The sequence below is a fragment of the Ostrea edulis genome, chromosome 3, assembly GCF_947568905.1.
Source record: "Ostrea edulis chromosome 3, xbOstEdul1.1, whole genome shotgun sequence".
In the NCBI taxonomy this organism is placed as follows: Eukaryota; Metazoa; Mollusca; class Bivalvia; order Ostreida; family Ostreidae; genus Ostrea; species Ostrea edulis.
The window spans coordinates 72,755,719-72,866,646 of NC_079166.1; the positions used below are offsets into that span (position 1 = coordinate 72,755,719).

Here is a 110,928-nt window from a genome sequence, read left to right on the forward strand (position 1 = left end):
TAGTTGTGAACGATGAAGATATCTAAATGTTGTTTGATGTATATACAGTGTGTTAGTTTTGTGATGAACTTTTCTTAATCTTTATAACAATGTCAACACAAAGTAATTATGTGGTTTTTGTATTCGCGTTAATTACTAACAGAATTCTATTTTGCATTGCAGCGATATTACATATGTTATTTTGTTGTGATATAAGTTGTTATATTTTATTACATATGTTATATGTGATGTATATACCCCTGGTATGTCCAGCGGTCCGTCCGCATTTCATATTTTGCGTTTGTGGTGACCGCCATACCCTTTCGCCAATATCACAAGTGAGAACAGACATTTCCAAAGATTTTAGAACTTTCTTGTGGGAAATGAATTAAAATTCAAACTTCAAAGAGGATTTTTTGCGTTATGTAAATAGCACTTGACTAAATAACTTGCAGATTTGATCATACAATATCGACGTGATCGTTGGTGATCACGCATTCCAACGGTATCTTGGTATTCCCATGGAAATGAACTGTACTCTTTAGTTAGGAGACCTGTAACATCAGCTTCGTTTTAGTAGCCTGTCGTGATCTAAAAACTGATCATAAACAGAACTAACTCTTGCGTACCGAATCAGTTAAAAGACAAACACTATATTCAGGTGGTAATGAAATATTGCTACACGAATATGGGAAGTTGACAATGGAGAAGCTGAAGTCTCATAATCCCTACAAAGAATACAAAATTAAGAACATGGTAAACACGGATCTCTGGACACACCAGAGTCGGGATCAGGTGGCTAGTCGCAAAACAAGCCTTCAGTGAGCCCGTCAAACAATTTTATCACACATACATACATATGTATTATCATCTTCAGACCTGCAAATTGTATAAATGAAAAAAAAAATATTGAAAGTCTTACTCTCTAAAAATCAAGAAAACAGTGATAGGTCCCATGTTAAAAAAAAGAAAGAAATGTAAATTCATTTCTTGATTTTTTTTTTATTTGCATTAAACATTACAAAGAAATTTCATAATGATTTTGTTTTACATTTAAAGTAAACCTATATACGGCCTACGTCACAATCAAATGTAAATGCGGAACCATGCGTCCGTTTTCCGAAATATGGTTTTTCAAAGAAATCAGTTTGAATTTTTACATGGCGATGTGATTGTCTGATATTAATTCCTCCAAGGCGTTCTTATCAGCTGCGGTCAAATTTTGTACAATGTTTTTGTTTTTAAAAAAGGGGGGGGGGGCGCTAAAGATGATTCAAGCTTTAGATAAAAATCGGTTGGAGAACAGACAACATTTTGGCGTATGAGGGCGTCCGTGAGATACATTGACTATTCATGTATGTAAAAGTTTGAAAATGATCGATGTTCAACATATGGAACTACGCGGGCATCAGAAAATTGGAGAGACGGATGGGAAAGGGGAACCAATGCATATTTCCACCAGCATCATAATAATAATATTATTTATTTTGTGAGGATCCGGGTTAAAGTAGGTCATCAGTACCCCATGCTTGTCGCCTCGACTAAATGGGACGGTCCTTCGGATGAGACCACAAAAACAGAGGTCCCGTGTCACAGCAGGTGTGACACGCTAAAAATCCCTACTCAAAGACCGTCGGCGTCGAGCATAGGCCTAAGTTTTACAGCCCTTCACCGACAATGGTGACGTCTCCATATGAGTAAAAAATTCTCGAGCGTAATAATTGCTAATTCAAAACTACGCAGCTGTTGAATCCAAATTATCATGAACAAATACATGGTAAGCTTGTGTAACAATAAAAATTCACACTTCGCTGCTCCAGTGACCACAGATGTCGTAGTTATGTTCGCTGCTCCAATGTTGCAGATATTGACGCAAGCTTCAAAGAACGGCTGCAAATAATTTGTTTTATTTCACCGACCGTCATAAATTTGTCATTTTTTCCTCATCCCCTCTCCTGCTTTTTCAAAATTATTGGGCGGCATCTGTATAATGCGATTACAGTGTAATTCCTTATTGAGATTGCATCTACATAGATCGGTGTAAGTGGTGTACATGTACGTATACCCAATTTATGTACATACAAATGATTCCATGATAAAAGATATACCAAACATTACACACATGCATTAATCATAATAGCAAAACTATCAAAATTCAGTTTGTTACTTTCGTTTTACATTTACATTGTGAATACCATCTTCTAGAATGATTTGTTTTCAGATAAAATGTAAAATCTAATTGCAAACCACATGTTTCTATGATATTTATAGTTTAACACAGTTCAAATTATTATCCAATGTTGTAAATATACTCAAATTTCAATGTCGTATGAAAATATGATAATGTATAATTCAAGATTATTTTTTTGGGGGGGGGTGTACTTGTTGTAGAGCTTATAGCTTTTAAAATGATGCGTCAACATATGATTTTCTTATGCAAATCCTTTTTCTGAGATAATAATCTGTAAATTAGAAACAATTTATTCAAGGTTTAGTCCATAAAAATTGGAGGAAAAGACCAATATTGACATCAAATGGCATTTTCAACAGTATCTCTTTTAACATGTGTGGGCTCACAAAGTGTACATTATGAAAATAATTATTCAAATTTATTAAGATAAATGATTACATATCATTAAATAATGGGTATATAGTCTATGTTGCTTATTACATTTGTTTTGGAAAAATAATAATTATTAAGAAAAATAAGAAGGAGGAATACATTTTCATTAATGCTGATTATATGTGGATGGGGTACTTACTTTTGAGAAGCAATAACAATGAAATTAGCATGTTGACATATATATTTGTCAATGTTTATCTGTTACTGGAATATATATCTATCTTATAAAGGCAATTTTTTCATGATTGAGTCCATTTAAGGCAGAGTATAGGTCTACCTTAAGCAATGTGTAAAATATAATTCCAGAAGTAAATATGTACATGTATGTGTTACAAAATACATGTAATAATTGACATCTAGAATAGGCCATGAAATTCTAAAACTAATTGATATTGGTTTTAAGATGATGAACAAACTGAAAATTCGTCAGCATAACTATTGAACATTTGTCTATCACGTGACTGTAAATGATTTCTCCATTACTGTATAAATCGTGCAATTAGCAGAAATGTCCAAAACGCTTTAAACATTGTAAAAGAGATTCCTCTGCAATTTCTAAACTGTAATAACTCATATCAAAATTTTATGAAAAGTATGCACGTCATATTGATTTACGTGTCTATTGGAGAATTCGCGGCATCGGGAAAATGCTAAAATAATAAATGTACATGTACGTCACTGAAGAATCAGTAACTGCGCATGTTTAACACTACTGTTAATTGATATATAAACTCAAGAGGAATGAAACTAAATGTATTGCATTAGTTTTGACTGTGTGTCAGATCTCCAAACTTACACTGGTCCATTGGTATCCTGATTTTTTAAATATTTCATGGCGTCATGGCATTGTATTAAACAACAATAATAGAAGTCATTGATAACACAACTGTAGTACATGTATAAAAAGCGACTGTAAGTCACGCAGGAGATAGTGAGGATTTCTGTCGCGGAGTGTGAGTTTTTTCTCATCGTTACTTAATTTGACTTGTGCTAATACTTGTGCTGGATCTCTAACCGACAAAATGAAAGCGATCATTATTTTCATCCGCTGTATTCTGTACATCATTGTATGTACTTTGTCAAGAGCAGATGTAAAACCACAACACTACACGGTGGACGTTTCACTTGACAACAAAGCGTCGAATGTCAACCTCATTGGAATACATCATTCGGATTCCCTTACTGAATGTTCCGCTATGTGTGGTGAACTTTGCGCATGTTTTGGCTTTAATTCCCAACTAAAGAAGTGCCGTGTTCATCAGTCATGCGATTCATCAGACATGACCATTAATGAAACAGGATGGAGGAATTTTTATCCTGACGGTATGTTACAATCCTTATTTTTGGAAGTAGAACTTCCCTTGACCATTACACATTGTGACCATGAATATATTGGATAGGACTTTGATGTGTATTCCATCACATCCTCGTTTTGAAATATACACCACACATAGATACACACATCTACACACAAACACACGCACGTATGCAAATATATATAAAATCCAATATATATGTAACTAATTCTAATTGTAACGGGGACCGTTACATATGTTCCCCAAACCTCCCCCAATTTAAAAGTGATGTCATTGTAAACCTATACCAAAGAATCATTTTATTTCAGCCTTTAATTACACGTAGTGCGTTTGATATGGTCATTTCAGTACCAAGAGATGAAAAAAGTAATGCACGTGCATATACGCGCACGCGAGTATAAGTTGGCACTTCTGTTGATATCATTCAACAGACATTTGTATGAGTTACTCACAGCATGAATTTCATAACGTTTCCATAATATGTAAGGAAGTTATAGTGATTTGAAAATCGTCCAATCAGAATTCAGCACACCTGCATGCACGTGCTTAGCAGTAGTTTTAACCAGAGCATTTTGGAAAGAATACCAATACGCACCTAGAACCTCAAGATCAAAAGAATTTAATAAAAAAACAAAAACGTTTTCATCCTTTAAAAATTAAGTTTTGAAAGACGATGCACACGTGAATGCACGTGTTAAGCAGTAGTTTTAACCAGATCATTTTGGAAAGAATACCAAGACGCACCTAGAACCTCAAGATCAAAGAATTTAATAAAAAAGAAATATGTTATCACCCTTTAAAAAAATTAACTTTTGAAAGACGATGCACGCGCATGCGCGTGTGTGTTGGCATTTATTACACCAAGATATATATAAACATATTATCTAGCTATGGTGTGTATATAAACTCATTCGCTTCATTCATCAAAGAGTTACAGATGTTTTAGTATTATCCAATCAAAAGGAAGCGCACGTGCATGCGCGTGCAGATTTGTAATTTTGACCATGCACATCAGTTAAAGATCTCAATACCTACCTATGATATGAATATCAAAATATTTTAATGAACAACAAAAAAGTTAGACTGATTACAAAGTTAGTGTACGGATAAATTGTGATGCACGTGCATGCACATGCACGCGCTTGGAGACAAAATGAATATCATTTCTCACATCTACAAATGATATAATATCATCTTATGAAGGTTTCATATCGATCCCGTCTGAATTTCGATTTCGTAAATGTACCAAAATTGCAATGCACGTGCGCGCGCGTGCATACAAAATGACCATCGTTCTGCACATCTACGCTATACTACCATCCTGGAAAGTTTCATATTGATCCCTTTTGTAGTTTTTGAGAACACTCCCGGACAAAAAAGTCCGGAGAAAAATAAGAATAACTAGAAATGATCTCGTTGCGAGCCACGAATAGGTCTTCCGTCCAATTTCTGACGAGATAGGCTCTTGACTGGGATAATTCAATTAGTGAAGAACGAATATACATGAAAGAAATAAACACGTACATGTAACACGTGATTTATCAATTATAAACAATTTCGGTTTTGTTTTATTCACTTTCGAGTATCGCGGGAGTCCATAAAACGAATAAAAATTCCAAATGGACGGGGTAGGAACCCACACTAAAAATTGTCATGAAAAATACTGAGTTTTCGGACAACTTCCGGTTTCTAACAACCAACTTCCGGTGGAAATGGTATGACATATATTTTTAAGGTACTTCCGGTTGATGACGGAAGTGACGGCAACAAAATTGAAACACGTATTTCACATCTACAAGTCACCATATAACTTTCCTGAAAGTTTCAAGACCCAACCTTTGATTATTTATGAGAAAACGTTTGGAGAAAAATATCCGGAAATCGTAGATATTTAACGAACGGAATTGAATTTTGAAGAAAATATTATCTATACTCTGAAGATGGATAATGTCAATTATATATGTAAAAATCATATCAAACACTTGATTTCTAAGCGAGAGATATGATAGCAAAGAAAGAACAATTTCTCGAAGTTTTTCTCTAAAAACCGGAAGTTGCTGGTTAAACTTCTGGTAAGTGTAACATTTTCTGAAACTTCGAAAGAGACCTAATTAATCTATGCAAGTTTTGTTTTAAAAGCACAACTTTGAAATTTGACGTTTCCTTTGTTCATTTCCGGTGACGGCCTGAAGAGACAGATCGCAATGATAAACCTCATTACAAAGTTGTAAGTCACCATCCATCTTCTCTGAAAGTTTCAAGACTCAATCTTTGACCGTTTATGAAAAAACGTCTAGACAAAATGTCATTTTAAAAACGGTAAATCGGACGTAACTTGCGACCGGAAGTAAAATTTTCCAAAATTGAAACGACGGTACAAACTGCAGATGGCAAGACATCTCCCTGAATATTTGAAGCAAATCGATCGAGCCATCTCCGAGAAATCCTCTGTACAAAATCGGTAAGGGGAAAAAAGAACAAAAATAATAAGAAGAAAAGTGAAAAATCAACAATAAAATAATAGAAGGTTCTTCTGCTGAAGACGGAAGACGCTCATAATAGAGGAAAAGAAACATAAGAATCACTATAAGGTATACCGTTGAGACGGAAGACCTTAAGAAGAAGAAGAAGAAAATAATAAGAATAATAAAAAACGGAGCAAGAACAATATGTCCCCGACACTATGTGCTCGGGGACATAATGATAAGAAAGAGAGTACAAATAATATGTCCCCGAACTTTGTTTGGGGAACAATTGATACATGTAGTATGGTAAAGAATCAAAATACTGATAGTACTGACAGACGGTGGCGTGGGTTTGGAAAAGCTACATTAAATTGAACTTAAAAGAGTACAGAGATAGGAATTGTCTGAATGAAGAATCATTAATGGTAAATCATTTTGTAATAATAATTCAATAATAGTAAAACAGTGTAAAAGAGTTCATAGATAGTGTTTTCAATCCTGATGAAGAAATATGTACATATAGATTAAAACTGTAGTTTCCATAATTGAATTAAGATCATGCCTTGTAAATGCTCACGAGAAAAGAGAAACATGAAATTCATATCCATGCACTGTATTTCTTTTGAGCTTATAGTGTATATTTCAGAACTTTGAGAATGGTCACCTTGTAATATAGAGAATGGCATTGTAGTGTGTGGTCTTTCCATTTTGAAATATCCATATGATTCTAGCATGCTATGGCACTCAAAACTTAAATATTAAACTCAGAGGAAACATTAATGTTATGTTTCCTTTACAGGTCAGGATAATAAACTTTTTTTAATTCTATGATCTCATTACCTGATAAGTATGATTTTATTGTGTATCGGTATGTATGGAATTGACAAAGGAATATCACATTTATATACTGTTTTTCAAAAGATATTTCAAATGAGTCGTTCATCATGTGTTAAAAATATTCTTGCATGGATTTTTAATCTTCAGATTTTTTCTCGCGATCCAGATTGTTCCCGCGCTCTGTCATGTTATTCCAAAATGAATTATAATATAGATTCGCGAAGTTTTCAAGTGATTTCTCAAATACACCTCATATGTTTGAAACAGTTCTCAAATCTCAATTAATATAACACAATAAAAGAAATTACCCCATATTCTAATTGCTGAAGTATTAGAATTCCCAATCATAAAATTTTACACCTTGAAAAAATCATTAATTGAATTCTCGAGTTTTCAGAAGATATATTGACTCAGTCAGAGTGTTTTAATCGTGTTTGTTCCTGTATGTATTTTTTCAAATTATCTCAAATATACATGTAATGTCAAGTGCTCAATCATATGACATTTTAGTTATGCTATCTCAATAAAGATTTATCAAACTCTCAAAAGTTCTCATATATCAAATAATTTCCATCTATTCTAATCATTGAAATATTTCTCATGTTCATAGATTTGCAAATATTTCTCATATGTTCAAAAAGTTATCAAATTGTTTCATTTGTTTAATAATTCTTGATATGTTTATGACATAATTTTTTTGTCTTCTAAAGTCTCGATCAAAGAAACCTCAAAACTGTAAAAAGGCAAGTAATCTTAACGGTAATGGAATATTCAAGTTCTCAAAATATTTTGACTCAGTCAAAGTGTAATGTATTTCAGTCGTGTATGTTCCTAACTTTCTGTAAATTGTTATCCTATTTTCTCTCATATATAATCCTAAATTTTAAATCATTTGTTATTCTTATCTTTACAGTCACAGACATGTAATCGTGAAATTAAATGATCAAGTTCTCAAAAAATATCTGAAAACTGTTCATGCCTTTAAACTATTTTTGTATAACACGTTAATTATTCAATAATTGTCTGAAGTAATTCTCACACTAATAGAATGTTGGAGTTTTCAAAACGATATCTATGGTAGACTCGATCAGAGTATAGGATATCGTGATTATCCGGGTTATAAAGGTCCCCAGTAACCATTGCTTCTTGTAAAATGTTACTAAATGAGGCGGCCCTTCGGATTAGAACGCAAAAAACAGAGATCCCGTGTCACAACAGGTGTGGCCCGATAAAGGTATCTCCCTGCTCAAAGGTCGTAAGAGCCGAGCATAGACCTAAATTTCACAGCCCTTCATCGGCAATGGTGACGTCTCCATATGAGTGAAACATCTTGAGCGGGACGTTAAACAATATACAGCCAACCAAGGGAGGATGTAAAACCCAAAACGAATATGCAAAATTAGCTAGAAGCATTTCAACTAATTGCAGCGAGGTAGTTAGACGATAAACTTTATTAGCATCGAGGGAATCTCTTTTCCGGTATTTGGAAACAGGTTGGGGTCAGCTTCAAATTAGGTGAAAAGCAACATGAATGAAAACAATGTATAACGTAGACAATAATTTTACTCCACATTATCGTAAAGATATATTTCCTGCTAAAATTACAACACAAAGAACACTCTAATTTGCATTTACCTAAATGTAAATGTCAAATCTCTAAAAATTCTTGTGCACCAACTGTTGTAAATGAAAAATTCGGCACAATTTATTCCATCGTAACATCATCGACAGTCCTCTACGTACTTATAGGAAAATTGAAGATCGGGTCTTTAAAAAAACCAAATATTGTCAATTCTAATTGTATACTTTTGTCTATTTAATTCCCAGAAAGAATTGTATGTTGAAATGTGATTAGTGACTTTATAATAAAACCAAACTGTCGGTAAACGATCGATGTACATATGTACATATCTACAAAGCTTTTTCATATCATTTAACCTGATGAACAGAATACATTTTACGTTTTACAGAAAATCATATTTCTATTTTTTTCATTGAGCAATTTTGACTAAAATTAAAGGTGTTCGACTCTGTGCACAAACAATGGAGAAGATTAGTACTAATAAAAAGTTAACGTGATTACATGTAATTATACACAAGGAGTGCTGTAAAATCTTATTTGCGTGCCTAATTGAATATTAATGAGATAAGTATTATGGAAAACTATTTTACAGTTATAAACAGATATATCTATTTAGCAAAGAACAACTAAAGTTTTTCCGATTTTTTTAACCACGAGATCCACGTGCTCCCTTTGACAATCAGTCGACGCTTGCTGCCTATTAAGAACTGAAATTCTATAGCGTGTGGTGTATTTTTTTTCGAACTTCTTTATTACAAAATTTTCTTGAGAACAAACACGAAAATTATCCATCGTAGTTTTTTTAATTCAATTCACAAGTGGAAGTTTTGAAAACTTACCGGTTTTATCCACGCTGAAATAAAATGAATGTACTGTCGACCTCATGAAACAAGTTCTTGATTTTATTAAGTGGACAGTGAATGTGGTGATTCATGCTAATTTCACTTCAATTAATATGATTTGCTTTTGTTTTTTACTTGATCTGTCTTGACGCTCGATGGAAACATACTTTTCTATTGTCACATATTACGCTCAATAATTTTAATATGTAGACGTTTTGTTTGTTATCAGCTTTTGTAGTTTAGTTGTAGTTTTAGTTTCCTTTTCTATTTAGTTTTCTTTTCTATGCAAATATCCAATCGTCCCGAGGAAGGAAACGTTGTCCTGAAAATTTGACAATTCACTATTGTTCGTGTCGTTGGTTATTTTTAGTGCTTTTATTTCCTTTTTTATTTGACCTCGTATCTACTATTAGATCGGACACTTTGGATGTTGATTGTTGTTGGACTATAGTGCTTAATATATATATATATATATATATATATATATATATATATATATATATATATATATATATATTCGAGTTCTCGACAATCGTTCGGTCATACGAATCATCGACTATAATTTATTTCATAGTCGAGTACTCGTTAAAATAGCTAATTCTAAATACGTCAGTGTTTTTGTGATTAAAAGTCATGTAAGGGTAGAGTAAAACCGGTTTTAATTCGTTCATGTTCAATTAAATCCTCTGAGTTTGGATACTGGTCTGTAAACATGCCTCCGAAATCCACTGTGTGGATCAAATCAAACGGCCTCTCACATCTGGTCTGTGCGGGGTTCGAATCCCGCTCGCGCCGGTAAATGAGAAAGTTTCCCAGTTTACTTTCGGAAGGTCGGTGGTCTCTTCCGAGGTATATTGATTGTATGTGGGTTCTCTCTTCCACCAATTAAAACTGGGCGCCACCAGATAACTGAAAAATTGTTGAGTGTGGCGGATGACAGCAAAGCAATCTCTCTCTCTCTCTCTCTCTCTCTCTCTCTCTCTCTCTCTCTCTCTCTTGTACTATGATCCAACAACACTCAACGTCCAACATCGGAAAGTCTCGTCATGTGACTCGCGAGAAATAACTTGAAATCGTACTTCCGGGAAGTTGTCAGGATGGCAAGATCAATAATATACTAGACTCGCTACGTTGAAAAATCACACAGAGCTTACTACAAAAAGCGATAGAGCGGTGGATAACAACTGGGTTTAGAAGATTCGTACTAGATAGAGTTCTGCGTTATTACCGCGGTTGTTTTTGAAGGGTCAATACGAGACATTTCCAACAAAGTACAGGTATGTTTACATTAGTCTGCATCATATGTACTGTAAAGTCATTTGCATCATATACACCCATACATCTATATCTCTGAGTTTAGTCCAAGATATCGAAAGTTCTCGATCAAAATGTCAGCAATAACCCCCCCCCCCCCTGTAAAAATCTGCATCGAGTGAAAATGCTAAAACACTACAAAAGAATTAAAAATGTTCCTGTTGTGTATAACATGGATATATAGCCCTATTTTATTCCATGTTTTTGAACGATTTACAGCTTCATTTATTTATCTAACTGATTTCGTGAAGATATTTCTATAAAATGAAAACAGAACTGACACCAAGCATGTCAGTGGCATATGAAATTCCAACGAGTCAGTTTTGTTTCCACTGTGTAGTTGCAGTAATTTATAATATTACAATATGTAAAATTGCATGAAGGGCAAATCCAGAAATGCGGGAGGGGGGCTTTAAATCCGCGACTGGCATATTGTAATGGATTTTAGAATTTAAGATTTAACATACTTCTTATGAATTTTGATTTTTCTGGATTTCAGCTGAATTATCACTAATCCAGATTGTCAACACACATTTTAGTGTGCAATTCTATATTTACTAGTATGGCAGATCCAGGAATTCAAAGGGGGGGGGGGGGGGTCATGAGGTAGGTAGAAATCTACCCACCCACCCCTTAAATCCGCCACTGGCATATTTTGTGGATTCTATCTTATGAATTTTGGTTATCTGAATTTCAGCTGAATTGATAGAACATGGTACATGTTTATTATGAAATATCAATTATTACTAGTCCAGATAGTCACTTTACATTTTAGTGCGCATAATCTACATGTTTTGTGTAACAATGACTACAATGTTAATTTGTTAATCTTTTAGATATAAAAGGGCAAACAACACAACTGGATCAAGCATCCTAAGTCTGCACCTCGTAATGCTATAGCAATGAGACACATGTATCCACCCAGTCAATCAGAATATAGGTAACTCACCAGAGCTCTTTATATAATATATGCTCGTCAAACTATCAATATCAAAATGATATTTATTCTGTAATGAATACTTGTATACCTGTATGTTCAGGTGATCCAAAACATATAAAGGTTCATCAAAATTGAATGCATCTCCACACAATATAGAAGTTTTAAAAATGTCCTTTCTCTGCAACAGCAAAGGATGCCTGTGCAAACATATAAGGGTTTTTTACTAGGTAAATGCAGATATCACTATAAAGTTTTTCTTAACAAATTCCCTTAGACCGAAATATAAGTAAACACATTTTATTATGCTATAAGAAAATGGTGCATGTCCAAATAAGAATGATCTAACATTGGTATTTTAATGACAGAATATATATCTAGTGGATGTCAGTCTTTTTAGATATATATTTTTTGAGTGAAATTTTCAGAGTGCGACCCGGAAGGTGCGTTGCAGCTCAAAGAGAGCCATGATTATTGGCATCAAGTTCTCCATCAGCTTTACCTCACAGGCACCACTTGTGATTCCACAGTTTCTACACCAATGAACATGGAAGTGATTCTCATTCTTCAAGATGAATTATGGAAATTATACTTGGCAATCATAATTGAGCCTTTGTGTCCTCTCTGGAATAACCAACTAGACAGACTTGTGAGAATTCAAATGTCGTCCATTATTCTCATTTTCCCCCAATCCATGCCATCAGTAACTCGTAACGCATTAAAGATATAAGGGTTTTAAAGAAAATAATTCGTATTTTCAATGGTTTATTTCTGCTACAAATGATCAGTGTAAAGATGTGCATGAATCACCATTGTAAAACTAGCAACCTTGAATAAATGTTAAATCATTTACTTGAATACATTTAATACAACTTGACAATGCAGAATAATGCGAGTCAGAAGTACTATATATTAACTAAGTCTGAAGGTAAAATTTGATAAATTGTGGAATTCATATCAGCTATTTCCTTCAGTAGAGGATTTGCAAATGTGCAAGAGCCACACAGAGTTGAAAATCTTAGTGAACAGATATATGTGTCTGTATTGTGAAGGTATATGATTTAGAATATGGATATTTTTAATTATTCAATTGCACACTCCACATGAATTTGACTTCTCCTGATCTTGTAACAAAGCTGGGATTTATCCTTACTGAAATGAGAGTTTGATGAAAGGAAAGGTGGTATGTCCAATGTCATTCCTGACTAAAGTTTATCAAATATATCAAATCCTTTTTCAGCAAGAATCATGTATCAGTTGGCTTCAACATCTCCAATACACCTCAGTAATCAACAATGTCACCATCAGAGGTGGGTCATGGATAAAATTCAGAACAATTGTGCTAGACATCTGATAACCTTTGCTGTGTGACACATTTTGCACAATGTAGTTGTTGTCTGATAACGACTACTTATCGTTTTTTTTAAAGTTAAATCCAGTGTTATGTTTGTTGTATTCATGGCGATCTTTCAGAGGTATATGTAAATTCGGCATTGACCCCTCTGGTCCGCTAAATGTAGATCCCTTAGATTTAGGTGCAACTTCATAAGAGTCATGATAAATTGATCACTGGTGTGAACCCTTGTACCGCCCATCCTAGAAGTTGTTAAATAGACCGTTTCTCTTCATAACAGCAACCAACACATTGAATACATCTGAAGGATAGTATGTATATAAAAGCATCTGTAGCAAGCATAGACATCAATTGAATATCATAAAAAGTATTGCAGAGGTGGATCAAGAAAATTTGCAAAGGTGGGGAAGGGGGTGCAAGTGTAAACTATTCCCCTAAAAGAGGTATGTGTGTAAAATTATCAAAATTGGAACTCAATTTCCCATATTTGTTAAATATGAACTACCAAAGGGGATGGCACCCCTCCTCTCGTCCCACCACTGCATTATAACAGTAAATAAACATATTGTATCAACATTTTCATTTTAAAAAAGAATTTAAACACCACAATCTAAATTGAATTCATTTAAGATCTGAATGTATTGGTGAATGTTTACTATTTATTTGTTGCCACAAGTTTTACAAACGTATATAGATTAATGAAGTACGTGTGTAACAGAAACTTGTTCTAGGTCTTGTATTATGTTTCTTATTGTAAATATTGTAAAATCATGTTATTTCAGTTTCAGTGATGATCAGATCCCAATTTTCTTTGATGAATTTTTCGTTTCCAAATTGGTGGCATTTTCCGTGAGGGTCACAAAAAACCCATTAAACAATATCATCATTAATTAAAACATAATGAAAATGAGAAACTGCGTTGTCTTGTCAATGTGTGGGTCTCTGTTTCCCCTAGCTACATGTATCAGCATCCCATAAAAATGTGTAATTACAAGTTTATATGATCAACTATTAATCAGGGAAATTGACAAAACATGGTACAAATAGAGATACATGTAACTGCATATATTTACTTTGCCCAACTAATTGTTTTATTCCCAACCCCTTACCCCCTCCCCAACCCTTTTGCATTCAGTTTGTCTCCTTTATCATTAGCAACATACAGCATAATTGTGCCATGTATTGTTAGTTCTAACTCATAGAAAACTAAATCCTTCAACTTGACAGCTGTTTATTGTCGAAAATATTCAGTAAAATATGTTTTAGATCAATCACACGGTCGTGGGTAAAGCTCACTGCTTCTCAGTTCTCAATCGGCGATTTAACTATAAAAATATAAGTATTATGAATTTGTTTACCTGCATCTACAAATCCACTTCTTCCTCTTTTTGGATAAGTGGGGAATCTATCTAAGCTGTAGGTTCATTTTAACGCTGTCATCTGAGCATAACCAAAGCAAAAGAAAGCGGCATTTTTTGACTGCTGTTCTGAAGTAGTAAATCGAAAGTGAAAGTAAAGGAGACTTTCCGACGATGTCAAATCAAAGTCATACACGAGGTAAAAATGTATAGGTTTATTCAAGATTTTTCCTTGAAAAGAGGCCTGGAAATACAAGTTGTACACACGTGTTTTAACGGCACTCAAATTGTATGTACAAAATAGGGATGCGAACGCGACTTTTTCAATGAATTTAATAGAGCAATGAATACATAAAGTTGAATAATCAATATTCCATGATGATACTTTATTCATCTTTTCCCTTTATTTCCGAAGTTAAAAAATATTAATTTCCTTTTATTCCAACGTGTTCATAGGTCATTAAACTATTCCTTGTTTAAACTAACCTTAGGATGAAACAAATAATGGCGGGGAAAAAATCAAAGCGTGCAGGTCATGCCTAGCGTTTCGTGCAGACCGTGCACAACCCTTTACCAGTCCAAAACTATTTCAATCTTTCCTGACGAGAAATTTCTTTAAATCATATTATCTGTTTTCATCCATGTACACATGTATATAAAATGTATAGGTTTATTCAATATCTGTCTTTGGGAAGAGCCCTGGAATATACAAATGGCAGAAATATTTTAACAACACTTAGAATGAATGTACAAAAATAGCGAAACAGACGCAACCATTTCATATTCAGTTTCAATGAATTTAATAGAACAATGAATCAATAAATTTTGATTAATCAATATTCCGTGACGATATAAGTTTTCTTTTATTTCCGAAATAAAAAAAGAAATTCATTTGTTTTCATTCCAACGTGTTCGTAATTTATTGATCTAATACGCAGAAACGAAATTTACCGCATCGTACATGAGCAATCGTTTTAAAATGAATCATTATCATTTCTTTCTCAACCTTTGAATATCTAGAATATTACACGCCTACCGTTTCGTGCAGAGCGTACACGAAACGTGCAAGCCCCGCCTACAAAGTGGTCATCGTTTCGTGCAGAGTGTTTCGTGCAAACCGTTCACCGTTCAGTGCAGACCGTTGAGCGTTTCGTGCAAGCCGTTAACCGTTCCGTGCAAGAATCGTTTCGTACCGTTCCGTGCAAGTGGTGTAGATGTACGTTTCAGGCTCTGTATAATCACTGCTACACAGCACGTGGAAAAAATCAGTCATATATGATGCAAATTTAAATCAAAATATGGTCTTACAATCCCGTTCATATGTCATATTGTAATTATCGTATGTGAGACTTCAATTATTTTTGTAAACACGATAGAGGTATGTAAAGAAGGTCATAATTACGTATTCAAATTGTGCCGACAACAGAACTGGAACAAATTACGACAGTAACTTAATACACAAGTACATTTAACCCACATGTACCTATAGGCCTACAAACCGATGAAATACCAAGTCCGCTAAAACATATTGCTCCCGTATGATGGATAAAAGTGGCGAGATTACGAGTGCTGAACATGTAAACCTATATATATAAAGACCCGTACGCAGTAGTAAACGCTTGGTAACACTGACTTTTCCTCCCCAGTCTTTATAGACACAAATACACCATCCGCTTCAATACTACAGATAAAGCATTTCGCTGAAAGCTTTGAAACTTGTCCAACTTAAACGTAGTCAAAATATTCACTTCGAAAGCATGTTTTTCTATGCTCCCGTACACTGAAAATAAGGGGCATTTTCATTGGTTGAATATCATAATAAGGATTGTTAAAGCGACCAATAGCATATAGAAGGCGGGACACACCTTCCAGCGAAAATATCAGCGTTTTGTCCCAAGGGAGGTAGACGTAGTGCAACCGACCGTGGGTTTCCGAAGATGGAACATATTTGGAGTCGAGGCATTTTGCCTAAATCCAAATATATCCGTTCATATTGACCATGAACAGCTCAATAGTGCTGTTCAATTCTTAAATAGACGCCAATCAAGTACACCCTTGAGAGAGCTTCTACACCTATACACTGTGTTTATTTATAGTATAAATTATTTATGTTCGGTTGAGTGTAACGAATTAGAACATAAGTGAATAAACTGAATAGTGAATGATTATGGAAATGTTTGAACTGATGAATTGAACCTCGTACCTCTGCTCCCTTATTTCGTTTAGAATAATTATGGTGGGTATATTCTCTGTTTTTAAAATCTATTTTGATTTGTTTAAAATGTCAATGCGATTTTGAAGTTAACGTCTTATCACGGTCTCCCCTTTTGTATGAAAAACAATGTTACGTGCCTGAAAAGTTCGTCTTCAATTGTCAAGCATATCGTTAAAAACTTTACATTGTTCTATCTTATACAAAACCTTGTATCAGTCTACAATTGCACCAACATACGTACATCAGCATGTGCATTAAGTAGTACTATAACTTTATAAATAACAATCAATCGATGATTATGTCTTTCTTCCAGTGCGTTATCTGCCTAAAAGCTGCATGGAGATTTTACAAACTGACCCAAGCGTGAAAGAAAAAGATGGGATATATTCAATAAATATCGGTGGTCAGAAAAAGATATCGTACTGTGACATGACTATAGATGGAGGGGGCTGGACGGTAAGTAAATAGAAATCAGAAGGTTAACTTAAGAATTTCTAAAGTGGCGATAACGCTGTAGTCTTCTGTAGTCTTTGTTAGATAAGTCAAGTATCTGAGCTGTGCACCAAAAATTGCCAGCTGTATACCATCGTTATGTCAATCGAAATATTAAGTAATTGATATTGATAGATTGATGATTGTATGTTGTTTACCGTCCCTCTTGAGTATCTTTCACTCATGTGGAGACACCACCATTACCGGTGGATGGTATTGAAAATATATAAAGATTTGATATTTCTAACAATAGTAAAAAAAATCCTGAATCGATGATTTGGTTTAACATCCATTTCAAATGCAACTTCTCGGAAAGGTCACAAATACACGGAGGTACCAAACAGTAAAGTGGTCAACTTATCTCATTGGCGATATTAAAACAAAATCCAGAAAACTTAAATCCTCCAGACAGAAACTTTGTGCGGAAGTGCATTTAGATGTAGTTGAGAAAATTGGTTGTATCAAAACGCACGATTCTGCAACAGACATCTCCGAACTGTACGTGACTCCACCTCTGGTGTGTCCAAGGGTCCTTGTTTGCCCAACTCTTTATTTTGTATTCCTTGTGGGAGGTATGAGATTGATTACTTTTCATTATTTTCGCCTTATATTACACATAATGTGTTTAGATTGTCTTCAATTCTACAGTTAAATATAACAATGTTATGAACTGAAATCCCCTAACAAACAATAGGCCTAATTAAAATTTATAAAGTATATAAAATATGAACCATGTTGTTTTACCACCTAGTTAAATTCACACATGAGAAAAAGCCTGTTTTAAACGCTGTCTTAAATTGGTCATTAAGTCCAGCCCCCAGTAATGAATTATCTAATGTAATACTATCAAGCTACATATTACCACAACATTTACAGTCTGTCTGTACACAAATTAAACTAAAATTCTAGATAATTCCAGTTTTCAAAATTATACAACTCAGAACAAAGAGTTTATTACGTAACGGCAATTGAAGTCTTCCAAATATCATTCTAGAATAGAACATTAAGAATATTTAAGTTGACATGTGTCAATATTTAGTAAGTTGAATTGTACAGTCAAGTGCTTTGTTTTCAATCTTTTTTAATGCGATAAAATTTTGTTGAAGCTTCAAAGAATTGCGGCAGTTTTTTATGTGTTGAGATTAGTTTAATAAGCTGTGTTGTCATAGCTAGTAAAGAGAAGACAATCATGATTATGACGTGGAGTCTTTGACATAGTACACGTCAATCACTTGTTCAGTATCATGCCTGTCTATAATATGTAGATTAACCTCCACCTAAAAAGCTATAGAAAGCATCTATTTTGAACTACTTTTAACATGTTTGGAAATAGATGATAACGACAGCTTTATGTAAGGTGAAGATAATGAACAGTGATCAATCTCATAAATCCCATAAGCAATGCAAAATAGATAGTTGGGCAAACACGGACCTCCGGACACACTAGAGGTGGGATCAGGTGCATATTTTCTGAAATACGATAAAGATGAGAAGTATTACGCTATTTTGCTATTTGCCTTGATGTATACAGGCCTTGAAATCAACTTTGTTTGCATTTGATTACCTTACAGAATATGCAATTTGTATGTCATATATTTTGTAGGTTATCCAAAAAAGACAGGATGGTTCTACAGATTTTTTTAAAACTTGGGCAGATTACAAGAAAGGATTTGGAGACCCATCCAAAAACTACTGGTTTGGTAAAATTATTATTCATGTTACATGTAGAACGATTGAGATAAAAACGGTTTGGCATTAATATATCATTGCGTCAATGTCGCCAACCATGTTAACATGACCAGTAATTGAATCTTAGTATTCCTGCGATATCAGAAAATTTCTATCTCCCCAAGTCGGGTAAATTTAAGTTGAACCCTATTATATACATGTAGCATGATATACGCAAATGTATGCTCCTCTATCCATGATATACTGGAAAGTACAATTATCAACGAATGCTCTATACCTTATCACGTACATTGCAGTGGGTACTTTTTGTAAGCTCGGAATCCAAGATGCCCAAAAATTCTGGGGAAAAAATAAAAACATTTCAATTCTGTAAAAAGTTTATTTTGCATGTCTATACAGCAAACTGAATATCCATATCATTTCTTTCCATGTACCAATATTCTTTTTGCATTTCTTGATAAACAGGAAACGATGCAATTCACTATTTAACAAAGACAAATCAGGAACTACGAGTGGAGCTGTTGAGTTTTGCTGACGAGAAAGCGTACGCCCTGTATTCCGCATTTCAAGTTGGAAACGAGAGCAGCAAATACCTGCTTACAGTTTCGGAGTATAATGGAACAGCGGGTATGAATGGTTTACATATCATCCTAACTAACCACAAAACAAAATACATTGTTACCGTATCAGTTTTACATTAAAATCACACACACACAATTTTATACAAAATAACTTTACATGCAAAAAAGGTCAATGAATATGCACATTAACTGGTTTTTAGGAATCATTGTATTCTTTTGTATTAGATGTTCTAGATTTATTGTCATAACTATCATACACAATTGATCATTTAATCGATCGATGTTATCGACACTGATGAGTTCGAACTCCGCTCGTGCAATTGTCGAATCAAATTTAAGACGTAAACATAAGTTTTGATTGCTCTTTCCTAAACGCTCGTCGTTTAAAAGTAAAAACCCCGGGTCTTTCGGATATGATCTTGAAAACGGAGGTCTCGTGTCGCACCAGGCATTGGTATGTAAAAGAACACTCAATGCTACGACGCTGAGAGCTAAATATAAGTCTAAATTGTGGCACGTTAACTACAGCTAGTGACATCTCTTTATGAATGAAAAATTATGAACAAATTCACAACTCTTCATTATCTAAAATTCATTTTTAGGAAAGTAAGTTTTTTCACATAATAAACAAACTCTATTTTTTATTTGAATTCTAAAAGGTCATGTTTGAATGAGTTCATTTTTCGTAAGAAAACGAGCAGTGAATGTTCAACGCCTTGACTTCAAAGGAGAAAGGGGGTTTCCAAAATATATTCATTATCAAGATATGATCAATTAAGCACACCCTGAGATCTATCCACATATGTCACAAATTTCACATTGCTCAATATAATGGTACAATTTGTTTGATGTCAAAATGTAAAGAAGATCTTTATTGTATTGTCAATGCATGCGGCAGGTTACTAGCAAACAAGTTCATATTACAGGGGTTTTAACATTCTCGATTAAAGTAAGCATTTTGTAAATTTTATGGTCGTTGTAACGATCAGGTTTGACAATACACCTTTTATTTTATCAAATGCTGTCTGATGTGTTTCACACCAATTGTTAAGCCGTTCTTTATAAACTGCTTTTAACTACGGATTACTCGGTTTACCCGATCTTGATACAGGACTCACGGCGGGCGTGACTGTCGGTAGGGGTTGCTTACTCTTCTTGGGCACCTAATCCCTCCTCTGGTTCATTTAGAGGTCCGTGTTTGCCCAACTCATAATTTGATTATGCCCCCGAGATCAAAAATGAGGGGGGGTATTGTTTTTGTCCTGTCTGCCATTCTGTAATTCTGTCATTCTGTTATTATGTCTGAAACTTTAACCCTGCAAATAACTTTTGAACAGTAAGTGTTAGAGCTTTGATATTTCACATGAGTATTCCTTGTGACAAAACCTTTCCGTGTGTACCAACATTTTTTAACCTGGGACCTTGACCTTTGAGTTTGACTTACTTTTTGAAAACTTTAATCTTGTTAATAACTTTTGAACAGTAAGTGCTAGAGTTTTGGTATTTCACATGAGTGTTCCTTGTGACAAGATATTTCTGTGTTTACTAAATCTTTTGACCTTGGCATTTGACCTACTTTTAAAAAAAAGGACATTGGTCATAATTTCTGAATGGTAGATATTAGAGCTTTCATATTGCAAATGAGCATTTCTTGTGACAAGATCTTTCTACTGGTACCAAAATAGTTGTACTTGTGACCTTGGCCGTCTTTGGAATTGGCCATTATCGGGGCATTTGTGTTTCACAAACACATCTTGTATTTCTTATAAGAGTTATGAAATCAGTTAATGTTCGTTATCTTCACCTTTTCATACAATAATGTACAGTTATGGACTGGGTCCAAGGAAAAAATTGTTTTGTTTGACTCGAGAACAAATCTGTTGCATAACGCATGTGTATGATACAACCTGTCTCTTTTGAATATATGTATAATCCAACCCTTCTCTGTTGAATATCTGTTTAATCAAACTCTTCTCTGTTGAATATATGTATAATCTAACACGTCTCTATTGAATATGTCTATAATCGAACCTGTCTCTGTTAAATACGTGTATAACCTAACCTGTCTCTGTTAAATACGTGTATAACCTAACCTGTCTCTGTTAAATATGTGTATAATCCAACCCTTCTCTGTTGAATATGTGTATATCCAACTTGTCTCTGTTGAATATGTGTACAGTCCAATCTTTCTCTGTTAAATATGCATATGATCCAACCATTCTCTGTTGAATATAGGTATGATCCAACTTGTTTCTGTTGCATATGTGTATGGTCCAACCTGTCTTTGTTAAGTATGTGTATAATCCAACCTTTCTCTGTTGAATATGCGTATGATCCAACCCTTCTCTGTTGAATATGTGTATAATCCAACCCTTCTCTGTTAAATATGTGTATGATCCAACTTGTCTCTGTTGAATATGTGTATAATCCAACCCTTCTCTGTTGAATATGTGTATGATCCAACCTTTCTGAGATTATGATATTGATCACTGTTTGTTATCTTCACCATTTGATATGTAACATCGCAGAGATGAAGGTTCATATTCTGTTCCAGTCTCCTTTTTTCACTGGTAGGAGGAATAAGGCTATCAATGGATTGAGATCGAATATGGATGTTACTTCAGAGATTCTAACCCTGGTAATGATTTTTAATCTCATTTCCAATTTCGATTTCTTAAAAGTTACTTTTTGAAAGTGATTCTCGTAAGTAATTTTGAAATACACATGGTCATTTTACGATCGACAGGGTCGATCAAAGTGCCACTCGGAAGGTGTCATAAAACATCAAAAACATAACATCAGGCATGTATCATCGTTTTTCAAATGGCTGGGACGGGTAGCCGGAGGAGACTTTGGTAGTTTTCTTGTCCAAAAAAAATTAAAAAGGGGTGTGTGGGTTCTTCTAGGTTTCGGATTCCTACATCCTTCGCTATACATGGGCTCGATTCGTATTTTTTTTTCAAGCTTAGATATAGTCTTATCATTCACTACTTCTATCAAAGTTAGTTGGAAGGGTGTATTTGCCACCTAATTTATCTTTATTTGCAAACGAATATAACGAATACGGGTCTCTGCATTCAGTTCACCTATACTTGTCATAATCTTTCATCTTGATAGTCAAGGGAAGTTACTCATTTAGTCAGGAAAGATAATTCAGTGAACATTTAAAAAGTAAACTGTTGTCATTTCATACCGTAAATATATCATTTGAAATTTGTTGTTTTCACAGTATGTACGTGAAAATACGATATCTATTTCATTCAATAGAAAAATTACGGTATTGCACTGTTCATTTTACACATCACACTACCATACAGTCACCCGGCGCACAGGTGCACATTTTTACAGTAAAACGTTCACAAAGAAGTTTTCAAAGGACCTCACTTAGTGCGCATGTCACCGATTCCTGCGAAGAACATTGAGTACATTAAAGTATGTTGAAGAAGGGTGCATTTTTTCGTGAAATGCTGGAGCGAAATTCAACATCTTCTAACAAAACAAACTCTTCAAGGGCAATTTTCAATGTATTGAAATGTTTAAATGGATTGTAATTACATTTGGCTGTGTGTTTTAATGAGTACCTTCCGCGGAAACCAGCTACAGTTAAATCAAGTACATCGCTAGCTGTCTTACGTATGTATATATTTATAAAGCACATTTAGGAAGTGCTAAATCAAATATACGCTAATTTGTTGAAAAATCAAATTCCGCCAAATATCTTGCATGTTAAATATATTACATTTACAGCATTTTATATGGTACTAGTACATTCGCAAGTATTTGGTTGATAATGATTATAATTGTATATGGAATTTAAATGGGATGCGTAAGAAACCCGAGATGACCATAAAATTATTATTCTCTGCCGCTAGAATTATGTTCCCACAAAATTAAAGGATCAGAAAATGAACATATCAATCACAGTCTATGACATAGCGACTGATAAATGTGTATTTATATCTGACAAACAAGTTGATGGTGCAGGGGTTTAACAGTCTCGTTTAACCTCATCATTTCGCAAATTCTATGGTCGTTATAAGGATATAGTTTGTCAATACAATCCATCATTGGGTCAAATGCTGTCTGACATGTTTCATACCGATTGTTAAGCCGTTCTTGGCACACTGATTTTGACTACGTATTACTCCGTTTAGCTGATAAAGATATAGGGCTCAGGGCGGGTGTGACCGGTTGACAGTGAATGATTACTCCTAGGCACCTGATCCCACTTCTGGTATATCCAGCTAGGGGTCCATGTTTGCCAAACTCTCTATTTTCTCTTGCTTGTATGAACGGTGAGATTGATCACTGCTCGTTATTTTCGCCTTTCATCAATATAGGCAACCAGTCATGCGATTTTGAATCTAATTCAGAGGAATTCTCAAAAGCGAGATTTTTGCTTTAAAATGACACAGATATATCATTTATCGCGCATTGACAATTTATGGTTTTATCTTACCTCGTTACGAAAATACTGTCATGAATCTGATATACCATGGTGTAGAATTTCATTCATTTATCTCATTCATGCAAACGATTTGAAGTTAATTTTAAACAACTTTAATGATATTTATTATTAAGAACAAACATGAATGTTTCAATGTTTTTTTCATGGTTGGTTATTTGTTTTACGTCCCGTGGAATTTTTGTCACTCATATTTAGATGTCACCACTTTTAGGTAAAGTATTCAACATCTATAGACATACGCTTAGCGCTTATGGTTGTTAACAGTGACTGACTGTTACCATAGCAACTTTTACTATTACATGATTATGAAAAACAGGGTTTTTTTTTAACTTCCTCGGGAAGTAGAATTGTATAAAAATAGACTTTAAAAAATACTAATTACATATAGTGTACCGTTACAAAGTATATCACCTCAATATATATATATATATATATATATATATATATATATATATATATATATATATCAATTACCAATATTCATGCAGGAACAAGGATAGGGGCTTCGTAGAACATTTACTTGATCCTGCAATGTATCTTTGTTTGGGAGGGTTTCTATGAAGTTTAGGGATCCAGTATAGGTACGGTAACGCATATGCATTCGACCCATTGACTGGGATATCCAAATACGTCTAAAACAGAAACATGATTTTTAAGAATTTCATCTTTTAAAAGAACAGTTGGAGTATAATTACGATTAATAAATGTGGAATTAATGCCAAGTTCGTTAAATTACAGTTGTAAAAATGGTCCTTACATACACAGACAATGTTGTTAAAAGCTGTGTCAGCTGGAACCAAAACATATTCCTCATGTAACTTATCTAATTCTTTTATCACTTCTGGTTTACTAAACATAGAATGATAGATGGTACGTACTTTCGTTATGATGTGTCTAATACGGGATATTGATATTCCTATTACACTTTTAACCCATTCTGACAAGATATCAAGTTCTTTTTATGTTTAACCCATCGACTGTCACAATCTTCAACATAACTCATACCAGAGATGAAGTTCAATTGAAAGGTCGAGGTTCCCTGAATTACGGACATTTTAAAATAAGTGATTTAAGGTCCTCATTTCAACTGTGTCAACATCAACATCAATTTTACATTACCACAACCATAATTGCTCTCAGATGTTTCTCATGAAATATAGTTCCACGTTTCGAATTTTGTGCAGAAAAAGACGGGTCTTTTCAAGAGTTATATCGTATATATAATCGATGATTGAATAGAACAGACACTCAATGTACAGCTCGATTGACTCACACTTAATTTTTCATATTCATATCTACCACAACACTTTACGAAAAGGACATTTAAGTTAATCCTCTGTCACGAAATGCACCGCATTTGAACTTAAAGTCTCAAGATCCGTCACAGTTATCGTGATGTGGTATCACTCTACAGAGATATTTTTATAATGATTGACAAATGAGATATTTTTTTATATTGTTATTGCAGTGTTCACTCTATAGCACTAATAGTTATTGAGGGTTAGTAAAAACCATCGGTGTGTTCATAAGTATTATCAATATGTGTCAGTATTCCCAGCATGTATCAATAAGTATTATCTGTATGTATTAGTAAGTATTGTCAGTATGTGTCAGCATTATTATCAGAATGTATTGTAAGTATTATTAATATATATCAGTATGTCCAGTACATATCAGTTTTATTGGTATGTGTCAGTACTGTCAGTGTGTGTCAGTATTATCAGCATGTGTCAGTATTCTCAGTATTTTTCAATTTTATCAGTATGTGTCAGTATTTTAAGTTTGTCAGCATTATCAGTATGTATCAGTATCATCAGTATGTGTCGTAGGTATTATCTGTATGTGTAAGTAATTATTTTCAGTATGTGTCAGCAAGTAATACCAGTATGTATTAGTATGTATTATCAGTATGTTTCAATATTATCAGTATATGCCAGTAAGTATATTCAGTATATAAATTAGTATTCAACAATTTGTTAAGGTAATTCCCCATACCACATCTGAATGTTGAAAAAGCTGCAGATTTCAATCAAAGGTTGCATGTATTTTGTCGAGGATGTATATTGACCACATTCTCGAAGAAAAATATGTTTCGCGGCCTTTCCCAGAGTACAGCCACTTCTAAAAATAGAACACATCACTTTAAAACAAGCAGTGTTAAGATACATACATTTTAAGGCACTGTCTTTATTTAAAAGATAGAAATATGATTATTTTTTTTTCCATATGAATTGAAGAAAATGTATTGCCTTTGACTGTTTTCAATAATGTTTCATCTACTGAACCATTCTCTTGGTTTCAAAGTGATGAAAATGCACGTATATTAGTCAAAATTTGATTAATCATAGCCTACCATATCCGGAAAATTGTGTTTTCAAAAACCTACAGATTTTTAAACATTTCAATATGTTTTACCTTTACTCTCCAGCAATCATTTGACATAAGAAGTAAATAGGGTATCGGATAATTTGAGAGCCCAATGACCCCCTATAGGTTAAAAACCTTGGGGAAAAAACGCATATTGAAAAATGGTGTTTAAAATTCCTATCTCTGCAAACATGTTTCATTCATCATTTACATTACTAAATTACCATTTCAAGAAATATTACAAGGTGGTTTTAAAACAAACAGTTGAAAACATTAAAGCTTCAAATAACTAAAACCCACTTTCATTGATTGCCGTAAGCTTTATGGATCGGGCTTGAAGATTAAAAAATCCAAACTTTATGATGGCGCTTACTAAATCCATAGCCTACGTCACATGAACAATAACATAACGTGACAAGAGATGAACGAAAAAAAATAAAATTATGTCTTCAGATCTAGTTGGAACAAAGTGGTGTAAATCAGAATGATTTTTACATTTTTAACGCTCATTCAGAGAATGCTAACCTATGCTCGTTATAAATTTTGGAAAATTCGGATATTCTAAAACACCCGAATTCTGTATGCAATCCGCGACCCTTGGTAATTTTTAGTTCCTGGTAGTTTTTAACAATACCACACACCCATGCGATGTGAGTGGTACCTAACGACATGTAACTACCGCGTACATTCCGAGATGTTTCAATAAAGACATCATTGAAGGTCATGTCCAGCCAGAAAAGTGTTTTAGATGAAAGAAAATTACATTACAACATTTTCTTGTATAGGAGATTCGATATTTCTACCCGTCATTAATGATCAGAAATTACATAAAAGAAATGGCCTAAAATAGATACATTGAAAGTTGGCAACACGATTTAACATTATAATCTGTAATATTTGCAGAATTCTTAAGGGAATTACTAAACGACTGTGTGTCATAACGCAATGTGTATGGAGAGTTTACGACTTCGCGATGTATATAACTATATGCATTTTCTCTCCCGAGCGTTGTTTTGTATAGAACCGGCTTGTTTATATGTTGCGAATCGTATGTTGTTGTTTTGTAATTCAAAATTTTTGTTGTTTGCTTTCAAACAATCAGTCCTGATACGGTCTACAAAATTCACCAAAATGCCACCAGGTTCGTTGAATGGGTGATAACGTCATGACTCGTGAATAACTTTTCTAACGTTATTTGACGTGGTATGGGGAATTATCTTAATACACTGTAATATCAATTATGGATCGCAATCAAACGTTGTGAACTGTACAATAAACTCGATGTTCCTCAATAAAATGTCGTTCAACCCAATCAATGAAAGGTGAAGATAACGAACAGTGATCAATCTCATAACTCCTATAAGCAATACAATATAGATAGTTGGGTAAACACGAACCCCTGGACACACCATGGGTGGGATCAAGTGCCTAGAAGAAGTAAGCATCCCCCGTCTACCGGTCAATACAAGCCTCAGGAACGCGAGGATAGATATCATCAGAATGTAATGTTAAAGACTTTGATTAATTGTTAATGTTCATGTCTATAACAATAAACAATACTCTGTTGTAGGAGACAGTTTGGGTCGGAACGATGGAAAGAAGTTCAGTACGTGGGATCAGGATAATGACAGAAGCAGTAATAACTGTGCAGTAGGCTATCACGGAGCCTGGTGGTACAATAAGTGTTCATACTCTAACCTGAACGGACAATACGTGGGGTCTGCTCTATCTGCTAACAAATATCCGACCTGGTGGCATTGGAAATCTCTTGAAGCGTTAAAGGGCACAGCGATGCTGATAAGACCCAAGAATTAAGAATCAATTGACTAAATTCATGTCCTAGATATAATTATATATCTGCACATGCATGACAGAGAGAGAATATTAACGAACGGTTCATAAATAGGAATGAAATGTTCAAGTATTTTCCACAATCTAATTGTTTATTGAGTAGTGAACTATAGCACTTGGTATAGAATGATTGAGTTGTATTCCATTTATTAGTCACTGATTATTAAACTCTGACAATGATCAGCATATTTTATGTACTACATTATCTGTATTATTTTGATCAACACGTGAATGTTTGTGGTATTTTGTTTAATTTTAGGATGTACACATTATAATATGTATATCTTTGGATACCTTCTTAAATGAAATGTTTGTATTCCAGACACTAAACATCATAAAAACATCTTATTTTGATACATACACAAATAAGCTAACATAACCCTAATTCCGTAAAGTTACTGAAGTTACTGAAGTGACGCTTTGTACATCTGTTCACTTCTACCACTATATAAATGTTAATTCTTTGGGGAGGGAGATGGGAGTAGGAGCATTTGACACCAAGACATTATTCCTCTCAATATTGTCACGTGATCATATCAGTCACATGTTCCATAACATTGACATTTCCAATGGCTTTGCCTTTGGTATATTTACAAATTGTGATGATAGCTTCTTTTTTTTTACAAACGCTGTGCCGTTGTGAACAATGCTCTGATGATATATATATATATATATATATATATATATATATATATATATATATATTCCTCTGGTATAATACATATGACAGGGGATGCTTACTCCTCCTAGGACCTAGGCACCTGATCCCTCCTCTGGTGTGTCCAGGGGTCCATGTTTGCGCAACTATCTATTTTGTATTGCTTGTATGCGTTATGAGATTGATCACTGTTCGTTATTTTCACCTTTCATATTAAGTAATTTTCAGAAATCATTATTACATTGCATGATTATACAAAGGCAGTAAAAAGCTGCAGATCTGTAGCTCTCTGGAAAAATGTTGGGACAAACCAGAGCAATATCGATTTGACTGGCTGCTTAACAGGGCTACGTCAACAAACAAAACATTTGAAGCTTTGAGTTTTTGGGTCGCATGGGGAGAATAAAAGCAAATAAGAATAGAGATTCTTGAATGTATTTGGACACTTGGACAGAAGTTAAGTCGGAAAATGTGTAAAACGTGTTTTTTCAAATTAAAGTTTTGATAAGACATTCATATAAGGCCTCAGCAATGCGCATATATTTCTGCGCTGTAAATTGCGAGTTTTTATATGGATGGATCCTAATAATTTCCTAGAGAGCTACATAATTGCAGCTACCTCAAAAATAATAAGTCAAAAGTGTTGTCTTGAATCTGCAGCTATTCGGCGGCAAACTTGCAAGCGAAAATAAAGCAAATCTGGACACCTATTACATGATCCCATAAATGGTTATCATGCAAATATTATAAATTGATGCGCACCTAAATCAAGCTCCCTTTATCTCTCATCGCCTTGCTCGAATGCAACTCGTGGATTTCATTACTTCCAAAATCACAGAAAACCTGTAAAGGTTTCAGTCTATTTCTTATTTCGATTTTGAGAATAAACTCTGAACCCTCAACGTATATATTTTTGTGATAAAGTAAATTATGGATATAGCGAACATAATTTTAGCGAATTCACGTATACTATAATATTCATTTCCCTACAAGAGGAAAATCACTGGCTCTCGAAGTTTTCTATAACCATATTTTATTACGTACAAAACCCAGCTCAATAGATGAATTATGATATGCATACAAGAAATAAACTTTGTTCATAGTTTTCCCTCATAGAAAATATTGTATATGCATAAATATTATCCACGTTCTCTATATGAAAGTTGAAGACAACGAACAGTGATGAATCTCATAACTCCTATAAGCAATACACAATAGACAGTTGGGCAAACACGGACCCCTGGGTATACCAGAGATGGGATCAGGTGCCTAAGAGAAATAAGCACTCCCTGTCAACCGGTCTCACCCGCCGTGAGCCCTATATCTTGATCAGGTAAACGGAGTTATCCGTATATACATTTAAACATTGATACATAAGTATCTGTCACACAATCTGGGCATTATACTGAAATTATACTGGAGAAGTTTTTTGAGTTGTGTTCGCATTAGTTACCAACATTTATCAGAAAGGACCGTCAGTATTCAAGTGATATAATTCCTATAAATAAGAACAATCAAGAAATAGAGAACAATGTCAAGGGGAAAGTGGAATGTACATACGTGCACGATCAAACATAGTACAGTGTCATAGGTCTAACATAAACGGTTATTTCCTGTTTTCAAACAAATATGTATGCATATAGAAGTACTTTAAGTTGTTTCTAAATCAATATGCACGTGTGCATTGTTAAGTGTCTCATTAATTCCCCAATTCATTCCTTAAAATACAAGTTATTTTTATGTATTAAAATTACGAAACTGTTCATATTTAGTCTTTGATTAGAGATTTACAATGCACATTTCTAAACGTTTTAGTTAGATTCAACACGCAAAATGTAACAGGTGATGATAATTTTGAATAAATAAAATAAAAGAAAATAATGGGTGTTCATTATTTAGATGCCAATGAGAAACGTAGAGGCGAACAATGTGGCCTTTTCTGAGTGTAGACATCGAACTGAAGATCGTATATGTACATGTAGGCTCAAGATAAGAATCTTTATTTCTTTTTTCAGATTGAGCACTTTGGGAAATTTACCCTATAGTATTTATCAAACTGTTTCAAGTGTTAATAGTGGACAATATGAGGTCATTTGGGTGTTTATGCAAGGTGAAGATAACGAACAGTGATCAATCTCATAACTCCTACAAGCAATACAAAATAGATAGCTGGGCAAACACGGACCCCTGGACACACCAGAGGCGGGATCAGGTGCCTAGGAGGAGTAAGCATCTCCTGTTGACCGGTCACACCCGCCGTGAGGCCCATATCCTGATCGGGTAAACGGAGTTATCCGCAGTCAAAATCAGTGTGCCAAGAACGGCTTAACAATCGGTATGAAACACGTCAGACAGATTTGATCCAATGCGAGGTTGTATTGACCATAGAATTTGCGAAATGCTGACTTCAATCGAGACCGTTGAAATCCCTGTACCGTCAACTTGTTTGTCAGTAGCTTACCTCGATTTAAAAACTGACTATACCCAGAACAAGCTCTTGCATATCGAATCAGTTGAGATGTATAAACACCATATGCAGGTGATAATGGAATATTGCTACATAAATGTGGGAAGTTGACGATGGAGAAGCTGAAATCATCCCGTATGTCATGCAGTTGAGTTGTTAGTTAGCCGTTAATGTCTACTTTCAATAAAATATCTAAGTATGAAGCAGAAGTGGACGACTCTGTGGTGTCCTTTATTTCGAACTCACAGGGATATATCAAATCGACATATGAATGAAAGCTATCATTGTTTATAGACAAAACGTCATCGATATATCTATAAGTCGAATTGAAGGTCACAGCGAGAGATTTTTTCTTCTCACGTAGAAGTTTTTGAATAAATTCTGCTTCATATGAATATAAAAACAGGTCAGCTAACAAAGGAGCACAATTCGTGCCCATGGGAATTCCAATACCATACGAAAATAATGTACAGTACTAAAACGACATTCAATTTTTTTTCTAAATTTAACTGTACACTCACGAAAATCCATACAATGGTACATGTATAAAAAAAAAACAAGTACTGGTGTATCAGACAATTTACAATTCATGGTTCATTTTATATTGAATGAAAGAAAGGAACACCTGAAAATATCGACATTTTTGCTATTTTTGTATACTTAAAACTTTAGATAGTGAAATATATTTCATGTAAAGCTTTTGCATACATGTAAACATTCATTCTCAGTTTTAATGGTTTGAATACAGTACATGCAAGTTCAGGGAAATAACTCAATGCAAATACTTGTGATTTCATTCATTCTTTCTCTTTTAGTTGATTATGTTAATCATTTATAGACAGAAAATGGCTTTGGTAAAAAAAAATGAACAAAATTTTTAATTGTTGGATGTTTCATGATATTTTAAAGTGGGGTCATGCAAGGTGAAGATAACGAACAGTGATCAATCTCATAACATTCGCTTGAATGACTTTGAGGAAACGTGAAAGGGATTACTTACTAAGTTTTCGTATTCTTTGTCTGAATCTTAAAAAGGTGGCACCACAGAGGTAAGCCATAGGAGGAACCCTAGCTCTGTGCTATTTCTACGTTTTGAAATGTAAAAGCCAGGGTTTTTATATTTCAAACATTATTTCAAGACTGAGAAGGTCACCCTGCCTCATTCACGAACACAAGAACTTTATTTGTATTCTACTACCTCTCAGAATTTTAGAAATATACAGCCGATCGTTTCTCTACAGAGACACGGATTAGGTCACTTCACGACATCACGACAGCTTCCGAAACGGAATAAACGGCTATAGATGGGGTCACTTTTTCTTAAACCAGCCACATATAGTGCAGATTAAAGTTTGTTTCAATTATGACACCACCCCCGAGGGTAAGGAAGGGTCAAACCAGTGAGGTTTTATGTTGAATATATGGGGACACATCTTTACAAATCGTCTTCCGAAGAACAGCAGGACTATGATAAGTTGCATTGATATGTAAGTATCTCCAGGTACTCCGAATTCAAGTTTGTTCATTTCAGGTGCCCCGGGTAGGTTGGGGACATAATAGAAAATAAAATATTTATATGGGAGTATGCAGGAAATTAGTCAAAACAAATTCTTTTCAACAGTAGGAGGGCCACTCTAAATCATATGAAAATACAAAAGTTGTGTGGATTCAAGATTTGCTACGCCCCTGTGACTTAAGTTCGGGGGAGGGGGGTACTGTTTTTGTCCTGCCTGTTTACGAAGCTTTAACATTGCTCTCAACTTTTCAATGGTGATTAATAGGGATGTCATGTTGCAAATGTGCATGCCTTGTTACAAAAGATCTGTTTTGGTTTTAAAGTTTATAACCCTGTAACTTTGAGCTTTGAGTTTGACCTACTTTTAAGAAAATCTAACTGAGACAATATCTTGTGAACAATCGAAGATAGGCCTTCTTGTATTATATATACATACATGCATATCGATTCTTTAGGCAAGTCCTTTAATTTCATACGATGAATTTGTACCTTGGGATCATGTTTCATGGGCCTTTAGGGCTAGTTTGGTGCTACACTATAGGGTCAAAAATGTTCGTGGTAATAAATATTGAAACAAATCTTTTTAGAATCACAACAGCTGAAAAGGGTGGCCAAGGTGACTCCGATGAGCGATATAGCCCACTGGTGTATTGTTTGTTGAATGTAAATAATCTTTTTGGCATTCGAAAATTTATTTGTAACAAACGTTGACTTATTTTCAGGATAGTGAAATAAAAGAAACAATTATCTATGTTATATTAACAAAACACTGTAAATACAGAAAGTTTGTGTAGGATCGCGGTCACGCTATAAAATAAGTCTAAACACATGTATATATACATCTGTAAGCCGTTTATGGTAATACATAACGTATAGTCAAGTAAAAACATGAAATCCATATGATCACAATAGTGCTATGGGTCAGCAGACAAAGATTTAACACAATTTACTTACAATTATTGAAAGAAAAACATATCAATATCAAATTACTAATTTACAATAGGTATACAAAATTAGTGTCGCATGCAGGTTTAATGGCCACCTTAATTCCCACACAAGGTATGCAAACTGTTACCAATCAGCTATTATATCCTAAATCAATCTAAAATCCCAAAATATTATCCAATACTTACACGTACGAGTGCTTAATACTACAACATTTACAGTGTATTATACTGAAATGAAGATTACAGAGTTTTTGTTTCTATAACATCTTATATGGATCTGACATAGATCGTTCTAAGTATAGAATGTCTAGAAACTTGTCTAGGTCACAGGTGTCAATTAAGTACAGATGTATTACATGACAATACATGTAACTATTATATTGTATGGTCCGAACATTTTTTTTCATCTCGTAAAAACGTTATTAAATCATCGCACGTATATAGTTATGAGGCTGTATAACATGTCATACATTATTTCACCCGTTTTAACCAAAATTACTTAATTCTAAATCGGTGTTTACAACAACAGCGTCACTCTGCCATTTCAAGTGACAGTCACGTGACCAGTTCAAACTTTCAGATCATCGGTGATCTTATCTGTGTAAAGCTCTGTATTTTGTTACAATAGTACCGTGCCATATGTTTAATAGAAATAAAATACCGCATAGTAATTCGTTGTTTTACGCTCTTTCAGCCTTAAAACTAGACAGTTTCGTCTGAGTTAATACATCATGTTGGGTTTCTCTGACGCGCGTGGGGCTATTTATAGACATCTAACCCTGTATAATATATGCGTTATCTGGAACACCTCGGACCTTTCACCGAATACATCGTGTTTTGGGTGAAAGGCCCGAAGTTTTCCGGATGATTTATATATGTACCACACTATATTTACTTTCTAAATAATATTCTCACTGCTTCCTTTTATATGCAGATGTTTTCAAGCATGTAATTAAGGGAAAGTTCATAACTTTGTAAAGTAAATAATCTACTTTAAAGTAATGATGTACAAAAATAATACATGAACACCGGGTCATACATTTTAAACCCACAGCTGCAGCGCATTCACTGGGAATGACTATCAACATGATTTGTAAAGATACCAAATTCCGATACATTGAAAATATAAATATAGTAACATGAATTTCATAGTTTCAGAATATTGTTGGCAGTTGTTGGGAGTTGTTAGCCTCCTGATATGTTGTCGTGATAGTCACATATGTAGTCCGTCAATGAGGAAGTATCAAGTGCAAAGAAAACAGGAAGTAAACAAAATGAAAGATATTAGCATCGATTTTTTTCCTGCATTATTTATGTATTAGAAAACAGTTGGCATCAGCATGTTCGCATACTTTGTTATCTTTGCTTCATTTCAACACGATTGGAGTATAGCACAGAAAGGTGGCTGTGACGATAAGTATGTTTGTTTTTCTTCTGCATCTGAAATACTTCAATTCCATGTCATAATGTTTAGTGTTTGTTAGATCGATGATGATGATGATGATGTATTGATTCTGATTGGTTTGATAGTTGCTGATATAACTTGAACCACAAAATGTGAGGTGACTCTAATGATGAAAAATGACCCTAACCTTTTCAGAATGATAGGCGTATCAACTGAAAATTATCAATATATATATAGCATTGCTATGCAACAATGCGTTCCATTTATTGGTACATGTATAATTTTCCATGCAGTATATGGCTAATACTTGATCTTTCAATAACAAACATTGAAATAATGTCTACAATCATGGAACTTCACAATTTTTAATTACATACGAAATTCCAGATCATATCCCGATAACAAATATAGATATTGCGAGTACCCTTAAAATGTTTTCTAGCGAAAAGCACGTGTAGTGATTTGCATCCATACATGTAGTCGGATTTGTAGACATACCTTTTATGAGGTGTAGACAGTTGTGTATACACTTAATAATTGCTAGTGAATGGGTTATTTTGGTCATTTTAGCCTCAATAATTGAAATTGCAACAATCGATCATGCGTTAATATGACGAAATTATGCAGTTCATGTTACCAGACTCCGCCATTGAAGACTAGTTAAACTATATCTAACAACAGCTTTAAGATTAATTCTTATCATTGATTGATGTCGATGAGCTGTAAATGAGTGTAATTCGTTTATCCGATTTAGTGGAAACTGCGATAATCACGAATCACTGGCCAAAATCCGCCATTGATGGGAAAGAGTGTGGTGAACGGACACCTTGTTGGTTAGTGGAGATGATTTGACTTTTATTGAATGATAAAATCGACTATAACAAGAAGTTTTGCAAATGGTCAAGACAAGTCGCTGTCATTTAACAATGACTGCAATATATGTACGTGAGCCATAGACAGAGTTTTTTATATATTACTTGAAATATGTAGGTGTTTCATTTTAAGTCTTATTGATAGAGTTATAGTGAGATACAATGTAATAATGAATATGAAATATTTGTTGTTCCTCAGTATTAAGAGTTATTCATGCATTTGATCTGGACCTTACAATTTAAATTCAACAAGGGACATAATCTGTTTTAAATAATAACATTCGAGTTTCATATTTTAATCCAATGATATAAATATGGCAGCAAAATTTTGATGTTTACAAGCTTAAATGTTGTTTCTCATTCTAATAGCTCAGTGCACGACATACGTAACAATCTATTACTTCCTTGGTGGAGCGGTAGAGAAGTGAATGCATCTATAAATTAATAGATGCATTCACTCCATGACTCCAGACCATGGCATTTGTTTTTATTGAGTACACTAAAATTATTGATCACAAATTTGACAGAACTTTTGTTTTAATTCTCTTGACAGTCGTTTATGAAACATTGCCGATCTCGATTAATATGTTCTTATACATGCGCACGTTAACTTGTTCCCACGTCGGAAAGATACGTGCTACCCCGTTAGATTCCAATATATACATAAAGGTTGCGTCATCAAACTAAGTTGTTTTCATAGCAGCTAACCATTCCCGTTTCAGATAAACGTACACTTGTGCATGGGTAAGCTGATTTTCCCAATAACACCGGGGCTGTGCTAGAGCCCTTCAGGTCGTACTCGAGTTGCAATCGAACGGAGAGAGTTCAGTGGCGTAGCTAGGTTTGAAATGTTTGTAAGCAGGGGGTCTAGGGTGTGGCAGACCCCGAGAAATTGAGGATATTTTTCGTAATATGTAATAAAAATTTAACGAAAATACTTGTAAGCACGTGCATATAGTCTTACTGTGTAGCTATGCCACTGGAGTTTAAACTTTTTTATCATGACGTAATGTGACTTTTATGCTCTACCCTACTAACTCTGCTTTCTACGTGGATTAGAGTGGTATCGACATGTCTTTCTTGCAAGGATACTGTGCACATATGTGTATGTTTTCAAACAATGGATGTGATTGGTTGGAGTATTCAGGGGCGGATCCAGGAATTGTGGTTACGGGGGACGCCACTTATTTGAGGCAGGAGGATCTGGGCGAAGCCCTGGTGGGGACCCAAGGTGTGAAGCTCCCGGAAGTCTCCTATTTAGTCATTTGTACTATATTCTATCATTTTAATGAGGTGAAATTAATAAAATAACGCAATTTTAAGAGGTTTTGGAAAAAATCAAATTCTCCCAATAAAATAATTCAAAAAATCAAAATCTGTTGCCATCTATTTCTTTGGGAGTGGGATAAATTATTGCTTCTTTTATGATTAGTACACTTTTTAAACAAAATCCCACGATTTACCTTAAATTTGTCACTGGTACTATATATGGGAGTATGAAAGAACATTGACATATTTAGATATTAGATGCATTTCGGGGTTTTGTAGCTAATGTGCACGTTTTGAGTGGCATAGTGCGCCACTCTGGGAGTCATAGAATTATAGTAATCTCGGATTTCATTTTCATTTAAATCCTTGCAGATTGATGGATTGTACATGTATATTGTTTAACGTCTCTCTCTCGATAATTTTTCACTCATATGGATACTTTTAAACCTTAATTGATAACGGGGGGATATTTAAAATTAAAATATAATCGTGATTAATACATTGTTTGGTATTTTACAGCACGTTGAATTATTGCGATATTGTTGACTTATTTTTGGGACAATTTGATAAAGGTTTTCCTAATGTTTACATTTCATTTTTAGTAGGAATGGATGTTGTTCTGGCACAATTTGGAATGAAACACTCGGCAAATGCACAGGTTTGTTGTAGATCCTATAGGTTGTTAAAATTACGTAATTTACCTGATATGTCACAGAAAAAAATCCATAAATGTTTACTTTGTGGAAGTCACATCAACAACTGCATGGGTTCATCCAAAGTTTCAGTAATTAGGAGTACATGTAAGTATGGAGTTTTTCATCGAGACTTCTGGTGCCGCATGACACATCCATGCACTGTCATCCAGAGCATTTCTGGATTATGTATTTGTTAAAAAAAACTGATATCATTGATTCATCATATTCCTTAATATTATGCAATGTTGACACTCATTCGCAATTACGTATCACATCAAAGTAGAGTTTGCACTCGTGGGAGTTGTTGAAATATAAGAAAATACTGTTTGTATATAATTAGTTTGTATATAATTTTCAAAGTATTTCTGTGAGTTTCTTTTAAATGTCTTATTCATTTTTTTTTTCATACAATTCACATTTAGGTAGTTAAAGTTGGTTCAATGAATTCATATATTTATTCATTTACTACATGGATATGCAGAGAGACTCTAGTTTTCCAACCTCTCAAATCAGCTTCGGACTTGCACATATAATGCCTAGCGTGCGATGCTCATTTACAAATATAAAAGTAAAAACTAACGTGGATACACCTTTTCCTATCATATTGTATAACGAACATATATTTGTTTATATGTGCTCATAATTTGAAATAAGCTCTCTTGTCTTAATCATTTGAATATACATGTGTAAATCATATTGTTTGGAGAGCGTTTTCTGGTGCACACGTTATAAATATTTCAAACACAACGAGGATATGCAGAGATCTACGCCAAAGTCCTCGATAATATACTAATACTCGCAGTGTGTGGTGACCTAGGGGAGTTGAAGAAAGTCCCCAAAACCACATCTAACACATCCCTTCACGTCCTATGTATATTTCCATCTTTTCTTTATAGCGTATTTGATCATCAAATGCTTTTATCATTATGGAATCAGTTTTGCCGAACCTTGGATAGCATTTGTATTGCTAGCATTTCAAACATAGTGCTAATTTATCAGCTTAAGAGAAAAGACACATCTAACTATAGCCTTAGACTAGTCATTAATCAATACTATAGAAAAAGATTGACTTTGTCATGCGAAAGAATAATAATTTCGTTTCAGTCATATTGTGCTTTCGGTGTATAGTATTTTCATACATATAGTACTGTAGGAAAGAAAAAAATTTTTAGAAAGCAAAAGAGCATAGGAGAACGATTCGGATTTTGACACGAAGAAAAAGGTTAGAGTCAGTATATCACAGACAATCTCAAAGAGCAATCTCTCTTCTTACCGGAAGCTGGTCATCACGTCAAACAAACACGAAATGGGTCTTTAGAATATGTGCAAGGATTATATTTCAACATTACACTTATCTAATTTATCATTTGTCTTTTCTATTACATTTTCATTTCCGTCAATATTGTCAACCGTTTCAATAAAAATACGGTATTTATAAATCACGATTCATACGTGCATTGTTCATAACTCCTGCACATCCATGAGGAAATGGCTACCATCTAATTGAATTTTTTAAAGATATCAAAACCAAAAAGATTTGGGATGTACATGTTATCTTTTATGCATAGCTTGGAAATCTTGCATTGCTTGAGCTCGTTAACGCAAAACAGGAATATGTTTCACTCCCCATCAATCCTTACAACGGTTTCCGTAATTCAAGGGCATAACTACATATCTAAAGTGCTGTGGTGAGTTTCAGAACCAGACAAAACTGGTTTAAATGATATAGGATAATTGATTATGGGAGAAATTTTTGTGTTATTTAGATGACATCATTCTTTTTGGAAGTAGTTTTGACCAAGCTTTGGAAAATCTTAAGCTAGTGTTTGATAGACTTAGGTTTCGTAATCTCTATTTAGCTAGTTTTGCTGGTATTTCAGTATGATAATTCTATTTACTTAGAATGTTCAGTTGTTACTTACGTAAAACCCCTTTATTGTTGGTTGTTTTTAAGTTAGGTCATGTAATGATATTCCACATGTTTTACTTTTAAAACAGAAAGTGTCACCCATGTTGGCAGTCTTTCCATGGTACTTTTGATAGCTGTGTTCTGATTGACTAAGTTAGTCTCAGGATCTTTAATATTTATTGGCTTCTATTTTTGGGCCTAGCTAAGATATTTAAAGCCGTGTTCGTGTAGTTTTCTTCACTTGTGTTGGGGAACACGTCCTCATGGTTAGTTCATCTTTACTGTGCTAGGAAAACCTCATGGTTTATAAGCACTATTTCATTAGTACCTTTGTGCTAGGAAAATCTTATGATTTAACAGCACTATTGGTCTTAGCTTTAGTTGCACGTTTTTCATACGTTCTAGGATTTTGATAGTGTTAGGAATAAGCTTAGGATGTAGGTTTTATAAAGTTTAAGTTTCCCCTTATCAAGTCCAGCCTAGTCTAAGGACATGTAGATAACAGGTGTAAATTCTAGAACCACTATTCATTATTATTTTGCCCTTTATAATTTTGGTGTTGTTTATTTTCTGGGTCAGTTATTTTTAGAGCCCAGACTTAACCTTATTGTTGATAGTTCAACTCTAGAGTGTTAATGGTAGAGTTCATATTGGGTGATGTAGCTCATCTCTCTTATATTTTCCATCTCATTGGTTTATTTATATAGTAGGTTTTTTGAGCATTTGTCTAAGTAAGGAGGCCAAGTAGGGACATACATTTTTTTTAGTCTTCTACATTCCTGTCATTTTTTTTTAATTAGTTAATTTTTCATGAACTTCTTATCTATTTATTGAGATTATTGTTGTTCATTTGCTAAATTAAATCATATTTCTGATATAACTTTATTTGTTTCTGTGCAATTTCCATAGACTTTACTACTTGTTATATTTTGATCATTACTTATTATTTGTTAACATTTACAAAGGTTAATTCTCACTTTATTAAACTTATAAAACTTTAAACAGTGTTTTCATTTAGCGTTGATCATAGTTCAGAAATCCCCTTACCTGGGATGATCTTTGATAGCTGGAGGTAGAGTACCGCTATAAGCCAAGTTGGGTGGTAACTTTAATACTTAATCACTAAAGAATTCTACTTCCGGTTACAAAACAATAAAGAACACATGATTACAGCGGATTAGATTTGTTATAACAATGAATTCATGATAACGAATTGGAAATTGAATGTTGATGGATTTTAAGTGGGATTCTCTGTCGATCCCTTTCGACGCATGTTGATTCTGATGCACTTTTATCAAAGGTCAAGGTAATTCCGAAGCAAATAGTTTGTGATATTTCTTTAAATAACAGTATACAAACCAAATAAAATGTGCCAAATAAACAACATATGTATTTTTTCTATCCTATTGACAGGATGCATGCCAGGATACCTTGGCCAGAACTGCAATAAAACCTGTAAATATCCACGTTACGGTATGCTCTGTATGGGGAAGTGTGACTGTGAAAACGATAGCTGTAACTTTATGACCGGATGTCCCAACCATGGTTTGATTAGCATGTACTCAATGAAGAGATTTTAATAAGTATTTGGTGAAGGATAAAGTACATCGGTTGTTAATAAATCAAAGAGAGCAACCTAATGAATGTTATTTTGAAATCTCGGTAGCTAGGGAGAAATAGTTTGCAGAAGTAAAATAACACGAACCTTTGTTTGCCATGGTAAAAAGGAATTTTGATAATTGTCACTGAACATTTTAACAATACCACTAGAATTTTACATTTACATATGAACATTTCAGAGTCATCAACGATGTTAGAACTATCAAGCTTCATCTCTCGAGATCGACAAACGTCAGCAGGTGTGTATGCTAAGTTATCTTCAAAATGAGACATGTCCTTTTTCTGTAATGGTTAGTTTTAAGAATTCTCTTAAAATTTACATGTTTTAATAACAAAATACTTCATGTTACATTTCTTGTTACAAAAATTGGCATGTTCGGTGAGATGGAATGGTGTAACACATATATGTCTGCACTCAACTTCATCATCAAATAAATGATGATTTTTAAGATTCGTCAAGCAAGGAAATAGTGGGTTAGGTGTTGTCAAGCTCCACAACCATCAACTGCAAATACACATGTACTGACTCAAATTTTCAAACGAAACCTATCCATGATGTATTGATAGAATATATCTATAGTCAATGAAATGCATTTTAAGATAATATTTTGAATTCAATTCAAAATAACAATGAATAAAAATATTGGGGATTTTATCAAGGTTATGTTATATGCATGTTTTTTTTTTAACTCTGCCTATTACATGTACCAGTTCAAGCGTAGGGATGTGCAGCTTGAATACATGTACATACCTACACTTTTTATATTGATTTAACAGACAGAAAACTCGAGAAAATTAATATAGTAAATTACCGTGGTTAAATGAAGTAACCCAATAAATCAAAGTAACTAAAACACAATCAATAAAGTGTCAATGATGCGTTTAAAGACAGGATGTGTTTAAAGACACGATGCGTTTTGCAGATAGGATGCGTTTAAAGACTGGATATGCGGTTTACAGATTATGCGTTTTACAAACATGATGCGTTTACATACATGATGCGTTTACAGACAGCATGTGTTGCAGACAGCATGCGTTTTACAGACATGTTGCGTTTTACAGACATAATGAGTTTTGAAGACACGATGCATTTAACAGACATGCTGCGTTTTACAGACAGGATGTGTTTTACAGGCAGCATGCGTTTTACAGATATGCATCATGTCTGTAAAACGTATACATTATGCGTTTAGAGACATAGTGCATTTTACAGACAGCATGCGCTTTCCAGACATGATGTGTTTTACAGACAGAATGTGTTTACATATCCTATATCAAATGACAACTTTGATACCATTCTTGATAAGATAATGAACAATCACAAGAAAAAGGAAGATTTTAGTTTGCATTCGTTTTGTGAAATTAACATTTTCTTTCTGTGGGGAAAACCAATCGATATCAGAAGAACGAGAGAGACTCGACAGCGGGATCGTATAAAGTGAAATCAGAAAGTCGAACATTGTAAAAGTATCTTGATACCAAGATGCAGCTAAAGTAACCGTGTCTTTTATATGTACTATCCTAGCTGTCAATGTTGACATTCAGGAGAATCTAACGTGGAATGAGAATGTAAGCGTTCTTATGATGGATGCTTGGAATGAAAATGTTCTGATTTTAAGGAGTAGATAAAATAATTAAACAAATCTTGTGTTTTATTTTCAGATTCTTGTTAATAAATATAAACAGCTTACCTCGATTACCTTTGAATTATTGTATCTGTTTTTGTCAGATACACGCAATGTATGAATATCTGTAGTCCTGCTCCATTAATCAGTAAACTCAAAAGTTTCCCATTTTCCCATTTGCCCCATGGTCAGCTACATGTAATTTGATAAAAGAGCAAAGGCTTAACGGGCACGTGGACATGCATTACCGTATATACTCGCCTATAAGTCGGTCCGCCTATAAGTCGGTTGTATTTTTTAAGGTTATTTTGTAGGAATTTGTCATTGACCCGCTTATAAGTCGGTACAAATTTTTGTCAGAAGAGGTTGACAATTTCAAGTCAATGCTCTAGTGTTTTTACCTATGTTTCAAAAAATATTTTGAGAAATTAATAATTATGAGGTGTTCAATATCCAAGCCATATCCGTTTGGGGTTTAAACGCATCCCTTGATCTATTATGGACCATGATCCCTTGTTTATATAAGCAATTGTGGTCTCCTAATAACCAGTACCTGATACCGTGTTTACTTAGTGGCACGCGCCTTGAAAAACTGTTATTGTGGGATTCCGGTATAATTCCTTGTATCAGCAATATAGTTTTTAAGAGTCAAGAATGATGATCTAAATTATCTGTTAACAATATTCGATCTTTTATGAAATATATTTCAGGCGGTATACATATGAATATTTCAATATTAAATCGGGTTCGTAATTCAATTTTACCGATAAACGATAAATTAGTTGAATTGAAAGTATTAGTTACCGGTATGTAAATAATTTTAAACTAGATAAAAATATATAAATACTTGTACTTTATACATGATTTTAAAATGCATAAACAATACAATATGTTTAAATATTTGTGAACAATAATCATTTGTGTGGTAGTCCATGATAATCATCGGAGTTGTTTAAAAAACACTACATTACGCCGCCCAGAAAAATACCAATCTTCTTTGGACGCGCCTATAAGTCGGACATAGAGTTTTGGACCAAAAATTGACTCCCCAAAAACCGACTTATAGGCGAGTATATACGGTATGCATAAATAAAGATATCTATGATGCACACATTCACACATATACTTACAAACACACACACGCCACATGTGTGTGTGTGTGTGTGTGTGTGTGTGTGTGTGTGTGTGTGTGTGTGTGTGTGTGTGTGTGTGTGTGTGTGTGTTTGTAAGCCCTGTCAATTGAACCAGTGAATAAGAAGGCACACGTGTAAATCAACACGGGGTCGGCCAAAGGAACACGGAAATGGTGGTGTTCAGTTGGATTTTTATAAAAATCAGCATAAAATCATTAAATAGGTCATCTACCATCAAAATCCTGAAGTGTTTACTTAACAGGATTTATGAGATGTGTGTAACAGGTGTGTAAAGATTTAGCACTCGTCCATCTTTTTTCCTTGCGAGCATGGCTTACACACTTTCGAAGTGCGCATGCTCTGTTTTAAATGACGTCATTTGTGATATCATCATAATGGAGTTTTCCAGGGAAAGAAGTTGGCCCATCTGAGGTAAGTAAACACGGTTGAAAGAAATTTTTTGCATGTTATCAATGGGTTTTTTATTACATAGATTGATTAAATGGTGTTTCATACCGATCGTGTTATGTACAAGCGACAGAGTACCCGAGTTACTGAAAATTTCGATGATAAAAGTGATAAATCTGCGTGAACTATTTGGGTTTTTTTTCTTTTTGAAATAAAATCTTTGCAGTTAATGTACTCTGTATACTAAGAATTCATATTGATTTTGGATAGAATTTCACAAAAAGAAATGCGCCAGGTCCTTAGGAACCAACCCCCCTACCCCACCCCCCACACGGCACATTTTTTGGATGATTGGAACGTATATCCCTTTACATCTGTCTCCATACTTTGAAGTTTTTTCCAACGCCATGACATAAATAATAAATAGAAAAATAAATAAAAATGCAAAAATAAAAAAGAAAGATGTATATGTATTCGGATTGGCATGTTCCACTTTATCCGGGTTGAAATCCCTGAGGATGCAAATGTACATTACGCCGCACTGCTTGTAGTACGTACATGGTACAGGCGTACCGCATAGGTATGTAACTACTAAGACTATAAACCAAACAGAATATGATATGTAAAACTATTACTCTGAATGCGTTTTACTTGTTTACAATGTAGCCTGTCGAGCTGTGGTGTCACACGCGTGGTTTACACGTGCACTTTAGGTGGCAGTGGAGGAAATTCGAACGATGTATGGATTATTGTCTCCTGGTAACTTTGGCAGTTACCTTTTGCTTTCAATCTACTTTTTAAGAATAATTCAACCCTCGCTAATCATTTCCAAGCTGCATTTCGATCTTGGAAGAATGATCTTCAGCTACAATACAAAATTAAGGGATGATGTTGTGTACTGAGTTTTTCTTGATTGTTTACATCTGTGATTGTTTATGTGATGTATAAACTGATCAAGCTGTACAGTGTCATGGCATATAGTGGCATAGCTTCCATTTATATGCTTGCGCATCATTTTGTCAGAAGAAGAAATTTCTAAAATTAAGATTTTTAACATGTATATGATTATATGTGTTTGTTTGATTTTAGTATAATACCTGTAGAGAATATTTCAGTAATATGAAGTGCGACACATTTAGACGCATGCATGTGGTGTTTGAAGGTCTCATCTGAAAGACCAGCAACTTTCTCTTTTGAATGCTAAATATGACGATGGAGCATTCACCTCACTACCTACATTTACACCCTAAATAAAGTACATTAGCATGGCTCGAAACCATGATTTCTTCATCATGAAGCAAATGCTCTGTTACCACTGAGCTACCAATTTTTTAACATGAATTCATAGCTAAAAATTTTTAAAATGTATAACTAATTTTTTGGTTAATTCCATAAATATTATTCCTCTCTCTAGACACAATTCAGGGTAACCCCCTGCCTTTGGGGATATAAGCACATCATTTCTTTCAGAATGGGACAATGTGAGGAGAGCTTTTGTTATTTGTTATACTCTTAGTGTTGATGGCATCTATGAACAACAGGATAATGTTTTTAGATTATTATTTCTGATATCATATTTGTAAATTGTTTATGAGGGGTTGTTAAAGTTTGTGGACAAAAGGACACACTTATTAAAAATTCAAAGTTATGATAAGTAAAAAATATAGGAGATGTGTAACAAGATTGTAGATTTGAACATTTTAATTTTAATTAATTTTTATAAGTATTGATTTCAGATACATGTATGACATTGCATGCTTGATCGGGGAGGGGGGCTACAGTTAGATAATATTCTGGTCAGCATATTCGATAAACTACAGTTGTATATGGAACTCATTAAATCACTTCTTTTTCTTTCAGTGGTCTTCAACTTTTAATCTCCAAGAAGGAAATGTAATTAAAAGATGAATAAAGTATCCCTAAGAATACCAGAAGAAAGGCTGTGTTGAGAAAAACAGCCCTTCCTCGGTACCTCAGAACTAGATGATAGCCCGTGTTACTTTATGCTGAATATGACACAGTATAGAAGATCTGATCATGAAGAAGTTACACCATTGATACACTTGCCAACTGCCAAAACTACTTTCTGATAGTATGACGAGATTAGAAGATATAATGGTGTAGTCATGACACAAACTGCAAATCAAAGATTGTCTTCCCCAGAGGATGAACAGAGTGCTTCACATGGATAACATTTCCTTTTCGAGTTTTGAAATTAGTAAGTATACAAAATATTTTAGGCCACATAGTCATAAAATTATTTTTTAGATTTCCATCCTTGCTTGGAAAAAAATGGGGCAGGTGGTGTATTTTTTTTATTTTTCAGAATATATATTTCCCGTTCATTATACTCGCATGTTGCTGTAGAGTGTAGATTACTTCATATTTTTTTTTACATTGTTTTCTTTGGACAGAAAATTTTCATACAACAATATTATAATTGTTTTTAAGTGATTTTGAAGTACATTTTCATGTAACACTGAAGTTGAACATTCTTTTGCGCTTTTTTGAATAATAGTAATTTTTAGCTCACCTGAGCTGAAAGTTTAAATGAGCTTTTCCAATCCCCTGTTGTCCGTCTGTCTGTAAACTTTCACATTTCTGACTTCTTCTCAAGAACCACTGGGCCAATTTCAACCAAACTTGACAAAAAGCATCCTTTGTGAAGGGCTTTCAAGTTAGTTCAAATAAAGGGCCACACCCCCTTTCAAAGGGAAGATATAATTACAAAATTGCAAAAATAGGGTTGGGTCATTTAAAAATTTTCTCCTAAAGAACCACTGGGCCAGAAGAGCTGAAATTTACATGAAAACTTCCTGACATAGTGTAGATTGAAGTTTGTTCAAATCATGACCCCCATAGGTAGGATGGGGCCACAATAGGGGATCAAATATTTTACATACAAATATAAAGGGAAAATCTTTAAAAATCATCTTCTCAAGAAACACTGGGCTAGGAAAGTACAAATTTACATAAAAACTTCCTGACATAGTGCAGATTCAGGTTTGTTAAAATCATGACCCCCTGGGGTAGAATGAGGCCATAAAAATCTTCTTCTCAAGAACCATTAGGCCAGAGCAGTTTACATAATTTACATGAAAGCTTCCTGACATACAGCTCTGTAGTGCAGATTCAAGTTTGTAAAAATAAAATTTCGAAAAGGTGTCGCTGTGTTTGGTGTAATTTTTGTTCGTTCTGCACAAACTAGCTCATTCAGCTTGACACAGCCTAGGTGTTCATATGTAAATTTTTTATTTTTCGTAACTTAAAATGTCGTGTAGCAATGGTGGCCAGATCAAATTTTCCTTCCAATGTTATAATAGGACTAGACATGTGTATCATTTTGCATACAATTTAAAGTATGTTTTTGCATATACACATTTTTCTAATGCCTGTACACATTGAATTATTAAACACCAGGCACGTCCTCCTATCCCCTTTACAAGCTATGTTTGTGTGGGGTTTTTTGGAGTTAGATTTTAGGTAGGAGAAATCATGGCCCCGTGAGTAGGTTGGGCCACAATACTTAAATAGGGATCAAAGTTTTAGAAGCGAATATGTAGAACAAATCTTTAAATATGGGCCAAGGTGAATCAGGTGAGCGATGTGGCCCATGGGCCTCTTGTTTGAATATGCAGTTTATGCAGGATCAGGATATGCCATTGCCGTATCCGTTAATTAATGAGTCATAATTACCATCATTGTACCACAAAGCAACAGTCACTGTACTGTAGTTCTTTTGCTTAACATTATTCAATTCAGTTTGCCATCATCTTCTTCTAGTCTAAGACACGCACACTCAATAATAAAAGTTCCAAACACAGAATTGGGAAATGGCATGGTATCGCATACTTTCACATTCAATAGCATCTCCATTAATCAATTTTAACAAGGCATACATGTGCAGTCACTTGACCAAATGCATATCACACTGCAACAGTCCTTCACAACTACCACATCTTTGGGTACCCTTATAATAGAAACATGTCAAATATAACCACAACATGCCAAAATGTTAGGGTCAGTCATTGAAATGCTCTAAATGTTTGATATACAAGCCAAATATTTGTTCTCAACTTCTTTTTAAAAAAAAAAGGTAGAATAAAAAACAATGGGGTGGATAATTTTTAGAGGGGTGGGCGTGGATGATAATCTGTAAATATGAAATTCTATGTGGCCTTAAGTACAGTAAATATGAAAGCAGATCTTAGTATTTAACAATTTTGTTGATCCATAATTTATTTACAGATTTTATATGATCTTATTTTGTATAATTAAAATCTTAGATGATATGTGTAGAATAATTATATCATTTAGCAAAATGTAATGATTTGTAAACTATAGATACATATACATGTAGTAAATTTGTGTAACAATTAATACATTCAACCCAAAAATGAATTTGCATATTTTAATTGATTTTTAGCTCACCTGAACCAAAGGTTCAAGTGAGCTTTTCTGATCACATTTTGTCTGTCGTCTGTATGTCTGTCCGTCTGTAAACTTTTCACATTTTCGACTTCTTCTCCAGAACCACTGGGCCAATTTCAACCAAACTTGGCCAAAAGCATCCTTGGGTGAAGGGCTTTCAAGTTTGTTCAAATGAAGGGTCATGTCCCTTTCAAAGGAGAGATAATCACAAAAATAGGGTGGGGTCATTTAAAAATCTTCTTCTCAAGAACCACTGGGCCAGAAGAGCTGAAATTTACCTGAAAGCTTCCTGACATATTGCAGATTCAAGTTTGTTCAAATGATGGCCCCCGGGGGTAGGATGGGGCCACAAGGGGGGATCAAAGTTTTACATACAAATATATAGGGGAAAACTTTAAAAATCTTCTTCTCAAGAACCACTAAGCCAGAAAAGCTGAGGCCAAAAATAAACATTGATTTGTTTGATGTACTCCGACCGACCAATCAAATTTGCTCCTACCCGACCATTTTTTCCAGCAATTTAAAACTTTGGGGGGGGGGGGGGGTCCCTTGAAAAATAGAAAATTCTCCTTATTCTAAAAGAAAATATTACAAATTTTCATGACGTTAAAAAAAAAAAACAAAAAAAAAACCCCTACCTACCGACCCACCTTGAAAAATGTGAGTTAGAGTACATCAAACAAAAATATTTTTAATGATGGCCTGATCGAGATTTACATGAAAGCTTCCTGACATAATGCAGATTCAAGTTTGTTCAAATCATGGGCCCCGGGGGTTGGATGGGGCCACAATAGGGGATCAAAGTTTTACATACAAATATATATGAAAAATCTTTAAACATCTTCTTCTCAAGAACCACTGAGCCAGAAAAACTGATTTTTACATGAAAACTTTCTGACATAGTGCAGATTCAAGTTTGCTCGAATTATGGCCCCCGGGGGTAGGATGGGGCCACAATTGGGGGGGACCCCATCAGTAAGCACGCCCCCTACTTCCGGTGTAATGGCAGTAACTGCAAAAATGAAGGCCATTGTGTACAATACTTCATTATCATTTAATGTTGTTCACGTTCTTCTGACCCAGGGATCGAATATTTTCCAACAATTTACAGTGGATCAAAGAGAATTGTTTTATAGTTTTTTTCTTCTTTATGCATATATGACCCAGTATGTCTCTGCAGAGCACAGATCTACATCTGGCATTTTCTAATTACTTAATGTTCACTATTTTTAGCGATCAATTAAGTTTTTTAAAATTAGTTTTTCAGTCAAAATTATCATAAATATAAATCTATAGCTAACCAGGGGTATGATGCATGTGACCCAAATTTGTCATTATGCAGGGGCCTATATCTATTCTACGAAGTATATTTGATGCGCATTAAAGTTTGAAAATTTTAATTCAAAATATGCATTAAAACCGCTGTTTGAACAAGGCATAAGTATCATTTTAAAGTTACATATGTACGTAAGTATCTTTGCTAGATATGATGTTCAAAAAGATTAATCAGTTTTTTTAATTACTGATTAGATCACCTGAGTGGGTATAAGGATTGATAAACTAAGATTTTGAATTTTTAAAAAAGCTAACAGACAGATGAAAGAGCTTGATAAATACCATAATACAGTCCATCATAACATGGGTGCATGAAAATCAGGTTCTAGAGCAGATATTAATATATTAGGTAGAACATTGATGATACGTCTTATCTGGTATATGTAAGTTGTAACACCCTCTTCATTAATACTGTGCATTTTGACAAAATAGTATATGAAGTCCAGTGGTTCCATTGAATTTGAACATATGTTGAATAAATATATAGTTAGTAGTGGTAGGGAACAGGTACAATCTAATTAAAATTAGATCTTTGATCCGCTCATGCAATCTCTTTGTGTAGCGATTGCATGAGCGGATCAAAGATCTAATTTTAATTAGATTGGGAACAGGTATTGCTTGAATGTGTCTACTAGATTTCTTGTTAAATAACCTTCACTTTAATTTCAGTCAAACATAATTTTGCATCAAAGAGAAAAAGTGGCTTTGACATAATCTAGAAAATACAATATTCATTAAAAAGAGCATGGCACCAGGATAGCTAGATGCCCATATTCCCAGCAAAATAAGCCAGTCCTAAAGAGAGTCCACTAGAGATGAAATAAAACGCATTAAAATGTATTGAGAAAAGGTATATATATACAAGTTTTGATTTGCACCTTAAGAGTATATTGATAATTTGTATTTTGACAGCCTCCAACTGAAATACAGTGAAAATATTGCTGCAGTACTGTAATTATGTCTCCCCTCTTTCAGGGGAGACATATTGTTTTTGTACTTTCTGTCCGTCTGCCACAAAATCTTGTGAACACTTCTCCTATATGGCTTATCGGATAGACTTTAAACTTTGTACAATGCTTCATTGCCATTTGTAGATGTGTATATTGGTGGGACGGAAGGATCCAATTATTTTCCTAAAAGTTAATAGTAGATCTTAGAGGGGTGGAGGATGTAAAATACCTTTTCAACACTTCTCCTCCTATATGGCTTATTGGATAGATTTGAAACTTTGTACAATGCTTCATTGCCATTTGTAGATGTGCATATTGTCGGGACAGGAGTGTCCAATTATTTTTCTAAAAGTTAATAGTAGATATAAGAGGTGTGGAGGATGTTAAAATAGCTTGTGAATACTTCTCCTATACGGCTTATCCGATAGACTTGAAATTTTGTAGAATACTTCAATGCCATTTGCGATGTGCATATTGCAGGGACAGATCAAAGATCCAAATGTTGTCCCTAATATAGTGGATTGTAGGGGTGGAGGGTGTAAAATAGTTTGTGAACCCTTCTCCTATGTGGCTTAATTATTGGAGTTCATAATGTCTATGTTCCTGCTCATGCTTTATCTTCCATACCATGCAGTACATTAAGGGGTTGGAGGTTTCATTTGGAGCACTTCCAATTTGGGGAGCTGGGGATACATTTGTTTTTTATAAAAACAATCTGAAGTTATGATACATGTATATTTGTCATAAAATGTTTATGATATCTGTATCACTTTGAATCTTTAAAAATGATAATTGATGTGTGAATTAATATTTACAGCTGATCATTTGATAAACACTTACTTTGTAAAAATAGAAATTATGAGTTTTATCTAATTGTACATTTCTTGCTACCTTTTACGAAGACCTTTTACTAATCATTTCTCTAAATATTTTTGCAGATTTGTCAGAATGTTATGCATCATGATCAACAGAAAAGAACTTCACAGGTAGACCAAAGCTGACATGGGATGAGATCCTAAAACGAGACCTAGAGTTTAGAAGATTGGATAGGATCAATCCACTGGGTCGCCAAGTGTGGAAGTACAAACTTCAACCTCGACAGGACAGCCAGGCCTCACCCTTGCAAAAATATTAATTTGGCCTGGATAGTCAAAATGAGTGATGATGATGATATCAAGGTCTGACACTGTAAGCTCAGTAAGGGTAGATGCTGGCAATGGAGCTGTTAAGCAATACAACAAACAGGTTTAACATTGAACATGTTTATATACTTTTTTAGCTCACCTGAGCCAAAGGCTCAAATGAGCTTTTCTGATCACCTTTGCCTGTCGTCTGTCTCTCTGTAAACTTTTCACATTTTCATTTTCTTCTCCAGAGTGAACCACTGGGCCAGTTTCAATCAAACTTGGTATGCATCATCAATAGATAAAGGGTATGCAAAAATAGGGTGGGGTCATTTAAAAAACATTTTCAAGAACCACTGGACCAGGAAAGTTGAATTCACATAAAAGGTTCCTGTTTTGTGCAAATCATGGTATCCGGGGGTAGGGTGAGGTCACAATCGAGGATCAAAGTTTTACATTCATATATAGTACAGATTCAAGTTTGTTAAAGGTCATGGCTCACAGGGGTAGAGTGGGATCACAATAGGGGATCTAAGTTTTATATGTGAAATATATACAAGGAAAATCTTTTAAAATCTTCTCCTAAAAAACTAGATGCAGAACTAAACCCAAAATCGTAGCTCTTTGAGAAGATATTGGGGCAAGTCAGAGCACTAGAGCTTCAGATGAGCCCCTTATTAAAAATCTTCAATTTACGGCACAGAAAAAAAGTGCATGGTTAAGTCCCTCTATCACTGCATTCCTGCATCGCTGTCTCATGAATTTAATATTAAATAATTCCTAACATATTTTCCCACTATACTTGTTTCCAAGCATACTTTCAAATATTCCTTAAACCCACATATAACCTAAAAACTCACAGCTTCAAGTGATTTTCTTTGTTGATGTAGCCATGTTAGGTATACGTAGCCAGTCAATTTGAACCCCAGTTCATTTCCATACTCGTACTCATTTTGAAACATAATGTCTGTGTGAACTAATATCCCCACAAATATTTTTAGTGAAATATTTTGGATGAAATCATCCCAGTTGGGTTAAATACTTATTATTCAAAAACTGTAGGTTTGAATATTGAACTAATCTCACAGCTTTCTTAAGTTTGGTCCCCATCCACTCCAGTCTGTTTTTACGCTTAACTATTGAAATGGGGTGTAAGGGATCAGACTAGGCTTTTATAGCATTATCAATTTTCAAAAGCTTTAGAAAAATTATACAATTTTAGGTCACTTGAGTAAACTCAGATGACATATTGCTATTGGTCTGCGTCCGTTGTAGTCCGTCCATGTTAACAATTGAATATTTTTAACTAAATTCTATAACTGAAAGGTGAAGATAACGAACAGCGATCAATCTACGATTCGAATAACAGAATTCTTTTCAAATTTAGTATGAAGCACACAAATTTACATTAAACCTTCCTGACATAGTGCATATTCAAGTTTGTTAAAATCATTTCCCGGGAGGTATGGTGTGGTAACAATAGGGGATCAAAGTTTTATATGCTGATATATTTAAAGGAAAAATCTTTAAAGATATCTCTTGAACTATTTAAACTAGAGCTTTCATATCTTGTATATACAATTTTTATGGCAAAACAAATCTGACCTATTCAGTGTGTCCTGAACTACATTGTGTTTAAGGTAAAACTTATACGGTACCAATTTTGATGCACCAGATGCGCATTTCGACAAATAATGTCTCTTCAGTGGTTGGTGTGGGTTCGAATCCTGCTTGCACCGGTAAGTGAGAAAGTTTCCCAGTTTACTCTCGGAAGGTCAGTGGTCTCTTCCCAGGTACATTGTATCTGGGTTCTCTCTTCCACCAATAAAAACTGGGCACCACCAGATAACTGAAAAATTGTTGAGTGTGGCGGAAAACAGTTAAAACAATCAATCATATTATGTTCTTTGACCTTGTGACCCTGAACTCTGAGTTTGACCTACTTTTAAGAAAGTATAACTTATTAAGTATATCCAGGACTATATTAGATAGGACTTTCATGTATTGTATATAGATTACTTATGGCTAAGTCTTTCATATCATACCAAGACCTATGACTTCATACCTTGGTCTTATCCAGAACAGCAATATCATGCTTGTCATATCTTTGTGTTATATGATTTCATTTTAGTAATGGTGTGTTCTTTAGAGGTAGGTTTGGGTCACATTATTCATGAGAATAAAGATTGATAAAATAGCATTTAAAAATCAAAACAGCAGGGCCAAGGTGACTCAGATGAGCGATGTGGCCCCTGGGCCTCTTGTTGATTTTGATATTTGTATAGATATCATTTGTATGAGAAATGGAACTCATTTTTTTTCTTTTACAAATACATGTATTATCATATGGATCCATCTGTGTTGATTATTTAATCAAAGGACTACATTCAATGTATTAAATGCAAATTTATTGATATGTCTGTGGTTGAATTACTCATGTATGTATACATTTTTTTGGCACATGGAATTACATATATAATGTATATATATATATATATATACTAATTGTACATATAACATCTCCTGTAATATAATAAAATATATGACTGAGAATAAAAGACCTGCTGTTTTCATTGCTACCATGGAACATTAAAAGATTAGAATAATTCAAATATCTTAATGAATTCTGTAATATATGAATTTGATATTTGTATACAATTGCCTCACTGGTGTTGAATGTGAACTTTGGTTTATCATTTCAGTTTGCTCTTTATATCAAATCAAAATTTAAGACAAATAAGGAATTATTTCCGAAATTGGTTAACATGGTACATTGTAGTAAAATAATCAAAAGTTTATTCATATGAGATAGCTAAATTCCACATGGATAACCAGTGACTGATTCTTAATTGTCAACATTTTCACCAAACAGTTTAGAAATTACCCCGGTACATACTATTGGTGGATTATAAAATTCCTGAAAAGTGACATATTTTTAAATATCACCTTTTCAAGGAGAAAAATCCCTTTTAAGTATATGAATCCTATGAAGAAATTAAAAGAGAGGTGGCTATAGGTATATGCGACCCACCTGATCTTTATTTTTCTGCAACATATTCAAGTGTGTTTTTATCACTTGTATGGTGAGATTCATTTGTGGCAAGAGCTGTTATGATGTCTGAGCCAGAAAGCACCAGAATCCACTAGGAATAGTTTTAGATCTATGGAGCGCCAAATTAACAAACTCAAATATTTGAAGATATCTTTAATTATTTGAAGATATTATCAATTCATTTCATGCACCAACATTGCAATTAAAGATCTCTTCAAATAATTAATATCTTCAATTCTGCATTATATATATATTGCGAGCATGAATTGAATTATTGATATCATTATTTATTCTGCTGAATTGATGAACGCAATAATTTAATTGTTGCTCTCCTCAAATGAATTATAATTTAATGATACCAACAATAGAATTAATGCTTGCTACAATTCAATTGAAGAGAGCAATAATTCATTAATGCTAACATCACTTAATGTGCACAATAATTGAATTATTGCTCTCTTCTATTGAATTAATGATATCATTAATTAAATTGATGCGTGGAATAATTATTTTAGAGAGATTATCTAATTGAGATATAAATCTTCAATGCAAGATATCCACAATTGAATGATTTCTTTAATTGAATTGTTGCTCTTTTAAAAAAAAAATGATGCGCGCATTAATTGCTTATGAAATAGCCTTGTATATATAATTAAAAAGATCCTCCATTGAATTAAAAGAGATAATCAAGTCATTCATACAGAACTCTAAATTAATTTTTGCGAGCAATATTTCCACCACATGGATGTGCGCATCAATTGAATTAATGAGAGCGATAATTGATTTGATGTGCGTATATTATTGGACTTTAATTTGAGCTTATGTAAAACATTAATAAGATTTTAAAAATCAACCTGGTGAATTTGTATTATAAAGGTCATGAGAGGACACGTCCAGTTTTTGAACAAAAACAGAAGGTAATATATTCCCTTGAATTTGCAATTGGTCATCTCTGTCCCCAGATCGGCAGGGAAAGGAGTGGGGGTCCAAATCACTTTTAAGAGGGAGATTATTTCTCATTCGAAGGCGCGAATTGCCGATGTTCAGGGAATGTTTTAAATCTCTACTTGCCTTTCGAGACTGGACTAAGTTCATCAATAAAACTTACAAATATGTAACTTGAATTTTACCTTCCGTTATAATAGTTCAATTTATGCGCAATGTACCAGGTTCAATTGTCGGTGTGTTTCAGACGTGGTTAATGAGGAAGGGGGGGGGTGTCCAACACGTAACACGTTTAGGGAAGGGCGTAATGAGTGCCAAAGGCACGAAATCTCTAAACAAAAATATCTAAGATGAAGCAAAATCGTGATTTTTGGGGGTTCTCTATTACAATTTTGTCCTCATATTTCAAGGTGAGATGATAGTCAAAATTGACATAATGTGCATGTACATATCATAAACATGTAGATATTTTTGTAACAGTATATAAAGGAACCGGGAACAAATCCTGATTCTGAAGTTATGTTATATAAACTGGTGTTATAAACCGGATTTTCAAAGAATTTATGGTTTTTGCAACGTTTGATTAAAGTTTTCTGTAAGGTCACATCTATGTAGTTACATATATAAACAGAATGTTCATGAAAATGTTCCCTTTTAGAGTGGAATTAAGATATCGCGTAACATTTCTTTACAAAGATATCTAATTTTTATTCATGTCAAAAGTCAACAAAAAACTTAAAGTGATACAAAAAATGTATATAATTATGAATACTTGTTTTAGATCCTTTAGGCACTGTATTACAGAATTTTGATTCTATTTATCATACTTTTTGGTAGAATTACTACAGAGTCTGGCCCGTACAGCATGCATTGGCAAACGAGGGAGTCTATAATCATAGAAGTATATATATATATATATATATATATATATATATATATATATATATATATATAATAATGATGATTATCATAAGTTATTATTACATTAAAAGTCATTATTATGGACACTACTACCCCTCCCCCCGACCGGTCGCGGTAGCTCAATGGTAGAGAGTTCGCTTCGTAACCGGGAGGTCGTGAGTTCAAGCATCGTTCATGCGTCAAACTTAAGACGTTAAAATTGGTAGTGTTAATTGCTCGTTCGCCAAATGCTCGACATTTAGAAGTGTGAATCACGGATCTTTTGGATGTGACCTTATAAACGTATATCCCTTGTCGTACATGTAGTAGGTGTTGGCACGATATTTCAAAGAACCCTCACTGCTACGACCCTGAACCCTATGGATACATTGGATATGTCTAAATTCGTGGTACTCCGCTTAAAGCTAGTTACGTCTCAATATGAATAAAATATTCTCGACGGGACGTAAAATATATAATCAATCATCCAATCAATACTACCCCCCCCCCTTTTTTTTATTTTCTTGCGGCGATAATTTCAACGAAATGTGTGGATTCCCTGTCTATCCCATCCCAATTTCGATTTATATCATCGTTTCACGCTTTTTTGTAAGCTTTAGAGATTTGGCCTTATTTATTTAGCGTGGTGAGAATGATTGTTTGGATGTTTCAGAGTGTTTGATTGCCCGTGTGTATCAGAGTGTTTAACTGGCTGCGTGTATCAGAGTATTTAATTGGCCATGTGCGTCAGAGTGTTCAATTACACGTGTGTGTCAGAGTGTTCATTTGCCCGTGTGTGTCAGAGTGTTCAATTGCCTGTGTGTAAAGGAAAGTGTTCAATTGACCGTGTGTAAAGGAAAGTGTTCAATTGACCGTGTGTAAAGGAAAGTGTTCAATTGCCTGTGTGTAAAGGAAAGTATTCAATTGCCCGTGTGTAAAGGAAAGTGTTCAATTGCCCGTGTGTAAAGGAAAGTGTTCAATTGACCGTGTGTAAAGGAAAGTGTTCACTTGCATAAGCAAAAATTCAAGGAGTGAATAAAACGATATTTCACAAATTTCGACCGCAGCAATGTCTTCTATGTTGTTTTTAGTACCAAATAGTAAATTTTCGTACTAAAATACCAATAACTGTAGAAGTGTTCAGTTGCAGGTGGGAAGTTAAGATGTTCATTTGACACGCGTTACACGTATGTGTGTGTGTGTGTGTGTGTGTGTGTGTGTGTGTGTGTGTGTGTGTGTGTGTGTGTGTGTGTGCGTGCATTTTCAGTTCTTATATTTATATTAGTTGATGTGAGATGGGTTTCAACAATCTCGTTAAAAGTCAGCATTTCGCATATTCCATGTTCGTTACAACGATCTAATTTACCAATACAAATTATCAGTAGGTAAAATGCTGTTTGCCATGATTCAAACTAACTGAGGTTGATTTCAACTACGGATTGGCCGTTTGTCTGATCAAGATATAGGGATCACGGCAGTTGTGGCCGGTCGACAAGGGATTTTTACTCCTCCTAGGCATCTGATCCCAGGTGAAAATTAAAGTTTGTTGAAATTCTGATACCCAGCGGGTAGGGTGGGGGCACAACAGATTATCAAAGTTTTACGTGTCTGCCCAACTCTGTATGGTGTGTCCCTCATAGGAGCTACGAGATTGATCACTATTAGTTATCTTCGCCTTTCATAATAGTGTCGAATATTTAAGAATTTTAAATTTAGAAATATTTCGTTATGTGATAGTTGAACTTATTTTGGATGGACTAGGCCCATGCATCTTCAGAAATGTGGGCATAACTATAATAAATCTATACAATTTGTAGACCTGCATACTTTTTACATGTTATACATATATACCGAAAAGATTACCGATACCGAGGATACATACTCCTCCCATGTACCTGATCCCATCTCGGGTATTTTCAGGGAGGTGTGTATTTATGTGTGCCTAACTCTTAAATTATTTTCTTTATAAGGCCACATAAGATGAGATTCTTATTTCTGAAACAAGTTCGGTAATGAAACAACACTACACACAAAATCAACTAGCAACGATACGCAGCAGCTTTAATGTTATAACAATACGATGTAATACATGACAGCATGTGCATATAAGTTGGATTGTATCCATTCATTTGTGATACAAGATCAGTAATAAGGTAACATACATTTTTTGTAACACACTACATTGTACATGTAAGTGAACTAGGTAGCAGCTTACAATGCAGAGAACCGGGAAGACATACTGAAACATACATGTACATTTATTGAATTCATCTGTAATAAATATATCAATACATATGGAAATTTAAATAATATGAATCACATCGTTGCTTAAAATAATTAAAGTTCAAGATTGTTAGACACATAAAATTGTTCTTTGAGTGGATTGTTAATGCATCCATCTTTCGCCGATCCCGTCAATGACTCTTAAAAATCCCACGAACCACACAACCCGTAACTCCACCAGATTGCAAATTATGTAGTATATACACCTAAATGTGTTTGACAGTTCCTGTAAACGCTTTGATGAAAATCTCCTGCATTTTAGTATAGGATAGAAGTTTACCAATCACGTATCTCGAAACCATTCTCAATAACTTCGACATCAGTTGTTTTTTTTTAATTTGTAAACACAATGTTAAACATTAAATTGATGTAACAAACCATCATAAAACCCAAATGGGATATTCCATATGACTTCACACTTAAAGAACATGCCACACAAATCTTTATCAATTATCAGAATTTGTATCAAACGACAAATTTCAAATATTATTTCCAGCTTTCATGTCAAATAAATGACATCACGCACAAAATGTGCAATTAACTAAATTCATGTCAAATGACAGAATTGCATATAGGATAATACTGAAAATGAAAATAAACAATTAAGATTCATACCAGAAAGAAATGATTGAATAGTAGAAAAACTTTGATCTCTCCCAAAAGCATTCTCTGAAACCAAGCATAAGAAATTGCAAGCATTCTACATTTTAAATCTTCTATACTGAAAATACTAGATTTCAATTTTCCAGATGGGTAACATTCGTTCCCAACAGGACGATTTCCCCAGTTTACAATATGTGCTTTGATAATATTTCAAATTGAAATAAACCAAAAAGACGAAGATTTTTACAAAGGAACTACATCTACATGCGTGCAAAATCCTTTACTTGTAAATATGTATTCTAAAACTCTACCAATCAAATAAATTGAACGAACTATCCAGCCATTTTTCCATTTCAAGGTAAAATTATAAACTGCAAAGGAGCAACATTTTCAACTTTTGCATTATAATCACAAGTAAAAACATCTATGCCGTAAAGACCTCATGTACGAGAAATTTCATCAAATAGACTTTGAGTTGTCTCCCAATCATTAAAATCAACAATATGACTTAGATAATCTGCTTGATCATTCATCTCTCTGAAAACCCATTCTATCTGTAAACGGATTTTATATTCTAGACAATTTAAAAAAAATCGTTGCAATTTCTTGTCATTTCAAAATCTCCTTTCTTACAATAGACACAACATTCATATTATTTCTGAACCATTTAATATATAATAATATATTATTATTTTTCCATTTAATATTCCTTTTTTCCAGAAAATGAAAAAAAGAAGCATAATACCCTCTCTACGGCCACTAATTCTCTCCATGTGGATCTATTCTCCATCTCCCTTTTCCCGATACACCATGGGAAACAGCGTTACCTGTATGTACCCAATAATCATCAAATCACGTCTCATTTGCGTTAGTATAGAAAATCCGATTGGAACATGAAATATACTTCATTTCTTTTCCATTAATTTTATCTATCATATTTCTCCATGCTGAATTTAATTGATACGTCCTTCAGATAAATGTATCATGCTATTCCAGGATGTTGAAGATAGCGTATCAATGCTACGACATCTAGTCACAAGATGAGAAACAGTGCCAATAACAATAGACACAGAAATTACCATGCCAACCAGGCTAACAGTACGCCTTACTCTCAGTGTCTGAAAGTTTGCTTAATCTTCGTGTAGGGACATGGATGATAAGTGCCCTGTTCACAATTCAAATATATGCCTTACAATTCTATCTTTTGACAGGGTATCCGCATACACTGTAGACTTTAAGCCTTTTGGTATGAGACCTGCAAAAACCATATTTGAGTACATTTCACACGCTTTTACATAATCACAGTGACATGCAAAACCGTTATCTAAACGCATCGAAATGTTTCCTTTTTCTACGTCATTTCTTGTTCAAGGCCTTAGTAAGCTCGGCGAAAATGTATGATGTAAAAGTAAGACCCAACGGCACACCATGGAACTGAAAATAACGCGTAACAATATCAAATTCCAAGCAAATCACAAGAATATATTCCACTGAAACTGAAAGAGGATTACTAAGAAAAGGCACTTCGTATTCCTCTGTCATCAAACCATTGTCTTACAGATCTATAATCGCACCTCGTACAAATTCATCCTCCTGTAAAGCAAAACTGTTGTTCTTGGAAAATCTACCTTGTAGCAAAGAAAAATACGGAATCCTGTAATCAAAACTAAATGTATCAAAAATAAATCTGCGTGCATTAATGTTTTTCCAAAACTGAAAATTACCTTTTTAACGATCCCTTACAAAAACTTTACCGTTTTCTTTGTACTCATGAACAACAATCATCAAATTGTAAAATATCAAAATAGATATTTTCGGTAGAATACGCATCAGATCGGATTCTCTTTCCGTCCTACTTGCTCGGGTAGAGTAATTCATTTTCCACAGTGAAAACATCTGGTGGCGAATCTCGGCTCCGACATTCCAGGAAATTCAAACTGAAAGAGCGATGACCCACGGAGTGGCTGCCTTGGAAAATGACAATAAGACGGAGCAAAGCCCCTAACATCATTAGAAATATTATTTCTATACTTTTATTTTTCCGTTTGTTCTTCTTTTTTCCTTTTTCTATAAGAGCCTTATTTTCAGCCTTGTTGATACGCTTTCCATCATCAGAATCATCTGCTACAGAGTTCGAGATGTAATACTTAACTCTGCAACAGCCACCGGGAGATATACCGATCATTTTGATAAGAAATTGCGTTTTTATCGAATTATATTTGCTTTCACCTGTACGATCCTTACACTAATCATATTTGTTATCATTCAACGCCAACAAACCTCGAGTTAAAGTATCAGAAACCTTTTCGTAATGTTCATATTTTTCCTAATTACCTGATTTTTTTTCAGGTAGTACTTTGGTCACCTTAGCGCTTTCTAACGTGATAGGAAACAGAGGACACAATTCTTCTTTAAATTGATTCAGTTACATCGCCACAGTACGTTCCGTATCGGAATTTTACTCCATCAGCTTATTCAGAATGAATTGAAGCATCTGATCCGCTTGAGCCCAAAACCACACACATTATATTCACCTGTACGCGCCATCAAATTCAATATAACATATGTTTCTTACAGTTGTAGGACCTCAATTGAGGTGTGTAGCGGAACATGGTCTCAGCACGTTTGTGATGTTTGAATTGAGTGAATATTTATGTACCGTGCTTTAAGAACATCATCTAAATTTTTTGGACAGCATGTTTTTAAGGCATCGGTATTGTTACATTTTTACCAACTCTTGCAGAAAACAAGATTTGTTGCAATTCTAAATATATTATTCACTTGTTGGTATAGTGTGCATACACATGCAAATTTTCCTGTACCGTTCATTTAAAAACGTAATGTGTAATATAGAGAATATATCGACTTTATTTATCAATAAAACGTTATACGTTATACCTGGGGATGTCAAGGTCGTTAAGGTTTCGCATCCTAAGGTTGGGTCGCAATCACTATCGGAACAGTTACACATGTTCAAACAGCGCACTCCGTAGTACGGGAACTTGCAGATGTTGTTGCACTTTATTCCCCAGTAACCAGGAGGACAAGCTGAAAAACATTTTGAAAAATATCGCTTACAAATTTCATTCAAATAGACTTTAACAAAATATCGCAAACGGTACAATATACGCCCGTTGGACAGTGAAATTCAACCCGGAAGCATATTGTGCAATCTGAATTGATACACCACATATTCTAAATAGAAAAGCCTTTGAGTGGGTCATGGTGCACCAATCTGCATGACATGTGAACTGATTCTGTATTTCTCTGAGAGTGAGGTTGTGACAAAATTTCGGTACAATATTTATCTATGCTGATAAAAAGTCGGGGAAACCATCTGATCTACTTTTAGCTCTAAAGTTGGTCGTGGTGCACCCATTAAGTTGAAATGTTTGAACTGATTATACATTTTTCTGAGAAAGAGGTTGTGACAAAGTTTCAGAGAAATATATCTGTGATCATACAAAAAAAACTGAAAAACTCTTTGACCTACTTCTACCCCTCAAGTACATGTAGGTAATAGTCCACCAATCCCACTGAAATGCAAACGAGAACTCGTATTCCTGCAAGAGGAAACCTGGGACTAAATTTCAGCGTAATATCGGTTTTCATAATGAAAAAATCCCGGAAAACCATTTGACCTATTTTTAGTCCAAAAGTAGGTCAATGATGGACCAATCCAGCTGAAATGGAAACTTAACTTGTATTCCTGCAAGAGGAAGCCTGTGATTAAATTTCAGCGCAACATCTGTATTCGTAATGAAAGAAAAGCCCGAAAAACTGTTTGACTTATTCTTAGCCCAAAAGTATATCAAGGATAGGCCAATGCAGCTGAAATGCAAACTGAACTTGTACTGCTCAAAGGGGAAGCTTGTGACTAAATTGCAGGGCAATATGTGTACCCATTATAAAAAAAAAAAGAAATTTGTTTGACCTACTTTTAGTCCTAAGGTAGGCTACGGACGGACGAGCCAATCCAGCAGATATGCTAACTTAACTTCCATTCCTCTTAGAGGAAGCTTATGTGTAAATTACAGGGCAATATTTGTATCTGTAACGAAAAAGTCCGGGAAACTGTTTGACCTACTTGTAGCTCCAAAGTAATTCAAGGACGTACCAATCCAGCGAAAATGGAAACTCACACTTACACTTCATGGGGGAGAAATTGTGACCAAATTTCAAAGTTGTACATGCTTTTGTTACGGAAAATAGTGATCGACGACAACGCCTACAGCTTGAATTATTTTCTTTTATAAAACTCATTAAATTAAATATGAAATGATCGGACTACGTTGGACTTGTATTACGAAATGTTTAACACCCTTCGTATGACAATATTCGATCTGTTTCTTGGAACTATGGTGATTTTGAGCTTTGTTTACAACCGGTATCCTATTTTCGTGTCATCCCTTGTTAGATATTTGTATATAGATTGAAAACAAAATGGATAGGAAGCCCCTGTGTTTGAACTGAGTGAAAAGTTATGCACTGTACTTACAGGGGCTAAACCCGTTTCTGGCCCGAATTCTGTGATATGAGGATGTAAGTAGCGTATAATTAATGTGACACTTTAATCGACAGGTCCGATATCTTCTACACCAGTCTGAATTTAGCTGCTGTCATAGGCGATAACTCACTCAGTGAGCTGAACATGTAAATGTTCTAGTAAAAATAAACATGTGAAATCGAGAAAACGATGACGTATATCTCTGTTATCTCAAGAACCTGTAGCTTCAAATTTGACATGCAAGTAGTTGAAACATTAATCTATGCAAGGAGACCGGCAAATTACGCATACCACACCTACATGTAGTTTAAGAATTTTTAGGCAATTGAAGCAAGTGGGTAGTTTTTCGTTTATCTGGGTCTGAGTTAGACCCCTCTCTATATTTATGGTATCACAGAGTTCGGGTCCAAAACGGGTTCAGCCCCTGTGACTGTAATTTAGAAAATGTTTTACATTTTTGCACAAGATATTCTCTATGACATCAGTGTTGTTCTATTTTTTGTCTACTCTTACAGAAAACTCCGTGAGTACTTAAAAGAACACATTGGCTTTGTTTATCAATAAAACGTTATACTTTATACCTGGGGATACCAAAGTAGTTAAGGTTTTGCATCCTAAGGCTGGATCACAATCACTTTCGGAACAGTTACACATGTTCCAACAGCGCATTCCGTAGTACGGGAACCCACAGATGTTGTTACACTTTAATCCCCAGTAACCAGGAGGACAAGCTGAAAAGATAAAAACAAATATCATTTACTTCATTCATATAGACTTTAGAAATGGCAAAGGCCATCAAATCTCCTAGCAACATGTGACCATCAAGATTGACCATATGGGTAAGTAAACAACATGCGTTCGATGATGAAATTCTAGCCACGCTGTTACTATCTGGGGTTCACCTCACGACCTGCAGAATCAAATATCCTAGCAACATGTGACCATCATGCTTGACCATATAGGTAAGTAAACAACATGCGTTCGATGATGAAATTCTAGCCACGCTGTTACTCGCACCATAATGATTTCAAAATCTTGGATATGTATACAGTACGCAGAATTGAAAGATAGATTCAGAACAAATTGATATTTAGACTTATAGAAACTGGGTGATGGTTTGGTATCCCCAGGGCAGATAGAAAATGGAACGTGTGGAATTACATGTAGGCTTAGGGTAAATTATGAAATGGAGTTGAGTCGTGGAGTCATGGGGTGGAGTATATGTGCTTCATAACTTTACTATCCCCCAACTGCCAATCTTTATTTTAGAGCAATGTAACTCAACATCCTCATCCGGTACACATAGGTGTTCTGGAATTTGGTTCAATCTATTTGTTCTACTGTAGTTGCACACACATCTGTCGACGCGCCGTCATCCCCTTAGGTGAGAGGAAAATGTTTAAAGTGGCAAGACGACACGAACTGTTTTCCGAGAGCAGAAGGAGGTTGAATTTCTCACGACTCTCGGTTGCTATCATTTTAAGCAGGTATTTCTAACATTGGGGTCGTCACTTTGAAATTTGTATCAGAGTAAGCTACGGATGACAATTAAATTGATTAAACATGTACTGTACATTTATATTCTAAACGCAACATGACCAATTACGTTTTCAACTTCCGCTAAACTCTTGTAGAACATTGTTTGTTTTGATTTTAAGTATACTTTTAGTTACAAAGTGAATATAAATGAGGAATATTTCCCGTTCCCATTATTTTCTAAAAATAAATTTGTGTGTGCAAATAAGAAAGATTACGTCGTATTTATTTACTGAGTAATTCACAAGAAATAGTTTTGACTTGCTTCAAGATAAATTTCCAAACAGATGACACTTCAAATGTGTTGGATGCCAAATGCCCATTTATATAATCAACAAATTTAATGAATGTTCCTGAATGGTGAATATAACGAAAATTGATCAATCTCATAACTCCTATAAGCAATAAAATGTTTTAGCTTTGCAAACACCGGCCTCTGGACACACCAGAGGTGGGATCAGATGCTCAGGAGGAGTAAGCATCTCCTACCGACCGGTAACACCCGTCATGAGCCACACACATATATATATATATATATATATATATATATATATATATATATATATATATTATAAATTATATATCTAAACGATTTGCTTAAATCTAAATCTTGTTTTTAAAGCTATTTCCACCCCTACCCGGAATCAAATATCCCAGCAGCATATGATCCGTGTGCTAGACCGCTCGATCATCTAAACGAGTAAAAACACTGTCCATGACGATGAACCATCGCTACACTGTCGTTGAAGATGGAATATTTCGTACTTACGTAAACAACTGTTCGAAGCTTCATTCCATATGGTCCCAACACAGCACCTAAATATTAGATAACCTTTAATGGAGAATATTGCTTGCAATATCTTTGTAGTAAAAGATTCAAACTTCTGTCTCATCTAGATTAATATCTTGAATAGGTGTGGATTATCGCTCTAGCAAATTTTGTTACATTTCAAGATGCATGCAAAAATGTAAAGATATATTTTTACATGACATAAATACACAACACTCTTTAATAGTCTTCTGCAGATTACGATCAACAAATCTTTGAAAAGGTGCAGTACTTCGCGGATTAAATCTAATATGGAATGCATACGATGCGTTTCCGAATTTATCACAAATACGCAAGTTTATATTGTTGTTCGAAAATGTTATAATTGACGATCTTTGAACCACCACACTCTTGAAAGTTCATAATGACAGGATTTGGTGTTTGTCACTGCATTGTACAATACACGGATGGATTTCCAATGTTACAAATATATAACTAGGCCTATGGAAAACCAACATAATATAAGATAACGAACAGTGATCAATCTCATAACTCCCAACATAACGCCTAAGAGGAGTAACAATACCATGTTGAACTGTCACACCCGCCGTGAGCCCTACATCCCGGTCAGGTAAACTGAGTAATCCGTAGTTAGAATTATTGTGCCAATAACTGCCTAACAATTGGTATAAAACACATCATACTTGATCTAGCAAGCACATCCAGCGATGAAAAACAAGCATTTAAATGTAGTGACGCGATTAAAGAGAAAACCAGAATACATGTAATTAGCATTTATCAGCATTTACAATATTCAAATCATATTTGCCAGCATTTAGAAAATTATGATTTTACAATATTTACGCAAAACAAATCGGAAATTCATATTTTGTTCAATATAAAAAACAAACATTCCATGGTTTCATGCATACGATTGAGTTATAGAATCATAAACAAAAGCGGTACTATTTGACCAGAAATTGTCCAGTCTTTCAACATATAAAGTAGCATTGAAACAGGATAGGGATAGGATTTCTAGAATTGTAGTTCAGGAAGCATAATTAGGCATCCATCAAATAGTATTAATGCTATAAAGGAAGTACATTTGTAGGTATTTGTGCTTTAAATGTAATTTAACAATTATTTTAATAGGGGAAATCACTTTCTATGCATAGTGTATGTATTGAATTGAATTGTACCGGAGTAAACATATATCCACAAAATGCATATTTTTTTCTTTCAATCTGTTTTTGATTTTCAAACCCAAAAATGTTTCATTGCAGTTTGGATTTGAAACAACTACCAGTATGTACCCAGAGGTTTAGGGACGAAGGAATGAATGTAGTGCTCTAGTTAACGGCAGAGGACGGGTACATTTATAAAAAGCCACCTGTTTGACCGAGGCAACGTAATATTCATATGTGTATCATATTGAAAGGCTATTTTTTATTTCTCTTATTTTTGTTGTAAAACTGATAGCTGTAACCAGATACCAGTGCATGGATGTTTGCATTTTGTCCCATTATTTATGTGGGGTTTTTTTTCCCCAGAAACATCCACAAAATGAAACAAATCAACATGAGTAGCAATTCACATGCCCTTAATCAAAGAACTGACAACAGTCAAAATGATGTTTCTTCTTTTCAAATAGTGTAATTCTTTTTTTTTTTTTTTGAAAAAAGAATTGGTAAACTCACCAAGAAAAACTTTGTAAATGAAAACCATAGGGTAAAGGTCTATCTTGACCTACTAGTATGCAAAACTAAAATTGACAAAACACTAAAGACAGCTTACATTTTATTCTCTTTCATAAGAAAGGTCGATTCATTACAGTACCATGGAATTCAAGGTAATTCCGTACTCGCAGTTTTATCTGATACAAATTTAAAATGTGTATTTATTTCCATTCATTAGATTTAATGTATATTTAAATTTTACAATACATAATGCGCATTTTTGGCAAACGAAATTTAACAATCACTTGTAAGAAACTTGAATGGTGAACATAAAGTGTGTCCAAGCAGGCGTTGGGCAATGTCTGAAAGTAAAAACTATTGCTAGAATTTAAAACCCCACACATTTTTTAATGGCAATATACCAGTCATTTTGGAGATGCATTATGGTAATGTGTTATAATTTCAAATCCGGGTCATTTTCATCCAACTAAGAATTCTAACCGAATATAATCAGGATTCATGCACGATACTCATTTGATATTGAAACATGAACATATTTGGGTTTGGGAACCCTTATCAGTTGATACAATTAAGCGTAAAAATGTGCCAACGTACAACATGATAAACTGCAAATAATTACAGGTTAGAAATGAAGCCATTGTGAAGCATATAATTCAAAAGCATAATTCTAAAACAGCACCTTGCATTGTTGTTTGGGTTAGACATGTGCTTATGCTTGATGACTGATGACAAATGTAAAAAACGAAAAAGAAATCTACTCACTCTCCTTTTTTATATCCATTACAATCCATGGAAAGACGCATGCCAAACAGTGTGACACAAAGGAATGATGTAAAGGTATTCATTATTAATTCGCTTGAGTATTTAAGTCAATAAGCATGGATGTAAATGAGTTCATAGTTGTGAAAAATTTCTTCCTTGTGCGACTAATTCCAAGTAGATATTTATAGTGACAAGTAGTAGCAATGGGCGCCGTCGGTAGGTGGCGCTGGTGGCAACATTTCCCGCAATCACAAAAAGTTGACCTCACTGCGCTAGGTACTTTTCGACGTTTTATATGATAAAGCCCGAGGTTTAAATACGAAAGTATTAACGTGAAACGAAAGTAAGGAGTTCAAAGTTTACGTATACGGTGATATAGAAAGCACGTGGTACGAAATGACATTCTGTCGGTTTTTTGAAGTGAGAAAATAAGTAGCAAGACCAGAAATCGGCCATATACGCAGATTTTACGGTGATATTTAAATAATTCGAACTTCCTTTTTCTTTAAACAACACTGACGTAATACGTATATGTCCGGAGAATGTGGTAAAATAATTTTTTCAACCTGTTGGGTAGAATTTACAAGAAGGATAACTTTAATATTTGTAAACGAAAACAAAGGGAAAATAAATCATGTGTACTTCATTGTCCGCAATAAATCGCCGATATATGTGATTCAATGAAGTTTCCTGTTATCAAATTGGTATGTTTATTTTAAAAAATATATAATTATCCTAGATTTTGTACTTCACCTTGCAAATTGATACTGTGCCGTCAGTAGGTGGCGCTCGCGGCACAAACAAACGTTTTTTAAGACGGCTGAGGCCACAGGCGGTGTCCAGAGCAGAGCCCTGGTGGGGGTGGAGGGTTGTGTGAAAAGTAAATAACATAGCAATTTAAGACCCACCAGCTCATCTTTGTTCCAATTCTTAAGACGTCTCATTGCAGAAAATGATTTTTCGCAAGGCACAGAACCAACTGGCATGCTACTTTCCAGCATGTATAACTGCTTTGTTTTGCCCTCACTGGTGGCTTTGGTACAATCTTATAATCTTTTCTATCAAGGATATTGATAAAGAACAATTAAGATATACATATGTAATTGAAACAATGTTATTTGTGTAGAATTTCATACAGAAATACTATCATTTTCCTCGTCCGGTAGCTAAACTGACCGAGGGTAGGTATGTTTATTAGCGTTATGAAGCAATATCGATACTTATTTTCAATAAAATAACGTCATATTCACATTTTGCACACCCCAAAAAGGTAGAATAGGCATCACGTTAATTTCTGTTTGGTCTATTTTCACCAATATTACTTGAGGTCAAATATTTACACAAGTCAGAAAAATAACTTCATACAAATATGTGAGGGTACTCGTGTTTGCCTGTCAATTGTGATGCAGGAAAAAGAGATATTTTAAAATACTTAATAATTTTGAAATCAGCACATTTAAATTAAGTGGAATATTGATTAAAATGTTGAAAATATATTGTTTTAAAAATCTCCCCCTGTCGCTACAAGTATATGTGATACGAGTTGTATTTTTCAGTTCTCGCATCGTATTGTATGTATATGAGCAGTCTTTGAAACTAACTCTAAAATTAGCTAGACATGCAGGGCTAACTCATTGTAAAAGTTGTCAGCCCAGCCAAAGACCTACTAGCCCTGAAAAAAAAAATGCATTTTTAAAACTTACTTTCATTACTACATGTATCTATCTTCCAATGAAGTACGACAGGCCTAATTCGGTTCTACCGTATCACATTTTATCAAATTTTGATATATGGTAGAATATAGAATAATAAATCAAAATCAAGAAGAAAACATGATTACGGTAATCAGCTTTGATTCTCAGCAGGAGTGTTTTAAGATAGGCTTTGAAAAATTCGAAATATCAAAAGGCAAAAATGAGAACATTTCCCATTAGTTTTAGAATAGAAAATCCACAATATACATGTACTTTTAATCCAAATCGAAGTATAACAATAAGAAGATATTAATATTACAAGTTATGAGAAAAAAGTGGTCGTCAGTCTAGATGTTTTCGTGGAGGGGAGCACTTCAAAGGGAGGCTTTTGACCAATTCTCAAGGATATAAAAAATAAGCTGATTTTACTTGTGTTTTCCTGCTTTTTCCATATATGATAATGAATGACGAATTTGACTCCACTTTTATTGGCACTCTGTTTTACCCTAAAATAGCTCTGAAAGTTTATTGTTATTTCGGATTTCAAACATTTCGGTTGAGCATCACTGAAGAGACATTATTTGTCGAAATGCGCATCTTGTGCATCAAAATTGGTACCGTATAAGTTTTACATGTACGAGAACAGTAGAGTTTATCAAAAACACCGGGTGGGAAAAAACATGTTATCGGAAATAAGGTTTCCATCGTGTTTCAAAATACCTTATACAGCCATTAACTAGACACTAAATTGGTGTTTTAGTGATAGAAAATTCGTGAAACTCAATTGTGTTGTTAAGTGTCCGGAACGAAGTAATAGATATTTATAATCATGCAGCTGTAGTATTTGCGTTGCGCCATCCTCGTCGGATGGGTATTGAGTTGATGGATCTAATGGAAATTAATACGTTTTTCTGGTGACAATTTGATTGATTAATTGTATATTGTTTAACGTCCCTCTCGAGAGTATTTTACATATCTGAAAACGTCACCATTGCCAGTGAAGGACTGCAACATTTAGGCCTATGCTCGGCGCTTATGTCCTTTGAGCAGGGAGGGATCTTTATCATGCCACACTTTGTGACACAACACGGGGTCTCGGTTTAAGCGATATCGTCCAAAGGACCGCCCCATTTAGTCGCCTCTTCCGACAAGCAGAGGGTACTAAGGACTTACTCGAACCCGGATCCACACAGTCAATTTGTATATGTGTGTAGCTGTCAGGCAAATTAGTAAGGTTGTACATATATGGTATGGGTATTTTATATTAGGAAAAGTACCTAGTAGGGGCAGATTTAAGGATGGGGCGCAACCGGAGAAATGAATAACAAAATCATTTGATTTCTTGAATTACTTTATTGGGGGAATTTAATATTTTCCAAAAACCCTTAAAATTTGCGTCATTTTACAAATTTCACCTTATCAAAAATGATAGAAAATAGTACAAATGACTTAAATAAGAGACATATTTCAAGCCCTATAAAATCTGTAAAATCCCGACGCTTCAGGGGGCTTTGCGCCCTGGGCCCCCTCAAGGCCGCCCCCACATTACCTGCCTCATAAAGTGGCGCCACCCGTAACCACAATTCCTGGATCCGCCCCTGCCTAGTGGCTGACAGATGCACTAAAACGCGCTAACATTAAACTCAATCGAGATGGGTGGACAGGGATGAATATACGCCCCTTTCTTCATCGGGATCAAACCCTAAATTGATGGTACAGTCATTTTCTATCAGATGAGGACATGTTTGTCGACCATGCAGGCGCGTAGCTGCCTATACGCAGGTACGCGACTGCGTACATATCATTTGAGAGAGAGAGAGAGAGAGAGAGAGAGAGAGAGAGAGAGGGGGGGGGGAGGGACAGCAGGTTCCATCGATTCCATTGGACACCAAACTTTTTCCTTTTACCATTTTTATACGAAATAAATGTTGGTGTTTCATAAAAAAAAAAATTATTTATGATATTGCAGCACGCACACTCAAGGACTTCGCAGTGCATCTTGCTGTGTGCACATAGTATATAAGCCATCAGACAATAGTGTTTTGTATCATACTATTATTTTCAGTAACACCAAGAATAAAAGATTTTTTGTAATACCTATCTGTAAATCAGTCTTATCTTCCAGAAAATGCTCAAATTTTGCTAGGAAAAATTGTAAAACAAATCACATTCCCATAGAATATCTTCCATTGTTTCCTCTTCAAAATGACAATGATTGCAGTACTTTGACTCAATATTTTGGTTGATTTTGAATAAAAAAGAATTTGTAGCTAAGACTCGGTTTATAATTCTGTATTGAAACAATTGGATTTTGCTATCTTTTGTCACTCATTTTATGAATTGTTTTCCATTCTTTAGTGTTATCTTTCATTCCATTTTGTTTTGCCTGATTTGATTGATAATTTCATAAAAAAAGATTTGGATTTGTTGCATTTCAACACTGTATATGTGTCTGACATAATCAATGGATTTGTGAGCTTTTTAATAATTTAGTCGCATCCGCAATTTTCACCCAAATCTTAACAGCATGAATAATGCTATCGTATTCTTAAAAAATATATCTTTGTATTTGGATAAGTATTGCATAACGATTCAAAACAAGACATGAACCATCTTCATTGATTATATCATTAAGTTGTCTGATGCCGCTGTCAAACATTTGTTTATTATAAAATGATTTTCCACCAATATGAGTATTTGGGTTATAAAATAGAGGTGCATCAGCAACAACATCATACATTTTACTAAGGTTATGTAATGTAAGCCATTATTTAAATACACTATCCCAAATTCATTTTTCAACGTTTTCAAAAATTTTGTAATGTACGGTGTATTCAATTCCACAGTTTATCAATTTTCTGAAGTCCAACTTTGGAATAAAATGTTCCATCCCTCCATTTGAAAACCTGAGCTAACTTATCCAGAATAATTTTATAGATGCTATAAATGCCATTAGGTTTACCATTTTTAATCCCGATCTTCATATTTTTTAACAATAACCTCCTTTTTTACCCTATGCGTTTTATTATTCCATATAAACAAGAATATCTTTTCTAATGTAGAGAACAGAAGGTTTTTCGATTGACATTAAAACATGGTTTAGTAATGATAAAAACCAATGTCTTAATAACTGTAATTTTCCCTATGGGAGTTAAAAACCTTTTCCCCCATTGTTTGATTATAGATTTAATCTGTATTAAGTTTGGTTCATATTGTAATTGTGGTATCTTATCCAATTCCATGTCAAAATGTATTCCCAACAAAGTACATCTGGTGGTACCCCACCTAAGTCTGTAAGGCAGCAAAGTTTCATTGCTATATTTTTTGGAACTTAACTATATTATATGAGTTGGGGTTTTTTTTATAATTGATATATACATGTAGTCCAAATATTTCTGAAAAATAGTCTAAAGTTCTAAAAGTTTCTGTAAGAGATTCTTCACTGTCATCAAGGAGAAGTGGGGTATCTTCAGCCAATTTCAATTGCAGTGAAGTACTTGTTATCGATGTAGATGTAGGATTACGTCCTCAGTCTCGAAATGTTGTTTGATACAGTTTTAATCTCTCTCTTTCTTTCTCTCTCTCTCTCTCTCTCTCTCTCTCTCTCTCTCTCTCTCTCTCTCTCTCAGTTCTCAATATTTCTTTAGAAATGGTTTCAATACTGAGTTTCTTGTGAGTGGCTGTAATCAATCACTTGACTAACAATTATTATGAAACACGTCAGACAGCATTTAAACTAATGACAGGTTGTACAGTAAATTAGATCGGTATAACAATCCTGAAACCCATGTGACATAAACACCATATGTAGTAGGAGATGATTGGATATTAAATGGAATGATCAATTTATAGAAATATTTTTGAAATTCAATATTGAAACTTGATAAGGAAATATGACGTCGAATATATAAGAAGCGCACGTGACATCACGTATACGCGTGGAAATCTAGTCATATTATTGACATGAATAGCTGGCATTCGCTTTGTTTCATTTACGTACATGTAACTTCCCAAGGAGCACGAACCTTTTTCAAAACATTTTTTTAATGGTTTATTGGGGGTTTGATAAAACATTTTTTCAAAACGTTCTAAAAATGTTTTTAAAACATTTCGTCTTTTTGTAAATTGTGTTAAAAACGTGTAAAAAGCATTTTTATTTTTATTCTTGAAAAGGTTTTCTAATCTGTTTAATGAATTGTTTCAGAAATGTTTTTTAAGCGTTTCATTAAACAGTTTTTCAGTCCCTGATTAAAACATTTTTTTTCAAACGTTTTAAGAATGTTATGTTGACATTTCTGATAATCATTTTAGAAAATGTTGATATGACATTTTCTTAAAACAGTCTAAGTACGTTTTCAAAAAATGTCATTAAAATGATATTTTAAATATCTTTATTGAATATTTCAAAAACGTTTTTCAAATGTTTCTGAAAAAAATGTATGAAAATATTTATACAACGTTTTACTAAATAGATTAAAAACTATTTCATTGCATGTTACAAAAATGTTTTATGGGAACCCTTTAGAATTTCATAACAAATGCTTTTGAACAATTTCAGACATCTGCTTTTTATTTATTTTACAATTTTTATATTTTTTTCAATTGAAACAGATAAACATCTACTTTGATGTGTGGAAAGACTAAGAGTGCAGTTTTGTAACAACTCATTTCATAATTACTGAGACATATAATTAAATTATTACACATGTCTCTGATAAATATAAAATACTTAATTCTGATATGTCAGATCATTCTTGAAAAATATTAATATAGAGTAGTTGGGCAACAGTTTTTAATTGACGATATAAATTTGAATAAAAAATGGTTGAAGTAAAAGAAGTCTTTTTTTCTCAATTGAAGACCATTTAAAATGATCAACATTATAATGTGTATCATTAGCTTTTTTTTTTAATTTTAAATTCTAAAAGGGATTTTTTTAAGTCAACTTATTTTTAGTGACATTGATTTTTTAGGATATTTTTATCAAGTTATAATTTGTTTTAAGTAGAAACTACTTGAAGTCATGATCATATGTGATTTTGAAGAATCTGTTGATGTGACAATTGTTTGCATTTTTATAGATGATAACACAGTTATATCATGGAAGTACTAAACAAAATATAATGCACAAACTTCCTATTACCACAGTGCCTATTATACATAACTTAAACCAACTGGCATCTCATAAAGCTATGTTAATTGAATTTATTATATATACTTTCAATTTCATCTCTTCTTTTTTCTTTAAAAGTTTGCGGGCATATATACACGATATATGCCCGGAAACATTCCGGCCCGCAAACATTACGTCACAATCAAATTTCTACGCCGTTAATTTTCAAATTTTTCGTGTTTTTCATCTTTTACTAATTTAAACCGATAAAGTTATTGTTAAAAATAAAATAGGTAAACAGTATTTTATATATTTGCGTAATACACTGAGTGGCCAAAAGTATTGCAACAAACATGGCTGACGTCATCACAATGTAAATAACAGCTGCATGGAAAAAACCAACTTTCAATGAAATAAACATTATTTATTTACCTTTTTTTTCCTAGTATTTTGTTGCAAAGTCTTTCTGAATAATAACTTGTCGTAGTCTTGAAGATATTGAAGCATGGAAGCTACGGATATATGTTTGAGAGAGGTCATTCCAAATTTTTGTCGCTGCAGCCATTAGGTCATCCCGGTTTTTAATATCATCAAACTCACGGGACAGTTTGATTTTGATACAACGCCAGACATTTTCAATGACATTAAGGTCCGGGGACTGTGCAGGCCAGTTGAATTTTGGAATACTGTTTTCTTATTTCCAAGTATTGGTCTGTCTAGAGGAGTGGGGGTGGAATTATCGTCTTGGAAAATAAATTGCCGATTTCCAAAAATTTTGCTAACAACAGGCCATAAGTGATTATCCAGCAATTCAATATACCTTGCTGAGTTTAGATTTTTATCAACAGGTACACGAACACCAATACCATAATAGGTAATACACCCCTAAAACATACAACTTACTCTCACGGGCGTTTTGCGTTGGTTCAGACGGTAAGGTTTCCTCTTCTCAGACGATTTTCTCCACAAACTTACAGAGTTATTTTGTCCAATGACTACCTGTGTTTCGTCTGAGAAAATAACTTTCTACCACTGTTCAGGTTTCCAATGTCTTTTCCTCGGCACCACAAAATTCGGCGTTGTTTGTTGACTTTAGCGATTGTAAGCGTTTTCTGAATTTTGCCCCTCCTGTATCCTTCCTGGTGTAACTTACGACGAACAGTTCTCATGGACACATTTGTGCCTTCATTCCTATTAAAAGTTGATGTAATGTCTTGAAGAAATTGTCTTCTGTTAGTTTTCAGAAAGCGATAAAGTTTCCAATCACCCCTCTCATCTATCACTCGGGGCCTTCCTCTCCGGGGATCGTTTTTAACACTTTCTTTTTGACGGAATGTTTTCAAAACTCGTCCAACAGTGCTTCGATGGATTCCCAATGATTCACTAATTTTGTTGTCATTAAATCCCTTTGAATTTAGAATTACAATCCTTTCCTTTAGGTCCTTTGACAATTCTCTCTCATTCTTCGACATTGTTTTCATTCGATACCTAACCGGAAATCGTCTGCAACTTTGAATTACAAACGGTTCCCCATATAATTCGTACCCTAGTTAATTCGCATACCTGACATCACGACCCAAGCTTACTTTGTTACGCGTCAGCAATAAAAATAAAATTTGAAGCGAGTAAATTTGTGATGACGTCAGCCATGTTTGTTGCAATACTTTTGGCCACTCAGTGTACATAGAACATGGCCGGCTTTCATTGGTTCTTGTACTTCTTTGTTAGATTTGATACAATCCTTTCTAAAAAAAAAAAAAAAAAAAAAATCAGAATACTTGATATTGAAATTCATCAACTACAGACAATTGTTTACCATTAAAATCGAATCTAAAATTGTTTACGTCCCTTCTCTTAAGTTTTCTCATGCTTGAGTTACCTTCCGTATATTGCACTCTTGTGTGATTGAAAAGCATAAATACTATTACGTCTGCATCAAGTTCAAGGCCAGGGATTATAAGCACATTGAAATTTTGGCGCTATATATTCACATTCAAAAATGTCAAAGAAAGCAAACAAAAAAGATACTCAAAGATCAGAAACTTTACAGAAGGTATGCTATTTTGTTTCCGTCTTATTTGAGTCATGGAAAGACTCGGATCATTTCCGCCAGATGGGTGACTGAGTATTTTCTTAACTACCTTTGTACTAATGTCATGATTGTGCATAACAAAGGCCGATTTCGGTGGGGTAGGGTTTATTTTTGAATAATAGTTTTTGGGACGAGTCTTTAGAATCGGAAAAGCTTCGTTAATTGATTGATATTCATGTAATAACCATCGCGATCGATCGTTTGTCCCGAATTTGTTCTAAGAGTGAAATAGGCTGGTTGTTAGTATACAAGAATCGAAGAAATTTACAATCGATTATCGATTTGGAGGATTCCTTTTCGATTCATAATAAAAAATAATCCAGATCATGCAGTGAATTGGATTGAGTTGTTTCAGTCATTGAAATAAATCAAACGCTGACTGATTAAGTTTTTAAAATTATTAGCATGATTTGAATTAAAGCCTTGTAAGTGTGCTAAATAAAATAAATAAAGGAAATGATAAAAATTTCAGATGAAAGACCATTGAGGAAATCACCAAGGAAGACACCAATTGTTATCCAGCATCAAAGACAGAGAGAACGGTCACCTGATATAGGTAATTAACATTTTTTTGATGTTTTATAGCCACAATATGACACTACAATTGACATGGAATAATAAGCAGTGATAAACTTGGTATTAGAATGTTTAGCTGAGCTTATTGGTTCACACCTATGATGTTCCTGAATGAAACCTCTTTAAAATGTACTTTTTGTCAATCTATATGCCCCTGTGTCATGTGGCGACGGGGGACAATAAGATGAATTAGAAAATTGTAATAATTAATTTACACATTAAATAACATGTATGATAACATGAATAAGGTATTTTATTCTAACTGTTTTGATTATCTCTTTTGATAGATGAGAGACCTACAGTAACACCTGCTGTTCAGGAATACTTCAACTTGAGTAAGTATAAAAAAAACTTACACCTTTGTTCAATACTAAACGCCTTCTTTCAAATTATAATATTTTGTATGAAATTTCAAAATTTAAGTTATCGCCAGTGTTGTTCCTCAAATAAGTATCACAGTTTTTTTAAGAAAAAAAAATGTTTTTTTCATGAACTCTAATAAATTAGTTATTTGTATTTCTTTTTGTGTATGTGGGGTCAGAAAAGGGATGCCTCCCACCCCGACATTTTAATTTCAATTTTCCTTCGGTGAAACAATGAATGTTGTATGTATTATACACAGCCAAAATGTCAACGTATGTTTTTCATATGTGGTACTATTCATATGTTTATCATGTGTTTTTCATATGAGAAACATGCGTTTTGGCTAACGTATGTTTAACGCATGGGAAAAAAACGGGTGTTTTTCATATGATTTTTAACGGGTGAAAAACATATGTTTTTCAACGTATGATTAACATATGTTTAAAAATTGCACATGTAAAACATAGTTACAAGACATTGAAATGGAAGTCGTCTCTTGGTAACAGTTACTTTTAAAATATTCTTGTTTTGTATTACCAATTAATTTCTTTAATTATCTGCAGTGTTAACAAAAATGGAAGAGATGCAGAAAGACATCAAAGTACTGAAAGCTGCATTGCTAGATGAAGATGAAAAAATTACGGACATAATGCCAAGGCCGCTTAGCAGCATAAAAGCACTTCAACAATTTGAAGAACAAATTGATGATGCCCTCCGGAAGAGACTAGTAAGGACATTTGTTTTAACATTACCTCAGTCATTATTGTTGAAAAAATGATTAAATCTCAAAACATAAATTGTGTTCATGTGCATTCCAGTTCTTTGACTAGTATTCAAGACACTAACATCATATTATAAAGACGTTCAAGCATTCATTTGTATTTTTTGAAAAGTAAGATTAAAAAAAGAGAGAATTCTTGCTAAAATTCTATAGTAGCTTGTTGATTAATAGTCATAATAATTGCAATTTTATAAATAATTAATTATCTATTCAAACTTCAGATATCATTTGATTTTTTTTAATTGCATGTTTTTTAACTTTATAGTTGAATGTCCTTGCCAGTCTCCAAGGGGGTAGTGATGCTGCACAAATATGCAGAAAGATAATGCGGACATGCATGACAAATGGATGCATGAGCCAGTTCAGTGGCACTGGCCAAAAGGGCAAGGCTAGATTTATGGACACCAAATTATTTACAATTGTTTTAGGTTAGTGATTTTTTCTTAAGTGTAAGTTATTTTACTGAAAGTAAATCAGTATAAATAAACCTCTCACATGACAGGTATTGGACAAAATTTCATTCAAATTTGGGAACAATAATGTATAAAAACGGTATTCCTGGTTAAATGTAAGAAATAAGAAAATTTTCAAAATGGTGTCTTTTTAATATGTTTGCTGGTATTTTGGCATTTTAGTAAAATTATGGTAGGTCAGCATCAAGGTGACATTTTTTCAGCTTCATTGATTTACATTTTTGACATTTGTACCTATAAATAAATGTATGCATATAAGTTGAACTATGTAAAAGTAGTATACTTATGGTATTCTGAGTATAGGACCGTTACATGATTTTATTACTCTATAATATTGACCTGATCTTGCGGAGTTGAACTTTCTCGGACTTATTGTTAAACTTTTAAAGAACAACCCCGAAATAATTGACCCATAACCGATCAGGTCAATTAAATAGAGTAATATGTTTGTACAATTTAAAATAGTGCAAGTGGATTTAGTAAAAACTTACAACTTTTTTGTAGGTGCTGGAAGAAAAGTTAAAAAAAAAAAAAAACAAATTTCAGTGGAAGAACTAAAGAATGAGGTGTTTGAGGTGTTAAGAAGTGCCCCGAATAAACCAGGAGGCTCCAATTACATGAAGGTATGTTTTATTAATAATTTAATTTAGAATTAATTTAATAGGTAGACATGATGTTCAAAGTTAATTAACAAGAGACCATTTTCACAACAAACCACCATTTTTTAAAAACAAAACTTTCGATAGATGTCTGTATCGCTGGTACACTTCCAGATTTTGGCTCTAGCTTCACTGATGAGACCAAATAGGTCGTTATGTACATTTGGTTCAACAAAATTCACACAGATACATCCAACAACAAGTGGCCTTCAAAATAACAAGGCCCCTTCTTCATTGATCTGATTTGATTGGATTGGAATTTTTATTTTTATTAAAACATTTATAAATACATTTTGCTTTGACATCAATTCTGACATTCTTCTAATATCACAAAATGTGGACATATAGTTTCGCAAAACTCTGTTGGAGTTTCCATTATTTTGAATGTACTTGCGACTTGCATGATACTATTGGGGAAAGCCGATGTACTAAATAAATATTCATGTCCCTCCATGAGAAGATTGTCAATTGATAGCATCTGTTGTTCTTTAACATTTTTTGGTCTACTTTATAGGGTTGTTATAGATAAATATATATAAATGTCAAGCTCCAAAATAAACCCAACAATGTTAGACCTGTATGAAATTTACAACAAATTTATGGTCGTTCCCTCATATATGTAAACTCTCATTTATCTGTTATCTTTTTTTAATATAGAAACAAAAGGAAAAGAGGCGGAGGTGCTTGTGAGACGTTACAAATTTCTACACTGTGTTTCGGAAATCCCAGAGAACAGAGAATGACTTACAAGACTTTAAAAATTCCCCACTATGTTTTTTAAAATCCATTGTTACTGTTATATTTGCCTTTTTTTCATATCTAAATAGTAAATATTTTAAACTCTAAATAATATCTTTTGAATCCATATCTCCACAGGACAGTGGTATTTAAATGTCATTTTGCATCCATCGTCATTCCCACATGCTAAAAACAAAAATCAAAGAATAACAGAAAAGAAAAAAGTAAACACTAATCAAATAAGATTGAATACAATGCTTCATATAGTTTATTGCAACTTTTGAAAATAGGGATGTTTAAAAAATGATATTTTACCGTTAAAAGTGTCTTATAACAATGTTTTGAACACAGTTCATAATATTGTTTTGAAAACATTTCATAATATTGTTTTGAAAACGTTTTGTTATATTGTTATAAAACATTTAATTAAAATGTTTTTAAAATGTTTTCAAACAACGTTTTGAAAATGCTTAAGAGAAACATTTTGAAAACCCTTTTACAAAACGATGAAAAAAACATTTTCGAAAACTGTTTTTCAAAACGTTTCCATTCTGTTTCTAGCGCCATACAAAAAAACGTTTTAAAAACATTTTTAAAAAATGTTTTCACGCTTTTAAAAGAAACGTTTCTAAAATGTTTCTGTAACGTTTCTGTGTTACCTGGGTTATGTAACCTACCAAGTAACACGTTTATTAACCACAAGTAAATCCCATGTGTTTAGTCCCATTGAAACTTCGGGGGAGGAGGGGGGGGGGGGGGTCTCGCGCGAGATCTCAAAGGAATTGTGTGAACTCAAATGTTTTTTTCTGAACTAGGAAGTTAATTTTAAGGCAAGTGGTCACGGAAGATATTAAAAATCACCATTTATATGTGCATGTACACACACCTGACATAGCCAAATAGGAAAGCAGTTTTCCCTGTATGTGACAAAGTGCTCGTGATATGTTGCGGATAAAGTAAACAAAAAAACGTAGGTTGGAATATCCCCCTCATTCCCAGGAAACAAAAGCAGTTCCGGTGTGGTACGACAATGAGGAATAGCGTCTTTCTCGGATCTAAAGTTTGTTATTTTGTCGGTGTTCAGAAGGTACGATGTTTAAAATGCTAATCAAAGTATGAATAGATCATTGTACCACATTTATTTCCAAGAAAACAAAACTATTCCTCAACATCTTCGCTTCGAAAAAAAAAATCACAATGTATGTTTAACTTGTATGAAGTATGATGTTATGTTTAAGTCTGGTAAACACTGATTTCTGTTACATGGTCTAACCCAGATTGCAACCTTCTGCAACAAGCCACTAACACGTGAGATGGGTGGACAGGGATGAATATACGCCCCTTTCTCCATCGGGATCAAACCCTAACTTGATGGTACAGTCATTTTCTTTGTGCCTAAAAATAACTGCATTATATAATACTGGTTTTTAATTCAATCAGCATCATAATGCCCATTCAGTCAAATTGAAAATCCTTTTTGAATTTCAAATCATTAATATCATGTCGAATATCACTTTAATGTACATCATATATGTATGCTAGTACATAGAGTAGACAGATTGGGACAATCTTTGTAATCAGTAACATTTACCATATATATGTACCAGTCAAAAACAACGAAGAAAATAATTCGTAAAACGACTGTAACGTCAGTATACACGGTGAGTTCGCATACAAAACACTTTAGAAAACAATTTCATGAATTATTTTAGGTTTGGAAATTTACAAGAAACCCTGTTTCAAAACAATTTTTTTTTTTTAGAAAATCGTCTCCTATGACCTTTAATGAAAATGTGATCCGGAACAGGGCAAAAGACTGTTGTACTATTTCAAGATGTATTTCGTTTCTAAAGTTAAACTAGGAACATTTTTTTTCCTATCTTAGTAACATAAAACCTTTTTTGAATGCATGCATTTTACATTTCATTTATTATAATGTTTAAAACCCATGAAAACTACGAATTCTATCGAAATTCCTATTTTATAAATACCTCCAGCGGAAGCTATCTGCCAGCATTGGTTACTAGTAGTTGAATATCTGATAGAATTTAAAAGATGTGTTTAGCATTACATCTAAACTAATATGATCACAATGTAAACAAGTTCATGGTACAATTCTACTCTTACGAATTATTATTGACTCAGATATATCTAATTTTATTCTGTTTCCTAGAGTACATCGCCTTCAAAGGAAATATCCATAATTCAAACGGAAAATGGGACGACGCAAGGGCTTTAAGGCCGCTCTCCCCCGCTGTAGAAAACTTACACGGTTACCTCCCGTAGACCAAATCGATGTTAGAACGTTTACGAGAGTTTAAAGTAGGTCATTAAAACTAGTTGGAATGTTATCGCAGCACACACTACACGCACTAACGACTCGGTGTAAATTTCAGGGTTTAAATCGCACACCGTCAAGAAAATAATTCACAAAAGATAAACTTTAAGAGTAGTTTGTGCATTAAGATAGCTTTGATTACTTATTCCCAATGCATGCACATGTCTTAGTACATCAAATCGCCGAAAATGTCTACTCTATACAATGGATAAAGGGCGCGTTTGATTTGTTTACACCGTTGTATACCCAGTGTATTCGGTTTACACCTTATATAATTAAGTGCAGTATTTTGGTGTAGTGTAGTATATTCAATATGGATGTTCAGCAACTGAGGAGATCCTCATTGGAGAATTATTGATTTAATGCAAATAAACTACAAAATGAATAATTACCGTAATTTGAGAAGTTTTTGTAACAAATTTGTATTTTAATGTGCATTTATAAATACCAACATACATCTGAAAAATACCAGGTCACCGTCATACTCCAAAATATTTGTTGATTTTCTTATGCCGAAATTAGTTTTTAAAACCACAGGTGCTTATGGACAGGACTTCCGCTACCCCCCTTCTTGTATTTTTAAATGTTCAATTCCTTGGGTATTTCGGACCTATTATTGATCAAATATGTAACTTCAGAGGTTATCTATTTCAATGTAATACACAAATCTCGCATAGAAACCGTTTTTTAAAAAATGTCATATCACCAATCATAATATATATGAACAAGGTGTGCAACTCAGCCAGCGACATGTTGAAAAAATCTACACCTCGCTGAGAAATCCTATCGAAAAAACACCAATAATGCACATACCAACTGAAAAGAACAGTCATTCTAAATCTACTGATGATTCGTGGATTAAATGCATCGCTATTTGGTGCGCAATAATTACTTCACATCGCTCAATTTCATCGTTTTAACCTCGCCACTTCTCATTTCTGACTATAACGAACGGAAGTTGTGATGCTGGGATATTTCTGTCGCAGCTAACTATTTTTTAGAACGAGAAAACCCGAGACGAGGTATCCCGAATACCCTTAGCTACAAGAAAAGAAAAGAGAATACCGATCATAGTAATCAAGTCGGGTCATAATTTCATAACTCGTCAAGTTGGTTGTCACTTACACATCCACAAATATAATTGAAAACCTCATAGTGTTGAGTAGGTAATTTATCATGGAAATCAGAAAGAACCATGAAAGCACAATATATTGACAATGTTCCAACTATATAGCATGACTAACATTCGTTTTAAAAAAGAAACAAAATATTTCATCAAACCCCTTACATATTATCAGATCCAAATTCTATTAAAAAAATAGAAAGTATTGGGGGGGGGGGGGGGGTTACAACATTAATTGATAAAGGAATGTCAAAACTATGTTATAAGATTAAACAAATATTTATCAACAACCAGCACTTGTGCATGCATCGCACACATATTTTGTGCATAGTGCACATTATGATAAAAAAAAAAAGACCTACCCGTTTCCACCCCTACCCTCTCCCAATATCATTTTAGATAATTATAATCAAACATTGATCTGTTATGACCTAATCACAGGTGCTTGGGTTCAGGACCCCCTCCCCTTTCTCCGAATAACCTACATGAGTTGATTTGTTGTTGTTGAAATCTCCCTAATGCATGTCAGTAATGTCTTGCATACCCTTAAAGTCCAAAATAACTCAAAATATGCCCTTTCAAAATATATCCTTAGTGGTTAGTGGTTATTATAACAGTTCTGTTACAATACCCAGTGAGGTTTTTTTTTAAGGGCTTATTTTGGACTTTAGGAATATGCAAGACATAGTTGACATGCGTTAGAGAGATTTTCAACAACAACAAAATAATAAAGTCAACTCATGTAGGTTATTCAGAGGGGGGGGGGGGGGGGGGGGGGTCCTGAAAAGAAGCACCTCTAAGTATACATTTTGCCAACACTATTATGATCCAAATCATAGTTAAGAGTTTACAATGACAATATATTTGGATATATTTAAAGTATCATGGTTCCTATAATGTGTAGGTATGCATGTGTTTATAGTCTATCCACAACCGACTTGACGAGTTATGGTATTCCGGAAAACACATCTGCCATCCCCGCTCGTTGATAAACATGTTCAGATCTCACTGTCACACTGGGCGATTGGTACAAGTACAAGTGCCTGTGCTTAGTAACATAAAACCTTTTTTGAATGCATGCATTTTACATTTCATTCATCATAATGTTTAAAACCCATGAAAACTACGAATTCTGTCGAAATTCATATTTAATAAATACCTCCAGCGGAAGCTATCTGCCAGTAGTTGAATATCTGATAGAATTTAAAAGATGATAAATTAGATATGTGTTTAGCATTACATCTAAAGTTCATGGTACAATTCTACACTTACAAATTATTATTGACTCAGATATATCTAATTTTATTCTTTTCCCTAGACCAAATCGATGTTAGAACGTTTACGAGAGTTTAAAGTAGGTCATTAAAAGTAGTTTGGAATGTTTTGAATGTTGTCGCAGCACACACTACACGCACTAACGACTCGGTGTAAATTTCAGGATTTAAATCGCACACCGTCAAGAAAATCATTCACAACAGATAAACTTTAAGAGTAGTTTGTGCAGTAAGATGCATCAAATCGCCGAAAATGTCTACTTTGTACAATGGATAAAGGGCGCGTTTGATTTGTTTACACCGCTGTGTACCCAGTGTAATCGGTTTACACCTTATAATCAAGTGCAGTATTTGGTGTAGTGTATAGTATATTCAATATATATGTTCAGCAACTGAGGAGATCCTCATTGGGGAATTATTGATTTAATGCAAATAAGCTACAGAATGAATAATTACCGTAATTTGAGAATTTTTTGTAACAAACTTGAGTTTTAATGTGCATTTATAAATACCTACATACATGGTCATACTCTTAAATATTTGTTGATTTTTTGACGCCGAAGTTGGTTATTAATGATTGTACGAAATATCAATTGTTTTCATTTATTCTTTAGAATATATCTAAAACTCTTGTAAATAACTACATACAATGCGCTGGAATTGTTTTCTTATGTATTTTACAACTAATTAACAAAATACGGATAAACACATCTGCAGATTTTCCGTCTCATAATTTGTCAGTCATATATTGAATTATTTTGGTACATTTACCAACACATGCCCTATGCAGGGTGTATAAGGTGTACACCAGAAAGTGCACACCTCTGTGTGTAAAATACAGTATACATGTACATCCTGTATATAAATAATTTTGATATCAACATTGATAATCTCCGTCTAATATTTTGTTTGAAATGTCTTACAGCTGTGACATTGTTTCAGTAGAAACACGAGTTATGTCATCAGCGTTATGGTATACAGATCTTTCATCACGTCTGATAGGATTTATAGTATATCGATCCCGATCAACGTCATCAGACACAGCGTATTGACTGGTGAAAACCTCATCAGTGACTAAGGGTTCCGCCTCTTCGCAATGAAGTTTGATGGAATACGTCTTTGATGATTTTTCGTATGTGATAGTCACATTGGATATTCCGGAAAACACATCTGCCATCCCCGCTCGTTGATAAACATGTTCAGATCTCATTGTAACACTGGGCGACTGATACAAGTACCTGTCATTGTGGTTAGCGTTGGTGATTCTGTTTTGGTTTCCGTATTTCCGAGCTATTAAGACTATTGAGACAATAATCAGAACAAATAAAATGGAGCATGAGACAATGGTAACGATAGATGGGAAAGACGGAGAATCTTCATTCTTGCTGTTAGTGTTATTGAACAAATGGACGCCACCAGAGCTGGTAACGTTGATATCGAATCCATTTACATCAGTTGTCAGAACATTCTCTGTGGTTCTCGCTGAAAACAAAAACCAAAGGCGTTTGAGCAGGACATCCCTATGCAACATGGATACTCCTCAGGGACCCCCTCCCATTTATTGGACTATTTATAATTCATTTCATAATTCAAAACTTTATGAAAATGAATTGAAATCAAGATCATTAAAAGCTATATTCTTCTTCTATCCTAAAAATAAGTAGACGCAATTTTTTCCTCACATCCCACCTCTGTATCAAATGAATTGATAATATAATGAAATCAGGAAGTAATGTCTTTATGACATGGCAAAAATACCATTACACACATGTACATATCTGTGCACATGCTGTTGATTCCATCCATTAATTCTAATCCAGAGAGAGAGAGAGAGAGAGAGAGAGAGAGAGCGAGAGAGAGATTGTTTCATTATTATTGTTCTGGTGTGCTAATTACTTGATAAATTTGGACACCCCGATGAAACATGACAGGATTCTCGATCACACCAGCATTTGTTCTCACAGAGTGTTCCGTAATATGGGTATACACAGGGTATTTCACAGCGCAAACCAAAGTACCCCGGCGTACATTCTGCCAACAAACATCATAATTAGTAAATAGATAATGTCAGAACAACACGTATGATACACTGTAGGATAACATGTGTCCTTTGTTAATTCTAGCAAGTGGCCTAATGTTAAAATATCAGCGGCCGGGTCTACACATTCCCAGCATATTAGAAATTCTACCAATGAATGAAAAACCCCTTCCCTTCTCATTTTTGTGAAACATATATGAGTAACATGTACATGTTAAATTATGTATCGTTTTTCTTCTATCATTTTACATAGCAGATTCAGATAACGCTACCTTTACAAGCTTCCAGATATTTGTTCCATGAGGTTCCTCGACAACAGCCATTTGGTCTGTAAACACAATATCAAATTAAGAATTCAAAGCACACGCATCGTATTTTCAGTTAAATTAAAATGCAGGCATAACGCAATGTACCTTCCTGAACATGGGCCGTTATTGTTATGCATTTTCCTCCGATGATTTGCAATCCCTTTGTATGTTCAAATTCAGCTCAAAGGAATGCAACCTTCACCTCATCTCCTGCTCACTGTTTTAATGAGCTCGAGTATATGTTTGTGAAGAGGAAGATACATGTTCAATTGAATTTGATTTATCAAACTTTCAGATACATTTTGAAACTACTTTGCTCTCTTGAATCGTGTTTCCGAAATGGGTCTTGTAGTTCTTTGGTCATGGCACAAATGAACACAAAATTATACAAACGGAAATATCGAATTATATATTCCAATTCGCACTTATGATCGTAGTATAACTGTCAGGTCTATTCTTAAACAACAAATTGGTATTGAATTTCCTTTCTATATACAATTACATTATAAGTATATGTTATCAACGCATTTTCGCTTTTTTATCTCATTTTAATCACACAAAAAATGTCACAATGAGGGACAGATATATACATGTATATATGTTTATGTTAACTATATTATTTTATCACAAAAACATGTCACATGGAGAGAGAGAGAGAGAGAGAGAGAGAGAGAGAGAGAGAGAGAGAGCGTTTCATGTTACATATGTAACTAGGTGCAATCCGGGTAATTCCGGATATTTTTTCAATTCTGCAATTCAGCGCCGATATATCTAATAAACTGTTCCATAACATATGTACAATATTATATATCATAAATCTTTAATACCACTTTATTTTGTTCGAAAACACAGACCATTAAGGTAAAACACATATTTTTCCATTTTATGGGGAAAATGTATAAACATGCAGATGGGGTAAAACCGGACACATATGAGGGTAACTCCGGACAGGATTCTTTTAAGAACATCGATTGCAACATAAGCATTATCATTTTATTCACGAGAGAGAGAGAGAGAGAGAGAGAGAGAGAGAGAGAGAGAGAGAGAGTTTGAGTTTTGTATTTTGTGTTATTCTCAATTCTATATACTGTATATTTATTAGAATGGTTATTGTTCGTTATCTTCCTTTTTCATTTGCTGTTCTGCCTCATGAAATTCTAAAGAATGTGTCTTGTATTATCAAACGATTCTCAATTTCATCTGACAGATTCTAAAGAATGTATTTCATGTTTTCCCAAGATTTTCTAATGTGATTTACACTTGTACATGAAATCGCCTGGAATAAGACTATGAACTTGTTGTCCATGTGTGTGACCCTACAGGAACCTTGTGAACCTTTTAACTTTGTATAATTTTTGTTCCGTGCAAATACCATTACATGTGTACTTTGTTGTCAGTAAAATAACAACTTTCTTGTTAGTCGAAATTTCAGCCTACACATACACAGCCATGTAAGTAGGCACTAACTCTAAACATGCTTGCATCTTGAGATAAAAAAAAAAAAAGAATTGTTTCCCAAATTCCTGACCACTTTTATAAGTACATGTAAGACCAATGCGATCCTTAAACTGCTCAACAAATTACGTCTGCGCCCCCAGCTCTCTCAGAGTGTAAATATAAATCCATATTAGAGCACCAATCTAATTCTTGAAAACATTAACCATTCAAATTATGTAAAATATTTACCCAGATTCTGACATCCTCCATATCTTCACTGACCATAGTGTGGTGTCTAGCCGATATGAATCCTACCAAGCCTTTTAAACATCCTATCTGAAGGAATGATCATTACACACAAATTAAGTAGTCCTATTACAGACTGCACTCTTTAGAGCATCGTTTTATTTTGTTTAAAAATATCAACACCGCATCTGATAGCTAACGCAACTTATCCTTTGGGATCCTGATTTGTTGTTTGTTAGAGTCCTCACACCCAGAAACGCAATAACTGCTGTATATCCTACTATTTCCTCAACAACTAATGGGACTTCAAATCCCTACAAATAACCCCCCCCCCCCCCCCAAAAAAAAACAAACAAAAAAACTCCATAATCATATTTACCAGTGATGCATAGCTCTTGTTACCAGCTGGCCTAGCCAGACTAACCTCTTTCATATTGTTTTCTAGAGCTTTCCATTCAGTTGACATAATTGATTTTTGATGAACATAGTGTAGATCATGATTAACATTGGCAATTTGAAACAATGATGCATCTTGTGCTGAATAAACAAAATTATCAAGTGTTGGGGAATAACTTCTACAAGTAGCCGTTATGATAGCCTGTGCAGCTGCTATTCTTTCTGCCAGGATTCTTAGCTGGTCATCCGAAACTTAAAGGTTGACTGTCAACAGCGGCCATTTTCTTTCTGTATCTTCTCCCTTTGCTACACTCCTTTCTGCACTTCTTCATTATGATTTGACATATGAAATTAGACATATATACTTATAAACTTCCATGCAATGCCAACATGCATGTCCATGTATCAAGTTGAATTACTTTACGATTAACTGACGTGTAGACGACTTACATGAATAACACCCCTCTTCATTTATATCGTAATATTCTTTTGGTTATATTTGTTCAAGGCTCCGTGTGTGGTCTACTCGTCGTTTGTATTCTTTATAGGATTTACGAGATTTATCACCTTTCATTCTGACATTGGATTTGTAGTAGACTAGTGACGTATGTATTCATAATGTAAAACTTATACGGTACACTGTTGCTGCACCAGATGCGCATTTCAACAAATAATATCTCTTCAGTGATGCTCAACCGAAATGTTTGAAATCCGAAATAACAATGAAGTTTTAGAGCTATTATAGGCAAAAACAGTGTGCCAAAACAGTGGAGTCAATAATGAAAATTAAAGTACCATAAATACACCCCATTGTATTTGATCAACCAATATAAGTTTTGTAACCTGGGATTGGGGTTATGCATTGCTATTGATAGCCAAATCAGAACTTATTTTATATTCTTTCCATTTCCAAATTTTAGCAACATACACATTTTTCACACCACAACGCATTTTTAACAAAATCGGACCTGCTGGTACATAGTCAAAACGTACTTCATATCAGTTGAATTTTGGTTAATTTGATTCCCATTTGCCCGCCATATTATTCAGAGTACATGTACATGATTAAATATAATCTCCTGAGGAAAGGGACTAGATGTTTACTATTTTCAAACCAAGTGATATATGTGTCTTTCTTGTCGACCTGCAGCTAATCCTAAAGCTTAGACAATGAACAACTATCTTTTTAGTTGTCTACTTTCGTTTTAATATTTGGCAAGAAGTTTTCTCAAATGGGCACAATCAACAGGATTATTACTGCATGTAAAAGATTAACTTAAGGTAACTCTATTTATCTTTAGATTTTCCCAATTAGAAATATATCATTTGATTCAAACCTGCTACCAGAAGGACAAATCAAATATCTATATGTACAAAGGTATTTGTCTATATGTGATACGTGTATATACATGCGTCACCTGACTTTAATTTTTAAACCACTTCGACATGTCGGTATGGTATGCTATTCGTCTTTAAAATCATATGACTCAATGAAAACCAAACTGATAATTAATGCCCGAATTTCTAAACAATTGGGCGATATTCCTAGATGTTTTAAGACATCGGATATTTGGATGTTTTCTTTACATACCAGAATAATGCATGGCATTATTTCGACATGAAGGTATATATGTATATAAAATGAAAGTAGCTATCATTTTAATTTCGTTCGAAGTCATGTTGCTTAAATAGACATACCTTTACGGGGAAAAGAACTTTCATATGCCCTTCATTTATATTGTTTTTAAAAAACCAATTCATATAGTATATCTATCTTATATCATCTATATAAAAAAACTATGCTCTATTTTTAGATTGGATTGGGAAATATCTTTTAACAGAGCGCAGAGATGATGTCCAACTGTTTTATAAATAATTCTGCCATAAGTTTCATCATCATTTTTATGCTTTCCAAATTAAATGGCAACACTTGCAACATATATGTAAGTATTAAGTCTCTTGATCCAGAAGCATTGACGTTGTATATATAATGAACACATATTTTACAAGTAATGGTTGTGGTAGAGCCGACTATATTGATAGTTTGATATATGCATTGACCAAAAAGCTGTTAAATACATAATTTATATATAGACACAGTTTTGTCTTGTGTTTTAACTTATAAGTTTTAACGCCCTCTTACACAAGATGTTTAACGAAGCATTACACCATTTTAAACTATACAATTGATCTATGAGGATTGAATGGATTCTAATAATCCAGATCGCTCCATCTACATATGTATTTATAATCGTAAGGCATACATATAAATAATATTTATGCATTATGAATTGTGGGAAGTCTAAAATTAAAACCGTTGTCCAATCACTAACAGCCGAGTAAATAACAATAATATATGCCCGGACTGAAGATTATAGCATGAAGAACAATGTATGAGACTGATTTGTTTTTACAAGAATACAACTTGCCTTGCCTCCTGTCCTACAATAAAACGAGTACACGCTTGCCCAGTTAACGATGAAGAGAAGAAAGAAAGAGAAAAACAAATGGCCTGCGAAAAAATTACACAGACATGCTCAGAACCGCATCGTTTCAAATACCACTGCATCATTGACGAGCGGGGAGATCTGATGGAAATTTGCGCACCGATGGTTTGCATCTTGGGTAAATGAAATCTGCACAGTTTTATATAATACTCAACTAATAGGTATCACATGTTTGTCTTCATTGTGTTTGTGATTTTAATTACACACCCGTGCATGCATACGCAAATAGCGCAAGTTTTACTGTGACCAGCAAGTCTGCTTTTCGCCATACATTTAGATGTAGAATATATAGCATCGTAATATGTATACGGTGTGACCGTTGGACCGAGCGAAGAATGTACTGGTCATTGGAGTGTCCCAAGTGGTAATCATAATTCCGTTAAGTACGATAGATTATGATTCATTTAAAAATATATATTTTGAATGAAATTTTCATTGCGCTAAACACGCAGTAACATCTCAGTATTAAAGGGGTTTATATGGGGACAACAGTTTTACGGGATCCTCCTATTCATTGAACGCGGGAAATAAAACGCAAGACGACGTAAACAGTGCATCGTGACGTCACATTTTGCCTCGACTTTTTCGTTTTCAAAGCAAACAATCATAAACAACAATAATACATTCCGTATGCAATGAAAAGGCGGTTAAAACTAAACAAAATTAACCAATAGATTCAAAATTGTGGGGGGAAAAAAGTAACCGTAATTTTATCGTATATTCTTATTCAGAGAAACTCATGAACTCGTTCATCTATTTAGTCGTATTACGGTTTTATATGTATTTATTTGCTAAAACCTGTTACAATGATAATTATACTATTCATTTTGAACAAACTGAGTGTTTAAATTACGAATTGCACGTCAGAGTCTTCTATTATTGGCATTCAAAATAAAACACGAATAACTGTTGAAGCAGGTAATGAAAAAATAAATGGCGGCGCCCATATGGATCACGAAAATTTCAGTGAACGTATATAGAGATTATATCTTTTTCTTTTGCTGATTTTGACTTTTTTCTTTTACATACGTGTTACCTTTAGAGCCTTGCTTCGCGGACGGGCCTTCGGCCCGTCCGAGCTTCGCTCGGTATAAAAGATTAACATTGTACTACTTTACGACCAATGTTTATATATAAATCAATACAATTCACTATGACACCGTTACATTTTGTATAGCGAACTTATATTCTTAGGTTATTAACTTTTCTTCACGAAATACAGAATTTCATAAACGTAACTTCTACCCGACAGAAAACAGCATACTACATGTGCATTTCATACATTGACCACTTATGACAATAATTTATTCTACACATCCTAGATAAACTGTGTTATACACTGAGGTAATAAAAGACTACTCTGAAGATTTCTACTTCTGACATGATTGTATTTGTGGAATTTTCATTTTATCAGGGCAATACTGTGCTGAATTTAACTTAGGGGGTGGATTGGTTCAGGAACACTTCGATCGAAACTGTACAAGCTGTCCATTCAAGTATGATTCTTCTACACTGTACAGATGTAAGTAAAACGATCCAGGTTGTAAAAGGCATGTGTATCTACCTTTCAAAATCCAAATTTTCAATATATGTTATTATTTCCCTTACAATCCTTTATATTTTACACATACACGTTAGTAAGTATGTTTTAAAATATCTAAATTACAATACACAAGCCAAAATAAGATTTTTTAACTTCAGTGTCATACTGATAGGACTGATAGGACAGCATCTACTAAGTTTTTTCTGGGTTTTTTTATTCTGAAAAAAACTTAAATCTTAACTGTTATAGATAGATCGTATATGAATATTTTTTGTTCAATATGAACATTTAAGTGCAAGGTAAAGATAACGAACATTGATCAATCTCATAACTCCTATAAGCAATGCAAAATAGATAGTTGGTCAAACACGGACCCCTGGACACACCAGAGGTGGGATCAGGTGCCTAGGAGGAGTAAGCATCCCCTGTTGACCGGTCACACCCGCCGTGAGCCCTATATCCTGATCAGGTAAACGGAGTTATCCGCAGTCAAAAGTGTATATATCAAAGTTTGCAAGAGTTTTTGTGTAATTTCGTTATCTGAATTTCATCAAGAATATCTAATATGACCTTAAGACCATAAGACTACTCTGCGTGTCGACTTAAATCCGAATTCAGCATTTAGATCTGGGACAAGGTTTGAGCTGTGCTAGTGAATATCCGTAATTGGTAGAACCATTTGAATTGGAAAAATAAAGCTGAATCCTTTAAATCAAACGTATTTGAAAATTGAGTTATGGGATCTACAATGTACGTTTGAAATGCTGATGATGTATGTAAACAACTTCTTTATTTGGTTATCATGTGTTCCTCTGTTATGTGTTTCTATTCATCACGGCTTGTACATATTTAATACATGTATCGTGAGATATGGTAGGTGTTAGTACAATTCACCTTTTCACCTAAATCTCCAAAAACCGCTTCACATGGCAGATATACATTTTTACACATTTCCGATAGAGTATATGGAAAATGTATCTAAAGTCTAGAAATAAGGCTTATAACATTCAAATAATAGCTTTAAAAATCAACAAATAAGAAAGAAAATATCTTCTTATCAAACGTTATGGTAGCTATTATATTTATTTTAAATTTAAGGAGTAATTTGTATTGAATTTTTGCGACAGTTTTGACATCACATCAATATACCACATTCGTTTGATATTGTGTCATTGTCATATCGTTGTGTGGAAAGTCAAAATCAGAATAAAGTTGAGATAACAAACGTGGATGCAATTGTTTGTATTACAGTTAATGAAAAAATAACTTTTGGAAAACAATGCCGATTATTATTACTGATTTAGGTGACAGTGCATCGTAGTATTGCATACATGTTATAAAAATATTCCGTTTTATTCTGTTGCATACCTTGGTAGATGTGAATATAAAGAGGAAGTAATCACCTTCAATGAAAACTTTACACAATCTGTTCCATTTGTTTTCATTAGAATATATGTAATGTGTTGACATTTCATCACATGAGGTACATGAGACGTCCAAAAAAGATGAAATATGGCCGTTGGACATCGAATACTTATAAAAATAGTATATAAGAATAAAATATTTGTGTATGATTACTATCCAACTCGTTGTGTATTTATCAGTGAGGGGATAGGAAACACACAACAAGTAGGATACTAAGCATATTCAACCACAAACCAAGGGAGATTCTTTTCGCCACACATTTTATCCTTACATACTATTTAAAGTATTCTAGGTATAACGGCCATATTTCGTCATTTTTGGATTTGTTGAATGTTGTGGAATGTTGACGATAAATTTTCCATCATGTACATTGTCACTCGCGAAACTTTGTATTCCTCCTGTGACATTGAGGGTCTTGGGACTTCTAGTGTTAAATTTCCATGTGTTTCTTACAGCTGTATTTTTGACGGAATTGTTATGTGTCCAGTTGAAAGTGGCGTATCCCGGGTTTATTTGGCGCATGTAGTTGGAAAGTTGATATCCATTAGATAAAGGGGTAGATCTTAGTGTGTTCGCTTCCTAATGCGAACTATAGGGATTTCTAACACTCAGAACAGGTTTACACTGCAAGATACTCAGTTCTGACCGGGGGTGTCAATAGGACGGTTTCAAGAAACGATTTCTTTCATTTCATGTCACCCAATGTTCGTTTTTTTAATGTATTTTTGTTTTCTGGATCATTGAAACAAATCGTCAATTGTATCATTTTCGACGATCGATAGAAAACATGACCTGGGAGAGTACTGCACTACAACGCTGCAGGCTGTTTCACTTTCCCAAGACTAACTATAGGTTAGAAAATGGAAATGACAGACCCATTCCCTTGATCTTAACTTCATATTTTAATCCATCGTTTTCAACTTTTGAAGATTTTTCAACACTTGTACCAACTCCATTATTTTTACAATTGAATTATTAGAATTACATCACCCTGCTTCGTTCCCTATGGCGTTTACGTTACTGCACGCGGCGTAGGAATACCTACTGTGAATATGAACACAACAAATATTGTATGAGTAATACTTACTGGTTAAAGGGGGTAAATATGTGGTAAATACATATATACATGATATACTTAAGGGGATCATTTTCTGGATAACAACCAACCATGCGACCATGATATGAAATAAATTGAAAATATGACAAACCTCAGTGTTTTAAGTCAGTTTAAAAAAAAAACCATGAATACTTCTTTTGTGAATTCATTTGAGTCCATAGCATATGTACTGTAAAGTGATCCCTTGAAGTAATGTAAAACGTATATGGTACCAATTTTGATGCACCAGATGCGCATTTCGACAAATAATGTCTCCTCACTGATGCTCAACCGAAATGTTTGAATTCCAAAATAACAATATATTTGCTAGAGCTATTATATGGAAAAACAGAGTGCCAAAAAGTGTAGTCAAATTCGTCTAAGGATAAGAGCTATGCATGAGGGAGATAATCCTAAATTTTGAAATGAATTTCTAGATTTTATCACAGCAATTAAATATACATCCGTATTTTCAAGCCATTGGACTGTAGAGACCCTCAGGGCCTAACAGTCTACCAGCAGAGGTCTCGACCCAGGGGTCATAATGTAAAACTTATACGGTACCAATTTTGATGCATCAGATGCACATTTCGACAAATAATGTCTCTTCAGTGATGTTCAACCGAAATGTTTGAAATCCGAAATAACAATATAGTAAGTGAGGGTTTAAGAAATAATTGATTCAACGCTAGATTTCTGCAGAATGAAAGTGCACAATCAATAAACAAGGTTCCCAATCTCTGTTTTGTTACATTTATATTGCTGATCATGTAAAATTAGATTTTGATGGTATGATATACTCTGAATGTTTGCAAGTCAGGTACTAATGGTTTGTTTTCTCTTTATCACTTGCACCATACACAACATAGAAATTAATACCAAAACCAAAGAACAAGCGTGAGAGTTTTAAGGTGGTTCAATACACCCAGGAATAGTTTCTCAAATCAGTACGAATTGGTTTAATTATAAAAGATATGATGATATACAATAAGTATATATGCCAAAAAGGCAAAAATATACAAATTTGGATTAAAAAATGATTTTCAAAAATATTATTTCAACACATATGAATAAAAGATTGTTGGCGATTTGAACTCGAGATCTGCGGTTCACCAGCCCATTGCTTTTACCACTGAGCTACGATGATAGACAAACAAATTGATCGATACAAACATTTTCACAAAACATTTAAATCGCAATCTTGTGACGTGATGTCATACAGAGTATAAGCTTTAGTGTAGTGAGCGTAAAAACTGCGTATTTTTACATTTAGTCATGTTCCTTAATTTATTCTATTTGACTGTAGATCCAGAATGTTTTCCTCACTCAAAATACTCAAACACTCGGTCCAAGAAAACGAAACCAAGGTTAGTACATGTAAATACTGCATATCATGAACATTTTGTTAAATGTATATACGTGAATGTTAAGTAGGAAGTTGACTGTTTGGTTGTATAATGTTTAACGCCCCTCTCGAAAATCTTTCACTGATATGGAAGCATTACCATTGCCGGTGAAAGGCTGCAAAATTTAGGCCTATGCTCGGCGTTTACGGCAATTGAGCAGGAAAGATATTTATCGTGCCACACCTGCTGTAACATTGAAACTCGGTTTTTGGGGCCTCATCCGAACCACCGCCCCATTTAGTCGCCTCGTACGACAAGCAAGGGTAGTGAGGAACTATTCTAACCCGAGGAACTATTCCTCACGGGACGATAGATGGATATGTTAAATAAATATAATGTAGTATGTATAGATATACATGTATGTACACTGTAATTGATGATTTTTAGCGAATTGCATACATATATCCTTAATGAATTCATGGATATTGAAACAATGCGGATATGTACCCCCTTACTAAATCAAAACATAAAGTACAGTGGGCCATGTTTGAAAACATTTTTCATTTATTGTCTTTTTAGAAATAGTATCATTGTACAATTTTCTCTTTCAAATGTTGAATTAGGGACATCTTCACTTTGAATATATGACTTGTATCACGATAAAAAACGCCATTTATGAAAGGTAAAGTTAAGGAACAGTGATTCATCTCATAACTCCCATAAGGAATAAAAATAGAGAGTTATGCAAACACGGACCCCTGCACATACCAAAGGTGGTATCAGATGCTTAGGAATAGTAAACATCCTCTGTTGATCGATCACAGCCACAGAGAGCCTTATACCCCAATCAGGTAAACGCAGTACTCCGTAGGCAAAATTAGAATAAAGATGCGTATATGTAATTATTCTATGTAGGCGTAAAACCCGTATACATGTGTACATAACGACACAACATACTTCAATTTATTTTCAAACGCATATTTTCACCTTAATATGGTAACATTTTCAAACAAATCAGTTGTTAAAACCTTAATTCCCTTCTCATTCATTCTTGATCTAGTTTGCAACTTATCATTGGGTCAAATCCTGTCTGACGTGTTTCATACCGATTGTTAGACCATTCGCGGCACACTGACTTTGACTACGGATAACTCCGTTTACCTGATCAAGATATAGGGCTTACGGCGGGTGTGACCGGTCAACAGGGGATGCTTACTCCTCCTAGGCACCTGATCCCACCTCTGGTGTGTCCAGAGGTCCGTGTTTGCCTAACTATCTATTTTGTATTGCTTATGGGATTGATCACTGTTCGCTATCTCCACCTTTTAACACAATGTATCTATATAAAAAAAAGTGCCGAAAAATTCCGAAATACATATTTTGAAATAACGTCACAATTCAGATGGTTGTTAACTAAATGATATGCTGTATTTGCTACTAAGATTATCACCATGATCATAGAATTTGCGAAATATTGACTTTAAAAGAAACTGATGAAACCCCTGAAACATCAATTTATTTGTCAGTGGTATGTCTCAAGTGAACATGGTCTAGCGTATCAAATGAGGTGAGGGACATATGTCTCATATGCAGGTGATTAGGTATCATATGCAGGTGATAATAGAATATTGCTATAAAAAATGGGAAGTTGACGATGGAGAAGCTAGGGTCAACACTATCTAGCTAGCTAACTTTGTGTGCATGTATCAATTATTCTTTCTTATTATTCTTTATTCATCCGTGTATGAATTCATCTATGAATTAATCTTTTTTACTATTTTTTGTATGTTAAGAAAAGTAGGCATGTACTTTTCATCATGATTTTAGGCACAGCTCTACAAACAGATATCCCATTTTCATCGTCTTTCTGATCCTTGGTTTGGTGATTTTTGTTTCTTTTTCTATTTTCCTGTACTTTACGAGAAAAAATCAACACGTTCGTCAGGTATGTTGTCATAGTTTGTTTTGAATACAACTTATCAGAAGTATTGATACTTTCTTCTACAAAGACACTAATGTTGAGTTCGCGTCTATAAAAATCCAATACAATGTATCACATCAATACCTAAACTCATAGACACGGTCTTCCAGTTGTAATGAGAGCTGGACTACATATCTGGCAAACTGAAAAATCAAATTTATGTTACAGATCAATAGTGATTACCTGTACCAAGATAATCCTCATATTGTGAGAATATGCACTAAATTACTTCAGTTTAAACATCAATTGTAGAATGATCCGGATTCGGAGATGCTGTATGCCTGAGAGATACATCGTGCATATCAGTACTAATTTTTGTACAGTCGTGTTACAGGAAAAGGTGGAATTTTGCATAGTGATTGGACAATTTGGTACTTTTTAAGAGTAATGTAAAGATGTTAGCATAATCTGTATGAAGAAAAAAGACGATTTCTGCACTGTTAGATGAACTGAAAACAATATTGATCTAACATATTGAGCACAATGCTGTACGAGTATGGCATAGTGTTTGTGTGGAGAGAGAGAGAGAGAGAGAGAGAGAGAGAGAGAGAGAGAGTTGATATGCATGTATTCATTGATCTGTATCTCAAGAAAAATGTTGCTGAAAAGTAGCGTTATTTAGTATGCTATGTGTCCGAAAGGAATCTCATAAAGCACCATGAGAACACTTAGTTTTAGTTTGTAAAAGCTGTTGTTCTACATATGGTTTGTGATGGGTCTCTCTAGAGTTACAGTCAACAGTTAACAGATGACCATTTACAATAATCTATTTCACATTCCGCACTTTGGAAATCTATTGAAACCCCTTTAAAGCATGACAACTAACACTCTATTGATCTTTACTTTTCAGGTAGGCCAATCTTCCTTTGCATGTATTGGCATTAAAATATGTAAAGTTGATAGCGCTTAAAAGTTCATTTAGTGATTGAGTAAATTCACATGAATAGCGCTGCCGAAATTAGAAGCTAGATGATCATACGTCATACCATTCCTCCAGAAACCATATCTAAACATTTAGTACTTTTAACATTATACACATTTAAATGCAATAGTGAATACCGGATAAGAGCATTTTGAAATGTCTAGCTAAAATGCACACTTTTAACACATATGCAGTGATACATATTTTTTTTCCTTCGTATGAACACCGTCACTTTGGTAATTTTTTTTTTCAAAATAAAACTCTTCTTCACCTTTCTATATATCATTGCAAAATATGTCGACGATTATGAGAGTTCATAGTAAACTATCAACGATTCATCTCTAATAAAGAAAATCCTAGTCCAAAATTGTCAATGAATTGTATCTTGTCTCTGGAAATAATGCCCTTTGTTCAAACCGTTTCATATTATAGCATGTATGTGATGCGCAGTTGCTCTTCTGTATTATTGGAGTTTACCACCAAACGTAATGGATTTCTTGTACTTTATATGATGTTTTATTTTTTATTTTGAGAACTAAGTACTGACACACAATATCTTGCGCTATCAGGATGTAATCATGGTAAATGTTCATGCAAGCTTTGCACGGTCATCCCATGATAAAAGGAAGAAGGTAGATCAAATAATTTCAAATTTTGTTTGAAATTTGAAATTTCTCATATTAACTTGTACAGATGTAAATGCATACTTTTTAATTGTCTAATGTTATGGTTGTTCATTAATTAAAACTCTCCATTCGTTTCGAGGAAATTAAGCAAATATCGTACTCCCCTTCAGCTCCCCTTCAGGTGTGTGAAAGGATCATGACTGTTGAGGTTACTTAATAAAGGTATAATGTTGAGAATCCCACATCAATTGTCATCTTCTATTTTTAACTATTTAGTTTTTAATTTTTAATTAGCAACCTGTAATGATAATTGGTGGAGTTTATGAGGCATAATGACATATAAATGAAAAACAGCTGAAAATAACGACCATTTATCAATCTCATAATCAATAAGCATCCATTGCTTACTAACCTCACCCGCCATGAGTTCTTTATCTTTAATACTTAACGGAAGAATCTGTATTCAAAATCAGTATGTAAGGAACGGCTGAACAATTGGTACGAAACATGTCAAACCGCGTTCGACCAACATGTCAGATTGCATTTGTAAATAAGAGCATTCATAACAGTATGAAATTTGCAAAATGCTGACTTTAAATGAGGTTGTTGAATCTCCTGTAACATCAACTTATCTGTCAGTAGCCTGTCATGGTTTAACAATTGGTGATACGCAGATCATCTTTTCGTGTATCGTATCATATGAGATACATAAATACCATACATAGGTGAAAGGGGATGACACTAAATAAATATGGACAGTGTACGATGGTGTTGCAAAGGTTCAGTTGCTAGACTACTGTTATCGCCTATTTCCCTTAAAATATTAAAATATGAACCACATTTGATATGCACTGTAGAATGAAAGTGAATGTTGGTAGATAAACGTTAACTATGTCTCTATATGTCGTCAGAATGGATTGAATGTATAAGATGGATATCAAAATACCGCATGAGACACATCAAAACAAAAGAAAGTACCATTTATCCTTCTGTGTTTAGTTTAAAACGGAATCAGCAAATAATTAGGTAGGATACATGAGGAATATGTTTTGTTGCCAGCTGACAGAGATTGTAACAACATTTTTATTGTAAGACTCATTATTACAGCGGTATTTGACTTTTGGTAATTATAGTTGTACTTCAACTGAACTTTCAAAAGATGCAAGGTGAAGATCAATCTCATAACTCCTATAAGCAATACAAAATACATAGTTGGGCAAACACGGACCTCTGGACACACGAGAGGTGGGATCAGGTGCCTAGGAGGAGTAAGCATCCCCTGTTGACTGGTCACATCCGCCGTGAGCCCTATATCCTGATCAGGTAAACGGAGCTATCCGCAGTCAAAATCAGTGTGCCAAGAACGGCTTAACAATCGGTACGAAACACGTCAGACAGCATTTGACCCAATGTGATCACTGTTCGTTATCTTCACCTTGCATTACCCACAATGCAATTATTACAAATACTTCTCAAGATTATCAAATATACATCACGAGATATTGAATATACATCACAAGAGTATTTAATATCCTTAACAAGATATTGAATATATATCACAAAATATTGAACATACATAACAATATATTGAACATACATCACAATATATTGAATATACAAAATACATCACAATATTATCGAATATACATCACAAGATATCACAAGATTATCGAATATACATAACAAGATTATCGAACAAAGCAACGTTGTACACGCTATAGTAAAGCCTTTTGTTTATTATTTTTGATGCACAAATAAAAATACTCAAAATTATATGGCATTAAACGTGATATTCCTTAAAAGCTAATGTTCGTACAAGTATGGTTTGCAAGAGGAATCGATGAATGAATGCAAACACTTCCAGTCTTGAATTAATTATGATAAAAAATGTTGTCTAGACAATATCGTCCATGCTGCATTCACATGGTTATAAAATATCTACAACTTGGGGCCTTGAATGATGATTGACGTCAGGTAAGACCATATTTCTTTCCGTTATACACTCTAAAGATGTAATTGATCAAACAAGTTCATGGAGAAGAAGGACAATTATATATCTTCATGATTTAATGCATCATACCTCTTCACGTAATTGCGATTACGATTGATGATTAGCATTGGGGATTTCTCTACAAACATTATGATAACCAGGCTGCTTGACTTTATGCATTTGTATCTAGGAAAATGTGATGTTGAGGAAAACTTGTTTATTCGTACATACAGTGGAATCATTCGATTTCTTGAGGGCTCAGTTTTCATGGATTTCTTAGGGAATAATGTAATCCATATCTCATGAACCTTAAACTATGTTCAGAAAAATATGAAGATAACGAACAGTAATGAAAAGGTGATGACAAACAGTGATCAATCTCATAAATCCCATCAAAATATCAAATTATAAGTAGGGCAAACACGGACCCCCTGGACATACCAGAGGTGGCATTAGGTGCCTAGGAAGAGTAAGCATTCCCTGTTGACCGATCACTCCCGCCGTAAGCTTTATTTCTTTAGAAGGTACACTAAATCGATGCGTTACAAGAGTAGGGAATGTAACTTGCGGTGATGTGTTGATACCTATATTACTAGCTGTGTGCGGATTATCATTATAGTAACAGAACTAGAGGCCTACAATATTTAATTCATCTTCCAGGTTTCTGGTTTTATGGCCATGAAAGTACATGCTATTATGTATCATCTAATTGCCTACATTTCCACCAAACCTATCAAACAAGTAAGTCAAAAGGCAATCAGTGGATTGACAACTTTTCCTTTTTTACCATAACATCAATAAGAGATCATTGCTAATAAGGTTTTATAAAAGTATGCGGGTTGCTCCATTCTGTGGATGTATTGTAGGTGATTGCAATTAATGAAAAGATAATAAAGAAAGGTATAGAGCAAAACGGTTTTTTTTTACTGCAAGGTAGAGAAAAGTTTTATCCATAGTTTGAAATAAAATATCACCACGGTCAGCGTCATCTGTAACTACCACACATTTGTAGACTAGGCCAACAGAGTAAGCGTGTGAGATTCTGTCCTTAAGAACTATAAGGTAGATTAATTAGTAAACTATTTCTACATGTGATTATACTATGTAGGTTACTATATTTCTCTATAATAAAGGTTTCATGATTTTCACCTTATTAGAGTACTGCCTCATAGTTCAAACTGTAGTTCATTATTGAATTGATTTTTTTTTTCATATTTAAAGTATTTAAAGCAAAATGTTTATTACGTATGTTGTAGTCTTACCTAACCTGTTGTTGTCAACCGTAATCAATATCAAATTTTAATTTTACTTAAAGGGACTGGTTCACGGTTTTTGAAAAGACATTTATCAGGTTTGATGTTAAAAACTAAACATATTACTCATTTAATGTTCACAACCAAAATTTGGACATTCTGGATGCAAGGATAAGGGCAATATTTTAGCTTTAATTCTGTGTTATGTAAACAAACACTCGAGTCTTTTTGATATGCATACAAAACAAACTAGTGAAATGTTAATTTTGTAATTTAAAGAATCTAAATTTTGTATAATAGTAGTCACAAATTTTGATGACGCATTTTACCTAAAGAATACTTGAAATGTCACATATATATGATAAACGTGGATTGATATCCATTTATATTGAAAAATTCATAAACAACAACACACCTCAATTTTTGTTTTTTAAAACATAGTATGAATTCTCTATAATGAGCTTTTGTCATGATATATAACCTTATTTTTGGAAAACCTTTTAAACATACAAGACTGTAGATTTTGATCATTTGAAATGAAAAATAAACTTTGGGGTGAACTCCTGAATCAGTACCTTGGCATAGGCCAGAGTATCAATTTTTTGGCAACAGTTATTTACATTATAAAAATGTCTACTGTAAAACTTTATAATACTCGATGAAAGCAGTATTTTGATAATGGCACTCTAGAGTTAACTTTCTTGGTAAACAATAATTCAAGAAATCAGTTTCTTAGCAGGGGAAATATTACTCAAGGAGCAGCTATGGAGAAACAGTTCGGTCTAAATGGAGCATACATGTACTTAATCAGTCTACACGTCGCTTTGTTTCATGAAAACTAAAACTGTAGAGACATTAAGCAGCATATTCTGCACTGCTAATAAACTCATTTTTAAAAACATTTATCGACATGCCTTGCATGAATTTTACCCAGTTTTAATTCCCAGGTAACCTTTTGAGTGAGCCTAAAGATGTTTCACCCAGTAAGCAACAAATGTCTGCCTCTGCTTATAATTGTTTGCAATCCACACAATTTCTTTCAAGAGAATATATATTATGGTGTCACAACAATCTAATCAAAATCAGATATTCTCTAACCGTTACGCTGCAGAAAGCTTCTCCGGTGTAACGGTTAGAGATTGTATTTTGATAAATTGGGTGTCAATAATTTCTTATCTCTGTCTGAACTACCTCACAATGATTCAGGTAATTGTCCAATCAAAATGAACTTAGTCAATTGTAGTTCCATATATTTAAAGAAAATATTTTTTTCCTTGCGCGATTTTTCTCATTTCCTCTTCTTCTTTTCTCTTAATTTTTGTACCCCTGATTAGGAAATTTTGTGTAATTTGTAGAAATAACCAAGTATATACAAAGGAACTATTTGGAGTTGGTAGCTGAGGCTACTTCCTGAGGTGCACTCCGGCTGTTTACACACATGTGAAAAACACGTGGAAATGAGGGTAGTCTTGTTTGCGGGTAACTTATTTTCGAAAATGCCCCATAGGGTGTTCTTTTTCTGGTGTCGGCAGACGAGATAGGTAACATAGAACGTTTCTGACTGCGTTATACCACATCAAATATGTAAACTGATTTTTAATGATTTTTTCTTCTCTATAGTAATATATAGTGAAAATAATTACCGGTGTGATACCTTGAAGGAAGTTGTGAATTTCACAATTTGAATTACATCTAAATACATATCAACAATGTATTTTTGCCTTACACAGCTAGGAAATCGTAAATATTTGTATAAACACCCATCTACATAGCATACACCGGGGGTTTTAACACTTAATACATCCAAAAGACGTATCAAAATTTCACATCGATTTTACAATACGCATATTTCACAATAACCGCCCACTCCTCCTGTCTTCCGCAACTGTTAGATGGACTTTCCTTGGCATTCATAAGCATCATAAATAACTCTGTGACTTCTTGATTTAATGTCCCTATTGTAAATTAACCCAATTAAGATATTTCATATTTCTGCATAGAGTTTAGATTTTTTGTTTTAAGTCATGTCCTAAAGAGAAATTCAGATAATTCATGGTGAATGCCCGTCAAGGTCACTCATATGAACATCAAAATGTCTCCTTAACACGGAAGATTTCAAATTATTCGTTTTAAGGGCCCAACACGTGAAGTAATATTTCTGGCACGATTTACGACAGTCCCCTCCTTAGCAGGATATCAAGGCTCTGACGGCGTAGGCCATAATTCTGTTGCATGCTTCTAAAGCGTTGACTATAAATTTGTGTTCTGTCCTGCATATTAAGTTTGTCAATAGATATTCTTACCGTTTTGAGCATTTTGAGCACTTGCAATTCAACGTCACTATACATAGCGCCCTTGATATTTGGCCTACATCTTCTTTAGAACCAAAATTTAGGAAATGTTTTAGCTTAATTTTTTTGTAATATGTTACATGGATGATTTCTGTATGATTTGTGTACACGTTTTGAAACGTCATAGTATCCAGTCAGACTTTAGTCTTATTTATTTGTTTTAACCAGTATTTTTTCTTAATGTGTTACCTCTGCTTTGAAGAAAGGTTGAATACGCACAACCCCTGTAAGATTAGGAGACATTATCTGAAACACTAATCACCCGTGAGTATTTTTTTCACAAAACCAAAGATCTCACTCATATGAAATTTGAAATGATTAGCGATTTAAAAATAAAGGTATAGATAAATTTAGGATTAATAAGTGATTGAAATAGCACATTTCATCATTCTTCTTTCTAATAAAACAATTTTTGTGGAAATATCTTGATTTTCTACAAAGTTATTTCAATTTAAAAATACCACACGCGCCTCATATTTCACTGATGAAACAGGCAGAAATCACGATAGACCCAAGGGAAAGTAAATCACCAGTTACGTCAATTATCTTGCTCCGATCGCTGTGTGCATGGGGTATACTATTGATGAATGAAACGGGCACCTGCTGTGCAAATTTGACATTTTTTGATGGAGATTTAGTTGTCTTCAATTCAGAGTCGCTGCTGCCGGAAATCCTGTGTTATATTTTTAAGCACAGGATGACAACTGATCAGCACTGGTAACCGTAGAAAAAGGGGGTGACTTTTATACCAATGGTAACTTAGAGTGTGTTTGTTGAAAATCACAATTTTTTAAAACATGTTATGTACATGTACCAACAGTGCATATATCGGACTGGATTACATAATCTAAGATTAGCTAATACATGACTCACGGACCCTAATAGCATTAACATTGAGATAGAAGTCAATATGGATTTTGTTATTGAAACTACTGATATTCTGTCATAATAAATGAAGTATCTAATTTCATGAATACCTGCCTTCTAAAACCTTTGAATGGTTCAAAAACGTGGGTTCCATTTCCCACTGCAGACAGCTGCTAAATATTGCTTTCGGTTGAATTCAGACGCGCAGGTGCGCCTCAATCGCACTTTAATCATCCCTACAAAAATCTGCTTTCTGTCTCCAGTCATATTTATAACCAGTTGTACGGAGAAGACAAACATCCTTGGATATAAGAAATGAAACTTATAATTCTTTATTTGATGCATGTATCAAACGAAAAATAGGACGGGAAACTTCATCAATGCGCGCAGCTAAAAAAGTTTTCCGTCCAATTTTACGTTTGATAATGCATCAAATAAAGAATTATAAGATAGATTTCTTATCATTCAATTGTGATTTTAAAATAGAAAAACAGTCAGTTTCTCTCATCAATAGTTTGAATTAACGTTTTTGAAATAGTGCTTACGAATACCTACACGGAACAATAAAAACAACAACAAAACTGGCTGTGTGTTCAGGTCGGGTGGATAGAGTTACTGTGCATAATTAAATTGATTATATGCCAATTTAAAGGTGTAATGGTTAAATATAAAGGAAGACAATAAGTGGTGACTGGATGTATGCTGCATTGCGTTCGAGGAGACGTTGAACACCGGTTGTGGGCATACTATAAAACCTGGCCTGGCCCCATTGGCCTGGCCTGGCCTCAAAATTGGCATGGCCCCAATTTTGGCCTCTACTTATGCTCCATCCCAAATTTTGGCCTGGCCTCAAAAGTTGGCCTGGCCTCAAAAAAAATTTTGGCCTCAACCAAAAAAAAATTTTTATTCAAAATTTTGATCGAACTCATTGATTTATTATTGGCTTACGTTTTTCAGTCATGTAGCAGATAAATGATATGTTTCTGTTGTTTTGTAAATGTGCACTTTAAAATAATCGTGAACTACCATCAATCTGATTGATTTTATTAAATATCTATTGATCAGTTTATTGATCAAATCATTTACTTTTCCCATCATCCAAAAACGTATACACAACTAATGAAACGATTGGCGTATTGATTTTTTTCTTCAGAATAATGATTAATTTCATTGATTTATTATTGGTTTTGTATTTTCAAAATTGTTGAACATGAATGATATGTTTCTGTTGTTTTGTGAATGTGCACATTAAAATAATCATGAACTACCACCAATCTGATTGATTTTATTGAATATATGTTGATCAATTTATTGATTAAACAATTTTTCCCTTCCTAACTTATGCACTATTACACAGCAAAAAAAGTATACCGAACTAATGAAATTATTGTCTTATTGTTTTTTTCCTGAATTATGATTGATTTCATTATTTTATTATTGGTTTTGATTTTCGAAATTGTTGAACATAAATGATATGTTTGTGTTGTTTTGTAAATATGCACATTGAAAACTCTCATTTTACTAATGATCCATTTCACTTATTGATAATGAATTTAAAGAACAAATTCACACTATAGTTTAATGATGAATCATCACACTTCACACACTGCAATGTAGTGTACCGCCTTAGTCACTCTCATTGATAAGAACAATGAGTTTGATATCTAGGTATAAAAATACTACC

General features: G+C 34.1%; 4 protein-coding genes and 2 long non-coding RNA genes across 15 annotated transcripts; 4 read left to right on the forward strand and 2 right to left on the reverse strand.

The window, feature by feature from the left end:
• Positions 1-3,357: 3,357 nt before the first annotated feature.
• LOC125676927 (fibrinogen C domain-containing protein 1-A-like) lies at positions 3,358-28,447 on the forward strand. Its single transcript, XM_056158848.1, has 5 exons — positions 3,358-3,925; positions 17,136-17,278; positions 18,918-19,014; positions 19,469-19,630; positions 27,990-28,447. The coding sequence occupies exons 1-5, from the start codon at positions 3,625-3,627 to the stop codon at positions 28,232-28,234; spliced, it is 948 nt and encodes a 315-aa protein (XP_056014823.1). The 5' UTR covers positions 3,358-3,624; the 3' UTR covers positions 28,235-28,447.
• Positions 28,448-35,120: 6,673 nt separating this feature from the next.
• LOC125676931 (uncharacterized) lies at positions 35,121-42,692 on the forward strand. The gene is made up of 4 exons (XR_008801204.1): positions 35,121-35,275; positions 38,007-38,062; positions 41,422-41,867; positions 42,552-42,692. It is a non-coding gene; the product is annotated as an uncharacterized LOC125676931 (long non-coding RNA).
• A 20,575-nt stretch (positions 42,693-63,267) lies between these two features.
• On the reverse strand, positions 63,268-65,649 carry LOC130052813 (uncharacterized). The gene is made up of 2 exons (XR_008801205.1): positions 65,506-65,649; positions 63,268-63,465 (listed from the first exon to the last, which is right to left on the reverse strand). It is a non-coding gene; the product is annotated as an uncharacterized LOC130052813 (long non-coding RNA).
• Positions 65,650-69,314: 3,665 nt separating this feature from the next.
• On the forward strand, positions 69,315-82,578 carry LOC125676934 (uncharacterized). Of its 2 annotated transcripts, none has more exons than XM_056158859.1 (7): positions 69,315-69,763; positions 79,060-79,143; positions 79,451-79,498; positions 80,090-80,253; positions 80,573-80,735; positions 81,285-81,403; positions 82,097-82,578. In XM_056158859.1, coding segments are annotated over exons 3-7 (480 nt in total). In that variant the 5' UTR covers positions 69,315-69,763; positions 79,060-79,143; positions 79,451-79,497; the 3' UTR covers positions 82,130-82,578. The 2 variants fall into 2 exon arrangements, with proteins under 2 accessions (XP_056014834.1, XP_056014833.1); XM_056158858.1 differs by lacking the exon at positions 69,315-69,763 and adding an exon at positions 78,305-78,548.
• A 4,923-nt stretch (positions 82,579-87,501) lies between these two features.
• Positions 87,502-91,522, reverse strand: LOC125676923 (uncharacterized). 2 transcript variants are annotated; one of them, XM_048914796.2, is made up of 4 exons: positions 90,945-91,522; positions 89,223-89,278; positions 88,809-88,943; positions 87,502-88,394 (listed from the first exon to the last, which is right to left on the reverse strand). In XM_048914796.2, the coding sequence occupies exons 1-4, from the start codon at positions 90,956-90,958 to the stop codon at positions 87,832-87,834; spliced, it is 768 nt and encodes a 255-aa protein (XP_048770753.1). In that variant the 5' UTR covers positions 90,959-91,522; the 3' UTR covers positions 87,502-87,831. The 2 variants fall into 2 exon arrangements, with proteins under 2 accessions (XP_048770753.1, XP_048770752.1); XM_048914795.2 differs by lacking the exon at positions 90,945-91,522 and adding an exon at positions 89,364-89,506.
• A 774-nt stretch (positions 91,523-92,296) lies between these two features.
• LOC125647559 (uncharacterized) lies at positions 92,297-103,767 on the forward strand. Of its 8 annotated transcripts, none has more exons than XM_048874270.2 (8): positions 92,297-92,618; positions 93,152-93,280; positions 93,755-93,962; positions 95,259-95,366; positions 95,742-95,856; positions 99,215-99,275; positions 101,082-101,136; positions 101,488-103,767. In XM_048874270.2, the coding sequence occupies exons 2-8, from the start codon at positions 93,188-93,190 to the stop codon at positions 101,490-101,492; spliced, it is 645 nt and encodes a 214-aa protein (XP_048730227.1). In that variant the 5' UTR covers positions 92,297-92,618; positions 93,152-93,187; the 3' UTR covers positions 101,493-103,767. The 8 variants fall into 8 exon arrangements, with proteins under 8 accessions (XP_048730227.1, XP_048730229.1, XP_048730225.1 ...); XM_048874268.2 differs by having other exon boundaries at positions 92,352-92,618; positions 101,082-101,199; positions 101,488-102,904; XM_048874269.2 differs by lacking the exon at positions 92,297-92,618 and adding an exon at positions 92,743-92,961 and having other exon boundaries at positions 101,082-101,199; positions 101,488-102,904.
• Positions 103,768-110,928: the final 7,161 nt, after the last annotated feature.

Coding starts and splice junctions, on each gene's coding strand:
- LOC125676927 (XM_056158848.1), top strand. CDS start 3,625: ATGAAAGCGATCATTATTTTCATCCGCTGTATTCTGTACATCATTGTA. Junction 17,279..18,917: donor TAGATGGAGGGGGCTGGACG/GTAAGTAAATAG, acceptor TATATTTTGTAG/GTTATCCAAAAAAGACAGGA. Junction 19,015..19,468: donor ATCCAAAAACTACTGGTTTG/GTAAAATTATTA, acceptor CTTGATAAACAG/GAAACGATGCAATTCACTAT.
- LOC125676934 (XM_056158859.1), top strand. Junction 80,254..80,572: donor ATGCCCTCCGGAAGAGACTA/GTAAGGACATTT, acceptor TTAACTTTATAG/TTGAATGTCCTTGCCAGTCT. Junction 80,736..81,284: donor ATTATTTACAATTGTTTTAG/GTTAGTGATTTT, acceptor ACTTTTTTGTAG/GTGCTGGAAGAAAAGTTAAA.
- LOC125676923 (XM_048914795.2), bottom strand. CDS start 89,395: ATGCATAACAATAACGGCCCATGTTCAGGAAG. Junction 89,279..89,363: donor AACGGCCCATGTTCAGGAAG/GTACATTGCGTT, acceptor TTGTGTTTACAG/ACCAAATGGCTGTTGTCGAG. Junction 88,944..89,222: donor ATATCTGGAAGCTTGTAAAG/GTAGCGTTATCT, acceptor GTTTGTTGGCAG/AATGTACGCCGGGGTACTTT.
- LOC125647559 (XM_048874268.2), top strand. CDS start 93,188: ATGATGTCCAACTGTTTTATAAATAATTCTGCCATAAGTTTCATCATC. Junction 95,367..95,741: donor TTCTTCTACACTGTACAGAT/GTAAGTAAAACG, acceptor AATGCAAAATAG/ATAGTTGGTCAAACACGGAC. Junction 95,857..99,214: donor GAGCCCTATATCCTGATCAG/GTAAACGGAGTT, acceptor ATTTGACTGTAG/ATCCAGAATGTTTTCCTCAC.